Source organism: Myxocyprinus asiaticus, chromosome 8 (assembly GCF_019703515.2).
Source record: "Myxocyprinus asiaticus isolate MX2 ecotype Aquarium Trade chromosome 8, UBuf_Myxa_2, whole genome shotgun sequence".
Classification (NCBI taxonomy): domain Eukaryota; kingdom Metazoa; phylum Chordata; class Actinopteri; order Cypriniformes; family Catostomidae; genus Myxocyprinus; species Myxocyprinus asiaticus.
In genome coordinates this window covers 19,961,661-20,105,839 of record NC_059351.1, presented here as the reverse complement: position 1 = coordinate 20,105,839, position 144,179 = coordinate 19,961,661, and the positions used below count along the sequence as shown (strand labels likewise).

General features: G+C 38.8%; 1 pseudogene; it reads right to left on the bottom strand.

The window, feature by feature from the left end:
• LOC127445577 (uncharacterized) overlaps positions 1 to 2,930 on the bottom strand; it is a 3,922-nt pseudogene extending 992 nt beyond the window's left edge.
• Positions 2,931 to 144,179: the final 141,249 nt, after the last annotated feature.

Below are 144,179 nucleotides of genomic sequence, written 5' to 3'. Positions count from 1 at the left end.
GTATTTTCCTATCATCCAAGCAATTCAAGCTTGAAGTACATGTAACTTCAGTATGTGTTTGTACAACCACGTCAGCAGTGTGCAGTCTGCGTGCCTCAACGAATGTTACAAGCAGCGCAGCAACAGAGAGTGCTGGTCCCACAGAATGCGCACAACTACGAAGCACAACTGAATGCAGGGATCTCAAGATGAGATTTTCAAAGTTTCAACTACTTTTAACTTGACACAGCATCGTTAAAGAGCGCATTTGTGACATTGAAAACCAGCGAGATGCTCCAAAAGCATCTTGTATATGGTCTCATAGATGAAAATCAAATATAGCACTGATAGAACGGCATCGTGTGTGAACAGGACAGATTGACAAACTCAATTGAAAAATGGATTGCTGTTGAGTGTAGGATTATGTTTAATGATATGGGAATAAAATAAACAATATATTGATTTCAAAAGGCACTTTATGTATTGACTAAACAATGCTTTACTTGTCTGCCACAATAATGCAATTTATTTAAATCTGAATATCTGAATCTTATAGACAACATAAATAAATATTCTATCTGCTTGCTTCAGATGGACACTTTTGGAGCATCTAATTTTGGATGCATAGCATCATAAACAGGGCTTCTTTGGTTGCCATGTCAAGTTAAACATAAATTGAAACTGAGAAAATCACACCTTGTGACCCCTGCATTCAGAGTTGCGCTCCATCCAGCTGTGTTTGTACAAAATAAGACATTCTAATATTGAGCTGTCCGCTGAGGTTTTTTGTGGTTAATTGACTGTACAGCTGAGCGTTGCCTTTAGAGCTGGAGTAGCACTTACTGCCCCCTGCTGAATGAGACACAAAGGTGATACTTCAAACTTTTATTGCTCCGATAATATGAAAATTCCTTATTATGGTCCTAGTGAATGATTAATTGCATTCATTTTTTAACGTGTTATTTTTTATAAAATTAATCACATTGAATTAATGTTTTAAATCAACAGCCCTAATATATATATATTATTTCTATTATTATGCATTATTCATATTGAATTATCTTTATTTGAGACCTTTCTTAGCCAATATTGATATGCGATTAATTTGCGATTAATTGTGATTAATTGCGATTAATTTAATTAATTAATCGGCATGTCATGTAATTAATTAGATTGAAAAAAATATCAATTGACAGCCCTAAATAATATATACATAAAAATATTTGACATAACACATTACATTTTTTAATGCTTCTGGAGTCTGTGATTTTTTTTTTGTATGTATGTATGGTTTCAGTTGGTTAATTCAGAACAAATTTAAGCACAAACTATTTGATGAATCATGATTTCTGTGTGAAAATGTTCGCACACAGGTTTAACGCACAAATACAAGCCGACACAAGGTTAGTAAATGAGGCACCTTGTTTTTACAGATCTAAATGTGACATTTACAGCCTGCTACTCTCCTGTCCATCTGGTTTCTGTGTTCTCTGAGTAGACCAGTGTTCAGGTCCATCAGGAGCTCAGCAGGTACGGCTCTCTGCTCATGTTTCTCTCCAACAGCGCTGTACTGAGATCTCAAAATGTCTCGCATTCTCAGCAACTTCAGGATGGGAGGTCTGTACTCAGTGCCTTGTCTGAACTCATCCACTACAGAGGAAACACCACAAAAGTTCAGGTAATGTAGAAATGACAATGTGACCGATGACCAATATTTGAAACACTCACTTGGCGCTGTGCTCCTCTGCATCTCAGTTAGTGGATACATTATGGAAATGACTTTGCAGACTTACAGCCGGCAACTCTCCTGTTCATTTCGCCGACTTCCTCTTTCAGCATGCCAGTGGTCAGGCCCATCAGGAAACGTCGGGAAGGTTCTGTTCTCTGCCGTCGCAACTTAACAGGAACTGATTTGTGGTTCTCTTTGGGTTTCATGCCAATGTTAACATCTATTTGTAAATGATTTGATGGTTCTGTACCCTTCAGATGGGCCAAGTTCTCCTTGATTTCATCTTGGAGTATTTGTGGCCTCTTAATCATCCATCCACCATTTCGGAATCCATGGGCACCTTTCAGTGGTCTAGCATGGAGACCTGCTAACACATCCACGTTTACATCAAACATGCACTTTATCTGCTCCTACGAGTGCAAAGAGCAATTTTTGTAAATGTAATGTCAAGGGGATATTGCACAAAAGGAATTTTTAAATATGCCAAATGTCCAAAACTTCTACATAACCAGGGAAAATAACAATGAAAAGTATGAAACAAAGTTAATTAGTGAACAAGGAAATTATAAAGTATTTGGACATTTATGCAGACTTCTCCACATTGATCATTTACCATATACTGAAAATGACTTTCAAGCTGTAAAGGAAATAATCACATTTTATCAAAAAAATAAAAATATGGCAATATGCCATAGAGATGATTTGCAAGAATACGTGATGATATGCCTGACACAGTTTAAAGTTCAAAAGAGCTAAATGACAGTCGTACTATAAAATGACACACAAATCCTTGTCTTATCTATGCAGAGACCCCTGAAGGGGACTGAAACATGAATATTTGTTCTGAATATTGTCATTCAAAATTAGTTTGTAGGAGTTCCATTTGCATAAACATATCAAATCATATCGAAACAAATTTATACATTTGAATAAAAACTAGTTTTTGGACTATATTCCAAGTACAAAGAAATGGTTTTTCTCATTGTTTTATCAAAAATATCTTTTGAACTTTTGCTATTGGAACTATTTTATGTCAAAACATCAAATGGAGAAAACGTATTGCATTGTTAGAACAAAATGAGTACAACTGAAGGTTACATTTTTTAAAATAGTAATGGATGAATCTTTGTTTCAAAACAGTAAAGAAATCATACGAGTTTGTAACGAATAGTAAATGATTCTCACCAGCCACAGCCCAAAGGAGTAGTATCACCCTTAACATTCTGTGAAAAAAAAAAAAACACATTTTATATACACTCCAAAAAATATTTTATCCTATTTTTAAGATTTGTGTATTTCAATTTCATAACAATATTCCATCAATTGAATTGTGTTTAATCAAATGAAATTACTAAAACTTCAAATATTTAATTTTTATTTATCTAATTTGATTAAAGACTACTCAATTATTTTTTTTTTTATTTTGTTATGAAATTGAAATGTGTAAAAAAAAAAAAAAAAATTAAGAGTACAATAAGTAGGTCTGTGTTAGTCATCAAATCTCTAGATTTTCAAGTAAATTGTTTTTCAGATATTCCTTAAAGGTTTTTAACTTTTAACAACCTTTGACTTGTTCTTATTAGAAAATCTCAATTAATTCTTCAGCGCTGTACAGGTTTGTTTGACTCACCTCACGGAACTGAATGGAATCTTCTTTAGACTGAAATAATAACCTAGTTGAGTGGATGACATATACACCATATCATCTTTATCTCTTCATCTGCCTTTGTCTCTAAGACTCTAATAAAATATTTGCTCTTTGATCCCAGTTATTCTGACACATGACCTTATTTAACTGATATCGTGTCAAGACGTTCAGTTCATGACCAGACTCGCTCTTTACTGATATCACTACTGCTGTACTGCTTTTAATTTATGCTCATTTGAATAAAAATATGCTATAATGAGAATCTAATGAGAATATCCTCATTGAGCATTCCAGTAATGAGCATTGGGGGGGGGGGGGCTGTGTTTAATTGTCTTAAAAATAATGTCACAATGCAAAAAGTCACAACAGTCCTTAAAATAGGCTTACTTTTCTTTATGCAAAGTATTATTTCTTTTTTTGGAGTGAAAAATTACCCCATCTGTTCCAAAAGTCCATTAATAAAACCAAGTATTTAGTTGTTTAAAATGGTATTTTATTAAAGATAACTCAATTCAATTTGATGAAAGTTTGTTATGAAATTGAAATGCGTAAATCGTTGAAATGAGTGAATGGGGAAAACACAAGGAATATGGAAATTCAGTCATTGCTTACTCACCCTAGTGTCTTTCTGAAACTGTTTGACGTTTGTTTCTTCCATTACTCTCATACAATGAAATTGAATAGTGACCAGGGACTGCCATGCTCTACAAAAAGACAACAAAACAAAAAACAAATTTCAGTGTTGCTCACACAAAGCTATCATATTACTTCAGAAGCTTGGAATATATGCAGAAGTTTTAAGAAATACTTTTATTGTGTTTTATAAGCTTGATTGCTCCTTGTCACCCTTCACTTATATTGAAAAGTGTGATACCCCTATGACCCCTACAGAGTGATAGTCCTTTAATGTGAGGCACTGGAGTCTGTATCTCTTTGTAAACTTGCCTGTTCTCAAAGCAATAGTGGCCTAAATTTGCACTGTTTACCTTCCTGTCACACTGCGAGAATATAACGACTCCTAAGGAGCTGAACGAGACAGGTTCCAGTGGTGCATCTCAATAGGTTTGTGTAAGCTTGTGTAATTGCACTTTATCACCACCAGAGGGAAGTCTTAGCATACGTTTTCACACAGGTGCAGCCGTAAAGACTTGAAGTAATTCGATTGGAGGTAATAACGTCTTTATTCAGCATAGTTTAGAGTAATTTGCACCCAAATGAGATATTATATCCTTTGTGTGTGTGTGTGTGTGTGTGTGTGTGTGTTTTAGAATTTGTACAGTCAGGCATTTCCAATACGTGTTCATGTTAAAATCAAAGAGGTCCAAAATACATGGAGAGAGCTACCTGTCAGCACTCCCATTCATTACTCCATAACTGTCATGTAACTAGAATTTAAAATTAACGCCCGAAAATCAACGTTGGCGGTCATGTTGTCAATTCACAAGCCGATTTGGCGCAGTTTCCCATTCAACAATCTAGATGTATTTCCATATTTTCAGTTAAGAGGATAGTTTATCCAAAAATGAAAAATCTCATGATTTACTCACCCTCTTGGCATCCCAGATGTGTATGACTGCAGAAAACAAATTAAATTAAATTTTTAAAAGAATATCTCAGCTCTGTAGGTCCTCACAATGCAAGTGAATGGGTGCCAACAATTTGAAGCTCCAAAATCCACATAAAAGTAATCCACATGACTCCAGTGGTTAAATCCATGTGTTCAGACATGATAAAATAGGTGTGGATGAGAAACAGATCAATAGGGGCCAATATGCATGAAGAATATGAATAACTAAACAGAAGAAGGAGAATGTAAAATGAGAGACTGACTGAGCAAGTCATAGTAAAAAAGGACTTAAATATTGATCTGTTTCTCACCCACACCAATCACATCGCTTTTGAAGATATGGATTTAATCACCAGTGTCATCTGGAGTACTTCTATGTTGCCCTTATATGGATTTTGGAGCTTCAAAATTTTGGCATCCACTCACTTGCATTGAATGGACCTACAGAGCTGAGAAATTCTTCTAAAAAGCTTCACTTGTGTTCAGCAGATGAAAGAAATTCATACACATCTGGGATGGCATGAGAGTAGTAAATAAGATAATTTTCATTTTTAGGTGAACTATTCCTTTAAAGGAAGTTCACCCCAAAATGAAAATTCTCTCATCATTTACTCAAACATGTACTGTGTATGACTTTCTTTCTTCTCCAGAACACAAATGAAGATTTTTAGAAGAATATTTCAGCTCTGAATCAATATGACATTGAATTAGATTCAAAGATTCAATTAACTTTAATGACACAGTTAAAAACAGAAGCTTTACATTGCCAAAGCATAGTAACATTAAATATACACAAAGACACATTTACACACATTTACATCAAGTTTAAGAAAAAAAGATGGAAAAATACAATAAAATAAATATTTAATGAAATCAGTCAACAGGTTTAGCATAGTAGTCTGAATCTGTTTGCGATTCATTCTGAATTATTCAGACAGTTAACATGAGTCGGTTCTTTTCTCTAAATCAGTTAAACAGCTTAGCACAGTGCTTCTCAAACCTGTCCTTGTGAGCCCCCCCCCCCCCACAAAGTGAGAAGGAGGAATGCTGTACAATAGCTTGGTTGGTTTTGGTTTAGATCTGTATTTATCTGTTTCTTTACTCACAATGGTGTGAATATTTCAGCTCTGTAGGTCCATTCAATGCAAGTCAACATTGAAATCAAGAGTCCAAATCTTTGAAGATCCACAAAGCACATAAAGGCAGCATAAAAGTAATCAATATGACTCCAGTGGTTAAATCCATATCTTCAGAAGCAATATGATAGGTGTGGGTGAGAAACAATCAATATTAAGTCCTTTTTTCCCCCTTTAAATTCTCCTCTCTGCGCAGTAGGTGGCGATATGCTCAAAGAATGCAAATCGGCAAAAACAAAAGAAGAATGTAAAAGTGTAAGTGAAAGTGGAGAATTATAATAATAAAAAAAAGACTTAAAGACCCTGTGAAATCAAAATGAAAGTTTTGTTTCTTTTAGTCCATATCTATTAGCTTTCATCTATATGCCAGTGTACTTCTAAAGGTTGACAAAATTCATTTTCAGAAGATATAAGCATTTAAATTCTAGAAAAACTTTGTCCAATCAAATGTGTTCTAGAATGAGAAGGCACCCGCCCCATTAATCTGCTCTCCGCACATGGCTGTGTTCTCACCTGCACTGATAAACATAATTTCCTCTAATAATTACTGTTGAAGTGAGTTGTGACTGACCGTTATCACCTTTCAGCACCCTGAAGACCACAGAGTGGAGGGTAACTGTCTTTGAAGGGAATAGGGCATAGGGACAATCACTTCTGATTGGAACGTGCTCATGGGAGTTAGACGCGATGAAAGTGTCTGGAGTTTATATTTAATGCAGCCGTTTTTCAGAGGTTTCTTAGGATGTACATCACGAGAAAGTTTTCTTTGCTCTTGCTATTTAGTGTAGTGTGATTCAAAACATTGATATGTTGTAATGTTTTATTAGCTTGTTTCTGATTCATCTTCATGACTTGCACAACAGCTCCTGCCTCATCATTAGTGAAATCCGCGATGCCCTGTACCAGGGGCAGTTTGTTCATTGTTCGGATCTCAAATCAGAGGAAAAGCGGCCAAACTAGGTTGAGATCACTCAGTTTCTGTAAAATTTCACTCTCTAACAGCAGCACAGTGGACAGAGGAAAGTGTGTGTGTGTCTCTATGACTGCTATTATTGGCTATTTAAAAAAAAATGGCATGAGCCATTCAACAAGTCCCACCCCAACCTCATGTTTCAGTAGGAAATACGTCAACAGTGTAAAATAAGCTATTCTTTACAAGGCACTTCACGAGGACTTTAAATATTTATCTGTTTCTCACCCACATCTATCATATAGCTTCTAAAGGTATAGACTAAACCACTGGAGTCTTTACTTTTTTACCTTCATTTACATTCACTTGCATTGTGTGGACCTACAGAGCTGAGATATTCTTCTAAAAGTCTTTGTTTGTTTTCAGTTTCCTACACATTTGTGATGGCATGAGGGTGAGTAAATTATGAGAATTTGTTTAGTTTTTTTTGGGTGAACTATCCCTTTAACAACCAAATGTAGCGATGCACGATTCATGAATCCTCTGAGTCGGTTCTTTTCATTGAATTAGATTCAAAGATTCAATTAACTTTAATGACACAGTTAAAAACAGAAGCTTTACATTGCCAAAGCATAGTAACATTAAATATACACAAAGACACATTTACACACATTTACATCAAGTTTAAGAAAAAAAGATGGAAAAATACAATAAAATAAATATTTAATGAAATCAGTCAACTGGCTTAGCATAGTAGTCTGAATCTGTTTGCGATTCATTCTGAATTATTCAGACAGTTAACATGAGTCGGTTCTTTTCTCTAAATCAGTTAAACAGCTTAGCACAGTGTTTCTCAAACCTGTCCTTGTGAGCCCCCCCACTACAAAGTGAGAAGGAGGAATGCTGTACAATAGCTTGGTTGGTTTTGGTTTAGATCTGTATTTATCTGTTTGTTTACTCACAATGGTGCGTTTGTGTGCTTATCCTGTATGTCTCAACCGAGTGGAGAACGTGAGATTACGTTGGTATCATGGCAATGTGAATATGTCACATGAGAGACCACTTTGACTCAGGGCTAAAGGAACAAGTCCCCCCCAATAATCAGATATGGCCAGATTGTCCCCCACAATAATTGATATACTTGTTGCTATTCTGCTGCAATTCATTATGCACTGCTGTTTAATTGTCATTAAGTTGTTGTAGGAATAACATAATGGTTTAAAAAAAAGTTTAATTTTTAGCGTGCACAGTAGTCTAACGCCACTCGTCAATGTCATTTTGAGCCAATCAAATTGATGAAGGCGGGACTCAAATTTAAGAAGCTGAGAAGGAACCTTGTGGATTATTCCAGCATCATGCAGCACACACGCATCAGTGTCAGCAGTTCAGGTTAAGAGTGTTAGTGTCATGTAAGATGTCAGCATCCCCCTTGTAAAACCACCATCCCCTTTAGATCAATTGTATTATGTATTACTTAGAACTAATCGTGCAAGCAAAATATAAAATTTTCTACATTTGATAAATAACAGACTTTAAAGGTGCACTCAGTAATTCTAATCCAATACACTTTTTGTAAAATTCTGCAAACATCTCCGTTCTGTGGGTGGGCTGAAAAAAATTTAGTATTTGTACACAGCCCTGGCTCTGTAAATGGGACAAAAACAAAGTGGATCAGGCTGATCCACACAACAATACTTCAGCCAATCTGCAACAAGGGGTGGTTCTTGTGCGTGCACAAGATGGGGGGTGGGGGCAGAGTGAGAGGGAAATTAATTAGAAGAGCGACGACAAATCTGGCTGATGTGAACTTTCTAAATTCCAAGGAGGACAAATGGCTGAGAAACAGACCAAGAAAAAAGGTCAGAGGAATATAAATTAAAAAAGAAGGATTATGATAAGTCGAGGGCTAGGAACCACGTAAACATTGGCGAGGCTTTTCAGCAGTGGAGAGACCTCCGAGAGGTAAAAGGCTTGATGAGGGAAGCAGAGGTTGCTCTTTTTCTTCTCGATAGGTGGGTGACATAAATTTTGCTATGTTTCACAGAACCCATATATGATGTTGTTGTGATGTTAGATTTAGTAGCAGGAGAGTTGTGAATGTCTGGAGCTGGTGTGCGTAAAACCATCTCGAGTGCATGAATTTGGGGGGGAGGGGGGGGCGGAGCTTCCAAAGGAGCATTGAAGGGAGGGGTGTGTTTGTTTTGGCAGATGAGTTCGAATATCAACAGTGTTTCTCAGGAATCACTGAGTGCAGCTTTAAATAATGGCGATTTGCCAGTCAGAATTAGATTTCGACATGTGTGAGGTTGCCAGATTTCTATAGATGGAATATCCCAATCAGATCTTGACACTTGTACAGTTTGGATATATTCTGCCATATTCTGGGTGATACTTTAGTAACACAATCTTGCAACCCTGAGCGTGCGAGTTCTCTCTCCACTGCGAAAGGACTTATTTATGATTTTGTTTTATTTTTTAAACACTGGCAAACAGGTATGTCGGAGATGATTTGACCTACCTAGTGTTCACATAAAACTTACGCCACTGAAGATAATGCAATTTTCAAAAGTTTCGGACACTTTCAAAAATCGGCAGTAGAATATTATATTTATTTAATATTATATTTATATAATATATGTTTATACTATATTATATATATTTTGTTTTTCTTTAAAAAAGAGAACAGAATGTAAGGTATGACAAGTTTGCAGTTACAACGTGTGCATGTTTTTAACTCAAACAATTTTCAGGGTTTCGCCCATAAAACGCTTTTGTGTGTAGAACAACTTTTCTACACCACTGTTAAAGCATCCTTGATAGAAACAGCCCAAACTTCCTTTACTAGTTCAGTTATTGGAGTAGAAAACATGCATGTCTGTGACAGTGGGTGAACGATCTAGAAAAAAACCTTTTTCATGATCATAATGTGGATTCTTTTCACAAGATTCACCATAAAATGCAGTAACAGAGTGTAACAGGTGCATATTATGCCATGTGTCCTAAGGGTCAATGATGAAGTGATGCAAATTTTTGTCCAGATCTATTACATTACAAATGCAATTCACACAAACCATTTACTTGAATACACTTCTTCTATGATGAGCATATTTTCAATTTCTGAGTTTAAAGTATTTTTTCTGGGGCTTAAATAAAAAAAATGCCATGTGGTTCAAAGTCTCATTAAAAGCTGAAATTCATGAAAAAAAAAAAAAAGTAAAAATGTTTTTTGGTATGACTAGTGCAGAATAATCTTTTATTATTATTTCTTAAAAAAAATAAGCAGTGAAACAATTGAGTTTTAAAATATGATTCATATTTAAAAATGCTTTTGTCCATCAAAACAAAGTTGTGGTGTAACCAACATGTAGGTAGCCATTTTGCTTTTTATGTTGACCGTAAAAACCATAAAACAGAGCGGACACCATTAGACCCTCAAGACTGAGCATGGCGTTTTAAAAAACATCTGATATTATTTCGAAATTTTAAGGAAAAGGCACATTTTGTTAAAATTATGTGGTGTAACCATGAGAAAATTCATAATATTTTTATATTAAAAAAATTAACCTTGAAAAATTTGTTTGAAAACCTTTCAGAAATTAATAATTAAGTTTATACTCTCATGTATTCAAGGTGCAAAGAAAGTATTATTATACTTTTTACTTGATGGTTACACCATATGACAATTAGAATTTTAACTATTTAAAAAAATATATTCTATAATGGGGTTTTTTAGAAATCTACGAAACCAAACTGGACACAAAGATTAGATTTCCGAGAGTTTGACAAGTGTTCTAAACTAGATTTTTAAAAGATTTCACCTTGGACAACCTTATTTGTCAATGACCCATAAGTATTAGACAGCTACCCCCCCCCCCCAACAATCTTTGACAACACTATCCCCCTTGATTTTTATTTTTTATTTTTATTTTTTTAACAAATCAACCAAAGAATATATAACTAAACATGCAATATTTGCCCACAGTTTTATGATTGAAATGTTGTACAGACCAACAGTAGTTTCCAAAGGTGCAAACTATTCACCATTTGGTGAAATTTGCCATTTATATTAAAAATATGTCACGTCCATACGTAATTCGTATGTCATTCATAATTTTGAATGTGAAAACATTAACGGAGCCATTTTCAGCATATCAGCCTTCAGAAAAAAAGCGAATGTGTGTATATATGTATATTGTAAAGGAATTTAATGAATGTGGTTATATGGTAAATTTCTGAAGTTACTTTTTAGAAAATTTCTAAAAGAACTTGATATTGTCTTAGAAAATGATCTATAACACAAAGTAGAGCATTATTACCCTCAGATTAAAACTAGAACATGGTAAGACCTGTGACTTGTGGCTTCAATTGAGTTTTTAAGTTGTGGCAAGGACAGTGTAATATTTTTTATGCAAATATTATTAGGTTATAATTTTAAATCAATTTAAGATTTTTGCAATAATTTCTTTGTCTTTATTTCTGAATTTTTTACAGCATCTCCTCAGTCTTCTTTTAAAAGAGACCATTTTATTTTGAGGATGAGCCACCAGTTAAAGGAGTAGTTCACCTTAAAATTGAAAATTTACTTTTACTCACTCATTTACTCACCCTTGTGTTGTTCAAAACCCACATGCTGTTATTTTTTCTTGGAACATAAAAATAGATATTTGAAGCATCTCTGTTCCATAGAATAACAGTTTATAGTGAGCAGGAGCTGTCAAGTGTCATAAAGGGCAAATACTATAAAGGTTCAGTATAAAGACATTACAACAGTAGTCCATATGACTCATGCACTATGTTCAAAGCTTTCTGGGGCCACACAACAGCTTTGTGTTGTATGGACTACTTTTATGGTATTTTTATAATGATTTTTATATTTGGACCTTGACAGCAGTGGTCAATATGAACTGTTTTTGTATGGAAAAGAGCAGTGTTAGGATTCTTGAAGAAAAGATTTTGTTAAAATTCTACTGGAGGAAAACACAATGAGGGCAACTTGATGGCATTAAATAATTTTGTGTATTTCCTTTTTACTTGCCAGCTGACACAGTCAAGTCATTTTACAGATACATCAGTGATGAAAAGAAATTCAAATTATACGAATATTTTCTTTGATACAGCAAAAAAGGAAAGATTACTAAAACAGGCAAATTGCTAGCAATGTAGACACAATGTTTTTCTTGTACTGTGTGAAATTCTGTGTGAAATGTTTTTTATTTTAAAACCAAAAATTATCAAATTGTGGGCCTTTATCACATTTAAATTCTTTATTCAGAAAATTATTGCATTCAGAGCCTTTAATATTTTAAAGGACCAAAGAGAACAATTATATTTGTGACCTCAACACCCGTGACCCCCCCCCAAATGTTCAAGACATGGTTACGGCCTTGCTTGGACTCCACCCTCTTGTGAAGCTTACCCTCACATTGGATTATAGTTAAAAGGTACTTAAATATAGATTTTTTTTCCCCGCACTAAAAGTGATCGTATGGCTTTAGAAGACATTAATTTAACCACTGGAGTCGTATGGATGACGTTTAAGCTGACTGTCTGTGATTCTTGGAGCTTCAAATGAGAAATCTCAATTCACTTGCATTTTAAGGACCTACTGAGCTAAGATATTTTTATATTTTTCTTCAAATGTGTTCTGGTGAAGAAAGAAAGTCATATACACCTGGGATATCATGAGAGTGAGTAAATAATGAGAAAATGTTCATTTTTGAGTGAACTATCCCTTTAAGTCTTCACTAACGAACTGATGAGTTGATTCAGGTGTGTTTGATTAAGAAGACATCCAAAATTTAGTGTTGAACCACTGGCTTAGCATGATGGTCTGAATCGGTTCGCAACTCATTGTGATTCATTCGGACGTCCACCGACGCACTGAATCATTTGGTTTCTTTATATAACACAAAAAAGAAACTGCGCTGAATAAAGTGGATATTACCTACAATTGAAACCAAATCTGCAAATTCATCCTATCATTTGGCAGTGATGGAAAAAGGTCTTCAAATTGAAAGGTCACCTGTGAACGACTCACTGCAGGTAAAGGCTCTTTATCAAAACAGCACATGAAAGCACTTGAAGTAACAAAGTTAGACATGAACCGTAGTGTCCATTTAGGTACCTGTATAAACCATGGTACATGAATATGGTAATCATTCAGGACTATGGTACCGCCACAGTTTACAATCCACTGGTGGTGCGTCAAGTGAATATGTATTTTAGAGATGCTTTGTCTTTGTCATGGCACCTTGCATATGGTCTGGTTCATTTAAGCACACACAACTGCACTGGTAATATTGTTTTTCTGTGGAGATGTTTTATTTGTATTATATCAAATTGCAAAGACTACATTTAGAATTTCATGATTATAAAAAAATATGAAAAGATAAAAATAAAAAAATTCATAAAAATATGAAGAATCTTGTGGCAGGTTGAACTTCCTCAGCTGGCGAAGGAAGTACAACCTCTGCTGGGCCTTTTTCACAATGGAGTCAATGTGGGTCTCCCACTTCAGGTCCTGTGAGATGGTAGTGCCCAGGAACCCGAATGACTCCACTGCTGCCACAGTGCTGTTTAGAATGGTGAGCAGGGTCAGTGTTGGGGTGTTCCTCCTAAAGTCCACTATCATCTCCAATGTTTCAGCTCCAGGTTGTTTTGACTGCACCAGTGAGCCAACCATTCAACCTCCATTCTGTATACAGACTCATCATCTTGGATGAGGCTGATGACAGTAGTGTCATCTGCAAACTCCAGGAGCTTGACAGAGGAGTCCTTGGCTGTGCAGTCATTGGTATACAGGAAGAAGAGTAGTGGGGAGAGCACACATCCCTGGGTGGCACCAGTGCTGATCGTACATGTGCTGGAAGTGAATTTCCTCTGTCTCACTAGCTGCTGCCCGTCCATCAGAAAGCTGGTGATCCACTGACAGATAGATGTGGGAACCGAGTTGGTGTAATTTAGTCTGGAAAACAGCTGGGATGATGGTATTGAAAGCCTAACTGAAGTCCACAAAAAGGATCCTTGCATATGCCCCTGGTCTGTCCAGATGTTGCAGGATATGATGCAATCCCATGTTGACTGCCTCATCCACAGACCTGTTTGCTCGATAAGCAAATTGAAGGGGATCTAGAAAGGGTCTAGTGATATCCCTCAGGTGGGCTAATACCAGTCTCTCAAATGACTTCATAACCACAGATGTCAGAGTGACGGGTCTGTAGTCATTAAGTCCTGTGATTTTGGGTTTCTTCTGGACAGGAATGATGGTGAAGCATTTGAAGCAGCAGGGAACTTCACACTACTCCAGTGATCTGTTGAAGATCTGTGTGAAGATGGGGGGTCAGCTGGTCAGCACATTTTTTTAGACAAGTGGGTGAAACACCATCTGGGCCCTTTTGCTTTCCTTGTCTCGTTTATGGAAGACACGGCACACCTCCTCTTCTTCAGCAGCACATGGCACACCTCCTCTTTTTCAGCTTATCAGAATAGCTTCTTTTTGCCACTCTGATTTCCTTATTCAGTGTGTTCCTGGCCTGATTGTACAAGATTTTATTCCCACTTCTGTAAGCATCCTCTTTGGCCTGATGAAGCTGCCTGAGTTTTGCTGTAAACCATGGTTGTCATTGTTGGATGTTAAATAAGTCCTTGTAGGAATGCACATGTCCTCACAGAAACTGATATATGATGTCACAGTATCTGTGAGCTTGTCCAGATTGGTGTCTGCAGCCTCAAATACACTCCAATCAGTGCAGTCTAAGCAGGCTTGTAGTTCCAGCTCTGCTTCATAGGTACATTTCTTTAAAGTCTTTACTACAGGTTTAGCTGATTTTAGTATCTGCCTGCAGGTCGGAAGAAGATGAACCAGACAGTGATCAGAGAGTCCCAAAGCTCTCTAGGGACAGAGCGATATGAATCCTTTATTGTTGTGTAGCAATGATCCAATGTATTTTTGTCTCTGGTGGGGCATGTAATGTGCTCTCTGTATTTTGGCAGTTCACGGGTGAGGTTAGCTCTGTTAAAATTGCCGAGAATAATAAGTGAGTCTGGGTATTGTTGTTCTGTGTCCGTGATCTGATCAGCCAGCTGTTGCAGCGCTGCGTTCACGATGCCATCGTGTTACTACAATAATAGACCGGTGTGCAACATAGTGTCATTTAAATGGTCCGCACATCAGAGCCACGACAGATGCGTTTGAGCTCATAATGTTGAAGTGCTCGCCTGTTTCATTCTCCCTCTCTCTCCTCAACAGTTCCCTATAACTTTTAACTGTCTTGTCTAATGAAAAAAAGGCAAATATCAAACTATTATCATATACTGTCTGCAAATGAGCATATCTAATAAACCAACCTTACACAGCTTCAGCAGACCCAGTGTCTTGTGGAAAGCTCATAAATCTTCCTCTGAAGCACGTATTCTAACAGTCTCTCCTCAGAAGTTCCCTGTAACTTTTCTTATGATAAACGGCAAATATCAATAAAACTTCTATTATATACCATCTGCAAATATGCGCATATCTTTTTAAACAGATGTCATTCACGAAAATCCAGCGATTTCTTCCCGTTGAGCACTCATCTAATATCCTCCTCTGAAGTGCATATTCTGTCAGCCAGAATCAAAAACTTAAGGATTAGCATCAAAAGTTCCTCTCATTCACAAATCATGAAGTAGGCGATCCAGGCCATTTAAACTGTCAGGAGATGGATCCGCATGAGCACGTGAGTGCAACTTCAAGGCTGCATCCGAAACCAGGTAAATGCTACCTCCAGAAGCTGTATACAGGGGTATGATGAAAATAAATGCTTTTTAAACTGTTCAGAGACCAGTTTCGTTAAGAGTTCCATTAATTCAAAACAGATGTCAGTTAAGCCAATAACTGATTAGGCAACAAGGTAGTAAGTCAGCTGCCTACATTTTCAGATGCAGCCCAAGAAAAAAGCACTTCTCGTGTGCTGTAAGTAAATGTCTTATTCACTATGCACTGTATGTAAAATTGGTTTGATTCTGTATTTTTTGAGTAAATGCAATTGCTAATGTGGACATGCCATCCATGGTTGCTGAACTACTGTGTGTACTGTTATTTCCTTCTTCCTAATATATTAACAATTTCTTCATTTTCATCAATAAATTACTAAAATTTGATGACTAAACAGAAATCTGAAGAAACTGTTATCTACCATTTAAAATACAATATAATTTTTTTGTTTTGTGTGAAATTGAATAAATATAGTGCTAAATAAGTTTATTATTATTTTTCTAGCAATTTTATGTTTGTTACTGTATTAAATGATGTGATATATCGGCATTGTATCGGTCTATTGACCACCCTGCTCTCTGGATATCGGTATCAGCCATAAAAAAAAAAAAAACCCATATCGGTCGACCACTACTCGCCCTACAAGGACTTTTCAAACTCTGCTGCCTTGTGCTTCACAGAAACCTGGCTGAGTGAAGCCATTCCAGACAGTGCGTTACATCTGCCAGGTTTTCAGCTGTTAAGAGCAGATCGCATTGCGGAGTTAATGGGAAAAATGAGAGGCGGTGGAACATGCTTTTACATCAATGAAAGTTGGTGTACAGATGTAACACCGTTAAAGAAGATGTGCTGTCCTAATTTGGAAGCACTCTTTATCAACTGTAAGCCTTTCTACTTGCCGTGGGAGTTTTCCTCGTTTATTCTGGTGAGTGTTTATATTCCTCCACACGAACAACAAAACCAACAGTGACTGGTCATTTACATTTCTCAGACACTTCACATGCAAGCAGGCGATTTTCAGCGGCCTAAAAAAAAATAATTAAAAAAAGAAATCGTCCAAACGGGAAAATGTATTAGACAAAAAAGTTAGAATATCGGCCGATTTATCGGGCTCGCCGATAAATTGGCGAGGCATTAAATTAATGCCAAAAAATGGGAAACAGGAAGTTTCTAATATCTTCTATGTGCAATGTTTGATTTAGATCAAACTTGAGATTTATATTTAGTATTGTGGGCTAATCACATGGATGTGACTATTTTGGGTCATGGTCATAGCGCCACCACCTGGCAGCAGGAAGTGTGGCTCTTAAAACAGACTTTAAAGTAGTCCTGTTATATTTACCCAAAATGCTTTGTTTAGAATAATGTAAAATGCCAAATGCATGTGTCCATCTTGCATTGTTTTCTGAATGGACCCATGGTGCTTGGGCCCGTCATCTCTGCTTGCAACTATACTAAAGCTGCTTGCAGCTATATGCTATAGCTATATAAAATCCACATTTTGTTCAGGTCATGTGGTGTAACCCTGAGAAAACCTCTTAATGTTCTCTACTCTTGATTTGTAAAAAATATTTTTTATATTTATATGTTAAAATATATATATATTCCTTAAAATGTGTTTTGAAATTAAGGATTACATTTTGTACTCTCCCATGTATTAATTATTTGTATTTGGTTACACCAAATGACATTATTAAAGTCATTAAATCATTTCTTTTCGCAGAAAATTCTATAAAAAATAATTCTATAAATTTATGAAACCAAATTAACACAAAGATTACATTTATAAGAACTTAACACAGAAGTGTTTTGAACTAGATTTTTAAAAAGAGTTCTCATTTTTATCACCCTGAACAACCCTGCACACATGGGTCTAATTCATGAAACATGAGCAGAATTCTTTTCTCTTTGAATTGCTCATAAAACCATAAAAAATTGGTTTTTTTATGGTTTTATGAGCAATTCAAAGAGAAAAGAATTCTTTTTTTCTTTTTTTTTTTTAAATGATTTACTCAAATTCATGCTTTTTTTTAATGAGGCCACTTGAACAAATTTATACATTTGATATATTTTAGCCAGTGCCACAACTACTGAAGTCATTAAGGTGACATGAACCTCAGAGCTGATCACTCGGTATGATCTTGCAAGTTTTTATTGAAACCCATTTGTAACCCAGAATTGTCCAATTTGAAAAAATGTTCCGTACAAAAATGCACACAGATTCTGGCCTACAATTCAGTCCATCATTTCTATTATCACTATGCAGCACTAGTTGGGTCATATCTGTCTGTGAGGTGACGGCTTGAGGGAGAACGCGAGGACGGGTTTGCTGGTCTAACGGGAATTCAGTTGCTCAGCTCAGCTCAAACTCTCTTTAAATTGAACCTGCAAGGCCTCGGTGCAGTTTCCATCCCGAGTTGTGATGATAAAGGTCATGGGTCTTTGAAACTGAGTCACTGTGAGAGAGTCGGTCCTCCAAAGACTGAGGGATGAGAATTGTTGGCTTTGGTTTGAGCAGGCATGTTTCCTGCCTGAGGGAAATTAAGAAAGTGACTGTGCTGTTGGAAATCCACTTATGTTACTGTGGGTGTACATGCAGCCGGTGCAGACCTGACAATGCAATACACTGCAAGGATGTGTTGCATCTGAATAGAGCTGTTTTTGAAGTCTCTCTGAATCTTGTCTGAAAAGGCACAAACAGGTAAGATTAAAAGAATTGTCAAGAAATATAGTCAATCATACAACATGTAGTTCTGGTACTCTAATTTGATTGACCAAGCTGTGTTCCAAGAGTGTGGATACTGTGTTTAGAATAATACTAAATACATGCATTTGTACACATTATGTTTACTAAATTTCTCTGTAAGTAAGACTTAATATCTTATGCCATTTTGCACGTCGTAAATATATCTTTTTTTGAAGAATGTTTAGATATTATTTTTTACTGCAAAGCAGGACAAAATGTTTTTTTTTTTTTTTTTTTTTTTTTGCTGTGTAAAAATTGGATTTTATCCAGTTTATAGATTTTTTTCAAGGCACTGGTATTACAAAATAACAATTACTTTGCATCTACATAAAAACACATTACACCAACAATATTCTCCCAAATGTCCCAACTAGCCTGACAGAGTTGTCTGAACAAACAGTTTCATATTGAACAAAGTTACTGATTTGCGTTTTGCTGAATTATGCGGTTAGTGTTAAATACTTTTTTTTTTTTTTTATTGTTTGCTGACTTTATTTATGCTGTTGTTGTTTCTTGTTGCAACTGTCAGTCAATTGTGTGGTGATGTTAGGAGCTCATCTTTTAACTTAATGAGGTTTGCTGATTGTCAGGTTTGTGTGTTAAAGGGGTCATGACATGCTTTTTAAAAATTATTTTATGTTCCTTGAGGTTCACTTATAATATTAGTATTGTTTTTGCACAAAAAAGCAAAAAACAGTAATATATTAATATCCCCACTAAACACATCGCAAAGGCCCAGCCCTCTAACACCGTTTACAACTCACATGGCGCTGAATAAAATGTATGAATCTAATGTCAAATCGGTATGCCTTAATCACAATTAAGAAAAATTAATGCGTTAAACATTTTTAATTAATCTCATGAGTTAACGCTGACAGCACTAATCAAAACAAAGTAAAAAAAAGTGCAGTTACACAGATCAGCCACAACATTAAAACCACCTGCCTAATATTGTGTAGGTCCTCCTCGTGCCGCCAAAACAGCGGCAAACCGGATCTCAGAATAGCATTCAGAGATGATATTCTTCTCACAACAATTGTACAAAGCGGTTATATTAGTTACCTTAGACTTTGTCAGTTTGAATCAGTCTGGCCATTCTCTGTTGACCTCTCTCATCAACAAGGCTTTTCCATCTGCAGAACTGCCCCTCACTGGATTTATTTTGTTTTTGGCACCATTCAGAGTAAATTCTAGAGACTGTTGTGTGTGAAAATCCCGGGAGATAGTGAGCTAGCTAGTATAAACTTCACATGCATTTATCTGATCCGCAGTTTCTAGTGTACCGTATGGCACTCTGTTTTGTTAAATTTTTGTTCCGTGCGGTCCCGTGTTACTCCATATTCTTTTCTCATTTTAGTTCTACGCAGTTTGTGCTGTTTGTTGTTTTAACGTTGTTACACGTATGCTAAGATATGTAATCATTCGTGTGACTGAGTGTACCGCACCGAAGGCCCTGTATCCAATCGGTTTGGCACGGATACATGTACCGTTGCAGCCCTAACTAACAATGTTTCGGGGGTCAAAATCAAAAGTAACAGTCAGTATCTTGTGTGGCCAACAGCTGCATTAAGTACTGCAGTGCATCTCCTCCTCATGGACTGCACCAGATTTGCCAGTTCTTGCTGTGAGATGTTACCCCACTCTTCCCCAAGGCACTTGCGAGTTCCCGGAAATTTTGGGGGGGAATGGCCCTAGCCCTTACCCTTTGATCCAACAGGTCCCAGATGTGCTCAATGGAACTGAAATCTGGGCTCTTTGCTGGCCATGGCAGAACACTGACATTCCTATATATATATATATATATATATTAGCTGCTCTAGCAGGACTTCCAGGACTTTAACATGAAGATCGATACATTTACAAAATACTTTTTCTTATAAGAGAGATGGGATAGGAGATTTTTTTTTTAAATAATATAATAATAACAATAAAGGAGGACATCTGTATCAAGGAATTTCCAGCCAACATGACTTTTACATAAGATCAACTTTGACTCAGATGGGCCTGATTAATCCAAATATTCTCTCAAAGTCATAAATTTATGCTGCTCCATTAGAGGGGAGAGTCTTCATCCTTTCAAAGTAGGTGATTATGGGTCCCCAGATCTTATAGAAGTTTTGGACTGATCCTTTCTTTATATACCTGATTTTCTCTAGTTTCAGGAATGAAACTAGGTCACATAGCCACATTGATGCCTTGGGTGGGTTTGGTGATTTCCATTCTAGCAATATTCTTCTTCTTGGTAATAGGGAAGCAAAGGGAATGACATTTTTTGCATTGTTTGTCAGTGATGCTCCATTTTCCAGGACTCCGAAAATAGCAGTTTCCACATTAGGTTTTACATTCAAGTTGAAAATATAATTTAACATTTTAAATATGAATGACCAGCAGACTCTTAATTTTTGTCTTATTATCTGTCACATTCATCTTCAACCTGGGGGTACATTTTTGAGAGCCTGATTTGGTATAGTAAGCACGGTGAAGGACCTTAAATTGTGTAAGATTAAGACGGGCACAGGAGGATGATTCATTTACTCTACTCAAAGCCTCTTCCCATACATCATCAGATATATTCTTTCCCATCTCTCTTACCCACTCTCCTCTGATTTTGTTGATTAAGAGGTTGTTAGAGGACAAGATTAAATGATAAATTTCCGAGATCTGACCTTTGAGTGCTGTGGAAGTCAGTAAAATTTGTTCAACCAGTGAAGTAGGCGGTAATTCTGGGAAAGTTGAGCTTTGGGACTGAATAAAATGACTTGGAAGTACCGAAATCGGTTGGACGGTGATAATTGGAATTTTTCAGAAAGATCATTTAAGTCTGCAAAGTTGTTATTGATGTAGCAATCCTTACAGGCAGTAAGGCCTATTTTCTGCCACTGAGTAAATGTGTTATCTATTTTCCCAGGGAGGAATAAATGTTATTGCAGAGGGGGTTTAACATAGAGAAATCATTAAGTTTATTCATCCGTCTAAATTGGGACCATATCTTAAGTGTGGAACGAACGACAGGACTTGAAGTATATTGAGAGGGGCAGCGAGTGATTAGGGCAGCGAGTGAGGTAGAGATACAAGTGTTTGTCTCCGCTTTACACCAGCTAGATTCCGGGGCTCCTTACCAGTATATAATTTTTTGGAGGTTTGCAGCCCAATAATAGCCCATAAAATTGGGGAGGGCCAAGCCTCCCTGACTTTGTCTTTCCAAGAACTTTGTATTGATTCTGGGATTCTTCCCTCCCCATAAAACAAGAGCATGGGTTTATGTAGTAGACTGAAAAAAAGATTTCGGGAGAAAGACTGGAAGGGACTGAAATAGATATAGGAGTCTAGGTAAGACATTCATCTTTATACAATTTATCCTGCCTGCCAGAGATAGGTGTAATGCATCCCATCTTTGGAAATCGCTTTTTATTTTGTTTATAAGAGGTGTGTAGTTATTTGAATATAAACTTGAAAAAGTGCGGGTGATGCGAATTCCCAGGTATTTAAAACCAGCTTTGGAGATTGTTTGAATTTGGAGAGCAGAGAAATTAATTGGGAAGCATTCACTCTTGGTAAGATTCAATTTATATCCTGAAAATTTACTAAAGTTAGAAAGTGTGTCTATTATTCTTGGCACATTTTCGATTGGGTTTGAGATGTATAGTAATAGATCATCTGCATTTAGCGAGACTCTCTATGCCCTGTATATCGTGTAGGGATTTAAGCCCATGGAAAGCGGCTCTATTGCTAAGGCAAACAGGAGTGGACTTGTACCTCTTAATATCGGGAAGAATTGAGAGCATATATTACTTGTTATAAGGGATACCATAGGGGCAGTGTAAAGCAGTTGAATCCATGATATATATTTTGATCCAAGACCGAATTTTCCCAGTACTGTTATTAAATAATTCCATTCAACTCTATCGAATGCTTTCTCCGCATCCAGAGACACCACCATTTCTGGGGACTTCCCGGATGCAGGAGAATACAGGATGCCCAAAAGCCTTCTTATGTTAGTGAATGAGTGACAATCTCTAATAAATCCTGTCTTGTCTGGTGAAATAATTTCAGGTATAATTTTGTCAATTCTAGAAGCTAATAATTTTGCAAGTATTTTAACATCAACATTTAACAGGGAGATTGGTCTATATGAACTACATTCAAATGGGTCTTTTCCTGGTTTCAAAATAAGTGTGATAAATGCTTCTGTAAGGGACTGTGGTAGTTTTGTATTATGTAAAGAATTTTCGTACATTTTCAAAAGGAGCGGTGTCAGTTTATGGCTAAAAGCTTTGAAGAATTCTATTGGAAATCCGTCAGGGCCAGGGATTTTACCATTTTTGCATCGTTTTAATAGTCCAGTATCTCTTGTGTTGATCGATTGGTCTATCTAAAGTTTATTTTTTGGGATATTCAAGTTATTCAAAAAATCTGACATGCTTGATCGATCATTTGGAAATTCATTTCTTTGGGGTCTACTGTCAGTTGACACAGTGTGTTTTGAATCTGTGGGATTAACCTGGTATCCGACTGACATTTAATCTGTGCTAAAAGCCTCCCTGCCTTCTCTCCATGTTCATAGTAATATCCTTTGCACCAAATATATTTTTGCTGAATTTTCTCAATTGATAATTGATCATATTGTGCTTTAATTTCTTCTCTTTTCTTCAGCAGTTCTTCCAAGGGGGTTGTAGATAGTTCTCTATTTTTGCTATAGAGTCGATTAATTGTTGTAGCTTTGCATTTTTATTTTATTTTTTTTTTTTTTACTGGATGCTGAATAGGATATAATTTCTCTTCTAATGACAACTTTCAGTGTTTCCCATAGGGTTGATGGTGATTTTGAGTTGGATTCATTTGTTAGCAGGAAGTTATCTGTTGCTGTTGTTATGTGGGTGTGAAAGTTTTTGTCTGTTAATAGGGTGGATTTTAATCTCCAGTTTGGGCATCCTGTATGGTATTGGGAAAATTTTAGATCGAGGAGTAATGGTGTGTGGTCAGATATTATAATTTCAGAGTATTGGGTATTTTCTACTGAGGGGAGGAGCAATTTTTCAATGAAGAAATTGTCTATTCTAGAATATGAAGAATGGACGTGAGAAAAGTAGGAGAAATGTTTCTTTTGTGAGAACATAAATCTCCATGAATCTAAACATCCTGTTTATGTCATGAATGAAGAAAGAGTTTGAGACATTTTAGACTGAAGATTGGTTTTTGGGTTTGAAAGATCTAAAGCAGGATTGATCACTCTATTTAAATCACCTCCAAATATCAGCCGGTGCGAGTTAAGGTCAGGTAAAGATGAAATAATCTTATGAATAAAATTAACGTCATCCCAGTTTGGGGCATAAACACATACTAAGGCTACAAGTGTATGATAAAGATGACCCATCACTATAACAAATCTTCCTTGAGGATCTGAAATACATTTAGACATGTTGAATTGTATTTTTTTTTATGGATTATAATTGCTGTTCCCCTTGCTTTTCTACTAAAACTTGAGTGAAAAATCTGACCTACCCAGGGTTTTTTAAGTCTCATGGTCTGCTAGTTGTAAATGCGTTTCTTGTTCAGTTTTTTTAAGGTGTGTGAGAATACGTGTTCTTTTATTTGGTCCATTTAAGCCTTTAACGTTCCAGCTGGTAAATCGGATGGTAGCTCCCTTTTCATTCTTACTAGTGTTACTTATTATTTATTCTATGTAACGTGTTACTATCAACAATTTAACATATAATCATATGTAATTGAACCGTTGTACAGTAAGGGATAGGCAAGCCTCTCCAATAATAGACAAGTTAGCATAAAGAAGAGAGAGAGGGAAAAAAAAAAAGGGTCCTAAGAGCATTGGTGGTTATCAACCCAAACCCGAGAACCTGAACTTTTCCTATGTTTGTCTCGGGAACAGAGAAAAACTGCAGGCCCCCTTTAACACACCCCCAGTAATCCTTCTTTTTGCTTAGTACCATATTCCCTCCAGAGGGTGCCCAAATACTTGAAATTAGTTCAACATTAGTTCAAAATAAAATTGCAAAGTACCTAAAAATAAAGGAAATGGAAGGAGGAGGTGGACAGGCAATTTTTGAGCATCAGTGAGTCAGGTTTATTCTATGCACCAATCTGCTGGTCGTAGAATATCTTTGCTTCGTCAGGTGTGTTAAACATGAGGGTTTCTTCTCCAAAAGGTCACTTTCAGCCGAGCCGGGTAAAGCAGTTGGAAGCGTATGCCCTTCTGGTAGAGTGATTATTTAATATTGTTGTAAGATGCCCGTTTTCTGGATAACGCAGCACTTTCATCTCCAGCAGCATTTCAGCAATAAATGTAACGGGGTCTTGACCGTTTTCACTCCCTTCCGGAACATTAACTATTCTTAAGTTGGCTCTCCATGATCTGTTTTCTAAGTCATCAATGCGATCAGTATGAATTGCATTCTGTGATTGCAAGGTTTTAATGACTTTTTCGGCTGTATTTTCGGACAAGTTTTTCAAAATCTCCCCGACCAGGGTTTCTGTCATGGCCAGGTGGCTTTGAAAGCTGTCCACAGTTTCCCGTAGTGCATTCACAGAACCTTGCAGAGGCCCAATGGAATCCTGCATCAATACCAAGATATCTTCTCTAATACTAATCCGTTGTTTGGTTAATTCAGACACCAGCTGATCCATGGAGACGGATTCACAGGTTTCCATCGGGGGCTGTTTTTCAGCGTTGGGATTTGCGGCCATGGATGCTATCTTACTAGCTATGATAGCGGTAGCTCTCGTTGTTGGTGGAGCTGAGAGTTTTTGCTTCGAATTGCTCATAATATGACCGGTAGTACTTCAGACAAATGTACCTATTTGACACTATATATAGTATGAAAGGTGGGGTTTTAAAGAACAGGTATGGAGCCCCTCTTCCACACTACTCACTCTTTCGCTGTGATACCGGAAGTTGAACACTGACATTCCTGTCTTGCAGGAAATCATGCACAGAACGAGCAGTATGGCTGGTGGCACTGTCATGCTGGAGGGTCATATCAGGATGAGCCTGCATGAAGGGTACCACATGAGGGAGGAGGATGTCTTCCCTGTAACGCACAGTGTTGAGATTGTCTGCGATGACAACAAGCTCAGTCCGATGATGCTGTGACACCGCCCCAGACCATGATGGACCCTCCACCTCCAAATCGATCCCACTCCAGAGTACAGGCTTCAGTGTAATGTTCATTCCTTCGATAAACGCGAGTCCGATCATCACACCTGGTGAGACAAAACCATGACTCGTCAGTGAAGAGCACTTTTTGCCAGTCCTGTCTGGTCCAGCGAAGGTGGGTTTGTGCCCATAGGCGATGTTGTTGCCGGTGATGTCTTGTAAGGACCTACCTTACAACAGGCCTACAAGCCCTCAGTCCAGCCTCTCTCAGCTTATTGTGGACAGTCTGAGCACTGATTTAGGGATTGTGCATTCCTGGTGTAACTCAGGCAGTTGTTGTTGCCATCCTGTACCTGTCACGCAGATGTGATATTCGGATGTACTGATCCTGTGCAGGTGTTGTTACACGTGGTCTGCCACTGCAAGGATGATCAGCTGTCCTTCCTGTCTCCCTGTAGCACTGTCTTAGGCATCTCATAGTACAGACATGGCAGTTTATTGCCCTGGCCACATCTACAGTCCTCATGTCTCAATGCAGCTTGCCTAAGGCATGTTCATGCAAATGAGCAGGGACCCTGGGCATCTTTCTTTTGGTGTTTTTCAGAGTCAGTAGAAAGGTCTCTTTATTGTCCCAAGTTTTTATAACTGTGACCTTAATTGCCTACCATCTGTAAGCTGTTAGTGTCTTAATGACCGTTCCACAGGTACGTGTTCATTAATTGTTTATGGTTCATTGAACAAGCATGGAAAACATTGTTTAAACCCTTTACAATAAAGATCTGTAAAGTTATTTGGATTTTTACAAAATTCTTTAAAATACAGTGTCCTGAAAAAGGGATATTTCTTTTTTTTGCTGAGTTTATGTATTTTATGATCACAAATAGGGTTGCATGATTTGTGCAAAAACTCATTGCGATTATTTTGAAAAATATTGCAATTGCGATTTGAACTGCGATTTGAATGTTTTTCACCTGTTCAACTGCCTAAAGGCCACTGGGGTTTTCACAATTGAGTCTTCTTAAAAAGAACCAAACTGAGACCTTTTTTCAATTCACCCACAAACAAATAAATATATAACAATGAAACTAAGAAGAAACATAATATTAAATTATATCATTAAAATTGCACCAATCCTCCGTTCACCTGTTTTTGTCAATTTTGTCAACTTGAATATTAGCGGTGCTCCAATCAGGATTTTTACACAAAAAAAAAATCTCCAATTTTCTTTTTATCTAATCATCCGATGCTGATCATTTAACTTTTTATCAACAGCTCTGTCTAAACTGGTTATATGTAAGCTTTCTGCTCAATCTGTCACTGTTAACTGAATTTCCCTTTTGGTAATACCATAGTTGTTGCCTAGTTTTTGCTGTCAAAAATACTGTTGGTTGGTTGAATAATTAAATATACACAATATTCCATTTGACTCTAGGCCTTAAATACAAGTAGGCTTATACAAACTATTCTCTACGGTATATAAGATAGTCCTAAAGAGCAAGGCTTAATGTCAAAATTAAGTTGAACTGATAACCCACTGGTGTAATTAAATCTAAAGTGAAAGTTTTGGTTAGTTTGTCACCATTGTATTGAATTATTTTTATTCATTATTATATTTCATTTAACAATGCATTATTATAATTTCTAAATATTTTATAGATTTATATGTACGTTCCTTTTCATTTTGTTGGATGTTGGTAATATTAGTTCTGCTTTCACTTGCTGCCGCTGGGAGTGTAATAACGGCGACACACTCTCTGGTGAGGTAAACGCATGGAGAAAGAGAATGGAGAAAGAGCACGTTTCTGGATTCTACAGGTGCTACTATTAATGCTGTTTGCTCTAATCATTTATTAAAGATGTTTGAATTATGCCCCATCTTGTATTCCACGTATTATTATGATACCTGTGCCTTGCGGAGACTGAGATGCTGCTACTGCAGATGATAAATACCGATTCACACAGGATGCACCGTTTTAGTGTAAATAAAGTGCTTAGTGCACGTAAGCAAACTGAACTGACCACTTCTATTACTCTAACCATGAGATGGAGTTGTGGAGCACTCGGCCGCTCTGAAATAATGCTCTGACTTAATATAGACTGGACAGAGCAGTGCAAATATGATTTGAAGCTAGGAGAATATTTATTTAATTATATCGCAGCCCTTAGTCATAGCGCGGTTTCGGTTTTATTTTGATTTATTGTGCAGCCCTAATCGTAAATCTAAATCTGTTTGTAGAAATGTTTTAATAAATGTTTATAAATTTTTTTGAAATTATAAATAATTGGTTAAAGTTTGTATATTTGACTGATACATTTTTATAGCGGTTTTATAGCGTTGTGTATTATAGCAGAAGTTTGAATCAGAGAATTTGTGCTTTACATGCTTTTAAATCTTTTTTTTTTTTTTTTTCACATCAATCTACACTCCATACCCCATAATGACAAATCAAAAACCAAAAACTTAAACTTAAATATCACATTGACATAAGTATTCAGACCCTTAACTCAGTACTTGGTTGAAGCACCTTTGACAGCGATGACAGCCTCAAGTGATTTTGGGTATGATGTGACAAGCTTTGCACACCTGGATTTTGGGATTTTCTGCCATTTGTTCTCTACAGATCCTCTGAAGCTCTGTCAGAATGGATGGGGACCGTCGGTGGACAGCCAATTTCAGGTCTCTCCAGAGATGTTCGATTGGGTTCAAGTCCGGTCTCTGGCTGGGCCACTCAAGGACATTCACAGAGTTGTCCCTAAGCCACTCTTGCGTTGCCTTGGCTGTGTGCTTGGGGTCATTGTCCTGTTGGAAGGTGAACCTTTGGCCCAGTCAGAGGTCCAGAGCACTCTGGACCAGGTTTTCATTAAGGATATCTCTGTATTTTGCTGGGTTCAGCTTTCCTTCAACCCTGATCAGTCCCCCAGTCCCTGTCGCTGAAAAACACCCCCACAGCATGATGCTACCACCACCATGCTTTACCGTTGGGATGGTATTGCGCAGATGAGCGGTGCCTAGTTTCCTCCAGACATGACCCTTGGAATTGAGACCAAACAGTTCAGTCTTTGTTTCATCAGACCAGAGAATCTTGTTTTTCACTGTCTGAGAGTCCTTAATTTTTGCAAATTACAAGCAGGCTTTCATGTGTCTTGCACTGAGGAGAGGTTTCTGTCTGGACACTCTGCCATAAAGCCCAGATCGGTGGAGTGTTGCAGTGATGGTTGTCCTTCTGCAAGTTTCTTCCATCTCCACACATGATCTCTGGAGCTCAACCAGAGTGAACATCAGGGTCTTGGTCACATCTCTTACCAAGGCCCTTCTCCCCCGATTGCTCAGTTTGGCCAGGTGGCCAGCTCTAGGAAGGGTCCTGGTTGTTCCAAACTTCTTCCATTTCAGAATTATGGAGGCCACTGAGCTCTTGGGAACCTTCAATGCAGCCAAAATTTTTTTTTATAGCCTTCCCCCAGATCTGTGCCTTGACACAATCCTATCTCTGATCTCTGCAGGCTGTTCCTTTGTCTCATGGCTTGGTTTTTGCTCTGATATGCATTTTCAGCTGTGAGACCTTTTATATATAAAGGTGTGTGCCTTTCCAAATCATGTCCAATCAATTGAATTGGCCACATTTGGACTCTAATCAAAGTGTAGAAACATCTCAAAGATGATCCAGAGAAACAAGATGCACCTAAACTACATTTCAAATGTCATAGCAAAGGTTCTGAATACTTAAGTCAATGTGATATTTCAGTTTTTTCTTTTTAATAAATTTGCAAAGTTATCAAAAATATGTTTTTATCCTTTGTCATTATGTGGTATGGAATGTAGATTGATGTGAAAAATAAATAATTTAAAGCATTTTAGCATAAGGCTGCAACATAACAAAATGTGAAAAAATGAAAGGGTCTGAATACTTTATGTGTTCGACTTCTGCCTGTTACCCACTGTTTGATACTGTGCTGCCTGCATTGTTTACCCATTGTTTACCTGGACTCTTACTGTGATTGTTTGCTGCCTGCCCTGATCATTGCCTGTTTATTATTACATCTCTCATCTGCCTACGCTGTTCCATTACTGGTGATTTACCCTGCCTGTCTGTTTATGAGTTGCACATTTACTATTAAACTGCATATGGATCTTAACCTCTGTTCTCCGGAGTCTGTGTTACAGAAGACTTCGCCAACTACAGATCCAGGGGCGCTCCAGCAATTGTCTACTGAAGTTTTCGCTCAAGCTAATGTGTTGGCTGCCCACCAGCTGCAACTCACCCAGCTGACTACTTCCATGGAGGGATTAGTAAAGCTCTTTCAAAACCTCTGCATTCATGCATTGGACCAACCGCCACACGCATCTCAACCCATTCCGGTGAATAACCCTCCTTCTCCGAACACCTTCACCGCCAATCCATGTCTTGCTTTTCTGGAGAAGTTTGATGGCACATCAGCTAGGAGCAAGGGGTTTGTGATGTAGTGATCCACGCTATATCCCACTGATGACAGTTGCATCTCTTTTGTCTGCTCCTTATTAACCAGAAGGGCTCTGGACTAGGCTACTGCTATATATTGTCTTGTGAGGGTTCGAGGTTCACCACCTTTGATTTTCTCTAGTGATTCCGAGAAGTATTTGAGCATCCCGAGGGAGGAAAGAACGCTGGTGAGCGGTTTCTCACTCCAACAGGGGAAGGACACAGAGTATGTGCTTACATTCCGCACTCTCGCTGCTCAGACTGTATGGGTAGAGGACACACTCAAGTTGCTTTTCCAAAGGGGACTCAATCTGGAACTGCAATCTGAGCTGGCATGCCGCAATGAAAGGAGAAATCTGGGCCAGTTTATTGACCTAGCCATTCGCCTCGATAATCTCATCTGCTCTCGAAGACCGGTCCACTTCTCTACTGTCACTTCACAGACCACATCCAGCACTGGTGGAACTGAATCCATGCAGATTGGGCACACTCCTCTGATGTCTGAGGAGAGAGAGAACGCTGCATGAAGCTCCATCTGTGTTTATACTACGAGCAACCTGTCCCTTACGGCCAGTCAAATCATCTAAACCGGTGGTGAGTGACGTCTTGACTCCTATTTTCACTTCTTCCTGTATTAAAGTACCCGTCACTATAACTGTGCCTGTGCAGGAGAGCCATGGCATGCAGGGCAGAGGCGGCTTGTCCAGCAGCACTGTAGGCTTTGGCTGTCAGGGACGACGTGAACCTACAGGCCTTGGACGGGAGCTTTGGGCGTCCGCGCCAGGTGGCGGCTCTCTGCGGCATAGGTGCACCGCAAGCGCCTTGTCTACCGGGGGAATAGCCCCTGGCCGCCCCACCATCGAGGGTAGTGAGGGCAGGGGAGTTGGAAAATCAGGACCGGGCAGTAAAAGGTGCCTCCCACAATTTTGTCAGCTCCTCGTGCACTTCTGGGAAGAAGGGTACTGGAGCAAGGCATGGCTGCTTTGAGTGGCACCACGAGCCCAAGAACCAATCATCGAGCTGCGAGGGTTTGGGGGAGAGCGGAGGGTTCCACTCTAGCCCGATGCTCGCGGCCACCCGGGAAAGCATGTCCGTCATTTCCACATCAGCCTGTGACTGGGCAATTGTCCCCGAAGGGGGGAGCCCAGCTGAGGCTTCTGCATCCGACTGGACAAGCCCACTCTCTGATGCTGTGCTCTAGAGCTCATCAGCTTTGCGGGCTCCGAACAAGAGGTCAAACTCGCTGTGAGACTAGCTGGCGGACTCATCTGGATGCCCGATCTGGGCAGACGAGCGTGCTGGGGAATGCGAGGTCTGTGGGGGGATACCCGGCGGAGGTGGTCCCATTGGGGTCCCCAAATCGCCCCCAGTGCTAGCCGCGCTGGCTTCATACCCGTAGGTAGAAGGACCGAGGTGGGGAGCCGCTGGGGTGGCTTGCTTTCTTATGAATGCAAGCCGCGACCGCAACGTTGCCATGGTCATGTTCTCGCAGTGAGTACATGATCCATCCATGAATGCTGTCTCCGTGTGGGTCACGCCCAGATATGAAAGACAACGACTGTGACCGTCTGAAGTTGAGAGGTAACGACCGCAACCAGGAATAACACACAAACGGAAAGTCATCTTTAAAAAGATGCATCTTTAAAAAGACATTCCATGTGTGCCGCTCTTTTAGAGAAATCTACTCTTTTAGGAAAATATACTCTCTTTTTCTGCTGAAGCACCCAGGGGCGTTCTCTGCAGTGCACCAGTGTAGAGGAGGGAGAAGTTGCTGAAATGCGCCGTCAGATCTAGCAGAGATGAATGAACAGTCAGCTCAGTAAACATCGACCGTTCGGCTCCAAAGAGAAAATCTGAATGAGTGGTTGCATGCCAGCTCCTTTTATACCCGTATGTCCGGAGGAGTGGTATGCAAATACCATTCACCAATTTTCATTGGCCTTTTATCAAAGACCAGAGGTGTCTCAGGCTCCCAAGAGTGACCCCTAGTGTCACTACATCGACACAATGTCGAGTGAGTGACAGATAGGGAACTGAGGCACGTTTGACACACCCGGAAGAGCAACTCTGTTTACAAGTGAGGAACAACACTGTACAGAAGCTTTGTTGGTTTTGATTTAGATCTGTATTTATCTGTTTCTTTACTTGCAATAGTGCATTTGTGTGCTTATCCTCGATGTTTCAACAGAGAGGAGAACGTGAGATTACTTCCGTAACATGGCAACACGAATACGTCACACGAGAGACCACTTGAACTCCACCCTATGATGAAGCTTACTGGAAGCGTTGGATTATATTTAAAAAGTACTTTAAATTTAACTGCTGGAGATGTATTGATGATGTTTGCTGTTTATCTGCAATTTTTGGAGCTTCAAATGTCGGATCACCATCCACTTGCATTTTAAGGACCTACTGAGCTAAGATATTTTTCTATTCAAATGTGTTCTGCTGAAGAAGGAAAATCATACACACCTGGGATATCATAAGGGTGAGAAAATAATGAAAGAATTAAAATTTTGGGGTGAACTATCCCTTTAATGGACTCCATTGTGCTTTTAGGCACATTCAATGCCTTTTAAACCTTTCTAATATTCTTTTTCTTTGAAGGACCTTGTCTCAACACATGAATCAACCGAATCCACCTACCCTACCCCACAAACTTCACCCACCCCATCAAACTCACTCAGTTTCTCTCTGGCTCACTTGATGCTCTGCCCATCACCATCTCTAAACCTAATGAGCCGAACACTGTACTCGGTACACAGAATTTGTCAGCTGTGAGCATAATGTAACAGCACCATGCTGATTTAGGATCCGCTTCCCCTTCACAGAGTTTTGCCTCTGTCATTATACAAGAAACTTTAAAACTGTTTCAAGATCAGAAAAAGAGGGCAGTCTACCAGCAGTGATTAATGTACCGGCATATACCAGTGAGTTTCCTCACCGCTGCCAGTAAAGTGGCACAGGCTCCTCACTGTGGCAATTGTCTATGTGAAACCTGTGAAATGGAACATACTGTAGTTTCATGGTCTGGCAATTTTTGTTATTTTTTCAATTCGCAAAAATTGTCCGAAGAGACCTAAGAGTGTATCCCCAGATGGAGACTTGTATTACTTTTTAATGATCTGTTGAGTGTGAAAATGCCACAAGAGCTTTGAGGAAAACACGGAGTGCAGAAAGGCAGAATGCAGAAATAGAAAAAAAATGATTTGGAAGAATGAAGCACCCTTAAAAGCTAGTTTAATCCTTTGACACTTGATGTGAACTAAATGTTGAAAATTACATATATATATATATACAGTACTAACACATGCATATAAAACATACAGTGTATGTGTGTGTGTGTGTGTATATATATATATATAATATATATATATATAATATTAACTCAGCAAAAAAAAAAAAAAGAAACGTCCTCTCACTTTCAACTGCTTTTATTTTCAGCAAACTTAACGTGTAAACATTTGTATGAACATAAGATTAAAAACTAAGACATAAACTGAACAAGTTTCACAGACATGTGACTAACAGAAATGGAATAATGTGTCCCTGAAAAACAGGTGGCCACCAGCTGCATTAAGTACTGCAGTGCATCTCCTCCTCATGGACTGCACCAGAATTGGCAGTTCTTGTTGTGAGATGTTTCCCCACACTTCCACAAAGGCACTTGCAAGTTCCCAGACATTTCTGGGGGGAATGGCCCTAGCCCTCACCCTCCGATCCAACAGGTCCCAAACGTGCTCAATGGGATTGAGATCCTGGCTCTTCGCTAACCACTGCAGAACACTGATATTCCTGTCTTGCAGGAATCACGCACAGAACGAGCAGTATGGCTGGTGGCATTGTCATGCTGGAGGGTCATATCAGGACGAGCCTGCAGGAAGGGTACCACATGAGGGAGGAGGATGTCTTCCCTGTAACACACAGCATTGAGATTGCCTTCAATGACAACAAGCTCAGGCCGATGATGCTGTGACACCGCCCCAGACCATGACGGACCCTCCAGCTCCAAATCGAACCCGCTCCAGAGTACAGGCCTCAGTGTAACACTCATTCCTTTGATGATAAACGCGAATCCAACCATCACCCCTGGTGAGACAAAACCACAACTCGTCAGTGAAGAGCACTTTTTGCCAGTCCTGTCTGGTCCAGCCAAGGTGGGTTTGCCGGTGATGCCTGGTAAGGACCTGCCTTACAACAGGCCTACAAGCCCTCAGTCCAGCCTCTCTCAGTGTATTGCGGACAGTCTGAGCACTGATGGAGGGATTGTGCGTTTCTGGTGTGACTCAGGCAGTTGTTGTTGCCATCCTGTACCTGTCCCGCAGGTGTGATATTCGGATGTACCGATCCTGTGCAGGTGTTGTAACATGTGGTCTGCCACTACGAGGACGATCAGCTGTCCTTCCTGTCTCCCTGTAGTGCTGTCTTAGGGGTCTCACAGTATGGACATTGCAATTTATTGCCCTGGCCACATCTGCAGTCCTCATGCCTCTATGCAGCATGCCTAAGGCATGTTCACGCAGATGAGCAGGGACACTGGGCATCTTTCTTTTGGTGTTTTTCAGAGTCAGTAGAAAGGTATCTTTAGTGTCCTAAGTTTTTATAACTGTGACCTTAATTACCTACCATCTGTAAGCTGTTAGTGTCTTAACGACCATTCCACAGGTGCATGTTCATTAATTGTTTATGGTTCATTGAACAAGCATGGAAAACATTGTTTAAACCCTTTACAATAAAGATCTGTAAAGTTATTTGGATTTTTACAAAATTGAGATTATAAATACATTATATTTATAATTGATGTCAGAAGTACAAAAACCTTAGCCAAATACATTTAAACTAATTTTTTTCACGATCCCTGACATTTAATCTTAGAAAACATTTCCTGTTTTAGGTTAGTTAGGATCACCACTTTATTTTAAGAATAATAGTAGAGAGAATTATTTATTTCAGCTTTTATTTCTTTCATCACACTCCCAGTGGGTCAGAAGTTAACACACACTTTGCTAGTATTTGGTAGCATTGCCTTTAAATTATTTAACTTGGGTCAAACATTTTGGGTAGCCTTCAACAAGCTTCTCACAATAAGTTGCTGGAATTTTGTTCCATTCCTCCAGACAGAACTGGTGTAACTGAGTCAGGTTTGTAGGCCCCCTTGCTTGCACATGCTTTTTCAGTTCTGCCCACACATTTTCTATTGGTTTTAGGTCAGGGCTTTGTGATGGCCACTCCAATACCTTGACTTTTTTGTCCTTCAGCCATTTTGCCACAACTTTGGAGGTATGCTTGGGGTTATTGTCCATTTGGAAGACCCATTTGCTTCCTGGTTGATGTCTTGCTGATGTTGCCTCAAAATATCCACATAATTTTCCTTTCTCATGATGCCATCTATTTTGTGAAGTGTGCCAGTCCCTCCTGCAGCATAACACCTCCACAACATGATGCTGCCACCCCCATGCTTCACGGTTGGGATGGTGTTCTTTGGCTTGCAAGCCTCACCCTTTTTCCCCCAAACATAACAATGGTCATTATGGCCAAACAGTTCAATTTTTGTTTCACTGGACCAGGGGACATTTCTCCAAAAAGTAAGATCTTTGTCCACATGTGCACTTGCAAACTGTGGTCTGGCTTTTTTATGGTGGTTTTGGAGCAGTGGCTTCCTTGCTGATGTTGGGCCTCATATATTCAGATAGAAGACAAGGCAGGCCTAACACAGTCGTAAAACCTAACTGAGGCCCACACACAAAGTCATAAATCTTACTGATAGAAACCGTGCCAAAATCAAACAAAGGAAGTCCAAAACAGACTACAAATCCCATGAAGCCTTGCTCACTGAAGGATCAAATTCTCAACTCCTATTGGATGAGGCACACAACAGAACGGCCCTCAACCATGATGTCATCGGGAGTAGAAATGACTCTGAGACCCTTCCGGGCATTGCTTTCAGCAACTTTGCTCACCGTGTGTAGACGCAGCTCATCGCTGCTCTCAGGTGTAGCCTCATGGCACAAGGAAGTAACATCCGACTTGAAACTGTGGTCATACAATCACCATCTTGCTGGACGAGTTGAGATTACTCTGTGTTCCACCGAACACTCTAACGGATCTGAAGGAGACCGCCGAGCAATCCGCATCTTCATCCGTTTGCCTGCAGAAGTGAAGAGAAAAAGATTCCTCTTCCCTCTTCAATCAAGTTTGAGAATCAGCAGCCATACCGCCCGCCGACAGAGCGAGGAAATGGCCTCCCGTCATCACCCGAGCCTCAAGGAACTGAGTCGGAGTTAAAGGACAGATGAACACACATTCTACCTGCATCCTCATGCGATTTCAAGTAAGAGGTTTACGTCTGGGCAGAGATAGAATATTATAGAGTGTTATTCTTGTGTATCAAGGTTATTGCTTGTACAGTTTACAGACTGCCGAGTCTGCTCATTACTGCTAATAATACTCAAGGTATTATTGTAATGTACTGTTATCACGAATGAAATCTGCTGCGTTGTAGTCCAACCACATTGGACTGTTGTGTATTTCCGCAATCGCGGGTGAAACCGGCACACTGAGTTTATCTGTTAAAGAACCAAAGACCGTGGGACCGTCCACCGCGTCTCCGAGTGAAACTATTCGGCTTTGGTGTCACCACTTTATTCTCTCTCTCTCTCTCTCTCTCTCATACTAACCACACACACGTGACCCCTCACAAACATTCTCGCACACACTTTTGGCCAGTAGATAACTTTGTGATAAAGTTCAGCTTTGTCCCTAAGTTATCGTACAAGTGGAGACACGCGGTAAACAGGCAGACGCCATTAACCGGCTTCTCTCCGGCCACACTCGCGGCCGTATTCTCTGGCCGGAAATCTTGCGTGACGTACTCTCCATGAGAGTCACATCCGCCATTTTGGGTGCGTCACACCTTACACACACACACACACACACGCACAACTACCTTCCTCTTATGTGTTATAGGCTTATTTTGGTTACCATATCTAATCATGTTACTGTTTAGTTTGTAGTTGTAAGTCGGAAGTTTATTGACTGCATGGTATTGATTTTTAATTGATATTACTACATAAATAAACTTTGTTATATTTCAAAGAGAAGTGTTTTGGTTTGTTTTGCATACACCTGTGTCAAATGCTGGCAGGGGATGTTAGTGCTCAGATTCAAGCCTTCATTGTTTCTTTTTGAATGTCCATTTTCTTAAGAGAACAATCTAATATTGAGACTGTTATACTGTCTGGTTATTAGTCCCTGATTCCAGGGTGGTGCCCCGGCGATATTAATCCTTATTAACATTCTGTTGATTTTGATCATTGATAATTATCTTTGATGATTGGTGAATTTGAAGGATCAATAAGCTAGTGTTAATTCTAATCAATGTTCCATTGATTTTAATAATTAATGATTATCTTTAATAATTAATATTCTATTGAATTTGATGGTTATCTTTGATTGTAGATGTGAAGGATTAAGAGAGCTAACATTGATTCAAATCAATGTTCTGTTGATTTTAATAATTGATAATTATCTTTGATAATTATTAATTATTGCTAATAACCAAACCCGCTACTGAACGTAGCACACTACATTTACTGGTGCCCTGTATGAGGCTTTAATAAGTTAGATTCTATTATTTAATTGAAATATTAATTAATAACTAAATAATTATTAATTATTTCTGATAGTAACACTGACCTAAACAACTAGTAGAACCTACACTGAGCAGCCTTTTAGGTTATGTCGATATAGGACTCGTTTTACTGTGGATATAGATAATTGTCTACCTGTTTACGCATCTTCACAAGGTCCTTTGCTGTTGTTCCGGGATTGAGTTGCACATTTCGCACCAAACTACGTCCATCTCTATGAGACAGAATGCGTCTCCTTCCTGAGCGATATGATGGCTGCATGGTCCCATGGCGTTTATACTTGTGTACTATTGTTTGTACAGATGAACGTGGTACATTCAGGTGTCTGGAAATGGTTCCCAAGGATGAACCACACTTGTGGAGGTCCACAATTTTTTTTCTGAGGTCTTGGCTGATTTATTTTGATTTTCCCATGATGTCAAGCAAAGATGTACTGAGTTTGAAGGTAGGCCTTAAAATGCATCCACAGGTACACCTCCAGTTCAGTACACCTCCTATCAGAAGCTAATTGGCTAAAGGGTTGACATCATTTTTTGGAATTTTCCAAGCTGCTTAAAGGCACAGTTAACTTAGTGTATGTAAACATCTGACCCGCTGGAATTGTGATAGTCAATTAAAAGTGAAACAATCTGTCTGTAAACAATTGCTGGAAAAGTTACTTTTGTCATGCACAAAGTAGATGTCCTAAACGACGTGCCAAAACTATAGTTTGCTAATATAAAATCTGTGGAGTGGTTAAAAAATGAGTTTTAATGACTTCAATCTAAGTGTATGTAAACTTCTGACTTCGTGTGTGTGTGTCTTTTTGTGTATATATGTGTGTGTGTGTGTGTGTATGTGTGTATGTGTGTGTGTGTGTGTGTGTGTGTGTGTATATATATATATATATATATATATATATTAGTTAAATAATTGTGATTATATAGCATAATTAAATTATTTAATATATATTTAGATAATATAATATTAATATTACAAAGTTGTAAATCTGGATAGTTATAAATCCTGAATATTTATTTAAAAATCTCAAGAGTATAAATGTAACTGTAAATATAGTTATTATAAATATATTCAGAATATATAATTATAAATCCTGAAATTATAGAGTGTGTGTGTGTGTGTGTGTGTGTGTGTGTGTGTGTGTGTGTGTGTGTGTGTATATATATATATATATATATATATATATATATATATATATTCTGATTTATGACTATATTTAGATTTATAACGAGATATATATCTCGTTATAAATCTAAATATAGTCATAAATCAGAATATATATATATATATATCACCAACAACATTAAAACCACTGACAGGTTAAGTGAATGACATTTATTATCTCGTTACAGTGGCACCTGTCAAGGGGTGGGATATATTAGGCAGCAAGTGAACAGTCAGTTCTTGAATTTCATGTGTTGGAAGCAGGAAAAACGGGCAAACGTAAGGATCTGAGCGACTTTGACAAGGGCCAAATTGTTATGGCTTGACGACTGGGTCAGAGCATCTCCAAAATGGTAGGTCTTGTGGGGTGTTCCCGGTATGCAGTTGTTAGTACCTACCAAAAGTGGTCCAAGAAAGGACAACTGGTGAACCGGCGACAGGGCCATGGGTGCCCAAGGTTAACTGATGTGTGTGGGGAGCAAAGACTAGCCCATCTGGTCTGATCCCAGAGAAGAGCTACTGTAGCACAAATTGAAAACTTAATGATACACTGTGTGTACTGACACCATTCTATCACAGCATGTCGCGTATGAGGCTGCGTAGCCGCAGACCGGTCAGAGTGCCCATGCTGACCCCTGTCCACCACCAAAAGTGCCTACAATGGGCATGTGAGCCTCAGAATTGGACCATGGAGAAATGGAAGAAGGTGGCCTGGTCTGATGAATCATGTTTTCTTTTAGATCATGTGCGTGTGCTTTGTTTACCTGGTGAAGAGATGGCAGCAGGACACACTATGGGAAGAAAGCAGGCTGTTGGAGGCAGTTTGATGCTCTGGGCAATTTTCTGCTGGGAAACCTTGGGTCCTGGCATTCACGTGGATGTTACTTTGACACATACCACCTACCTAAAGATTGTTGCAGACCAGGTACACCCCTTCATGGCAATGGTATTCCCTGATGGCAGTGACCTTTTTCAGCAGGATAATGCACCATGCCACACTACAAAAATTGTTCAGGAATGGTTTGAGGAACATGACAAAGAGTTCAAGGTGTTGACTTGGCCTCCAAATTCCGCATATAATATATATATATATATATATATATATATATATATATATATATTAGTATAGTTATCAGTCTAAACGTTTAAATGTAAATCTGAATATTTAATTGTACATCTTGAATATACAGTTATAAATCCTGAATATATAAATCAGAATATATAGTTTAATTCTGAATACATATAGTTGTAAATCCAAATGCATAGCCATAAATCTATATAATAGATTTATACAAAAATATATAATTGTAAATCTGAAAATATAGTTACAAATCCTGAATATATAGATCTAACTCTGAATATAGAGTATAAATGTAAAAAATATATAGTTATAAATATGTATATAAAAATTTAAATCCTGAATATAGTTAGAAATCCAAATGTATATTGTTGTAAATCTGAATACATAAATCTGAATATATATTTGTAAATCTGAATAATAGTTATAGTATACATTTTAATATAGTGTATAAATGTAACTAAATATTTAGTTATAAATCGGAATATATAAATGTAACTGTAAGTGCACATACACACACACACACACACACACACACACACACACACACACACACACACACACACAGTATCACTATTACTGTTTGCTCATAATTTAGGGTTAGGGATTTTTAACAAACCCTAAGCATGTGATAAGGTGTGCTACAGACATGAATGATTTCTCAAATCATGTGGCTTGTTGAGAAGAGGTGTGTTGTTACTTGCACAAGCTATTTGGAATTTTTAACTGGTGAAACATAAAATGAGAAAAACTACCACACAGAACACCGCACAGCAACACTGTAAAACATAATATCATAGAGACATTTAAAGGGGTGGGCTAATTGACTTGGGCCAGTTAGCAAGCACACCCAAAACACCCTAGTAACGGCCTGGCAAACACCCAGAACACTTTAACAATCCCACATCAACTCCTTGGCAACAACCCAAATCAAACATGGTGGTGAGTTTTATTGGATCAATCACCACTGACCAAAATAAAATCTAGTTATTTTGCAGTGTTTTTTCTAAGGAACTGAGCACTCATTTTGTCTAGGTTGTTTCCAAAAAAATAAAAAATAAAAATACATTTGTATGCCTTTTTTCTTTTTTGATAAACAAATAGGAAGTAATCCAATGGTTTTCACAGCTTGGCACCTCAAATCTGCAGACAGACTTATGCAAATTCTCAACTAGTCTGAAATCTTATTTTTTGTCAGCTTGGGAATAATCCTGCAGTTTCTCTATTCAGCGGTTACTGAAATGCCAACCAAAATTGTATTTTTTTTATTAATCCCCTTTTCTACCAATTTGGAATGCCCAATTCCTACTACTTAGTAGGTCCTCGTGGTGGCACGGTTACTCACCTCTAACCTGGTGGCAGAGGACAAATCTCAGTTGCCTCCGCTTCTGAGACCATCAATCTGCACATCTTATCACATGGTTCACTGTGCATGACACCACGGAGACTCGCAGCATGGGAGGCTCATGCTACTCTCCATGATCCTTGCACAATTTACCACGAGCCCTATTGAGAGCGAGAACCCCTTATCGTGACCACGAGGAGGTTACCCCATATGACTTTACCCTCCCTAGCAACCGAGAAAATTTGGTTGCTTAGGAGACCTGGCTGGAGTCACTAAGCATGCCGTGGATTCGAACTCGTGATTCCAGGGGTGGTAGTCAGCTTCAGACTCACTGAGCTACCCAGGCCTCCATGCCAGTCAATTTGTTTATCTCTCGCCTCGGACTCTATGGTACCCTTCAGATGTGAATCAGCGAGTTCTTGCGACTCTGTATGAAGAAGTGACATTGGCCGGTAAATTATTCTGAAGAGAAAGCGCAAGATTGGTATCTTGCCTTCAAAGACCCAGAGGAAAATTACATTTAAATTTGAGTTTGGTGACCCTATTCTCCATTGGAACATTGCGGGAAATGAAATTAATGGCCCATGGGTACAACTTCAGGGTCTGAAGAGAGAGAGCCGGAGAGGAAATGAAACAAGTGGAAAAAGTAAGAAATTCTTGAGGTGAAGGAAACCTATAGGTGACTGTGGAAATGGAGAGGTTTGAAAGTCAAGTACCTTTGAAAGCGCCAAAAAAGGATGTACTTGAGATTGAGTAGAAGCCAGAGATAGAGTTTGGAACAGAAGGGGTGGCTGGGTGGATGGATATTTGCAATTTTTTTTATTTATTTTTTTACCCCCTCTAGCTGTAATTAACACTGGCTGCCTCACTCCATAAATCAACACCTGTGCGGCCTCCACAGCAGGTTCCCTGTGACTTCCCTGAGGACGACCGTTGGAGTGACACCTCCTACTGAGTGTGAAGCCACTCGTGTAGAGTTTTGCCTTAGCCGTCTACAAGCTGGCTCGATTTTTAGGTTACTTTAGTGAGATAAAATTATAGCCATTATTTCAAGAAAAATTCACCCCTACCATTTCAAACACAAAAGGAGATGTTAGGCAGAATGACACCATTCACTTTCATTGTAATGCATTGATGACTGAGACTAACAAATTGCCAAACATCTATGTCATTCAAAAGCTGTTTGACACAAATGTTAGAATGGAGATGTCCAGCAGTGTGTTTGTCTCAGTCACATTCACTTTCATTTGATCTTTTCCACACAAACAATAACCATGGTTCCACCCTTACAAGAATTACCCATGGTTTCCCTGTAGTACAACTGCGGTTGCCATGACTAGTTACCATTTTTGTGGTAAGAACCATGGTGTTACTATAGTAAAACTAAAACCTTTTTTTATTTTTATGGAATGATTGATTTTTATTACTATAGTTTTTATTTTCCTGTATTATTATTATGGTTTTACTACATATATCATGGTTAAATATGCTTACTATAGTAAAACCATGGTACATTTTGTGGTGATGGTTTTACTACATATAGTATACCTTAGCTGAACTATAGCAACTTTAGTTAAACCATGGTATATTTTGTAGTTATGATTTTACTACAGATACCATAGTTACAGTTCCTATAGTTATTGTAGTAAAATTATGATACATTTTGTGGTGATGGTTTTACTACAAATACCATAGTTACAGTTACTATAGTTACTGTAGCAAAACCATGGTCAATTTTGTGATGGTTTTACTACAAATACCATAGTTACAGTTACTATAGTTACTGTAGTAAAACCATGGTACATTTTGTAAATGTTTTACTACAAATACCATAGTTACAGTTACTATAGTTACTGTAATAAAACCATGGTAAATTTTGTGGTGATGGTTTTACTGCAGATACCATAGTTACAGTTACTATAGTTACTGTAGTAAAACCGTGGTAAATTTTGTGGTGATAGTTTTACTACGAATACCATGGTTGAACTATAGCTACTGTAGTAAACCATTGTAAATATTTGGGAAACTATGGTTTTTGTGGTTACTGTGGTTAATACAAATACAATGGTTGAAGTATAAATACTGTAGTAAAACCATGCAAAATTTTGTGGTGAAGATTTTACTACAAATAGCATAGTTATAGTCACTATAATTACTGTAGTAAAACCATGGCAAATGTTGTGCCTATGGTTTTACTACAAATACCATAGTTGAACTGTAGTGGTGACAACAGAGGGTTACGAATAACAATCAAACACATAACTTCAACTGGTGTCTTGCAACATCCTTGGTCCACTGTATATTCCAAGTCTTTTGATGTGATACGATATAGCAACATGCTTTAATCATAAAAACCCCTTTAGAGAGAGATGAGCGGTGAGCATGTTGCATAAACCATGAAAGGTGTATCCATTCTCTGCGGTCGGTGTGTCTGTTACTTCCAGAGATTATGATGGAACAGCTGCCCTCTGTGTCCAGATAAGCCCTAAATACCATCAATCAAAAGCTACTTTAAACCATATTTTGGCTGTCGCTCAAGCAACATCGATCGGTCTCACGCTCCAAAGCCTTCCTTCCTGCGGCTGCTTTCAGAGCTGATGTTTGATATGTGATGGGGCTTGACAGGCCTCACGTTCTTGCATTCAGAAGCATTGATTAGTGAAGATCTCTCGCAAACTCACTGTCAATCTCACACCCTTACAGCATGGAAATCTGAAAGGCACTGTGGCCAATCTGAAGTGGATATGGAGAAAACAGGCTGCTCTTGAGAGGAAATTAGGGTGAAAGTAATTATTAATGGGCTGAAACACAAGACAAATGAAGCCTTCTCATTTCAGGAACACTTTACTCGACTAAACACTTGTTTTTCACACAGTAATGAACTCCAGTGTTGGGAAAGGTACTTGGAAACTGTAGTTTGCCAATCCACAACTCATAATTTATAGTGTCTGAACTACTTTCAAGCTACCATTTTTAAGAAGGTAGTTAGCTATAGTGGTTTTGCTTCTTTGCCCAGATTTGACATCAAGTGGTGACCCAACACATTTGTTAAGCATTCGAAAGTAAACAAAACCCCTTTTAAAATCAAGCGATAAGTGCGCTTGCATGCCCAATTTTACAGCGGTTATGCTTAATTATCCGGCAGCGTGTGTGGTCATGTAAATGCCTTAAATGACGGTCTTTTATCTGGGTAAGGTCATAAATGGTTTAAGCAAAAAACAACAGGCACACATATATTTTGCCAATTTCTCCGATATCGCATTGCATGTAAACACATTTACCCCCATTCTTACCAGCTTATATAATGTGTGCAAGTGTCGTGCGCATGCCTGTTTATATTTTGATGTCAACAGCAGAGAGTAACCTGATGATTTCAAGCCTCATGTATACACGGTTTTCTGACATTGTCTGATTTTTAAAATACGCTGATTTGTGGTAGTTATCAGCAGGCCCAGGCAGAATCTGCAGAATGTTTTCACATTTTCAGCTACGATTTTGAGGAAAAATCTGTGGAACTCAGTGCAAGGGATTTAAACGTCTTGAATAAATAAATTGAGCTCTTATTGGTAGCTGAAAGCATCATCAAATTAGCCAAACTATTTAAGAAACAACATGCAAAGTGGTGGAGAATGCATAAGTTAATTTTACCTTGAACTATAAAATACCAACAACATGCAAAATTATGAACATGACATTTAGAGGTTTCTACATTCCACTTAAATTTTGATGGTTTCCTATTTTTGGCAGCCAAATATTCATTGCACAAAATGCATTATTGTTAGCACAAACCTGTTTATCCTCATTGCAGTCTTGGTCTTAAAAGGGATAGTTGACCCAAAAATGGAAATTCTCTCATCATTTACTCAACCTTATGCCATCCCAGATGTGTATGACTTTCTTTCTTACACATTTGAAGAAAAATAGAAAAATATCTCAGCTCAGTAGGTCCTTAAAATGCAAGTGGATGGTGATCTAACCTTTTGAAGCTTCAAAAATCACAGACATTCAGCAAAAATGTCATCCATAAAACTTCAGTGGTTAAATTAACGTTTCTATAGTGACACGATCGCTTAAAAAAATCAATATTTACTTTCAAGTACTTTTTAACTATAAATCATCGCTTCCGGTCAGCAGCGGTATGTGCATTCACTAGAAGGCTGAGTTCACACGGTCTCTCGTGTGATGTATTTGTGTTGCTATGTTACAGACATAACCTCACATTTTTCTCTCCGTTGAGACATCCAGGATAAGCACACAAACGCACCATTGTAAAAAAAAAACATACAGATACAAATACAGATCTAAACCAAAACTAACAAAGCTTCTGTACAGCATTCCACCTACTCTGTTGTAAACAGCGCTGCTCTTCTGGGTGTGGCGCAAGGGCAACAGGTCTCGCGTGTCTCACATGCCAACATGTTTACGTCACACGCACATATTGCTGCTGACCGGAAGCGATGGTTTATAGTCAAAAGTGCTTTAAATATTAATATTTTTCACACCAAAAGCAATCATGATAATTTAGAAGACATTACAGTAATTTAACCACTCAAGTCGTATGGATGATGTTTATGCTGACTGTCTGTTCTTTTTGGAGCATCAAAGGTCTGATCCCCATCAACTTGCATTTTAAATACCTACTGAGCATATTTTTCTATTTTCTTCAAATGTGTTCTGCTGAAGAAAGAAAGTCATAAACACCTGGAATATCATGAGAGTAAATAATGAGGGAATTTTCATTTTTGGGTGAACTATCCCTTTTAAGTGACTCTCGCCCCCTTGAGTACTGAGGTTTGTTACCGCTACAGTACTTGCATAAAGAACGTTTCTGACCTGAGGCTGTGTGTACAATATAATGTGACAAAAAACAGCAAGGTAATGTTTTGACACATTACACTTTTACTTGTTGAAGAAGTGGCTTGTAACTGGAAATGCAAGACTGCTTTGAAAACAGTTGAGCTACTGTCAAAAGAGCGGCTAGCGTATAAAGGTAGCGTAAGGTCTTTGTTTTGTGTTGTTGTTAATGTGTTATTATTGTGACGGTGCAGTAGCGGAATGGAGTTCTTGTGGAGCATCAGTGCCAGACAGTAAATCATCAGTCTGCAGATGACAGTTCTAAACGAGCGCTCTCATTGGACGAGACAAGTACATCACTTTGTGTGCTAGTTACTTGAGGCACTGCCATGCCATCTGCACACATTAGATTCAGCAGAAGGCTGGTGTGTGTGTTTTACACTGTATATTTGTGTATTCATTACAAAGAGGAAGAGCATGAATTTATGCAATTAAGAGAGAAATGAATCGCTCGTCATCAATGGCTTGTAAATTTTGGATGGCTCCTTTTTACAAAATTGTTTTATATTTCCTTGCTGCCGCTAAAACCAGCTTGTAGGTTATGTTTGGAGCAGAATATTAGCATACTGCATGTGGCATGAAACGTACTCTGCCTAATGTCTAAAAAGAGTGTAAAACTGTTTGCATAATGTACCAATAAATGTTTCAAACAGTAATATTCTACATTGGTGTCACATGACCTCATTATGTCATGTGTTTTATACAGCAAGAGGTATCCATTTATCAACCAATATGTTAGATATGGCTATAAGTGCATTTTGAATTCAATTTTGTGGAAAAGTATATTAACTTTTGTCAAAAATCTAATCAATGCGGTGTTAAAGAATTTATTGAATTGACTGATTTTTTTTTTAGGATACAGTATTGACGTGTGTTCATGTTGTCAAATTCTCCTGTCAAATGCTTATATATACAGTATGCACACACACACACACACACACACACACACACACATACATACACACACATATATATATATTTACACACACACACACACACTGGTGGCCAAAAGTTTGGAATAATGTACAGATTTTGCTCTTATGGAAAGAAATTGGTACAATGGTACAATGTATAGTCAGGACATTAATAACATGAATAATTATTATTATTACAGTTTGACATTTTTTGTAGAAATGCTTAAACTACTTCAAAGAGTTCTCATCAAAAAATCCTCCATGTGCAGCAATGACAGTGTAAAAGACCTTCACAGCAAGAGGACACAGGAGAGCGGTTTCCTCACAAGTGAGTCTTTAATGAATATACTCCAGCTTCACAATGACTCAGCAGCTCCACAATAACAATTCATCAGCTCCACAATAAGGTTTCTTGCCCCTGACTTACTCTCCATCTGCTGGTGGTGTGGCCGCTTATATGCCGCTCTCCCCATGCTCACTGGAATTAGAGACAGGTGTTAGACATAATTTAGCTCAGGTGTCAGTGCTCTTACCGCTTTCTCTCTCCCCGGATGGATGCTCAACCATGTCCCTGCAGCCACATATCCCCAATGCCCAACTCAGGCCGGGGAGCCATCCGGCCTGTCTACCCCCCCCCCCCCCCCCCATTTCTGGAAAGGAAGTTGGCGACAGCCATCTGCGCCCCTGGTCTGTGGACCACCTTGAATTTAAAGGGTTGGAGAGCCAGATACCACCAGGTGATCCACGTGTTGGGATCCTTCATGCGGTGGAGCCATTGGAGTGGGGTGTGATCTCAGCAGAGTGTGAAGGCCCGCCCACTTGATGGCCAGACTCCATTTCCATGGTGCTGTACTTTGTGTCCCTCAAGGAGAGCTTGCGGCTGATGTACAGCACCAGGGGCTCCTCCCCCTCCACCACCTGCGAGAGCACGGCCCCCAGCCCCCTGTCTGAAGCATCCATCTGCAATACAAAAGGGAGAGAGAAATTAGGTGCATGTAAAAGTGGCCCCCCACAAAGTGCACCTTTAACCTGCATAAACATCTGTTGGCACTGCTTCATCCACTGTACCGGGTCTGGAGCTCCCTTTTCAGTTAGATCAGTCAGCGGGCTGGTGACGTCCGAATAGTTAGGAACAAATATCCTATAATAGCCAGCCAGCCCCAGGAACTGTCTCACCCCCTTTTTGGTCTTGGGTCTCAGGCAGGTCGCAAACGCCGCCGTCTTGTCAATTTGGGGACGCACCTGCTCGTGGCCCAAGTGGAGCCCCAGATACCGTACCTCCACCTGCCCAATCGTGCACTTCTTAGGGTTTGCTGTGAGCCCCGCCCGTCGCAGCGACCTCAGAACTGCCCTCAGATGCTGCATATGCCGCTGCCAGTCATTGGTATAAATAATGATGTCACCCAAATAGGCAGCTGCGTCTTTATTTAAGCCGAATACGGTCTGAGGATTCGGTCCATGAGGCACTGAAACATGGCCGGAGCCCCAGTCAAACCGAACGGAAATGTCACAAATTGGTGTAATCCGAATGGTGTGGAGAAAGCCATTTTTAATGGGAAATTGGTGTCAAGGGGATCTGCCAATAACCCTTGGTCAAATCCAGTGTCGAGTAAAAACTAGCAGTGCCTAACCGATCGAGCAACTCATCAATACAAGGCATTGGGTAGGCATCAAATTTAGACACCAGGTTGACTTTTCTATAATCCACACAGAACCATACAGACCCGTTGCTCTTAGGCACCAGAACAACCGGGCTGGACCAGTCGCTGTGGGATTCCTCTATTACTCCCATAGAGCATTGTATCCAATTCTTCCCAGACTATTTTTTATGTTCGGGCAATCGGTAGGGACAGGTACATGCTACCACCCCTAGCTCAGTCTCAATGTGGTGCTGGACGAGGTTCGTGCGACCCCGGTAAAGGGGAAAAGACGTCTGCGAATTCTTGTTGTAATTTGGCAACCTCTGCAAGTTGGTACGGTGAGAGGTGGTCTCCACAAGTGACTGGGGTGACGTGATTGTGTTTTGTATTTACCTCCGGCCCAAGCTTCGCCCTCTCCGGAACTACCTTAGCCAATGTCACAGGGGCTGCCTCCCTTCACAATTTCAGGAGGTTGAGGTGATAAATTTGACGCGCGCCCCCTCTATCGGTTCACTTTACCTCATAATCGAGTTCCCCCACTCGTCGTGTGACCTCAAAGGGTCCTTGCCACTTGGTGAGTAATTTGAAGCTTGATGTGGGGAGTAATACGAGTACCTTATCTCCCAGTGCAAATTCCCATAGCCGAGTTCCCCAGTTATATAGTCGGCTCTGTTGTTCTTGAGAGTGGGAAGGCACTGAAGTCGCCGGGAAAGGGATAAACTGGCACAAGCGAGGAGTTTCCACACCTCCGGGGTGCAGGAACAGGGCCTGGAGAGAGGACAGAGTGAGAGGGGAGGGGGGAGTGGGAAGAGATGGGAAGAAACACAGGGGGAGGAGAGGGAGAGGGCTCTTCCGCCCTTGGGCACGCCGCCATACGGTCCTCCGCCAGCTGGACCGCTTCCTCCAGCGATTCCAGGCGATGGCACTGGACCCATTCCGCCATCCCTTCTGGAAGCCGGCAGATCAGCTGTTCCAGCACCACTTGGTCGACCACTCCCTCAACGTTGCGGTCCCCCTCCAGCAGCCATTTCCGGCAGGCATCACGGAGCTGCTGAGAGAAGGCGAACGGGCAGCCGGCTCCTTCCAGCTTCATCGTGCGGAACCGTTGTCGGTATTGCTCTGGGCTCTGGCCAACCCACTGCAGGATGGTCTTCTTCAGGTCACTGTAGACCAGGAGATTAGCCACCAGCAGTTGCGCTGCAAGCTGGGCTTCCCCGGACAGCAAAGGGATGAGCCGAGCCACCCACTGAGCGTGCGGCCAGCCCCAGATTTCAGTGGTGCGCTTGAACAAGTCGAGGAAGGCTTCCGGGTCATCTTCCGCCCCCATCTTCATCAGCGTGGGCGGGGGCAGGGGGCTGCTGTTGTCTGGGGTCGCTGCCGGGGCTCTTTCCTGGTTAAGAAGGCTCCGAATGGCCTGCCGGTCCTCTGCCTGAGCTCTAAGGACCTCATTGAAGCGCCGTTCCTGATCTTGGCTGATCTCAAGCAGAGCCTGTTGGTGGGTCTGATGTAGGTCGGCGAGGGACTTGATGATGTCGGACAGCGGGAAGGACTGCATGGGGCGTGCAGTCTTTAAACCAAGTCCCAGGTTGCGGCACCAGTGTAAAAGACCTTCAAAGCAGGAGGACACAGGAGAGCGGTTTCCTCATAAGTAAGGCTTTAATTAATATACTCCAGCGCTTTACAGCTTCACAATGACTCAGCAGCTTCACAGTAAGGTTTCTTGCCCCTGACTTTCTTTCCATCTGCTGGTGGTGTGGCCGCTTATATGCCGCTCTCCCCATGCTCACTGGAATTAGAGAAAGGTGTTAGACATAATTTAGCTGAGGTGTCAGCGCACTTACCGCTTTCTCTCTCCCCAGATGGACGCTCAACCACGTCCCCGTTGCCACAGACAGCTTTGCAGTCCTTGGTATTCTAGCTGTCAGTTTGTCCAGATACTCAGGTGACATTTCACCCCACGCTTCCTGTAGCACTTGCCATAAATGTGGCTGTCTTGTCGGGCACTTGTCACGCACCTTACAGTCTAGCTGATCCCACAAATGCTCAATGGGGTTAAGATCCATAACACTCTTTTCCAATTATCTGTTGTCCAATGTCTGTGTTTCTTTGCCCACTCTTTCTTTTTGTTTTTCTGTTTCAAAAGTGGCTTTTTCTTTGCAATTCTTCCCATAAGGCCTGCACTGTCATACATGAAACTGGTTTTGAGCAGGTAGAATTCAATGAAGCTGTCAGCTGAGTCTATTTTTCAAACTAGAGACTCTGGTGTACTTATCCTCTTGTTTAGTTGTATCTGGGCATTCCACATCTCTTTCTGTCCTTGTTAGAGCCAGTTGTCCTTTGTCTTTGAAGACTGTAGTGTACACCTTTGTATGAAATCTCCAGTTTGTTGGCAATTTCAAGCATTGTATAGCCTTCATTCCTCAAAACAATGATTGACTGATGAGTTTCTAGAGAAAGCTGTTTCTTTTTTTGCCATTTTTGACCTAATATTGACCATAAGACATGCCAGTCTATTGCATACTGTGGCAACTCAAAAACAAACACAAAGACAATGTTAAGCTTCATTTAACGAACCAAATAGCTTTCAACTGTGTTTGATATGATGGCAAGTGATTTTCTAGTACCAAATTAGCAATTTAGCATGATTACTCAAGGATAAGTTGTTGGAGTGATGGCTGCTAGAAATGGGGCCTGTCTAAATTTGATCAAATAGTGATGGTGCTGTTTTTTTACATTAATGTCCTGACTATACTTTGTGATTAGTTGAATGCCACTTTGGTGAATTTAAGTACCAATTTCGTTCCAAAATAGCAAAATCTGTACATTATTCCAAACTTTTGGCCACCAGTGTATATATGTGTGTGATAATAATAAATATTTGTTAATATTTAAATTTGTTATATATTTTTTTTTTTCATGAATAAAATGAAGCACAGTTTTAGGACCATTGTGATGGTTTGAATTTTATGATAATTAAGCACTTTTTGGACATTTTTACTTTTGAGTTTTATTTTGTAATTATTCTCAGTAGTGATGGAATTTTTTTTTTTTTTTTTTTTTTATTAAATAATACAATGTTTGTTTGTTTTTAGCAAATTAGCATTTTTTTTAAATAAATAACTTTAAGGCAATACAGTAAATATTATCATAATGTTTGAATACATTACAATTGTATAAATATATGTATATTTAACTGTATATTCTATAAATTGTATACAAATATTATTATTATTATAATTTTTTTTTTTTTTCAAATATAAATAAGATTTTTTAGCATTGCAGTAATGAATATTTTGGGCAGAAATGTGCTTAATTGTCATGAAAACAATGTCACAATGCAAACATTTTATGGTCCCAAAACTAGGCTTAATTTTCATTTATATGCAAAATATAATTTTTCATTATTTTTGTTTTGATTTTGTCCTGAAATATGACCCAAACATGTTCTTGACAGTTCACAAGATTCACACGTATTCGGCACATATTGAGTGTACCCAAGCCCACCAAAATCTTTGTCATACATTTATGGCTAAAATTATGGACTAATCTTTCATTTGAAGTTTTATTTCTTTAAATATTAAGTAAAAAATCTTTCATGAACTATGGGAAAATTTGGAATGGGCTTAAAGCTACACTGTAAGATTTTTTGATAGAAATGAACAAAATTTTATTAATGAGAAAGTACACCATCAACCCGTCTTTCAAACCATGATTTTGCCTTACTACGGTATTCACAACGGTAAGTAAAAAGATTATTTATTTATTTTTGTTTTATTTTTTCACCTGATGAAAACCTAATGGTCTAAACGTTGCAAGCAAGTGTAACCCAATGTATTTTTGTAGCATTAAATCAATGTCCAGACACTTGATATTTTTTTCCTTTAAACAGATCTAATTAATCAGTCTAATTGCTCACCCAAGTAAAACAAGCAAACTGTCATTTCTCTAATACATTCTAATCCAAAGATATCACTCTCAGCCAGTTTGAATAGAAGTAAATGGGGTTTGCTTGTTAGGCTGCTCTAAATGGTTGCTAGGGAGTGGCTAAGTAGTTTCCATGATGTTACCTGAAGTCTGATTGCTCACCCAAGTAAAACAAGCCAACTGTCATTTCTCTAGGACATTCTGAACCAAAGATATCGCTCTCAGCCATTTTTAATGGTCAATAGGGCTGATTGCTAGGGTGCTCTAAATGGTTGCTAGGGCGTGGCTAGCCAGTGACCAGAGAGATTCTTATTGGCTGATTACTAACCTGACTCAAAAGATCCAATCGCCAAGTGTATACACAATTCTGTTTTGAAGATAACCTTCTGAGCCATTCTGAATGGAAGTCTATGGGGGTGGTTGCTAGGGCCATTTCCAAGATGATACTTGGACTGATTGGTAGCCCGAGTGAAATGAGCCCACCCCTGTGTCTCTACGACATTCTGATTGGGAGATATGATCCCTCAAAATTCATTGTCTTGTCATAGTAGGAAACAATTTTTTTTCATGTGCAAGAGCCTTGCCATAGTATGCCTATGGGCACTTTTGGGCTGGTTTTAAGGCAGCATTTTACAGTTTTCGGATGCTGCCATATAGAAATGATGCGAGACAGAAACGCGGATACTGGAAAAATAAACACATAATATAATTCCAGACATATGTAAACATATCCCTAAAACAATGTGACAGTTAATCATGTCTGGCAATTTGACAAATATGTTTTCAATATTTTTAGGATATGTAAAAATTAAGGTGACATTTGATTATCTATAATCATTTTGGAAATCAAGATTTATTTGCAAACTAATATTATAAAAGTCAGAAGACATTGTCAGTATACCACATTTCTTCAAATAAATTTATATGCATTCATATACTCATTAAAGCCTTAGACTTAAACGGATTTCTTATCCTGTGGCTCCTTCAGTTGGACAAAAATAGTATTACAGCTTTCATTGGTTAGATAAATGGCTGATTTAAAATTTGCTGTTAGCCCATTCATCATAAATCCATGAAATTTAGTATGATTCCTCAGAATGTCCTGTTTTCTATTTAAAACTATTTACATAGTTTTGTGAAGTTTGGCATTTGTGCACACAAGATACAGGAATATTAGTCATACTGGGCAACACTAGTCAAATATATTGGATTGTATCTTTTAGACGATTTAATGGATCAAAATTCTTTTGATAACTTTTTGCCTGCATGGTCTAGCGCTGACCTGGGCCAAGTTTGGTGAAGATCTGATTAACGCCCTAGGAGGAGTTTGAAAAAGTAGGGTTTTCAGTAAATTAGAATGGCAGAATTTGTTTTTAAATGAAATAAAACTGAGATATACATTTTGTAGGACTTGACGCAAGGATTTAGAGGTAAAAAGCATTTTGATTTTAATGTGCTCGGATGCCAAGTAATTAGCACCACCTAGTGTCCGACAGGTGTGTGTGTGTGGGTGCCTGAGTAGTAGGAGGGGGGGGATTTCTGACCATCCCACCAAGTTTTGTGTCTCTGCAACTTATGGTCTCTGATACCCAGACACTTTTAAGGCAGAAAAAGAATAATAAATATAGCTGCGAGCAGCAATGAATGGGGTTCAGGCGGTTTAAGGCCTTTAAGCACATGCGTAAAAAGGTATTATGTTTTATTTAGCAATCATGTAACCACCTAGATCATAGATGGAATAGACCATTTACAGCCAATACAGGCAATTTACTAAGGAAATACATGGTTTTTAAAAGCTTTTTAAAGCTTATAGCTATGCTATTAAAGCTATGGTCTGATCTCCATAAAAGTCTACATGCTTGTTTAGAATCATATGTCGCATGTGCTCACCTAATTTCGTGAAGTTCTGAGTTTTTATTTAGGAATTATGAGCATTATTTGTTCACTTGACCATGCCCATTTTCTAAATGACACTGTTATAGCTACCCAAAGGGTAAAGTTAATTTTTTTTTTTTTTTGATAATTATTGACCTAGAGAGTCCAGAGAATTGTTCTGCATTGGTTTTATTGAGGTTGAGTGAAAAACCTAGGACTAGTTCACAAAAATAGGTTTTTTACATAATCGTGAATATTTAATGAATGATTTGATTGACAGCAGTGGTTCTTGAGGCAAAATTGTTCAGTATCAGGAGATCTAACAAATGATATGAATTATAGCTGCGTCCCAATTCAGAGGCTGCATCCTTCAATGGTCGCATTCGAAGGCCGATTGCATCACTGCTGCGTGACAAAGGCTGTCCCAATTCGAAGGCTCCTTTAAATGCGGCCTTGAAATGAAGGATACAACAGATGGATCCTTCTCGGCCTTGCCTATCCCAGAATTCATTGCACGCCAATGGAACATTGATTAGAATTAACACTAGCTTATTGATCCTTCAAATTCAACAATCATCAAAGATAATTATCAATTATCAAAATCAATAGAATATTAATAAGGATTAATATCGCTGGGGCACCGCCCTGGAATCAGGGACTAATAACCAGACAGTATAACAGTCTCAATATTAGATTGTTCTCTTAAGAAAATGGACATTCAAAAAGAAACAATGAAGGCTTGAATCCGAGCACTGACATCCCCTGCCAGCATTTGACATGGGTGAATGCAAAACAAACCAAAACACTTCTCTTTGAAATTACGATTAATATGAGAGAGAGAGAGAATAAAGTGGTGGCACCAAAGCCGGTTTCGCGATTGTGGGAGAGAAAGCATCTGATAGTTTATCACTCAGAGACGTGGTGGACGGCTCGTAAACCGTCCCGCGGTCTTTGGTTCTTTAATGGATAAACTCAGTGTGCCGGTCTCACCCGCGATGGCGGAAATACACAACAGTCCAATGTGGTTGGACTACAACACAGAAGATCTCATTCGTGATAAAAGTACATTACATTAATACCTTGAGTATTATTAGCAGCAATGAGCGGACTTGGCGGTCCGTAAACTGTACAAACAATAACCTTGATACACAAGAATAACACACTATAATATTCTGTCTCTGCCCAGACGTAAACCTCTTACTTGAATCACGAGGACGCAGGTAGAATGTGTGTTCATCCATCCTTTAACTCCGACTCGGTTTCTCCAGGCTCGGGTGATGACGGGAGGCCGTTTCCTCGCTCTGTCGGCGGGCGGTACGGCTGCTGATTCTCGGCGGGCTGGCGGAGAAATCAGCGACGTCGACTTGATTGAAGAGGGAAGAGAAATATTTTTCTCTTCACTTCTTCAGGCAAACAGATGAAGATGCGGATTGCTCAGCGGTCTCCTTCGGAGCCGTTAGAGTGTTCGGTGGAACACAGAGTAATCTCAACTCATCCAGCGAGATGGAGATTGTATGGCCAGAGTTTCAAGTAGAATGATACTTCCTTGTGCCACGAGGCTACACCTGAGAGCAGCGATGAGCTGCGTCTACGCACGGCAAACAAAGTTGCTGGAAGCAAATCCCAGAAGGATCTCAGGGGTATTTCTACTCCTGATGATGTCATGGTTGAGGGGCGTTCTGTCATGTGCCTCATCCAATAGGAGTTGAGAGTTCGATCCTTCAGTGAGCAAGGCTTCATGGGATTTGTAGTCTATTTTGGACTTCCTTTGTTTGATTTTGGCACGGTTTTTATCAGTAAGATTTATGACTTTGTGTGTGGGCCTCAGTTAGGTTTTACGACTGTGTTAGGCCTGCCTTTGTCTTCTATCCGAATACATGAGGCCCAACAATGGTGAAAATATTTAGACAATTTTTTTTAACCCTGTTTTGTTTTCAGACAGTTTAATATAACTTTCAAAAAAGTCCAGTACAAACGTTACAGTCACTCGGCAGCTGTCACAGTTGTTAGGCGACAAGAACAGTCCTCTGTAAGCTAGACTGTCCCAATTAACAATGCTCAGTCCAACCTTTGCAGCCTTCAAGGTGTAGCCTTTGAAGTCTGAGTCCTTCGAAGGATGCAGCCTTTGAATTGGGACACAGCTATTGTGTGTATGTGTGAAACACCACGTGATTACAGAGACATAAAACTCGTTAGTGCCATCTATTGGCCGATTTCATTTAAATTTCTCTCAGACCTCTAGGGCCAGGAGTCAAACAGGCCCACCGAGTTTTGTGCCGATCGGCTTCTGATAACCTTGTCTAATAGGTGCTAAAACTTCATTGGCCAATGGCGGCCATGTTTTTTGAGATACGCCAATGTCCTCATAGACAGTCATGGCACCTTGGACAGACACTGCATGCCGACTTTCAACTCAATCAGACTAACGGTTGTGTAGTTAGAGCAGTTTTCATTAATGTCCTGTTATAGCGCCACCAAGTGGCCAAACTATGCAGTTTTTTTACTGTGCCCTCAGATTGAGCTCATACACATGTGTACCGAGTTTGGTGAAAATATCTAATTTCTTTCGGGCGTTATAGCCATTTTAGTAAAAATGGCCCGCCCTTTTTTGAACGATTTGGCTCGACTTATCGACTGTGAGTCAAAATGTAAACTTTTTTTTTAATAATTATTGATAATCAGACTCCAGAGTATATTTCTGCACTGGTTTTCTTCTGATCAGGCAAAAAACCTAGGACTAGTTCACAAAAGTAAGTTTTTAACATTATCTGAAATATTTACCGAACGGTTTGACAGACACCATTGCTTCTTGAGGCAAAGTTGTTTAGAATGAGAAGAGCTATCAGGTGATATATTACTTGTGTTTTTTCACAACACTGCATTATGTACAACCATTAACACCTTCAAAAATTGTGATAGCACCACCTAGTGTCCGAATTTTTTAAAACTTTGCACAACTCTCTCAGACCAAGAGTCAAATAGGTCCACCAAGTTTCGTTCCGATCGGTCATTGTTAACCTTGTGTAATAGATGCTGAAATTCGATTGGCTGATGGCGGCCATGTTTTTCCAACATATGTGAATGTCCATATAGACAATGATGGCAGCTGAGACAAAGACAATGTATGCAAATTTTTAAGTCAATAGGATTAACGGTTTCATAGTTACAGCCAATTTCATGTTTTTTGTTATTATAGCGCCACCATGTGGCAAAACCACACTAACTTTTCTGGGCAACCAAAGATTGGCCTCTTACATAAGCATGCAAAGATTGGTGAAGATATCTCATTTTCTTCAAGAGTTATAGCCATTTAAGTACAATTGGCCACTCCTACTTCTGACCTTTTCGCATACCTTAGCTAGCTCGAGTCGAAAGTTCAAACTTTTTTTGATAACTTTTGATACTGATACTCCATAGAATCGTTTGGTACTGGTTTGGTCCCGATCGGATGAAAAACCTAGGACTTTTTAAAAAGTAGGTTGTCTGAAAAATCCAAGATGGCGGAACATTTTTATAGACGGAAATGAAATCGGAGATATACGTTTTGTTTGATTTGAGCCAAGGATTCCAGTGGTATTCCACACTTGAGTCTACGACAAACGATCTAGGAGTTATGAGCAGTTTCACGTTTTTGATTGTTGTAGCGCCCCCTATTGACCGATTTGGCCGAGTCCGTGTTTCTGAGTAGCAAGCAACACTACTACCATCTGATTAAGTTTCAAGTCTCTAGGCCTTACGGTTTGCTCTGCCCGATCAGTTTTATGGCGGAATAATAATAATAATAATAATACTAAAAATCTTAACAATTACAACAGGGTTTCGCTTGAACCCCTAATATTAATAATAATAATATAATAATAATCTTAACAATTTCAATAGGGTTTCAGCGCTAAGCGCTTGAAACCCTAATAATAATAATAAAAATCTTAACAATTACAAAAGGGTTTCAGCGCTAAGTGCTTGAACCCCTAAAAATCTTAACAATTACAATAGGGTTTCAGCGCTAAGCGCTTGAACCCCTAATAAAAATCGTAACAATTACAATAGGGTTTCAGCGCTAAGCGCTTGAACCCCTAATAAACAGAAAATCAGTACGAATACAATAGGTTTCCTGCACCTTCGGTGCTTGGACCCCTAATAAACAGAAAATCAGTACAAATACAATAGGGTTCCTGCACCTTCGGTGCTTGGACCCCTAAATATGAGAGTAATTAGTTATCTGATTAGCCTGTGGAGGGCGCCACACACACACAGTAGATGGTCATTTATGTTACAATATGAATTCTGTACCTCATCTATATCTAGATGAGACTGTGGTGCCCTTGAACACAGAGTTTGATGTCTCCAGTAAATCCACAGTTTATCACACCTTGTTTCTCTGTGCATATATGAATGAGTTCTCAAAAAAAGAAATATGGATATTAAAAAAAGAGTTCTTTCAGCGTGCTTGTATCAGATGTTCACAAAAAGCAATGAAAGAACTTCTCTTCCTCTACAGAAGATCCATTTCCATTAGCATGGCACACAAAGCGAACATGACACTCAATACAAAGACAAAGAATGGTTGAAGGTTACTAAAGTGACTTTGTCTTTTGTTTAGAATTTGAGTTTTTAGAAACAATGCTTTCATCCACTTAAATCTCGATTATAACAATATATTAATGCAAGAAAAATCAGACTTTATAGTACTTATCTGTCTGTATCTCTATATAGTTTCTTTGTGTTGAAAACATTTACACAATAAGGGTGATTAAAGGATGCCATAATTCTCAATTTTGGGTGAGCTATCCCTTTTAAAACCTGACGTTGACTGAAACCTTGTTACCATTTCAGTCAACCGCGATGGTGACCTGCTTCTAAACTATGTCAGCTTTCATAAGGTGATGTCTTTGTAAATCTCTGATAGAAACAATAGACAGACAGGACAGTATTTGTGCTGTCCCAAACAATAAGCCATTGTTCGTCCCTGCAACCAATGGCCACCGTGCACTATAAGAACATGAAAGCCAGTCAGCAGACGATATACCTTGCTTTAATGTGAGTGCAGGATCAGGACACAACGATACTTTTCAAGTATATCAGAGAGATACGCCTATTGAGTGAAAATCCATTTGTACATATTACATGAGTTACACAATATAAAAGGCACCAGGCATAGTAATGGTTTCCATCAGATAGATTTGATCATTTTAACATGAGTGATTCTTGTCGGTGTAGCTGGTGGTTGCTAGGGCGCCCTTACAAAAAAATCTAAAGTATTGACAAACTTCGTGCAAATGTCACACTCATTATTTTCAAATACAAATGAGCTTGTGATTCGCCGCAAATGTTTGCCAAAAGTGTACAGCTCTTCTCCAGTAGTGGTGAACCTGCAGCAAACCTTTAACGAGAATGAAGAGTTTGCTGCAAATCTCATTTGCATGTGAAAATATGAGTGGTGAAAATTGCAGCAAGTTTTCCAGAACTCTCGATTTTTGTAAGGGCGTTGCTATGCGTTTGCTTAGGTGTTCACAGTGGTTTTTAGTGTGTTAATAGAACACATTACCAACCAGAGAGCATGTCGGAGTGGTTTTAATCATGTTGCTATGCATTCGCTAAGGTGTTCTGTTTTTTTTTAGGGCTTTGCTACAGTATATTGTTGCTATGGTGTTCTGAGTGGTTTTAACAGCATTGCTATGGAGTTTCTAGGGTGTTCTGAGGTTGTTTCTGTGTGGTTGCTAAGGTGTTCTGAGTGGTTTTAAGCACCTTGCTGTGCAGTTGCTAAGGTGTTCTGAGTGGTTTTAAACACCTTGCTATGCAGTTGTTAGGTTAATCTGGGTGGTTTTAAGAATATTACTATGCAGTCAAGTGTTCGAAGGTGGTTGCTAAGATGTTCTAAGTGGTTTTAACAACTTTGCTTTGGGGTTGCTAGGGTGTGCTGGGTGGTGTTAAGAACATTGCTATGCAGTTGTGAAGGTGTTCTAAGTAGGGATGTAACGGTGTCATGGTTTCACAGTATAACACGGTTTTAAAAAGAGACTGTTATTAAACCTTTGACATTTTTAATTCACGGTATTGCATTCACGGTTTTTATTTACTTTTATTTTTTTCTAAAATCCAAGTAAAGGAATGAAAGTTTCCATTTAAATATCAGTTAAATTAAGAGAGAATCGGTTACATTTACACAGCATCATATTTGATTTTTTTAAGATCAAATAAAGCTCTAACTTGCGACATACCCGTTTTACTCAACCATCACTTAATTTTAAAAGCCACATGCGTGAACTGCACAGCCATTTAAAGGCACGCACACCAAAGCACATATGCTTACCCTCAAACAGATGAAAACATCAGTCATAGTCATAGAGATTGTAGAAGCGTTTTAGAGTGGCCAATTCAGAATATTTTACCTTTACAAAGTACTTTACGCAACCAGTTTAAATATTCTGTCCATCATAACAAATTCTGTTTCATTACACTCGTAGTAAAAAACATTCAGTCAGTGAACCAGATAATTAATGCACAGCATTGAGGGTTCAAATATCAGAAATATCCACAAATAGACAGTCTCTAACGTTAATGAATGAATAGAATACAAAAGGCATACTGTTTAACTCACAGACTAAAAGTTGTTTATTTGTATACAGCATAGAGTTACAAAGCATAGAGATCTGTATTTCCTGAGGTAATTCAATCTTCATAAGGGAGCACCCCTGACTTTTGAGCAGATGAAGGGAAGCCGGGACTCAGGCAGCCGCACCAGGGCCTAGTGCCTGCCTATTTGACCTTTGTCAGTGCGAATTATGTAAAGACCCGACATATCTGTTTTGCTTTTTTTCTCTGAACAAAGCGATTTTGTCCAAGTGTGACTTATATTCATGTGCGACTTTATTTCCGGAAAATACTTTATATCATAAATAAATATTAAACTGCTAATAATTTTAGTTAGGCACCTTGATAATACCGTGATACTGTAATACTGCGTTATTTTTTGTTAAGGCTATCATACCGTGAACATTTTATACTGTTACATCCCTTGTTGGTTTTAAGCATGTTGCTATGCAGTTGCTAGGGGGTTCTGGTTGGTTTTAAGAACATTGCTATCCACCGTTTTCCTGGTGGTCTTACTGGGGAAACAAATGTTGGTGGGACTTCCACCGGAAGTTGTTCTACAGCATTCCCTAGCTCTGGCTACAGTCATTGCAGACCCTGTTTACAGCTGGTAATAAGATGTGTTTCGGAAGATCCGATCGCAACGGTCAGCGCTAAATATAGTTGTGAAGGAGGTGCAAAATGTTTTGTGATTGGATCAAAAAAACACATACAGAGGTAGTCAAAATCCACATCGCATTTGAGGTTTAAAACAGTGCCCTGATGCGTCCCGGACAGCAGCCTCTCACCAGTCAATCACCCGCCGAACAAATGTTTAAACTTCCGTGCGGATTTAAAAGGAAATAACTGTCCAATCGGAAAACTTGAAAAAACGATTACATACCCAAGTATGAGAACTTCACAGCTCTTCCTCAGTGTGTCTGTCTGATTTGAACATGCATGGTGACAAGATGACAAGCACACACATCTGAAGCTGAACTAATACAGGTACTCTACTAAAACGACCAATAATTTTGCTCAGAATGTTGCATTTGTGCTTAGATTAATCTCATTCGCATCTGGGAGAAACAGCGCACTGATTTTGTTCGCGCTTTCTTTGTTTTTATTACGTTTTTGCAGTTTATTATCATTCAGTAACACACTGATATAGTGATTGATGTATGTCCATACGAAATCATACACGCTCTCCTCAAAATCCCAGCACCACAATGAAAGAATAAATGGACTGTGTTAACTTGACAATGGAAGTAACGCCCATAGTTCTCACTAAGCTTTACGGGATGTAGGAAAATGGTGGATACAGTTGTGAGAGTGTTCTAAGGTGATAACTATGTTGCTATGTGGTTGCTAAGGTGTTCTGAGTGGTTTTAAGAACATTGCTATGCAGTTGTAAATTAGGACTGGGCGATAGGACAATGTTATCGGATATCGACGATGTCTTACAAAGATCCCGATGCCGATTGCGACACTCATTGAGAGACGATTATCGACAATATCGGGAAATGGCAAAACCATGGATCTGGGAAGTCGCCAAATATATTAAACAGTAGCCCAGGGTGTGAAGCTAGCACCTGCCACCCGCAAAATGCGACGAGGCTGAATCCATTTCGCAAGCTCCTCGTCCAAATATATTTCATGCGCAGGTAATTTTTCTCATCTACCAGCAACAGGTGGCGACCTGTAAGACGTCTCGAAGTGACATGACAAGAAATGCTGTTAATCACAAAGACATGTGCTTGAAGAAAAGCTGTCAATGCTTGTGTCTGATTCTCTGTTTGTTCAGAGGCGTGTAGCACGAGCCTGTCATGTGGAACACGTGCATTTATAGAGTTTTTTCTCTCTTTCATTTGTCTGAAAACTGTTTGCAAGAATAATGTTGTTTATGAGAATGCTGCAACTTATCTCCGATCATCTCTGGAGGTGCTGTGAGTTTAGTTAGCTTTATTTCCACGCAGTTAGCATGCATTGTGAACACAACTCTGCAGGTTTAATAATATATATTTGTATTAAAGAAACAAATACTAAAGTGATTAACTCATAAAGTAATACAAGAAATGTTCACCTTGAACCTAAAATTTAGTTTTATTTTATTTTCTTTAGGCAGCATTAACTCTATTACCAAAACGCAATACAAACACACATGCGATAAGAACGCACATTTGGCAGCATTATTTTGGGAACACATGGGAATATATTAGGCTTATTTATTATGATTATTATTGTCTTTACATTTATAATTGTCTTTAGTTCTTAATTAATTAATAATTATATATCACACATATACAGTGAAATTCTTTTTTTCACATATCACATGTTAGAGTGCAGGGTTAGCCATGATACAGCACCCCTGGAGCAGATAGGGTCAAGGGCCTTGCTCAAGGGCCCAACAGTGGCATTTTGGTGGTGCTGGGGCTTGAACCCCTGACCTTCTGATCAGTAACCTAGAGCCTTAACCACTGAGTCACCACTGCCCCTACTTAGTCTGTAGGCTATTAGTAATTTTCCACCTGGTGTTGTTGAAGGATGTTTGCGTGATGGCAAATGGAGCCGTTGGAGATGGTAAATGTTTAAGTAAGGTGGTTAAATAATGTTTTATTTTATTGCTTTTTTCATTTAGTTTAAAGTGCAGTTTGAATTTAGAAATGTCTTTTTTTTTTTTTTTTTTTTTCAATAAATGAATTCAATTTTAAAGCAAAATCAATAAAGCAAAAAAATTCACCGACCCTCAACAGGGGGGTTGATGTAATTGTATATCGCAATATTTTTTTAAGCCGATATTCGATTAAAATAATTTTTACATATTGCCCAGCCCTATTGTAAAGGTGTTCTTAGGTGGTAGCTATGTGATTGCTACGGTGATCTGGGTGGTTTTAAGGATAGGGTTGGGAACTGAGAACAGGTTCTTGTTCAGAAATGGTTCCATTCTTTAAAAAATACCAGAATCGTATGATCTTCATGACTTTCGGTTCCGTTAACGGTTCTCCAGCGTGCAATTTTCTGCCGATGCAGCTGGAACATTGTCCTATAAATACTCTGACAGTGTTTCCAGCAGCACATCTCTGCAGCAGAGCTGCCCTCTATGACTCTACAGCGTAAAACACACAGAAAAGAATAAATGAGTTAATGAAACATTCCATCACATTTCTTGTTGGTTTAGATTTGTTTATTTAAAATATAGTTAGGATCTATTATTGGATTGTATTTATGTCTATAAAAAAGTCAGCAAATACAACTTTTACAAGAACTGTTTTCAGTTTATTTCTGATTGGTTATATCTGCACTGTAGAGATCTGAATTTATCTCATTAAATTGGTAGCAGACAGCAGAGGGTAGTAAATACAATAACAATTGCATTTCTCATTTCCAAAATTCTTTTAAAAAAAGGTACTAAAAGAATTACTGGAATCTTACCGGAACTGTTAAGGATCCAGAATCGTTAAATTCCTTATGATTCCCAGCCCTATTTAAGAACCATGCTATGCAGTTGTGAAGGTGTTCTTAGGTGGTAGCTAAGTGATTGCTAAAGTGATCAGTCACATTATTTGAGGTATCATTCAAGACTGTAGTACAAACACTGCAGGATGACTTGCACACTGTAGTTTAGGGTATGTTCAAACTACCAAGCCTAAGTATGAGCAATAGTAACAGTGATGCTTGACTTACAAACTACTACCTTATAATCTTCACACATGGAGCGTAAAATTCAAAATCAGTACTGTATACAGTATATCTATCAAACAGTAGTCCTTTTGTATGTATCTCCTGCTGCTAGTTCACAAACAAACTTTGCAAAATCAATATAAGCTGATTTTGAACACTTTGGCTGCTTCATTTACTCCCTGGGCAGATATTCAAACACACAAACACTGTTAATGAAGAGACCTCATCAGTCATATGAATGCTTGTGATGGAGACCCTGCAGAGAGATGGTTCACAGTAGGCATCATCACAAATCACCAGGTTTTGTCAGGATGAAGAAATTGATTAAGGCAATATTATATATATATATATATATATATATATATATATATATATATATATATATATATATATATATATATATATATATATACTGGATATATATATATATATATACTGGATATATATACACCAATCATCAACAATATTAAAACCACCTGCCTCATATTGTGCAGGTCCCCGTCGTGACGCCACAACAGCGCCAACCCGCATCTCGATGATATTGTTCTCACCACAATTGTACAAAGCGGTTATCTGAGTTGCTATAGTCTTTGTCAGTTTGAACCAGTCTGGCCATTCTCTGTTGACCTCTTTCATCAACAAGGCGTTTCTGTCCACAGAACTACCCCTCACTAGATGTTATTGGCACCATTCTGAGTAAATTCTAGAGACAGTTGTGTGTGAAAATCCCAGGAGATCAGCAGTTACAGAAATACTCAAACCAGCAGTCTGGCACCAACAATCATCCATGCGATTATCTAATCAGCCAATTGTGTGGCAGCAGTGCAGTGCATAATGGTAACTCAGATAACCGCTCTGTACAATTGTGGTTGCGTGTTCTGAGATGTGGGTTGGCGCTGTTTTGGCTGCAAAACAGAGAAATGTTTCTTGGAGGGGGACATACACAATATTAGGCAGGTGGTTTTAATGTTGTGGCTGATCGGTGTGTATGTATATATATTGCATCCAATCTTACGAATAAGCAGTGTAACAGTTCAGTAGCTAGTTAAGGTTCGAGTCCCACCTTCAACTGAAGTCTGTTTTTTGTTGTTGTTGGTTTATTCAAATCATGTTGAGCAGTAGTAATTGTGATGCTTGTCATGCAAATATGTAATGGAGTTAATTAGCCTAACTTTAGGCAGTCTATGGTCGCTAAACAACTTGGCATATTAATGTAGATATCAACCGATGTGCGGTCTGATAAATAAAAGCCGCCCACCCAGTCAAATAAGTCAGCTCTCAGAAGAAGGTTTGTGACATTTATGGCTTATTTTGTTATGAAAGGGCCTTATAACAGCATCTCTGTCTGTGTTTGCACAGTGATACATTTTTTCATCTTTGGATAACATCAGCATATTGCCTTTGGCCATCTCGCCAACAGAAGCTACCTGAGACGTGTTAATACAGTTCGTTAGGCAAACTTCATACCGTCTGCACAGGAAGGTCATTGTGTCGACGGTGTGATGTTATACATCACTGCAATAATTTGAGCACTTAAGAAAATCAAGTGCACAATTAGCTGCGTTGCATCGACAGATCCATTACCGATTTCACCGGCTGCTAGCTGTTAGTGATGGTCTTCAAGACAAAATTCAATCACAGTCTCAGACCACAAATGAATCATGGATGACATTGCTTGCCATCATTATCCCAGAGAAAGTGTGATTTACTTAGGGTGGAGGAGAACAGAGCGGTGTTGAGATTGCGTTTTCATTTTTTTTATGCTCAAGCTAGACTTTGCGTTGTGTCTGATGTGAGAAAACTTAGTTTGAAATTTAAAGGAATATTCCAGGTTCAATAAAAACTAAGCTCAATTGACAGCATTACCAATAGATAACATTTTGATTTGCCCATTCTTTTCCTTACAAAAATCAGAAATCTGGGTTACAGTGAGGCACTTACAGGTGCATCTCAATAAATTAGAATGTCGTGGAAAAGTTCATTTATTTCAGTAATTCAACTCAAATTGTGAAACTCGTATTAAATAAATTCAATGCACACAGACTGAAGTAGTTTAAGTCTTTGGTTCTTTTAATTGTGATGATTTTGGCTCACGTTTAACAAAAACCCACCAATTCACTATCTCAAAAAATTAGAATACATCATAAGACCAATCAAAAAAAAACATTTTTAGTGAATTGTTGGCCTTCTGGAAAGTATGTTCATTTACTGTATATGTACTCAATACTTGGTAGGGGCTCCTTTTGCTTTAATTACTGCCTCAATTCGGCGTGGCATGGAGGTGATCAGTTTGTGGCACTGCTGAGGTGGTATGGAAGCCCAGGTTTCTTTGACAGTGGCCTTCAGCTCATCTGCATTTTTTGGTCTCTTGTTTCTCATTTTCCTCTTGACAATACCCCATAGATTCTCTATGGGGTTCAGGTCTGGTGAGTTTGCTGGCCAGTCAAGCACACCAACACCATGGTCATTTAACCAACTTTTGGTGCTTTTGGCAGTGTGGGCAGGTGCCAAATCCTGCTGGAAAATGAAAGCAGCATCTTTAAAAAGCTGGTCAGCAGAAGGAAGCATGAAGTGCTCCACAATTTCTTGGTAAATGGGTGCAGTGACTTTGGTTTTCAAAAAACACAATGGACCAACACCAGCAGATGACATTGCACCCCAAATCATCACAGACTGTGGAAACTTAACACTGGACTTCAAGCAACTTGGGCTATGAGCTTCTCCACCCGTCTTCCAGACTCTAGGACCTTGGTTTCCAAATGAAATACAAAACTTGCTCTCATCTGAAAAGAGGACTTTGGACCACTGGGCAACAGTCCAGTTCTTCTTCTCCTTAGCCCAGGTAAGACGCCTCTGACGTTGTCTGTGGTTCAGGAGTGGCTTAACAAGAGAAATACGACAACTGTAGCCAAATTCCTTGACATGTCTGTGTGTGGTGGCTCTTGATGCCTTGACCCCAGCCTCAGTCCATTCCTTGTGAAGTTCACCCAAATTCTTGAGTCGATTTTGCTTGACAATCATAAGGCTGCGGTTCTCTTGGTTGGTTGTGCATCTTTTTCTTCCACACATTTTCCTTCCACTCAACTTTCTGTTAACATGCTTGGATACAGCACTCTGTGAACAACCAGCTTCTTTGGCAATGAATGTTTGTGGCTTACCCTCCTTGTGAAGGGTGTCAATGATTGTCTTCTGGACAACTGTCAGATCAGCAGTCTTCCCCATGATTGTGTAGCCTAGTGAACCAAACTGAGAGACCATTTTGAAGGCTCAGGAAACCTTTGCAGGTGTTTTGAGTTGATTAGCTGATTGGCATGTCACCACATTCTAATTTTTTGAGATAGTGAATTGGTGGGTTTTTGTTAAATGTGAGCCAAAATCATCACAATTAAAAGAACCTAAGACTTAAACTACTTCAGTCTGTGCATTGAATTTATTTAATACACAAGTCTCACAATTTGAGTTGAATTACTGAAATAAATGAACTTTTCCACAACATTCTAATTTATTGAGATGCACCTGTAATTTTGTGGTGCTTTATGACAATTTCGGCTCACATGTCGACTTGCGTGCGCTTCAGGACTTGTCCTTTGAATCGCAAGTGCAACACTCTATCAGTTGAGCTACTGTGCAATTTGATCACACTTGAACAAGCTTGTAAATTCCTGTAAGATTTACCGTTACTCTCAAGGGTTCCCTGGCCTCAGACAAATAATTATTGTCAGTGGTGAGCTGTTCACGGGTGTACTTTGACCTAGTTGGACGGTGTAGAGCAATTTTCTTGAAAAAGCCCTGTTGATAACAGTGTCAATTCTTTGTCCTGCTGTGTTGATGTCATCTATATACCCTGTTCCATTCTACTGCAGCTATTATCTGACATCCACATGCTCGTGTTCCTGTCACCTGTTACATTGGTGAAAAAAGCATTCAGTTCAATTTTCAAATGACATTTTGTTCCAAAGCCGCTTTACAATGAATAGTGCTAACATCTGCATTGAAAAGTGGGGAGTCTTTCAAAGACTTGCAGAGCTTGACTGAAATTCCTGGTCACTTTACATAGCATTTAGATGATAAAATTGTAACAGTCGTTCAAGAGGTGCAAAACATTATACCAGTGTGTTTTGCATATTAGTTGTACAATGGTTTTTGAAGACTTTAATATTACTGCAATAATACAATACTACAATAATAGTCTGAGAGCGCTGAGAGTGAAAGCCATACGTGCTGTTGCTTGTTGTGTTTTTATTTATCAAAAACAGTAATGCTTTCACTTATACGACTGAACATATATACTAGAAAGCAAATTATGGACATTTCTCTGTGGCTGATGTGTTATTTACATCTTTAAATGAAGACTGAAAACTTGCTTGTGAATTATAAGTATATTTTACCCAAAAGTGATAATTCTGTCATCATTTACTCACCATCATGTCATTCCAAACCTGTATGACTGACTTTCTTCTATGAAACACAAAAGGAGATGTTTTTAAGAATGTCCACACTGATCTTTCCCTTTCAGAGGAAGCATATAGTGACAGGGACTGTTGAGCTAAAAAAAAAAAAAAAAAACGTACCATTAAAATATCCTAAAATTGGTCCATACAATGTTTGTTAGCATGATAGCCCAAGTCTTCTGATCTCAGATAATAAGTGTTTGGGGGATAAAATTGCTTTCTATTCACATTGATGTAAATTATTATTATTATTATTTTGTATCATCTTATTTTAACAACACATTTTTCATCTTATTTGCGCTTCTGCCTATTCAAATTATAGTTATAAAATGCTAGGACCAATGACCTTGATTATTGACATAAAATGTTTATATAATTAAATGCTAATGATGAAGATTTTCAGCAAATAATAACGTATATTTTGGTATGGATGCTCCAATGAATCCAGCCTGATTTCATGAACATTGACCTTGGCAACATTTTTGCAAACGCAATTACATGCTTCATTACATGTTTCACTGCAGTGTCCCAAAGAAATGGAGGTTTTAATGAGTAAAACGTACCCCCTTAACCTAAAACTTTAACCTAAATATAACCAATAGTGTTAAAAAACAGACATCCTTACCCTAAACCAACACTTAAATCTAAGCAAAAGTGTCCAAAAACCAAATGTCAAGTCAAGACATTTTTATTTGTATAACGCTTTTCACAACAGCTTTACAGAAAATCATGCTTTAACAGAAAATTAAATTGTAATATCTATACATTTTTAAGAGTCATCATTGTGTAGTTTGATTAAATATGATTGTAAATAATTTGATTAGATAAAAATAAATAATTTAATAATAATTGTATTTAGATCCCCAGTGAGCAAGCCGAAGGCAACTGTGGTAAGAAACACAAAACTCCATAAGATGTTGGTTAATTGAGAAAAATAACCTTGGGAGAAACCAGGCACACTGTGGGGGCCAGTTCCCCTCTGGCTAAACAGCATGAATATAATGCCAGTATTAGTAATTTGTGTGCAGTGCAAGTCATTGTTTAAAATTCATAAACCAAGTAAGTGTTAAGGGCCAGTGTTTAAACAAAGATTTTGTATGAACTGTAAGATTAATGACTAATGTCTTTGAAGACCATCCTGGATTAACTGCAGAAGTTCACATAGATGCACTGTTGTTTGTTAGTTGGCTGATGAAGGCATTTGCTGGCAAATAATTGATAGTCTATGTCCATTTCAAGAGTGTAGTCCATCAATAGACAAAGGTGATACAGGCAGAGATCAACCAGCAGGACATTTCGGTGAGGTTCGGTGGGGTCCATCTTAACTCCAAGGTTCAGGCAGTGGCATATGAAGTATCCAAAGTCTTACAGTTGGAGTTGGCATCAGTTCTTCCTCTGAAGTCCATCGTAATAGATTGAAGTGATGTCTGGCTAGCACTGGCTGTAGTTTGTCATCATCACTTAGCGACATGTAGCAGTGGAGTCCAACACCAAGCAGGAAAGGAGCTTGATCTGGCCGGCTCTGGTAACCTTGGGATATGAATCCAGAGGTTGAGACAGGTAAACAAATAGAATAATATTAGCGTAGATGCCATTCAATTTATTGCAGTTATAGTTTGAGAAATGTTTCTGAGAAATATTTCTGGTTCTGGCAGACCTAACTAAAGCAGCCTAATTGTGATTTGATGGAAAATAAGGTGTATGCCTGGCTAAATAGAGGAGTCTTTAGTCTAGACTTAAACTAAGTGAGTGTGTCTGCATCCCGAACAGTGTTAGGGAGACTATTCCGTAGTTTTAGAGCCAAGATTGAGTGACATTAGCTGATCAAACAAGAGACGAGGTAAAGATCTGAGACGTCATCGCTCTGTGGTAGAATTTCTATAGTATCAACATCAACTCCATATGACAGAATTAAATCTAGCGTATGATTATGGTGATGAGTTGGTCCTGTCACATTTTGTCTGACTCTAAGAGAGTTTAGAATATCGATAAATGCTAATCCCAATGTGTCATTTTCATTATCTATGTGAATGTTGAAATCACCAACAATTAAAGCTCTATCTACAGTAACTACAAGATCTGATAGGAAATTTGCAAATTCACCAAGGAAATCAGAATACGGCCCGGGTGATCTATATACTGTAGCAAAGGCAAAAGACAACAGAGATTTTTTATTTATATCTGGCAGTGTAACATTAAGCATTATTAATTCAAAAGAATTTAACTTATACCCTGACCTCTGAGTAACACTAAAAACATCACTGTAAGTTGTAGCAGCAACAACTCCTCAACCCTTCAGATGATGTTCATGTTTATAACGATAACCTGGGGGAGTAGATTCATTTAAACTAATATATTCATCTGGTTTAAGCCAGGTTTCAGTTAAGCAGAGTGCATCCAAACTGTAATCTGTAATAATTTAATTTACAATCAGTGCTTTGGTTGAAAGAGATCTAATGTTTAGTAGCCCTACCTTTATATGATGTTTGACTTCAATTGTTTTTTATTTTTTTCAAGTTTGACCTTTAACAATTTTTTTCTAAATGATTTAGTAAGGGGTTTGTGTTTGGTAGATCGGGGAACAGACACAGAAGATATCTAGGTGATACGGTCTCTATGTGTTGTAGTTTATGTGACCTTTGATTGATGTCTCAAGGCAGCTAGCAGATGTTTGGATTTCCCAGTTTGTCTGCTTCTTGACCTGGGCCCCAGTTAGTCAAATACTATCACTATTAAGACTTTGAGCCAAATTACTAGAGAGGAGAGCGGCACCTCCCCTGGAGGGTTGGAGTCCATCTCTCTTTAGCAGGTCAGGTCTTCGCCAAAAGCTCTTCCAATTGTCTATAAATCCTAAGCACTCAGTCATCCAGCCTTTCAGTGACACTAATCTACTATAAACCTCATCACCACAATGAGCAGGGTGGGGGCCAGAGCATATCACAGTGTCTGACATCGTTTTTGCAAGTTCACACACCTCTTTAACATTATCTTTAGTGATCTCTGACTGGTGAAGCAAGACATAGTTAATGCTGACATGAATAACAGTTTTAGAAAATCTGTGATTAGCATTAGCCAGCACTTGTAAATTTGATCTGATGTTAGACGTCTGAGCCCCCGAAATGCATTTAAACATAGTGGCTGGAGTCTCTATTTCCACGTTCCTTAAAATAGAATCACCTATTACTTGGGCTCTTTCAACATGATTCTCAGTGGATGCATCACTGAGTGGGGAGAATCGATTGGAAATCCTAACAGGAATGGGAAAGTAGTGTCACTTTGCTAAGCGAGTATGCCGCCGAGACGTCACCCAAACGCTCTGCTGTGGGGGCTCTACAACCGAAACCAAAGTGTGTGTGTTGCTCGCTGTTCTACCCACATCCGAAACCTACCAGCTTCTCTTTCTCAATGACCTCCATTAGCATTTGGATGCATGTCTGTAACTCATTAACCTTCTCTGTCAGCCTGACTAATTCCTTACATTTATCACATGTAAATCCCTCACTGCTGACGTATAGTAAACATGTAGCATGCAATGCAGGAAAAATAACATGAGCGGATGCCATGACTTACTGCAATTCTTTGTTGTTGTTATGGTTGTTCTTGAGTGGCGAGGGTTTGAGATTGATGTGGTTCGATGTGGTTCATGATCAGCAGAGGTTTGTGATTGATGCAATAATCTGTGTAAAACACAGAGGAGAAAACTAATGCACGCAGTTGAGACGCAAGATATATACAAGCGGAAAAAAACGGAAGGAAAAAGAGAGAAAACAGGTGCATGTGGTAAAATACATGCATTTTGAACAGTAGAAAAGCGGAAAAAAAACGAAGCATGCGGTAAAATGACAAAGGATAAAATGATGAATGTATAAGAATAAGCAATGCTAAGCAGGCTAGCAAGCTACAAACACAGACTCGTGCAGGAACAGGAAGTGACACAAATCTCAAATGTGAAATAAAAAGCACATTTTCTGAAGCAATCACATCATTTAATGTCACTTCTATGACATATTTGTGTCACATGCCAGCTTGTGTGCTTAGCTGGGCTCGAACTGCGGACTTCCAAGTCCAAAGTCCAACAATCAGGTGAGCTACCATATGTAAACCCATCACACACGTTGCAAAATATAGCTTGTGCACTATATTCCAAGTCTTATGAAGCCATATGATAGCTTTAAAAGTCAAGATAAATGCCAATAAATAAAACGTATTGTATACTTTTAAGATGCTTTTTTGCCATTTTTGGAGTGTGTTTGAGAGTAATAGTCAATTTACAGTATGCTTTCATTTTAAGGAAAAAGGCAGCATGAACATTCTGCTAATCATCTCCTTTTGTGTTCCACAGAAAAAAAAAAAAAAAAACTAAGTCATACAGATTTTTAACAACATGAGGATTAGTAAATAAAAAGATTACAGAAAGTCAATTTCTCTGTTAACTAACTCTTTAAATGTCCTAAAAATTTCAAAAAGCATTACGCAACTTTTTCTGAAATGGGACACAGTCCTGCATTCCTATTAATATATTCTTCATTGGCTTTCTCTAAAATATCAGGCTATTCAGAGAAAACAAACCTGGCTCACCAGCTGCAATAGATGTGTGGCTCTTTTGTTTTTTATTTGCAGATTTTTCTTCACACAACTTTTTTTTTGGTGCTTTGAGGTGTAAATGCAGCCATTAAATCATCTGAAGCATGCACCTGCTATCATTTGTAATTGGATGTTGTCAAAATAAGTCATCTGAAAGCAGCAAACTCTTTGGCGTGCATGGCTGCTCGTGCTTGCGTACTTTCAGCACTGAATGAAAAATTGTTTTGTTTTCTTTACTTCAGCTGCCTACATCTTTGTTGTGCTAACACATGATTTGCATAGGACGCCTTGTGCTGAACATCTATATGAAATATTCATGGGGTTGTCTGAAGTTAGCCATAAGTAATCAAGTTATTAGGTTTATTTTGCATGTTAAAAAAACAATTCAAAGCTGAGAAAGATAACACAGAGTTGGGTGTAACTAAAAGTAGCGACGCTTCTAACTTAACTACATTTTTTAAGTAGGGAGACAGTAGTAAAATAGTATAACTTTAGCAAAATACTTATCCAAATACTAATCCAGAAATTTTCAACCAAACAAATTGAGGCAATGCACAAATACGGTCTACTCGGAGTGAATGTCCTCTATTGTATATACAGTATGGAAGTCTGATTCATGTTAGTGAATTAATTCATTCAAAAGAATATGATCATTGATTTGTTTTTTTTTGTTTTTTTAGTATCTGTGCAGCATTTTACTTTTTTTCATCGGAATATTTAGTAAAATAGTGCTGTTCATCAATTTATTCGACTCATTTTTACAAATTAAATTGTTTTTAAAAATAAGATACTAAATAGTTACTTTTGTACTATGAATTCTTTTTGAACTAAATAAACAAATTTAAATGTTTTTTTTTTTGACTAACTTGAAATATTTGTATTTCTATATTAGTCAAACACTTATTTTTAGTCCATGCGCAGCATTTAAATTGTTTTTTATCCATCAAAATATTTTGTAAAATAGTGCTGTTTATCAATTTATTTGACTCCGTAATAAAAATGTAAGTGATTTTATAAATTACATGCTAAATAGGTATTTTGTACTATATGAATTAGAAATTGATATGGCTGCATTTAGAACAAATTTATTTGTTTAAGTTTAATGATGTTATCCTAATCCTAATGTTTTTAACTTGAAATATTTTTATATTATATATTAGTGAATCAGTTCATAAAAAATAAATAAAAAAAAAGTCACTTATTATCTATAGTCCATGCACAGCCATTAATGCCCCCACCCCCCAATAAAATTAATTCAACTTAATTATAAAAATGTAAATGTTTTCATGTAGATTACTAAATAGTTATTTTTGTACTATATGAATTTGACTTAAATGTATTTAGTAAGTTGAATGCTGTCACCCTAATTAAAATAAACTGCAAAAAAAAAAACAAACAAACAAAAAAAAATTATAAAAGATATTGCCTCCTTAAAATATCTTCAGTGTAGTTAGCCATTGGCTGGAAAAACAGGTAGTCTTGTCATAAATGTAAATCATTAGTTGAGTCAGAAGTCAACATGTTATTCAAAAGACTGATTCTACCTCACTTTTCTTATTTGGGATCCAAAGTTCTTTGTAGCCTATTGGTTAGTTTTATGTAAATGTGTAAATTATTTATTCGTACCAGGAAAAATAGCTGTGCCCTTATGCCTCGACCCTTCTCTCATCCAGAGTGGCCTATGACTCGAGTCACGGACAACGTAAGCAGCAAATCTCAATAAATAATGCAAACACACAGTGACCAGCCTGCAGTCAAAAAAGAAAATATGTGAAAAAAAAAAATAATAATAATAACCACAGGCAATTAACTGTAAGAAAGTGAGAAGGAAATGAAATTTGTTTATCAGGGATTTACATACCAAGAGACACAAGAGAAGCATTTTCGTATCTGCTTGCGATCATTGCTGTGCATGTTTTTTTTTGTTTTTTGTTTTTTTTGTCTCAACATAATGAGACTCTAAATTTACTCAGAGGAGCAGAGTACTGATTCAAACATCTGATACACTGTTTTATAATGCTGATTCACTGTTACATAATCAGGTTGAGAAATTACGTTGTTCATTACACGTATCATGGCAGTTCTGCGAAACATAACACACAGAAAACACAAATCCACAAAGAGATTTTAAATAAATTTTTGTCAAATAATTTTTTCTCCTAGTCCACTGAGAACACACACACACACACACACACACACACACACACACACACACACACACACTTTCTCTTTCACACATCTGTATGACAGATGTCTCATCACACCTGCCATAGATGTATAAGAGAAAACCTGGCAATCAAACCTAATTTTCAGCATATTGCTTCATGGCTGCATTATTCCCTGACGGTTTATGATGAAAAAGAAACACTATGCAGTCTAAAATTAGTTCATGCCGATAAATCGAATGCCAACTCAAAGTTGAACATCCGACTGCTGAATTGGCAGTTTTGTTATGTGAGATTTTCTGCGTCTGTCACAGTGGGAACGCTGACGTGCCATTTGACTGCATCCAAGAGAAATGTTGTATTGCTCAGATGTTGCTCTATCATTTCTCAGGAGACCTAATGGAGCACTCAAGTATGATCAAGGATCAACTTTACTGCAGATGTTTCTCTTAAAATGCCTTAAGAGAAAAAAACTGCCGGTTGAAAAATACACGACAATTTGAAGTTTGACTGTCTGAGGGAAACTGTGGAAGACCTTTCTGGCTATTTCAGGTCCTCCATCTCAGATTAAGGAGAATTTGTTGGTGGTGCCGACAGTCTACGGACTTCCATCATTCTTCACGATAAAAAAAAAAAAAATCACCTAGAATCAACGTTGAATCAACTTTTTCATGGCCACATCGGCCTCTCCAATCTGTTTTCAAGGACATATGGTTTGTTCTTTACAGAAGTTTCCTAACAGTTGTGTGTGTGTGTGTGTGTGTGTGTTTGTGTGTTTGGGGCAAATCCGCAAGTTCAATCAAGTTGACAAGGCAATTCCAACCTCTCTTAACTGTATTTACTATCTACAAGGGAGGCACTATTAAGAGAGTGGATGGAGAATTTCGACCTCGCCACTTGGAAGCAAAATCAATAGAAGTCGTGCGTTACCTAATGAATCGATGCATGCTGCAACTTAATGCGGGGGAACAATATTCCATGCTGTGGAAAAGACAGACACTTCTTGAAGCTCGACTCTTTAAGCGATCAATTCTTGGTTTGTCAGTCCATATGTGCTCTGGATTGTGGGGACTGGGAAATCATGGCTCACACACCACTGTCAAAATGGCATTAAATTGAAAGACAGACAGAAAAGAAAGAAAGAAAGAGAAAGGCAAGAAATATAAACAGTTAATGCAGATTAAAGAACTTGTTTACATTTTGAATTTTTTCTTCTTTTTTTTTTGACAGTTGAACAGTGTGCACGTGTGCTGGTATATGATGTCTTAGTGGGGCTGCCGCACTATCTCTCTTATCTGGATGGTTGCTAGGGCATGGCTAGGCAGTTGCCAAGGTAATATTTAAAGCTTGCTTGCTAGCCCTAGTCAAAAGTGTCCACCCCCAAGTCTTAAAGTTATTTTAAACTGATACAGCGTCTTAAAAACAAGATGCTAAAAAACAGCAAGGCATGGTATGGTGCAACGGTCAAAGACACGCAGAAAAAGTGGTGATGTAAGCAGAAATGAATGGCCCATAATTGTAGGCTGTTTACATTTACCAAGCAACTTGGCACATTAAATATAGAATTCAACTGATAGGTGGTCACAGGTGTGTGCAAATCATCTGTTTTACAACAGGGGCTCATCCAAATAGATAGATATTACAGTGGAAAGAAGAAAAACTTTTTAATCAATATTCAGAACTGTCATCTCACACTATATAAAAACATAATTCTTTGACTCAGGATTGCAGTATGCAAGGCACTGTGCCAGAAAAGCGTGTTCCAATTTTAATACTTGTAATAATACCGCTATCTATAGCATTTTTAAATTACATCCATTATGGAAACATTCAAAAGAGCGCTGTGTATCTTGATAGATTTCTCAGCTACACAGGGTGTCACTGAATCCATGTGAAGCTCATAATTATTTAAACGGGTGAACCCAGCAGAGATTTTTTAATCAAAGCACTAAACGTTAATCTTTGTGACTAACACATATTTTATCATCTACGATTACATTTGATCATCCCAGAACAGCCTGTGTGATTAGCACTCGTGCTGTCACTTCAAACTGACTGTGATTTGTTTCCACACTAAATTAGCCTCATTAATGATAATTACCGATACTTCTTTCTCGTTTGTCATTGTTAGGTATCTGAGTGTGATCTAATTCACAATAGCTGTCTGTGAAAACCACGGATGTAGCTAATGAGGTGATGCCATTTACCACGAGAGTACTGTAGCTTTCAATTTTAGCGCAAAACTTCTTTCTATAAATACAGTTGTATTTCCTTCTCTTCATTAATGCTCTTATTTTCTATGATTTTTCCCACCTTGAAATCAACCAGTTTGTGTGAAAATGTCAGAGTCTCATTTAGACAGTGAGATAAATGTGTCAAGGATTCTAATGAGCTGTGTTAATTAGCACCACACAAATGAGCTCAGGAAATATGCTCTAACACAATTCTGAACATCATTAATAAGGAACAGACATACAGTACTTTAATGGCAATTTTGAAATGAAAAGAAACAAACAGGATGTGCACCAGTTTGCCTGGAAACAAAGTTGTGTTTACACGGGCGGATGCCACGAGTGCTTTTGAGGAAGAACGAATCACTGGATTTCACAGTTTTGAGGGTCCTCAAATTGCTGTTCAGAGTTTTGTTTGAAGCACTTAGTAGCACATAAATGAGCAGAACTGCACATTCAGTTATGTCTATGCAGTGTTAATCTCGTAAACAAAATTAGCCTACTGATGAAAATGTTTGTAGGTGAGGGACGAAAAAGACACACTGTGATGATAATCAAGAGGTTTTACTGAAAACGTGCTGTTGATGGAAATATAATGGGGAAAAAAATTATATACTGCATCATATTACCAATGCACTAACACACTTTCTTTTAAAAACAAATTTATTTAAAAGAAAGAAAAATCCAGAAAGAATTGACATTCATCAAACAATAATCAGCTATATCCACAACATAAATAATATTACAACATACATGTGCACAAAGAAGCAAATGAACAGGTAAACTAAGTTGTACACTTCTTAGAATGTGTAACTTGCATTGTGAACACACCGTTTCCTTTAAAACATGCTACACATAACGTAATATCCTAAAATGTCTAAACGTGAGGAATTCACAACAAAGTAGCTTCTAAAAATTTGCTAATACTTCAGTATATTTATTATAAGCTATTATTGCAGGAGCTCTGGTGTTCAGGACAGTTGTTTAATCTCGTATATTAAATATTTTAATCTTTAATATGTTTGATAAATGTTTAGCCTACTGTAAACCTTAATAAGCTGACTTTACTCATTTGATCAATTGAATTGAGTAATGGTATCTCCAAAAATTATGTAATAATGTAATTAATTTCAATTAACATGGTGTTCATATAGAATGAACTAAACTATATAAGTTGAATTAACTAGATGTAAGTAAACATAAAGGGTTAGTTCACCCAAAAATAAAAATTCTCTCATCCTTTACTCACCCTAATGCCATCTCAGATGTGTATGACTTTCTTTCTTCTGCTGAACACAAACAAAGATTTTTAGAAGATTAGTTTAGCTCTGTAGGTCCATACAATGCAAGTGGATGATTAGCACTTTAAAGTGAGTAAGGAGAATAAATGAAGAGAGATTTTTAATTTTTGGGTGAACTATCCCTTTAACTCAGATTTGCTATTTAAATATTGTCGTTTCTACTGTTGTTAATAATTTTTCATTGAATTGATTCGATTTTAGGTCAAACAATAGCACAGCTCGATTAGAAATACACTGTGCTATTAGAAAACTGATTCAAGGGATTGATTTAACACTTAAAATCTTAAGTCTAGCTATTTTTAACATAAATAAGTTCAATAAACTTAAATATTTTAGTTATCAGCCCAAAACTTGACACTTCAAATAATACTTAATTAAGACAACTTGATTATTCCAGTAATGACAACTTTAGGCTTTACAGTTTAAACATTTTCCTAAATATTTGAATATTTGGCTAAAGTTTGGTATGTTACAGTTTGCTAAATGTTTTTGTTATTTTGCACATTATTGTCAACTAAAGTATGTTATTTTTGTCGACTTACAATACATGATATGCCATTGTAGTCAGATATTTTCATCAATAGACAAATTATAACTAAAATAAAAAGAACAGAAGGAAAGAAATTCTGATCAAAGTATTTTTCTTTTTTTTTTTACTTTTTCTAATTTCTTTCTCTCTGTCTTTGATCATGGTTAATGGCAGAGAGAGACATTAAAGCAATGATTCTCCAGCATGTGGCATTTCCAGCTCTCTGGTAGAGCTTGTGTCATGACTCTCAGTGATTATCAAGACCAAATATTTTCTGAGCAATTCAGGGCCACTGTGGACCGCAGTAAATCACTGGGTAATAGAGTACAGAGATTGAGGTGAGAGAGAGAGAGAGAGAGAGAGAGAGAGAGAGAGAGAGAGAGAATAAGAGAAGACAGCAAATGGAAACAAGCCTAAAAATGCAACACGGTAACGTACTTTACCATGACCAGAAAACAAGGTAAATGTGCTTCCATTTAAGAGGTAATATACTGTACTAATATTGTGAATTGAATGAAAATAACACCAACCTGGTTTGTTGTAACCAACCTAGCAACCTACTAAGGCATTTTAAAGCATCATTCTGTAGGTGCGCTCCAGATAGAAAAAACATTGTTTGTTGGATGTTGAGTTTGGCATTATGGTCCAAGAAGTCACAGAAAGTTGTGTTCTGAACAGTAGCAAAATTATTCTGCCTAATATGTCTTCAAAGAGAAAATGAACTACAATCCCATGAAGCATTGCGAATGACGTAATCGAATTAAAAATGCTGGAAAAATATAAAACAATTGATTTTAAATTGTTATTTGTAAGTATAAAAACAGTATATTTAAATTTTATTGAAAAATATTCAGAAATATACAAATATATAGTTTGAGAGTGTAGGGAGAGCAATTCGATTGCATCATTCACAGTGCGTCATGGGAGTGGGTGGTCACTGCAGAGCACTTTGCCAGCGATTCTCTGATTGGTGGATCTTTGTCTTCAGGATCATGGGTAGTGTAGTTCTCCACCAGAAATTCCACTATTAAACATGATTTTTTAATAAAGAAGTTGAAATAACTCAAACTGAAGGCTTCAACCATGGGAACCTGCAGGATTTTCATCTGAGGGCTCCCCGGGATAATTTTTTGCAAAAACAACACCAAAGCATTCAATTCTGGTGAGTCTGAGAGAAGCATTTTTTTATTATTATTTTTTAAGTATAAGTATCGTTCATGTAACTATTGGCTAAAGCATTTCTTCCAGTAACCGTTCAGAACAAACGCGTTCTCGCGCTAAAAAAGCCAAACGCACCGCAATGAATAGAGCAGAACGCAGGTGTCTCAAGACCCATTTTTATCAGTTGAAGAAGTTATTTTTTAACTTGACACAGCATGTAAAAATGCAGCGCTCCCATTAAAGATGCCAAGAATACAGTGAAACGTGATGCAGTTGTCAAATGATATGCATCTAGCGAATGTTTACATGGAAAACAATTGAAAAATAGCGTGAGCGGATGCAAAAACATTCTGTTTGAACAGCCCCTTGTTCACAAGATAGCACTAGCTGAAGTTTCTCTCAAAAAGACAGCCTTTTGTTTCAGTTGATTGTAAAGAAATTTCTACTGGATCCAGCACTGTTTGTTCTCTGTGTTCGTAAATATCTCGATACTGTTTTACTGTGTGAGAAACCGCTCCAAATGATTCAGTGAGAGCAGTTCAAACACTGGATTGAATCACGAATTGATTCAGACCAATTTGCAAGCCTGTTTGGCCAATTCACTGAATAGAACTGACTCAAAATAATTATTCATTCACAAATTGGGCATCGCTAGTTCTTTTAAACAGCCAACAGAAATATGTGACACACTTAATGTTTGATGAAATATCCTGAGAGTAAATGTTTCTCTGTTCAGACGGAACGCTCATGGTATGCACATTGCATAGGGCCCTACAGCTGCAGGCGCCACTGGCTTCAACAGAAATATATACCATCGATTAACAACCCTGGAGCTCAGTGTAGGTCTGTCTTTAAAGGTTTATAAGTTATTGTTAAAAATCAATTCACCTATGGAAAAAATTCATGGGATTTTGACTTCCGAACAAGACTGTTGTGCTCTATATTAAAAAGTATGAAACAAAGTAGTTGCATTCAATTAAAATGGACTGTTTTACAAAATATTTGCATGTGCTATGTACAGTATGTTTCTTGTTTAATAGAGTAGCATCTTGTGTCATTAGCTTAGCATCATGCTAACATCAAACTCTCCTGAAATCAAGTTGAGTGGAGTCTCATGTGCTTCAGGTGAGGAGCACTATTTGTGTGATGAGTTGCGAATTGGAGTTGATTGTGTTCTAAATCAGTCACACATGATGTTCACTTTCGGTTAAGATGCTGCCAGGAGCGATTCTATGATTTCGATCTTAGGGGGGCTCAGCCCCCAATGACACTATTAGATGTGCACATGTTATGTATTCCACTCTTTAGCATAGATAGTGTTTTTTTTTTTCTTTCTTTCTTTTTACTTTGTATTCATCATTCAAGATAGCCAGCTAATATACACTACATTCACAATAATCATTTTATATATTAAACACAAAGTTATTAAAATACTTAAACCATTTAATGAACCATTCAATTTTTTTTATTTTTTAACAAATTAAAAGAATATTTTAAAAAGAATTATTACAAAAAATGATACTAATTTTGCAACTTCTATAGATTAAAGTTCTATCAAACTCCATAAAAACCTATATATTTATTTTTTTAAATTAATTTTTATTTTATCCCCTGTTCTCCCCAATTTGGCATGCCCAATTCCCACTACTTACTAGGTCCTCATGGTGGCGTGGTTACTCACCTCAAAATCAAAAGTAACAGTAAGTATCTGGTGTGGCCACCAGCTGCATTAAGTACTGCAGTGCATCTCCTCCTCATGGACTGCACCAGATTTGCCAGTTCTTGCTGTGAGATGTTACCCCACTCTTCCACCAATGCACTTGCAAGTTCATGGACATTTCTGGGGGGAATGGCCCTAGCCCTCACCCTCCGATCCAACAGGTCCCAGACGTGCTCAATGGGATTGAGATCCGGGCTCTTCACTGGCCATGGCAGAACGCTGGCATTCCTGTCTTGCAGGAAATCACGCACAGAACGAGCAGTATGGCTGGTGGCATTGTCATGCTGGAGGGTCATGTCAGGATGAGCCTGCAGGAAGGGTACCACATGAGGGAGGAGGATGTCTTCCCTATAACGCACAGCGTTGAGACTGCCTTCAATGACAACAAGCTCAGTCCGATGATTCTGTGATACACTGCCCCAGACCATGACAGACCCTCTACCTTCAAATCGATCCTGCTCCAGAGTACAGGCCTCGGTGTAACACTCATTCCTTCTACGATAAATGCGAGTCCGACCATCACCCCTGGTGAGACAAAACCGCGACTCGTCAGTGAAGAGCACTTTTAAGCATTTTCCCTGTAAATGACATCAACGCATATAATTTTGTGAACTGCTGTGCATGACCATCAAGTTATACAATAAAAGACAACACATTGTCATTGTAATGACATTAATCACTTTTACTCTTAATTAATCCAGCCCCTTTCTCTCCTTGTTAAACGAGATTACTGAACTAAACGAGCTACATGCCTTTCTCCATCAATCAGTCGAAATACGCTGATCCTCGCTCGTTCTTGAATTTAATGAATAAATGGGGCGTATTCGTTCAGTGGGTCAAACCAATGATATGCTTCTTCACAGCCCACACTCCAGTGTTATTGGCTTGCGCTTTAGTCAGTCTTTACAGGTAAGAAAAGCCACCAAATATCCAGCATTGTGGCTGCAGCTGTTTAAAACACTTGCATGCTGATTGCAAAGTCACAGATTTTTAGTGGGGCTGAGATTTATTTTAGGGGGGCTGAAGCCCTCCTAAATAGGGTCTAGTTACACTTATGGATGCTGCATGCTTACTGTAAGTAAAAAAATAAATAAAAAATACAGACGTACTCTACTTACAAACATACACATATATGAAAAACCTCATCTTTTTTGTACAATGGCATTCATTCACATATTCAAAGCTTGTGCATCACAAAAACAGAGTTGATTACTGTAATTTAACCTCTGCGTTTGGTGAACATGTTTGCCAGCATTGCAGATTGCACTATAATGCAGTAAATGGTGCTGTTTTAGTGTTTACACTTCTAATGTCAAAAGATTACGATGAATCCGTTCTGATTATGAAATGAGACTTATTGACAGACAACTGCAGTTAAAAGCTGACTTTTTAAAAGTGCAGCCTCACATTAACATATCTATCAGTGATTACGCCTTCCAAAGCAATAATGATGCTCTGATGCTAATTTGCAAATGCTTTTCAACTTCTCGAAAGTGCCTGTCAAAATAATTATAAAGAGAGTTGTAATTATTATAGAGTACACACATTTAAAAAAATGTTTGCATGATAAATCAAGTTCTGATCATCAGGGTGTTTAACCAGATTGTTGTAAACATACACACACAAATATCACACACTAATTTACCTAAGTAACACTGTTTAGCATCACTAATGCACAATAGTGAATGCAGTTTGTTCTTCAGTAAGTGCTTCTACATGCATAATCTTAGATAATTATTAGTAAGCATTTTTTTTTTTTTTTTTTTTGGGAAACATGGTTTAAACAATGGTTTAATTGTTTCCCAATGTTCGCTTAATTGTGATACTGTGATAAAGAAAACAAAAGTTTTGTGAACTAACTAAAATATTGTGAATTCAATATTCTATTCAATTTGTTGGCATATTGGGACATGAAAATGTTCTGCATTGTACAAATTACCAGATACAAATTACAATTTCAAGGCAACTGAATGAATTTGTCATATCACATAAGATGATATCACCGGAGACCTTGTCTGTCATTACCCAAAGATTAAGAGACCTGCTGCTGAAGAATTCATCTAAGAGACCTCTCTAAACATACACATTATCTGCACAATATGCATTCTGAACTGCGTTGAATATGGAATAAGGAAAACTCTTCTTTTAAATATTGCTTTAGTTCTCTGTACAAGAATAGTACGAATTTAAAAAATATTTATATTTTACTCTATTTTTACGATTTACGCATTTAAATTTCATTACAAAATTCCATCAAATTGAACTGTGTAATGTTTAACAATAATTTTTCTATTTATTAAAGATGTCTCCATTCAGTGTAATGGAATTTTGTTATGAAATTGAGATGCGCAAATTTTAAACAATTTGAGTGTAGGCAAGAATTTGCACAATAGGCCCAGTAATAACCAGATTTTATGTGTATTATAACCGTAGCATTTTTACATTCTTTTTCTGTTATAATTTCAAAAAAATGTTCCTAGTTATAAAATTTACCATCATCCATTCGAAGTTTGAAGTCAACAGAGCAGGCAGATGGCCTAATAACCTTCAACCTCACAGTGAATGCACCCCACCAGGCTTCCACCCCGATCTCTCCTCTGGTGCAGTGACATCTAGACATCAGTAATGGAGATGGATGGGCAGAATACCGTGGTACAGACAGACTCCTCCCTCAATGCCCATCTGCCAACATCCATCAGCTGCTCTTTGATGAGCATCACGACACGACCTGCATACTTGCAAGAGTGTTGTGGTATGTGATCTCTCTACAGGCTCAAATGGGTAATGTGAAGTGTGTTGTATAGTTGGATCAATATCACCTCTCAGTTCTCCTCCATTTACTCTCACCATTCACAGCTGTTTAGTGAAGTTCATTTATAGCTTTCTCTCAAAAACAAAAGGCCCAAACCACAGGCATCTGTCAGGATATCGGTTAAGTTAGGCAAGAATTACTATTACTTTTGCTTTTACGTAGTGTTGCTGATCAAACGGTATCAAAATGGGAATGCAAGCAAGTCGATTAAAATTTGAAATGTAAATGACTCTTCTTTCCTAATTTATATTTGTAAAAATATTTTCGTGCTGCTCTACAATTTTATGGTGTTTCGCTCATAAGTAATATTACATTCTTGAGCTTCGGTGATAGTTAAATTCCAACGTATGACTGCAAATGATTTATAAATTCTTATTAGCCAACAAAAAGTCTTTCTCCATAACTTACTGATATATTTTTAGATAAACAGTTTGTAGGCAAACCCGGAAGGCTAATTCACGATGGGTTCTCTCAGGAATTTCCTCTGGGTTTTTTAGAATAGAGATTTTTGGAATTACGAGTAAAATTAGATCTGTGGCTAAAATTACTTGAAGAAACTTGAAGTTTCAAGTTTTTTTGTAGAACGTAAATTACACACCATCATACCGCAGTCATGGATTTTGAAGCAGCTGCTAAGCCGTTGCTAAATAAAGACTGCATGCTCACATGCTGATGGTAGTTGTAGTCCTTAATTTGTATTGCGATAGCAAGATGCATTTTTAAAACACAGTAACTGCAAAATTAAAGTTTAAGGTACGGGGTATTTTTGCCATGTTTTCATGGAAGATAAAGACTTAAACATTTTTGGAGGACACTAGCAAATAGATGAACTCACATCTAAAATACAAGAACTAAAAGCCTCAAAACTCCTTCATAGGGTTTGAAGGAAGTGACCTTTCTGCCATCCTTATCCTGAAGTTCCTCTTTTGCTGTTTCATGTTAGCAAGTCACGTCTCTTTTTATGTGAAGAAATCTTTCAAAACAGACTCTGTATCCAGGTCTGTCAAACCGAATCAATGAAATTAGGGAGCTATTTGTCAAAGCCAGCGAGAAATGGAGTGGGTTTAAAAGCTGACATACTTGTTCATCACAATAGTTCTACACGGAACGGGGCTTTCTCAAAACATTCAGCAGGCATACACTGTAGGGAAGTGTTATGAAAATGGATAAGACATACAATTTAATTCAAACTCATGCTGCGCTCTAGACAAGAGCAATAATATTGGAAGACTTTCCACTGGGTGCCATGGCAACATTATTAGCATGTCTTTTGAAATCACTATCTGTGAATTTAAAGAGGGAATAAATATAAAATGCACAAGTCCAAGGTGTTTTTGCAGACAAAGAGTGAGTAGAAGCTTTAGCGCATCAGAGATAAGAAAGACAATGCTATCAGCTTGCAGTATGAATAGTTCTGGTGTTGTGGCTCTGATGGTTTTAATGGAAAGCCCAAGTCTCTCTTTCTACTGGATCAACTCTGTGAGATTCCACAGCGGTAGAGCGGAAGGTGCATTTATGTGAAGAATAAGGACGCAGATAAGGTACAAATACAAGTCCAGTGTCATTGTTTAGCATTTGTGGTCTACCATGGCATAGTCCACTCAAAGAACACATAAGTTTTTCCTGTTCTTGAATAGTAAGTGCCTATAGCATTAATCAATCAATGAATATTTCAATTGATTTCTGTCGTATACCTGACTCTGTATTTAAAGTCAACATAAAACAACATTTGCATAATTTGTATAACGCTTTTCACAACACACGTCGTTTCAAAGCAGCTTTATAGAAAATCATGCATTAACAGAAAATGAAACGGTAATATCTATAAAGTCTTAAGAGTCATCATTGTGTAGTTTGATTAAATATTATTGTAAATTGTGTATAAAAATAAATAATTTAATAATAATTATATTTAGAAGTGAGCAAGCCGAAGGTGACTGTGGCAAGGACCATAAAACTCCATAAGATGTTCGTTAATGGAGAAAAATAACCTTGGGAGAAACCAGGCTCACTGTGGGGGCCAGTTCCCCTCTGGCTAAATAGCATGAATATAATGCCAATATTAGTTATTTATGTGCAGTGCAGGTCATGGTTTAAGATTAGTAAACTAAGTAAGTGTTAAGGTCCAATGTTAAAAAAAAAAAAAAAAAAAAAAAAAAATTGTATGGACTGTTAGATTAATGTCTAATGTCTTTGAAGTTCATCCTGGATTAACTGCAGAAGTTCACATAGATGCATTGTTAGTTGGCTGATGAAGGCTTATGTTGGAAATTAATTGGTAGCCTATGTATTCCATTTTAAGTGTGTGTCCATCATTGGACCAAGATGATACAGGCAGAGATCAACCGGCAGGCAATTTTGGTGAGGTTCGGTGGGTTCCATCCTAAATCCAAGATTCAGGCAGTGGCATATGAAGTATCCCATGTCTTATGGTTGGAGTTGGCATCAGTTCATCCTCTGAAGTCCATCGTAATAGACTCAAGTGATGTCTGGCTGGCACCGGCTGCATTTAGTTGTCATCACTCAGATACACGTGGCAGTGGAGTCTGACACCAAGAAGGAACATAGCTGGATCTGGCCGGTTCTGGTAACCTCGGGATATGAATCCCGAGATTGAGACAGGGAAACAAATAGAATAATATTAGTGTAGATGCCATTCAATTTTTTGCAGAGTTATAGATTATGAGAAATATCTGCTGCAAATTTTGAACCAATTGAAGTTGATTTATTGAAATTGCAGGACATCCTGTCAGTAATGCATTACAAATTACATGAACGCATTAATTTGTTTTTCGGCATCAGCAAAAGAGTGCATCTGTTGTAACTTAGCAATATTTCTGATGGGGAAGAATGGTGTTCTAAAAACACTGGAAATTTGATTTCCAAAGGACAGATCGGTATCAAATATAGCATCTAAGTTCTTCGCTGTAGAAGATGGTAACAGTACATCCATCGAGAGTCAAATTATATATTTGTGGCTTATTTTTTAGAGATTTTTGGTCCAATAATTAGTACCTCTGTTTTATCGGAATTGAGTAGAAGGACATTTCTGGCCATCCAATCTTTGATTTCATTGATACACTTCTAATTTGGAGAATTGTGAAATTTCATTGGGTTTCAAAGAAATATAAAGTTGGGTATCGTCAGCATAACAGTGGAAACTTATTCCACGATTCCTGGTAATATCTCCCAGGGGAAGCATATACAGTTGTGCTCAAAAGTTTGCATACCCTGGCAGAAATTGTGAAATTTTGGCATTGATTTTGAAAATGATTGATCATGCAAAAAACTGTCTTTTATTTAAGGATAGTGATCAAATGAAGCCATTTATTATCACATAGTTGTTTGGCTCCTTTTTAAATCATAGTGATAACAGAAATCACCCAAATGGCCCTGATCAAAAGTTTACATACCCTTGAATGTTTGGCCTTGTTACAGACACACAAGGTGACGCACACAGGTTTAAATTGCAATTAAAGGTTAATTTCCCACACCTGTGACTTTTTAAATTGCAATTAGTGTCTGTGTATAAATAGTCAATGAGTTTGTTAGATCTCACGTGGATGCACTGAGCAGGCTAGATACTGAGCCATGGGGAGCAGAAAAGAACTGTCAAAAGACCTGCGTAACAAGGTAATGGAACTTTATAAAGATGGAAAAGGATATAAAAAGATATCCAAAGCCTTGAAAATGCCAGTCAGTACTGTTCAATCACTTTGTAAGAAGTGGAAAATTTGGGGATCTCTTGATACCAAGCCAAGGTCAGGTAGACCAAGAAAGATTTCAGCCACAACTGCTAAATACGTTTGATTTTTGACAATTCCTCGTTTACACAGACAAAGGGGTAGCGGTCTGCTAAATAGGACCTAAACCATGCTAATGCAAGTCCACAAATGCCAACATAATTCTCGAGCTTTAAAAAAAAAAAAATAAAAATAAAAAATAAATTATGTATTCAACAAACATTTTTCTTATTTTAGACATGCAGAGATGAATTGTCCACAATATGACCAAAAATGCATATTAAAGGAATATTCCAGGTTCAATATAAGTTAAGCTCAATCAACAGCATTTGTGGCATAATGCTGATGAAATGTATTTCGATTCGTCCCTCCTTTTCTTTAAAAAAGCAAAAATCTGGGTTCCAGTGTGGCACTTACAATTTAAGTGAATGAGGCCAATCCGTAAAAGTTAAAATACTCACTGTTTCAAAAGTATAGCCACAAGACATAAACAATATGCATGTTTACATGATTTTAGTGTGACAAAATTGCTTATTAACCTTTTCTGTGTGAAGCATTTTACCAATTTAACAACTTAGTTGCCATAATGACATCACTCTGTAAACCCTAAAACAACCTTAAAAACTATTATTTTTACAACTTTACAGCTCAAATAATACACAAGTTTTAACAGAAGAATTATTCTAAGTGCTTTTATAAAATTATAAGCTTCACATTTCTGCTTTAAACCTCCTAAAATTGGCCCCATTCACTTCTATTGTAAGTGCCTCGATTTTTACTTTTTTAAAGAAAATGAGGGATGAGTCAAACATATTTTTTGTGGTAATCAACACCACAAATGCATTCGATTGATCTTAACTTGTATTTCACCTGAAAAATTAATCTCAGAGAAACAGTGTCTAGTAACATGGCAACTTCTACTGTCAGGGAAACAAAATAAAATATTTAAAAATAAATATAAATAAACAAAAGGTGTATATTCACACACAAAAACACATCCATCCAAGTGACCTTGAAACGTTCACTTTCATGCAGACAACAAAACAAAAAAAACACTTTTGCTAATTTTTTTTAAATTTTTTAAATTTTTAAATTTTTTATGCAAGATGAAAAGACAAACTCGCTTTGCCGACACTATGATATTCTACAATCCACAATCACAACAGTAAAAGTGAGAAACAGTGCTATTGTTTATTTTATGAGGCACGGTTAATTGGCAGTTTGGGGACCGCAAGGATTGCCACAGACAAACTATGATAACATGTTATTCACTGCAGGGAGAATTGTGAATGTGTGCGTTATGATGTCAATTTAAGACACTCGCACTGGCTGTCATTCAGTCAGCTCGCAGCTTTTTGAACACACTCCCGTATTTATCACATAAAACAGGTTGTGTTTACATACAAACTATGAGTTTTGGTGGAATAATATGCAAACAAAGCTCAGTTAGGTGGCATTTCATATTGCGAACGAACAGGAACCAAAGTAATTTAAAAAAAAAAAAAAAAATTAAATGCTTTTGCAACAGTTAAAAAAACAATTAAAAAAAACAGTAAAACTACTGTAAATACATTTAAAGCAATGTGAAATTTTACTGAAACTTATTGTAAAATGTGTTTTTTTTTTTTTTTAAGTAAACAATGTGAATTATATTACATTGATTTTTTTTTGTAAGACAATATGTGTAGTTCTATAGTAAAATATTAATTTTTTTATAAGAAGTATGAAGTAATAATTTATTTAGAAAGGGGCATTCCCAAATGTCATATGCATTCCATTGCATTTGATTTTATTTAAAAGTTTTTGTTAACACTTTACAATAAGGTCCCATTCGTTAACATTAGTTAACGCATTGGGTCTCATGAACAAACAATAAACAATATTTTTTTACAGGATTTATTAATCTCTGATATTGTTAGTTAATAAAAGTACAACAATTCATTGTTAATTCATGTTAGTTAATAGTGCATTAACTTACGTTAACAAATACAATTTTATTAACATTTACATTTGTTAACATTAATTTTAATGAATGCAGTAAAAGTATTGGTTCAGTGTTAGTTCATGTTAACTAAAGTTTTTAATGTATCTTAACAAATGGAACCTTATTGTAAAGTGTTAACTATTTTATTTATTTATTTTTTATGTACATTGGAATGTTTTGTTACATTTTATGTTGTTTAATGTTTATTGCATTGTGTTACCCTGTAAAAATTAAGAAAAATATCATAAAATTAGTCCATACAATAGATTTGTATGAGGAACAGATTGCAATGTAAGTTGCATTCGCTAAAAATCTCCTCCTCCGCCACAGCTCTCAAATCTCATTTGCAGTTCCACATATTCAAACTTGGCACATTGCAATGGATCATGTGAGATGTGTCAATCAATGGCATTTGGTGTCAGTGTCTCCTCACACCATATATGAAAATGCACAAGCAGGAATGACATTTGAAGGCTATGGTGGAGAGCAATATACAGTGAAAAACAAAAATATAACAAGAAATAATAATACAAATATTGTGTTTAAAAGGAGAGGACTACAATTTACATTTTTCGTGAACTATATCCTTCATTGTTACATGAAAAACCTTAACTAAAATCTATAAAAAAATATTAAAAAAAACTTAACTATAAATACATTTATCGATTGAGAGTCATATTTACACTTAAGAATGTTCAAAGTGCCATATATACATATATAAACCCTAGCTAGTTTTAGTTTATTCAGATATTCAGAACATATTCGAATGCTCCAACTGAGTGTCCGTTTGTTGCTCATGTTCAAAGCGTTGCAGTCAGTCCGGTCTTAATCATTCCCTCTCAAGCATCATTACACACATCAGTGTTCCCTGTAATAAGTACTTTAACTGCTATCATTTAAGACAAGCACAATTGTGACCTACATGCTTTTCTCTTGCATTCATTTACATTTAAATTGTTCTTGACTCTGAGGGACAATCGGACTGTGATCAGCATGTTGGTTGCCATAAAAGCACAATTAATGAGAACTGTTACTTACAATTAATTAGATTTTTAATAGACTACTGACTTTACTGCATTTAAATATCCTACACATCTCTTTGGTACTACACATAAAAAGGGTCATATGTTTTTGTGAAATATCATGCAAACAATGCTTTAGGTCAACATGATCACATGGAATGTTGCCGTGTTTTTTCCGATACATCTGGTAGGATCGGCAAGCGGCATCTCCTATCAGCAGAGGTGGGGTCAAGTCACACGTGCAAGTTGCAAGCAAGTCTAAAATCCTCTTCAAGTCAGCAGTGCATCCAGTCAAGCAAGACAAGTCAAGTCATGTGGTTCACCTCAAGCAAATCAAGTCGAGTCCTGCTAAGAGTCAAGTCAAGTTGAGTCAAGTCACAGTACAAAACAGAATCAAGGAGGATGATTTCTCCCCCAAAATATTTGCTGGTTTAAGGTTTTGCCACAGTGCAAAAATGCAACAAATGTTTACATTAAAGGGATAGTTCACCAAATATTAAAATTCTCTCATCATTAACTCACTATCATGCCATACCAGATGTGTATGACTTTGGTTCTTCTGCTGAACAGAAATGAAGATTTTTTTAAATAATATTTCAGCTCTGTACGTCCTCACAGTTCAAGTGAATGGTGGCCAGAACATTGAAGGTCAAAAAAGCAGCATAAAAGTAATCCATAAGAGCCCAGTGGTTAAATCCATGTCTTCAGAAGCGATATTATAGGTGTGGGTGAGAAACAGATCAATATTTAAGTCCTTTTTCCTATAAATTCTCCTTCCTGCCAAGGAGCTGGCGACATGCACAAAGAATGTGAATTGCCAAAAACAAAAGAAGAAGAACTCTTAAGAGAGAAGAGAGCTAAGGAGGGCTGAAAATGGAGATCTATACAGGCTTAAATATTGATCTGTTTCTCACCCATACTTATCATATCGCTTCTGAAGACATGGATTTAACCACTGGAGTCATATGGATTACTTTTATGCTGCCTTTATTTGCTTTTTGGACCTTCGAAATTCTGGTCACCATTCACTTGCATTGTATGGACCTACAGAGCTGAAATATTCCTCTAAAAATCTTTGTTTGTGTTCTGCAGAAGACAGAAAGTCATATACATCTGGGGTGGCATGAGTGTGTGTAAATAATGAGAGAATTTTCATTTTTGGTTTAACTATTCCTTTGATATCTGCTATCTGATATGATCCTAAAATAATGAACCTAAACCAAAGACTAAACATTTAATATTAATATTGTAATATCCCTGATGTGCAAAATGAAAAGACGAATTGTTGATGATAATGTTTAATCATCAACAAAAGCAAAAACGGGCCGTGTAACTTGCGATTAGAACAGACTAAGCAGGGTTCATACGGGCATCAATGAATAAAAATACAGAACTTTCAAGTACTTTTTACAGGTTTAATTTTTCATTTTCAAGGACTTCATACAAGTGAGAAAACTTGCTTTCATAACATTCAAAGTTTCCAATTTATATTACGAGTGACATGAATGGTATTTATTAGTCAGACACTTGTATTTAGAGTAATTGTGTGAACGGACCATTAATAAATGTATAAAAGAGGTAACAGGCTATCAGGGTTTGAAATTAACACCCGCCAACCCACCAAATGCGGGTAAAAATCGGCCGTGGTGGGTATGGAACGCCAGGCAGTTCAAATATACGTGAATTTTAACATGTAGACAACGCGCAGACAACACGTTGTTTGCGCGGTTTCTACGTGTTCTTTACACGTTGTTTACGTTTGAAAATTCACAAGGTAAACAACCCGTAGACGATGCGCAAACAACACGTTAACAATGCGTGATCTCAGATATCAATTTCACATACTTTTGAGCCATTTGGCCACTTGTCCAGTTTGAACGGATGAGTGTCGTAAGTTCCCACTGGCTGCTGAGCACTAGGGTTAAACCATTTCTGTTAAACCAAGCCTAGGTGTTGCCTACCCACTCATAGACTCAATGCTGCCACTATTTAACATGCTAAGGATCCTCTTATTTCTTTGTCCTTTTCTTCCTTTTTTGTGTAACCTATAAAAATTTAATATTTGGATTGCAGTTTTATGACTTAAATTATTTTCAGTCCCAGAAATGTCTTTTTTAATTTTAGTTTTTTTTTGTTGCTATTTTCTGTATTACAAAGGAGAAAAGGAGAATCAAGTCCTTCATAAATAAAGCTAAAAACAATATCTGCCTAGTGTCTCAACCAGTTAGACACACCTGTGTCAATTACTAGACAGCGGACACAAAGTGGCTTACATGTCATCTCAACGCTCATAACTAGGCTTTGTAGTTGTTTTATAAAACATTTACAAAAAAGGTCCCTGCAGCTATTCTTGACTTATTTTTATTTTAATCACAGATGTTTGAAATCTATAATGGCAGCTGTCATTTAGGGAAACTTAAACTTAAAGTTAATAATTAAATTGAAGTTAACAGACTGATAGCCAGACCCATGATTTTATTGTTAAATAATGAGAGAAGTCTGCTGCTATTAAGGAGCCATCAGACCGTGTTGTAACCATTATTATTATTATTATTATTATTATTAAAAAAAACATAGGCCTATAGTTCAGTGGTGTAATATTTTAATATTCAGTTTAAATGAATGTGTTATGTTTATTTTATTATGTTTATTGTTATATGGAAGTAGACCGTTGGTGGGAGTACCTGCGCAAGGTAGATACGTCATAAGAATTAGAGGTCGGAAATTAGAGTAGAGTGGCTAATGTCGGGAGTGGGCCTGACACGATTTTTTACCACGTCATTTGACGTTATTCTGTTGGAAAACAATTCCTGTAAGTAGATTTCATTTTGTATAATTTTCAGTTTCATTTCAATCTGTTTCATTCATCACTTTCACTGGAGTTAATAAATAAGAACTTTTGCAACAATGTCGGGTGGTGGAAGTGCGTTTGAAAACTAACCCACCACAGCCATGCTTCCATGCACAGCCTTTTGGATGGCTGATACAGACAGTTTGCATGATCTTGGGCCAGGGAGCAATTAAAGCTGTTGAACCACATTAATACATTTTAATACAACGTGCTGTAGCCTATATGTGCATAAAATACAATATAGGCCTAATGAATGTAAATGTCTGTCCTGCATAATCTGCATATAGCCTTTTTCAAGTCTATAGCTAATTATCCAGCACCTCAACTAAGCCTTTAACCAGATATATTATTATTGCAATGTATAATAATAGTCATTCATTCATTCATTCATAATATTCATTCATTTATAAAATTCAACTGTCTGTGATTTGTTTTCAGTCATGGAGGCTTGAGCTAGGAGTGGGCGATATGGCCAAAATCTCATGATATGAGTAATTTTATATCGCAGAAACAATATCACAGTATAGTTATTTTTCCAGGAAATCAGGTTGTTATGATTCCAAAATTTTAGATACCAGTGAACTTTCACAATGCTTGATACCAATTTCGATACCACAGCAAAAACTAATATTAGCCTAACTAATGTAAGAAGTTCTCAGCAATTATTAAAGTCAAACAGTCAGTAATAAAATAAGAACAAATAAACAAATGACAAGCAATAGGACAAATAACACAATATAACAAAGATACAAGTGACGTAAATAGTGCTGGAAGTGTTTCAAACTTCAAGTAAGCATTCAGAAAATGAATAATGTAATCAAAATAAATAAAACAAAATAAAACACTTCATAGTCTTCACTGTACTCATTAAATATACATTTGATCCTTATTAAAGCTACAAAAGTTATTCAGTCAAGTGCAGTGAGTGATTTTCTCTTTTTCTTTTGTTGTTAACAACACATACAGCAGCAGGTAGGCCTACAGTATTAGGCTGCATTTACACTTTTAAGACCTAATGCACAGATCCAGTATACTGACACACATCTGATTTTTCCCAACTGTTTTACATTCACTTAAGACATAACCAATTGTGTTTACGTGAATACTTGCCAAGATCTGCATTTTGGCATAATTTGTGTGTGAGTTTGACTGTACACCTGAGCGGTGCAAGTACCGAATTAAGTTATCTTTCGTGGTTATTGTGCTCTTAATAACTCTTTTTAATATCAAGTGCGTTCCGCTTTGTATATTCTCATTCATCCATGTTTCTTCATCGCTCTAATCCGTCAATAACTTTAAGCAGTCGTGCCCACTGAAAGCTGCACGGATATTTTTACATAATGCAATAACGATAGCAAAATCTCTATCGACTGGCACTTTATATTGTTGCCACGATATATATCGTCATATCGCCCAGCCCTAGCTTGAGCAGTTTGCAGTGGAATCACATCAGTCCCATCTTCAGTCCTAGCCTTTTCATACTGTCAGTAGGCTAAGCCATTTCAAGTCCGTCACATTGCTAAACCAGTAGGCTATACAAACTGTCACAAAACAGTCATACAATTAATTTGGGATGTTATGAAGTGTATAATAGGCTACTCAATAACAATCCATATCACTTGTTGCTGTGATCATTTTGGAGCATCTGTAATGCACAGTTGAAAGCGTTCATGTCCCTTATTTTCTGCATGACTATTTCCAGGTATTGCAGATATAAACTGTGTGTGGTTCTAGAAAGAAACAATAAGCCACATTTCTTTGTATCTTTGTGTTTACTTAAATGTTATAAAGTGTTTTAACTAATTAGATAAACACTTACACTTCTCAGGTAAATGGTTGGTTTTAACAAGAACTTTCAGGGTGGCCTAGGACTTTGGCAGAGTAGCGTACATCTGCTGTTAGGAAAGCCAAATCGAATTACTGCCTGACCTAATTACAAACTCTCTTTCTAATCGAAAAGGAGGCAATTGTATCTTGATGAAAATAATTTAAGTCATAAAACTGCTATCCAAATATTTTATTTTTATAGGCTAAAAAAATAAATAAAAATAAATAAAAAAAAGGACAAAGAAATAAGAGGATCCTTAGCATATTAAATAGTGGTAGCATAGAGTCTATGAGTGGGAAGGCAACCCCCCTAGGCTTACAGAAATGGTTTAACCCTAGTGCTCTGCAGCCAATGGGAACTTACGACACTTATCTGTTCAAACTGGACAAGTGGCCAAATGACTCAGAAGTATGTGAAATTGACGTATGAGATCATGCGTTGTTAACGTGTTGTCAATGTGTTGTTTGCGCGTCATCGATGCGTTGTTTACACAGTGATTTATCACACGTAAACAACACGTAGACAATGCGCGGACAACATGTTGTAACTCAGTCACACTTCACTAGCCACTTTGGCGGGTGACATTTTTTCCTGCATTGAAAATTCTCTGAATGTCAGGCGACTCGGAGATGCTGCTGAAGGTAATTTAATAGTAGTCATGCCTCGCATAACTTACACGCACATCTGTGTGGGTGAATGAAGCGTGCTTTCACGTGAACCGCCCCAGCGTGCTCCAGAGATAAGATCGGCAGTGCTCTGGAACAGCACAGAGTGAAACTTGCGTGATTCAGCTGTGCTTCACTCGATATTGCGGCGACTGGTGGAAAACACAAAACTTATGTTACCCATTTGAATTCAACAGAGAACATTCTAGTATAAAGCATTATATGGAGGAAGTCAAACCTCTCAAACTGCTGGACAGCACATACATTATAAACAGCACTGACGAGGTAAAGAGGAGACTTACTTAAATATACATATTTTTAATGCAGTAACACTGACTGGTAATTTGAATAGATTCATATGAAATTTATTTGGGCAAATATATTAGACTTTATTTTTATCAGGCTACAACTGTGAAAGTTGTAGTTCTAAGTTTTTAAATGTGTTTAAGCTATTAGTTTTTTCATAACAAACACTACAGTTTATTTTTTTTTATAAAAAAGACTATCAACATTAACCTAACCACAGTAATATGAAGCAACCAGTGGTCTTACCTAATGGCCTTGACATTACAAATGACACTGTTAAACAATGGTAGAACAATGGTAAACTTTCACTGGCAAGTACAATTTGAAGGGGTTGAAACTTCCATGAATTATGGGAAAATTATTGACAAATTTTCTTCCTGTTCTAACTGGTGTTTGCATTTGATATTGGTTGCTTAAACCATTATGCCTGTTGAACTCATATCATTCTTGTTTAAATAAAAAATGCATGCAGTTACAGTCTCCAGTAGGGTTGGGAATCATAAGGAATTTTATGATTCCGATTCTGATTCCTCTTAATGATTCCGGTTCCAGTAATGATTCAAGTAATTCTTTTAGTACCTTTTTTAAAAGGAATTGTTTGGAAATGGGAAATGCAATTGTTATTGTATTTACTACTCCCTGCTGTCTGTTACCAAATAATGAGATCATTTCAGATTTCTACAGAGCAGATATAACCAATCAGAAATACATTTAATACAGTTCTTGTAAAAGGTGTGTTTGCAGACTTTTTAGAGACATGAATACAATCCAACAATAGATCCTAACTATATTTTAAATAAACAAATCTAAACCAATAAGAAATGTGATGGTATATTTCATTAATTCATTTATTCTTTTATAAAATCACTTATTACAACAAAACTCGTGTATCTTTAATTATACATTGTCATATGAACAACCAGTCAGTAACTGCCTAGCTTGATTTAATAGAGACACAGGTCATCATTAAATAAACAGTAACAGTTCCAGAGACAGTTTAGATTGTGTCATTTAGCCTAATGTTGTACTTCAGGCTTGTGAGACTTCAACAGTTCTTATTTAATTTCGAGTTGGACATTCATAACTTGAACATCAGTATAAGATTACTTGTATACCGGACTATAAATGGAAGGGCAATATGTTTTGCACTGTAGATTCAAAAGAACCGGCTCATTAGAATAATTATTCCGGGAATCGAACTATACCGGAAGTGTGTATGTCTCGCACTGTAGATTCAATAGAGCCGGCACTGGTAGAGCTCTGTGTTTTACACTGTCGAGTCAGTAGAGAACAGCGCTGCTGCAGAGATGTGCTGCTAGAAACACTGTCAGAGGATTTCAGGGCTGTGTTCCAGTCGCATCGGTGGAAAATTGCAAGCTGGAGAACTGTTAACAGAACCGAATGTCACGAAGATCATACAATTCCGGTATTTTTTTGAAGAATGGAACTGGTTCTGAACAAGAATTGGTTCTCAGTTCCCAACCCTAGTCTCCAATAACCTTTATCACTTTCTGCGAGTTGGGGGATTTTGGCTTGTGACCTTGGAAAACTTCTAACCACAGTGACCGGTGAGCCAAAAAGTTAATTTCAAACCCTGCACGCTTTACGTATAGTATGTGAAAGTGTATATTTTATACTGTATATACTGTATGTTTTATTTTTTTGTTATCATTTCTATTAACACATTCTAGCTTTTTAGAAATGTAGAAATTCTTCAAACATCATATCACAGTCAGAGAGGAGTTTTTAATGCATCCATGCAATGATTGATTACAATTCAAGTTTCTTTTTACTTTTTAATCAATAACTGAGTGTAAAGAATATTAAAAGAGACATTATTCAATGAAAATGAAGTGCATGGATATCTTTGGAAACACACAGACCTTGTCAAACCAAATTTTACCCTCATAATAGAAAGCGTACAGTATTACAGTACAGAGAGAATGAGTGAATGGAACTCACACCATATGAGATTATTAGCGCACTTTAGCGTGCTTTAGCCCTTCTTAGCACATAATTTTGTAAAAATGAACATAATTCTTCATGAAGTAAACATATTAGAATCCATCAATATTTCTCTAAATGTGCACACTCTTGGCCTAATAAGCATGTTGTTCACTGAAGCCTATTGGAGTCAAATTAACAGGAGTTTACATCAATAAACAGGTATGTGTGTCTTTATAACGGTTTCATTTTCATAACTTTCACTTTGATGTTTTTATATGTTGACAGTTATGAAGAAATTACTCTCGCACTAACATTTCTATTGAGAAACTGTAGGTGCGTCTCAAACCGCAATGCACTCAGCGCTCATGGCTTGTTGTATGTAGCGGAAGGGGCGGAGTTCGTAACACTTTATTTTGATGGTCCCAAATAGATATTTAACTGACTATAAGTGACTTATCAACTGACTTGCTATAGCTAGTAAACAGTGTTTCAACAAACATTCAGTAGACTTTCAGTAGCCTGTATATAGATCTCTATTAATGACCTACTTACATTATTGTTGAGAACATCAATTCATTAAAAGGGCATTAATAAAGATCTATATACAGGCTACTGAAAGTCTACTGAATTTTTGTTGAAACACTGTTTACTACCTATAGCAAGTCAGTCAATAAGCTGTTATTTTGCTGCTGTTATACAGGCTATTGAAAATCTACTGAATGTTTGTTGAAACACTGTTTACTAGCTATAGCAAGCCAGTTGATAAGTCACTTATAGTCAGTTCAATATCTATTTGGGACCATCAAAATAAAGTGTTACCACGGAGTTGCTGGTCTGATAAAACAGTTGTAAATAATGAAGAACGTGGCAATTAGCTGAACTTCACTGAAGACAGCACCTTACAAACGTAAGTTGAATGCTTTAAAATCACCCCATACTGTGTGATTATGTATGTTGTTTAAGATACATGTGTTGAACTGAGATTGGCTAACATGCTAAAGCTAGCGATAACACATCGCATGCATTTGAAAGGTCACTTCCGTCATCTGTTAAACGCCAAATGCTCCCATGTAGTAAAAAAACGTTTTCCTTTTGGGACAGTATTACACTCTGAAAATCCATACACTACATGGCTGAGTCACTGATATATATAGAACTGGATCGCTGATGCAACGGTAAACTGCCAGCTGGAGGTGAAGCCACCGGAAGTGTTCGAGCGGCCATCTTGATATGCCCAAACTGTCATAGAGCATCAAAGACTGATAGGTGAAAACAGCCCCATTTCACCATCTCTCATCTCCGGATACAACAGTTGCATTTCGCCCTCTAGGGAAAATCATATTTAATGTTTAATATGCTTGTTATGGATAATATTCGTTATGAGGGAGATGTACGTGGATCGCGATGTCAGAGCACAAACCCAACAGCACTTAGAGCTTTGACCATGGGGGGCAGTGTTTCAAATATCAGTGAGCAGAGACCGATGAAAAGTCAACATACTGATTTAATTGCCCAAACACTGAAAATATAGTGTAACACGAAATTATGTCCCTGACAATCACTGTTGTAGCCATTTATGAAACAATTATGTATGAGTTTCGTGTTAAACTGTCTTGATTGATTTTTCAATCATTATTATTTTTATATTTATAATTGTATTCTAATTGTAATCTAATTTGTATTAGTATTTTGCCACCTGTTGTTGTAGTAGAGTGATATTTAAGTCACTGCTAAAGGGGCCAATGGAAGAAGTTGGAGAGGGGAAAATGTTTGGATTTGGGAAGGTCTTTATATACATATATTTTACCTCTTATTTTTTTTATTTTATTATTGTATTTTCGTTTGAAGTGTAATTTTAATTTAGAAATGTTTCAATAAATGAATTACATTTTGTATGTGAAATCGACCGGTAGAAGTGAAGTGTGTGCAAACAAAAAAAATCCCTCGATCCACAGCCTAAGCTGGAAGGCTGATACAATCACTGTAAATACTAGCCATGGTTTGTGTGTCAGTAGATGAAAATGAGTATTAATACTTACATTCTCTATAATTTAACAGAGTGTACATCCAAATTCTGATGAGAACAATTTCCATGCGTATTAAAGTAGTGTGTTGCTGTCATAGAAATATGCCAGATATTCAACAAGGATGCAGATAATGCACAAAAGAACGCAATATTTCTATTCTTATAATTCATTGCATTCGGTCCTTTAACACTGCCAACTTCTTATGAATGTGCTGTCTCTGTTTAGATTGCTGCCCATTGCATTAGCGCTTGGCATGCGCAATTTCTCCAGACCCACTTGCCCACTGACTTAAATCATAGCGCTAGCGCTCTTAAAATTGGGCCCCAAGTCTCCATGTACTCTAAGTTCATTCCTCTAAATGCTCACCCACCTAATATATTCTGTGTAGCATAATAACTATATTTTTGTATATATTTAGTACAAATATCAAATTTTTCTCAAAATACTATAGATAATAATACAGGTAGTTTTAACTATGTTTAATCACTGAATCATTTGCAGTTTTAATAGGGGTTTTAAAACGAAGAATTCTGTGCCAAATTCAGATGGATTCTGTGACTTGTTTCCCACTGTATTTCACAGTACTGTGTATAATGTTCTGCACTGCAGGGTCGAGACAAGTACAGAAAAGTACCATAAAAGTAGTATTCTAAACTAATAAAAGTCAATATTTCAGGTCTTCTGAAGTCATACGATAGCCCAAATAAGTCATTATTCACTGAAAATCTTGCCCTTGGACGGAGTGTTCAGATCTCATTCGCTCTTGCTCATAATTCAGACTTGGTGTATCGCACTCTGTTATGATTGTTTTGCTTCATTGACGTTATTGTTGTCAAATCTGGTGTAATACATTTTCACTTGACAAGTTTCTGGATTTATGCCACTATATATGGCAAACCCTGAAGAGTTTAACTGCTAGTGTGTCAATCAGACATGTGAAGTTTTAACCCTTCCTGACCAGCACTGTCATTTGAGAGAGAGTCATTTGCTTTAGTCATTAACCTTTGAATGGTCTTAATTACAGTGTCTGTGTACTAGGACATCATGTGACCTCACAGGGTAATTATAGAGGGCAAGAAATCATCAACGAGGATGTAGAAATGTACATTCTGTCTATTTATTCTACTCTCTACATGAATATCTTCACAGGTCCTGTCTTCAAAATGTAAACGTCGTTCTAATTCCCAAGTTACTCTTTGAAGAGCACGACAGGCCAAAGGTTTGAGCAGCGCCCGCTCTTTCTCCACCGGAGTGATAAGTCATTGGGATTTGGTGTGATTTTATGGGAAGTAGCCGCTTGGGCTTTGAAGTCTCCCGTTACCTAAAATTAGATATGCTCAGCTAGATAAAGGTGCCTTTGAAAAATGATTTCGGGCCAGAGGTTAAAATGGACTAATTTACTTTACTGTCACTGGCCTGTCAAACGAGAGAGAGAAACGAGTGAAAAATAGATTTGCAGATCTGGGAACTGTAATAATACGACTGCTTTAAATATCTGTCGCCTTTTTCATTTTCAAGGGCAAAAGTGCTCGAGGGAGCCAGCACTTTCATGGTGACTTGATGTGCAATGAACAGGTCAGTAAAGTTGGGTTTTCAAACTTTAAGCCACATGATCCTCTTTCTGTTGGCCTGTATATTTTCACTTGGATACCAGACTGTGCTCAGCTTTCATTCAAATGGTGTGTAATGAGGTTGACTGAAAATATTGTTTTATGCAACCTGGGGTCTACACCATGAAGCTCATTGAACACACTCAGGGTTACAGGATTGGTTTCGAGTTGACAAAACCAAACCAATCCAGTCAAACCTCATTTTCTCCAACTCTCTTCTCTCGCTTTAATCCTGAGTTTAGGATTAGTTCAAGTGTTTGTGCACATGAATGAGTGACGCTTGCAGCGAACAGCCAATCACGTGAAACGTGGAGAGAGTGCGATTCAAATTCACTTCTCGTGAGAGAGTCGGCTGGATTTAACTCTTTGCAGAAGCCCGAATATTATGAAAATATGAAGAATTTAAATGCAATGAGATTGTTATACAAATATGAAAAAAGAAAACGGATTTTATACTTTGCAAGAGATTTTTTTTTTTTTAATTCATGAAGAATTAAAACATGATTTACACAGCACAAGGGATCACTGTACAATTATGAAGAAATTAAAGAAATTTACACAGCAAGAAGAAACATAGCAGCTGCTGCAAGAGCTCAAGAGGACTGTTGGAAACTAATTCTGTGAATGTGATAAAAATATAATACAACTGATATATCTATGCGTAGGTGTATTCATATAGGTCCACAACAAGAAAAAAACAGGCTTATTCATTTTAAAAGCATAAAAACTTTATATTCATTTAAATTGAAAGCTTAAAAAACATTTAATACTGTATTACAAATTAATATAGGCTACTATTGAATAATTAAAAAGTGAGCACTCTGAAAACTGCATGCTATAATTGTCATGCAACAAGACGTATTTGTTCTTTTTTTTTAAAAGACGTATTTTGTGTACCGCTTATTTTGAACTTCATGTGGAATACTGTATGTTCATCTCCAGCCCTTGAAAGAAGGGGTTTGGGTGGTTTTAATCTCTTTCGCCATCTTGTGGAGAGATCAAGCTTTTAATATTCAAAAATGGATCACTATTGACAGGTATTATATTTATCCATTTTTAGCTGTTTTATAGATAGCTTAATATTATGTGTTACGTCCCCTAGGGGTAGGACACAACAAGGTAATAAAACGACTCCTGCACACTCGGCAAACCAAACAAGACAGAACAATAAACTGTAAAATTCAACAATAATGTTATTGTTGTACACAAGTATCATTAACAGCAGCAGGATTAAGGACTTAGAATACACTAAGTCAATATGTGACCCCTGGCCCAAAATAGTAAACAAAAGTAATCTAAAAAGGAGAAGACATAAATAACTTAAATGTATAGAAAATAAAAGACAATGAGGCTTACCTAACTATTCTAACAAAAACAGGAACAAACCATATTCAAACCAAAAAAGGCAGGCCACTTCTACACCTGTCTGCTTTAAAGACAAATATCTAGTCGAAGCTTCAAATGTTAGGTCAAACACTACACATTAAGTATTGCGTCTAAACAGCACATGAGCAAAGTTTGATTTGGCAGATGGCGAGGAGACGGGAACAGCTTTGTGTGTGTTGGCAGCGGCCAGTCCCACTAAATATAGCGTTTGAGTGTTTATATGAAGCTTTACTGTTATGCAGTCAAGCGAATGTGTTTTTGTGTAAGAATAAATTTACCTTTGAGTTGGATTCACCGTCTCGCGATTCCTCATTCCTCAAACCGGTTACTTATATATTTTAACGTGGCTTGTTGTACATAGTGCAGCGGTTTCTTAGTGAAATGAACACTAGAAACACTACAACAACAATGACTTTTATTCACTTTTAACACAAAAGTTTGACAATAAAATGTTTCTGACACTATCGGTTAGGTTTAGGTTTAGGGTAGGGAGGTTGGTTTTGACAATTTTAAACTCGATAGAGCATTACGCATAAACACCTTATCTGCTTGGGAGAATATTATCTCTCTTTTAGCTTCACACGGTGGACATTTCACCTCGGAACTGCCACAATATTATTATTATTATTATTACTACTTCAAAGATTTATGCAAAACATTTCAAATTTAGCGCTATTATTAAAAGTGCTATGTGATCCATCAGAGATGCACGGGGATTAGAAATCAGCCTAGAACAGGGCAATGGTGACACCAAATGGAAATATTAGCTAATAATTAGCTTTGCTGAAAATATGAAATAAAGTTAGATACATATGCTTGCACACTGTCACTGAATACATGCATTTAAAATATTTTAAATTAAAGCTGTATTTTTCCAAAATAATATTGTCTCTGATTACATCTAAATATTATTTTTTTAAATACATATTTAATGGAAGTGCATGCTTATCCAGCTAAAAAAGGTCCCTAATTAAACACTATTTAAATGTACTGATGAAATCAAATCAGACATGACATGTGGTATAGCATAGCATTATTATACATATTCATCATTATATGTAGTAGATTAATATGGCACTATCATTAAACCTCATGACAACCGCATTTTACAACCGAACGGACACCCACAAATTTTCAGGACTCACAACCTGTGCTGTGTGAATGGAACCGTACTGGACAACTATTTGTCAGTAAATGGGTTTCCATCCAACTATTTTTGTGTATTTTGAAATTGCGAGTAAGAAATCCTGAATGGAAACGCTTGATATGCGAATAAACTTTCTAAATTAGCTTAAAATGTAATGCGCTAGGAGGAGGTGGATTTTCTAGAGTTTTGCATTAGTTAAAATGCGCATTAATGTGATGGAAATGGTTATTCGCAAAACGATGATGTGTTTTGACCATTCATGCATCTGTTATGAGTGTGCGATAGCTTGATGTGACTAGCCCACCGAAAGGTCCGACCTTGGCACACAATTCTTTGAACATAGTGCTTGAACACAGCTGGTCGATAAAGTGGGTCCTCACAATAAGCCAGAACAGTTTTGAGAGCAGGTGCTCCCAGGTATGCGGAGACTGGCGATGTGTGGGCAATTTCAGCCCACATTATATCAGATATTACACACGGTGTCTCGTGGATGCATTTAATAAAATTAGATACTTGCTCCAATCTTGCAAATAAAACTGTACCCAAAGCAGGGAGAGGTCATTCAGCTGCTCCATCATGAGAGGTGGCTCCCTCATGATAATGCACATTACGTAGTGGATGGAAACGCGCAACAATTCGTATTTTCTTAAGTCTAATTTTTAGAAATGCGCTTAAAAAATGGGATGGAAACCCAGCATGTCACGTCATTTCACATGAGAGAGCCACGCTGCACTGTACATGCATGTGTCATATGTGTTTTATATGGGGTTTCGTTAACTCACGGAGATGGAGAAATGAGCTGCTTGTCAACCGAAGATTCAGCCGCCATTTTCCACCGGCTGCTCACAGGCACAAGTCGCATGCAACAAAAAAGCTGTGCTCTGTACACGTTTTAAAAGCATTCAGAGCTGCTGTCGGTTAATTATGATCTGATGGATGAACTCATGCCTCGATTGGACTTGTTTATTTAATAACGTGCAGTCAATTGTGATTAGACATGCCGGTGTTATGGACGTCGCCATCTTTGAAATTTACTTTAGTCACGGTCACTATGGTTACACTGTTAGAATACGGGCTTAACTTTGATTGTTCGTTCATACAGACAGTATACAAACTGCTACTGTAAACTGTTGTATGAACAGGACATTTCAAGACTCACACCTGTAAGTAAATCCGATTGTCAATCCCAAACACTGACTGTGTGAACATAGCCTAAATTTCTCTCGTGCATTAGACGGACACAGTGGCGGATTTAGGAATGGGCGACATGGGTAGTTGCCCAGGTCAACGACTTTGGGAATGTTCTCATTTACAATCACCAACCCCCGCGCACCGCTACTGGACGGACATCAGATCCCTCCCAACTAAAAAGGCACTTCTCTCTCCTGCACCTTGTATTATTTTCGCTTACATGGTTTCACTTTCAGTTCTCGCAGATACAACTAGTAATCACATTTTAGAGCTCTTTGTGTGCATTGGAGCGATTTCCATGTGTATGCCCTCATTACGTAGGCGTAGGATGTTGCACGTATTGGATACATACGCTTGTAAAATAATAATAATAATAAAAAATAGCACATTTTCCTTGAAATTCTCATTACCGTAATACTGAGCTGTAGCGGATTGAAAGATTTTCAGTGAATGGCAACTGAAATTAATTCTGGTTTTTAAACAAAGCTATCACATAACATCTGTAGACTTGGAATATAGTGCACAAGTAATATGGAATACTTTGTATGGTTTATGGTGTTTGTCAGTTTTGGAGTTTGACAGATGTTTTTACTCTCACTGAATGGTCAAAAAACTGTGTAAATATTCCTCATAATTTCTCCTTTTGTGTTCAGTGGAAACAATAGCAGCATACAGGTTTGGAACAATATGAGGTTGAGTAAATAATGTCAGAAGTTTCACTTTTGAGTGAACTGTTCCTTTAAGAACACTGGACTCTAAAATTGGAATGGTTACATTATTTTTGATATTGCCTTGTATATATCTTGTGATATCCTATTGGATGGGATCACAGATGAGACATATGTATAGATTCAAAAGACAGTCATGTGCTCCGAGCTGTGCTGCTTTAATGAATTGGTGGAAAAATGAGCTACACATATTCAGGGTTGGGAGGGTTACTTTTGAAATGTATTCCACTACAGAATACAGAATACATGCTGTAAAATGTAATTTGTAATGTATTCTGTTAGATTACTCAAGGTCAGTAATGTATTCTAAATACTTTGGATTACTTCTTCAGCACTAGTAGATTTTTCACTTGTTTTAACTATAAAAACTCTGCCAGTACAGTGAGACAAAATACACATGTTAAAATACATTCTCTGAAAAACCTAAATATCTTATGCAGTGTTGTTTCAAAAACAAGATAAATCAAATTGATCTTGTTTTAAGGATTTTTAGATATTTTTACAGGAAAACAATAAAAAAATTATCAAGAATACGATTTTTGCCCTAATATCAAAGGTCTTACTAGAAAAAAAGAAATTATGATCTAACGTGAATTTTCTTGATAACAAAATGTGATCCTGTCTGGTAACGTGCATATAAAATGGCTAGAAATAGCATTTTAGCTTAGTGTAAAACTGACAATTTACACAAGGTTTATTTCTATTTCTTGTGCTCCAAACTTACTTCAAACTTACTTCTCTGTCTGCTCGTAAGAAAGTGTTTCACCGCTGTTCACATGCACTTTGTATCGCATCATTTATATGTATAAATCTTTCCATCTGAAAGGACTAAATATTAAATGAAACAAATGACAATAAAATGCAAAGTAATCTTTTAAGTAATCAAAATACGTTTTGAATGTAACTGTATTCTAATTACCAATGATTTAAACTTATGACACGCATATACTGCAAAGTGCTGAAGATTAAAGGCAGTGATGAGACCAAGCCATGTGTAATGTAACAGATTAATCAGACTTTATGAATCCAGATTGAAATTCACTTTATTATTTCAAGGCAGTGACAATGATCATTACGGAACAATAAAGATCTTGGATGCTCTCAAATGAAGAAGTGGACTTTTAAGCAGAGAAAAGGATTGTCTTTTGGTTTAAATAAAATGTCATCCTTTTTTTTTCTTTTTTTTTTCTTTTTTATTTTTTTTTATAATTGGGAAATATGGGGTGGTAAATGTGCTAAATTTAGAACGCACAGGAACATCTTTTTTTAAGCATTGTGATTCAACGGCTTTTTCCAACATTCATGAAAATGAGTTCAGCATAACTGGCCATTGGGAGAACCGAGACTTTTCCCGATGGGCCGACCGCAAAATGGGGCCGAAGGTGAAACACTTCCCACCCCACCCCCTGCTCAACAACTTTTTGGCAAATACACCAGATTACACTTGATTAGTTGAACGCATAGATTAGATATCGCATAGATTTCAGCCAGCCAGTAACCAAAAAGCAACTAGCTCTGTTTAATTGGCATAACCGATATACTGTATCGATCTAGCTCTATTATAAGGTTGGTGGTTTCTAGGGTATTGTTACATGGTGATTAAAGTTCTTTGAGAAATGTTTGCTTTTTGCTGTTGTTCTTGGTGGTTGCTAGGGTGTTAAGTGGTTGGTTATGCGGTTGGGTGTTCTGTGTTGGTTTTTTAGGTGGTTGCTAGGGTGCTCGACATGATACACAGCAAGCAACATGATCAAATCCCTTACACCAAGTATGCGAAATTGTAGTAAATACTTGCCTTGGCAACAATATTTTGACTTTCAATAACATCATGAGTAATTGGATTTAATCTTTGAGCTGTTTTGTGTGAATATTGATTTGTTTGTTTAGTCTTTCACAATAGGGTTACCACAACATTCAGTATGAAATTAAACTAGATATGTCCTATTCCAACTGAAGCATTATTTACATAAATATACAGGGAGGTGTTCTAGACCAAAATAGAAGTTTAGCAGAAAGCATTTAGAAAGGTAATGAAAATAATATTTGACATGAATGAACAAATACGCTATTTATATTCAGAGCGTTTTCATGCAACTGTTGGCTAAACTTCTCAATGTATTCTGCCTTCCACGATGAACAGGATGAACGTGTTATGACTAACCCTACGATCTGACCTTTCGCTCATTCTTCCAGAATATGAATGTGTCTGTGTGTAGATTACAGATTACAGAATGTAAAACATCTGTCTGTCTTCACTAAACTGCAACAACAAAAATCCCCTCAGAGGAAATGTTTGACGCTCAGAGGTTGCAATTTCAAAGCTTAGGCATTTCTCAATTGAGTTTCATGTAAGTATCAACTTTGTTGCTGATGCTTCTCCTTAAACTCCTTGGGGGAAATAAAAATAGGCAAAAAGGAGTCCACTGTTGATATACAGTAAACATAAAGAGCTAAAATGAATGTAGATAGCATAGCTCAGATCATTTAATCTTTGATGAGAAATGTTTGAGCTCATATTGTGATCTCTGATTTATGATTGCAGATTTTGGTATCTTGGCAAACTTAAGCACAGTTTGAGACAATGTTGAGATCTCTTGTGAAACTCTCGAGGAGACACGTGTGAGATTACTGCAGTCTTTTTATTAGAAGAAACATCTGATAAGCAGACTTCAGCAAAAGTCTCCATTTAATCTTATTTCTTTCTAGGAGGAACAATTGGGAAATTAAAGAAATCTCTCTTGTTTTTCTAAAGGTGTTTTGATCCAGCCACAGAATAATAATAAAAAAAGGTAATTCTGACTTTATTTCACACAATTGCGACTAATAATTGTAATTGCCCACTTGAAATTGAGATTGAAAATTTTCATAGATTTACAGCCCTACATTAATTGTTACAAACTGCACTCGTAGTATTTTTTCTAGAACTTATCTGTATGATAACAAAGCAGAGAATTATAGAAAATTATGTTGAACTCATTTTCATGAATGTTGGAAAAAGCCATTGAATCACAATGCTTAAAAAAAATTCCTGTATATTCTAAACTTAGCACATTTACCACCCAATTTCACCAATTTCTCGCAACTGCGACTTTATATCACACAATTGTAACTATAATACTCGGAATTGCATGTTTGTATCTGGCATTCGCATGTTTATTTCTCACAATTTTTACTTTATTTCTTGCAATTGCAACTATATCATGCAAATGCAATTTTAATACTCATAATTGTGTGTTTATATATTGCAATTGCAAATTTATTTTTCATAATTTCAACTATATCACGCAACTGCATCTTTAATACTCGTTATTGTGTGTTTATCTCACAATTGCAACTTTATTTCTCACAATTGTAACTTTATTTTTTCACAATTGCGACATAATATTGCGACATTATATCATGCAATTGCAATTTTTTATCTCACAATTGTGACTTTATATCTCACTATTTTGAATTTATATAACATATCTTCCAGTATATCTCGGAATTACGACTTTATATCTCACAATTTAATTTCGACTTTATTTCTCACAATTGAGACTGTCATGCAAGTGAGATTTTTTTACCTTGCAATTTTAAGTTTATTTCTTGCTATTGCGACTTTATATCACACAGTTGGAACATTATTTCGCTATTTCGACTTTATTTCTCGCAACTGAGAAATACAAATTCTCAATTGCATGATATAAACTTTCAATTGTGAGTGACTATATATCATGCAGTTGCGACTTTATAAGCAAAAATAAGTTATAAAGTTGCAATTGCGAGGTATAAAGTCACTACTGTGAGATATAAAATTAGAATTACCTTGTTTATTTATTTTTTTTCCGTGGCAGGATCCGGATTCCATATTTCATAAACACTGAAATACTGAAATTATTCTGTATTGTATTCTATTTCATAATATGTGAGTGCATTGAAACTACATAACTTTTATCCTGTCTATAATTTTTAGGGGAGGACCGATCGATCGGCCACCGATCTAAATCAGCCAAAATTCTTCTTAAAGGAATAGTTCACCCCAAAATGAAAATTTGATGATAATTTACTCACCCTCAGGCCATCCAAGATGTATATGACTTTTTTTTCATCATCAGAACAGGAGTTATGATTTTTAGGAAAGTATCCCAGGTTTTTAGCTTCATCCAATGCAAGTGAATGGACACCAATTTTTGACGGTCCAAAAAGCATATTTAGGCAGCATCAAAGTAATCCACACGACTCCAGTCGATCAAGTAATGTCTTCTGAAGTTAATCGATATGTTTGTGTGAAAAACAAATTGCTAATTAAAAAGTTTTTAACTTAAATCGGCCTTTCCGCCAGCTCTCTGTAGCTGTTTGAACTGACCTAACTTTCGCATGAAGTACGTTCCTCTGTGGTAAACAGAGCGGAACTTCTGAATTCTCGCGTGAACACGTCAACGTGATGATGTCACGCGACAGCAATGGGAGGCATTGGGTGTTTACAGGAAGCATTTTTTTTTAAGTTAATAACATTTTAATTAGTGATTAGTTTATCACACAAACGTATCGATTCACTTCAGAAGACATTACTTGATCGGCTAGAGTCGAGTGGATTACTTTGATGCTGACTAAGTGTGCTTTTTGGACCGTCAAAAACTGGTGTCCATTCACTTGCATTCGATGAAGCTAAAAACCTGGGATACTTTCCAAAAAATTTAAAATCCTGTTCTGATGAAGAAAGGAAGTAATATACATCTTGGATGGCCTGAGGGTGAGTAAATTATCAGTACATTTTCATTTTTGGGTGAACTAATCCTTTAGGTCTGTGATCAGCGATCGGCCAATCGTGCCTAGAATCAGGGCCGATCTTTTTTGCAGCATGCAGGGAATCACAGTTCCCTATCTGTCACTCACTCGACGTTGTGTCGATGTAGTGACACTAGGGATCACTCTTGGGATCCCCAAACACCTCTGATCTTTTTTTAAAAGGCCAATGAGAATTGGCGAGTGGAATTTGCATGCCACTCCCCCGGACATACGGGTATAAAAGGAGCTGGTATACAACCACTCTTTCAGATTTTCTCTTCGGAGCCGAGCGGTTCTATTCATTTAGCTGAATTCATCCGCCGAGTTCATTCACCTCTCTCTGCTGGATCTTATGGCGCATTTCAGTGGCTTCTCCCCCTCTGCATCTGTGGTTTGCAGGGAACGCCCCTGGGCGCTTCGGCAGAACATTTAAAAAAGTATATTCTAATAGAGTATATTTTCTTTCTGAAAGAGCGGCACACACAGAACGCCTTTTTAAAGACGCGTAATTTTAAAGATGCCTTTCCTTTTGTGTGTTATTCCTGGTTGTGGTCGTTATCTCTCTGCTTCTGATGGCCACGATCGCTGTCTTGCGCATTCGTAAGAAAGCAACCCGGCTGAATGTGTCGGGCTAGAGTGGAACCCTCCACTCTCCCCGGAACCCTTGCGGCTCGATGATTGGTTCCTGGGTCACTCACAGCCTTGCCCCGCCCCCGTTACTTTCTTCCCAGAAGTGCATGAGGAGCTGACAAGATCATGGGAGGCACCTTTTACTGCCCGGTCCCGATCTTTCAGCTCCCCCACTCTCGCTACCCTCGATGGCAGAACGGCCAGGGGGTACTCGGTGATCCCCCAGGTGGATAAGGTGCTCGCGGTGCTCTTATGTCCGCAGAGCGCCCTCACCTGGTGCAGGCGCCCGAAACTCCCATCCAGGGCCTGTAGGGTTACGTCGTCCCTGACGGCTAAGGCCTACAGTGCTGCTGGACAAGCCGCCTCCGCCCTGCATGCCATGGCTCTCCTGCAAGTACACCAAGCCAAGGCGCTAAAAGAACTGCACGAGGGTAGTTCTGAACCGGGATTGATACAGGAACTGCGCTTGGCGACCGACCTCGCTCTCTGGGCGACGAAGGTCACGGCGTGGTCTCTCGGGCAGACGATGTCCGCCCTCATGGTCCAGGAGCACCACCTTTGGCTCAACTTGGTTGAGATGCGAGAAGCTTACAAGGCACGGTTCCTTGATGCCCCCATCTCCCAGGTTGGCCTATTCAGCGACACCGTCAAGGACTTTGCCCAGCAGTTCTCGGCGGTGAAGCAGCAGACGGAGGCCATACGTTACATCCTGCCCCATCACGGCGCAAGACCCTGCACCCCATCTGATCATCGCCAAGGGCGTCCTCCTGCTGCAACGACATCGGCTCCACCGCAGCCCGCTCCCGTAGCCCGGCCATGGCGTAGAGCCCAGCGCAAGAAGCAGACGCCACCCATCTCATGGCCGAAGCACCCCTGAGACGGGCGAACCAGGGGAAAGGAGACCTGCTACACTGGAGCTGGTAAGCAGACCACTCCATCCCCCAGTGGAGGGCCGGGAGGAGAATCTTTTGTTTCGTTTTCATTTAATTGTGCCGCATGGCCAAGAGGCTGCAGTACCCAAAAGTTCCCTTGTTCCCTGGGTCACATGTCCGGTGTGCATGGCCGTCGTCACGACCACCATCCACCGTCTCATCTTTGCAGGTATGGCGCTCCAGCGGTGGTCCCCCCGCCCCTGTGCGCCCAGCTGTGGCACAAACACGCCCACACAAGATTGGGTCCGGTGGACTACGGGGACGAGACTTCTCCTCCACCCCCTTCGGCCAATCTTACGGTGGGTGGCAGGAGCCAGGTAAGTGATTCGATGTCCCTGGACTCAGCACGGCCACGGGGCTCAGATCCCCTCGACGTGGCACCTCGAGCTCCACCCCGCTGCGAGGCCCCACCTGCCGGTACGTCCGACATGATGATTCCCTTGGTCCACCTCGCCCAGAGTTTGGGCGCGTGGCTCGCGCTTTCCAACCCGTCACGATGGCTGGTCCGGACACTCCGACTCAGCTACGCGATTCAGTTCACCAGGCGCCCGCCCAGGTTCAGCGGCATCCGCTTCACCTCGGTGAAGGGCGAGAACGCTGCTACCTTGCGTGCGGAGATCGCTACCCTTCTGCGCAAGGGCGCGATAGAGCCTGTCCCTCCAGCCAAGATGAAGAAAGGGTTCTACAGCCCTTACTTCATCGTACCAAAGAAAGGTGGTGGGTTGCGACCAATCCTGAACCTGCGAGTACTGAACTGGGCTTTGCACAGCCTCCCGTTCAAGATGATGACGCAAAAGCGCATTCTAGCAAGCGTTTGGCATCAAGATTGGTTCACGGCGGTAAACCTGAATTACGCGTACTTCCACATCTCGGTCTTACCTCGACACAGACCCTTCCTGCGGTTTGCCTTCGAAGGTCAGGCGTACCAGTACAAGGTCCTTCCCTTCGGCCTGTCCCTTTCACCTCGCGTCTTCACGAAGGTCACAGAGGCAGCCCTTGCCCCATTAAGGGAAGTGGGCATTTACATTTACATTTACATTTATTCATTTGGCAGATGCTTTTATCCAAAGCGACTTACAAAAGAGGACAACATAAGCGAAAAAGAGGACAACATAAGCGAATCATCTTAAGGATACAGTGGTATGAAAAGTGCTGTATTACAAAGTTTCACTAGCATCATAATAGTATTCAAAACAGAACAAAGTGCAGCAGGACATTTTTTCTTTTTTTTTTTTAAATGACTGGTTAAGTGCTCATGGAAAAGATGTGTTTTTAGTCGTTTTTTGAAGACAGAGAGTGAGTCAGCTTCACGGTTGGAGTTGGGAAGGTCGTTCCACCAACGTGGTATGATGAAGTTGAAAGTCCGGGAAAGTGTTTTGGTGCCTCTTTGAGTTGGTACAACAAGGCGACGTTCCTTAGCCGACCGCAGGCTTCTAGTGGGCGCGCAGCTCTGCATAAATGATTTTAGGTAAGCTGGAGCAGACCCAGTGACTGTTCTGTATGCCAGCATCAGAGCCTTGAATTTGATACGTGCATCAACTGGCAGACCTGCGTGAAGTTGGCCCCCACCCAACGCAAAACGTCGGCAAAATAGTCTCAATTGTTTGTGCTCCGTTTGTGTTGGTTTGTGCTGTAAAAATTTTCGTTTTTGTGCTGCTTCGGTTTTTTAGATATTAAAATAATATTTATAGGTAATTCTGAGGTCACTCAGCCCCCCTCCACATACTCCAAATTCACCCAAAATAGGCTCAATCGTTTGTGCTTCTTTTGTGCCGGTAAAAGTTTTGTTTGCGCTGCTTTGGTTTTTAAAATATTAGACATTGAATTATAGGCGATGACGTCACCAGCCCCCCCACATGCTCCAAATTCACCCAAAATAGTCTCAATAGTTTGTGCTCCTTTTGAGCTGTAAAATATTTCATTTGTGCTGCTTCGGTTTTTTAGATATTAAAATAATATTTATAGGTCATTCTGAGGTCACTCAGCCCCACCACATGCTCCAAATTCACCCAAAATAAGCTCAATCGTTTGTGCTTCGTTTGTGCTGGTTTGTGCCAGTAAAAGTTTCGTTTGTGCTGCTTCAGTTCTTTAAATATTAGACATTGAATTGTCTATGTATTATAATAAAATAAAATAATACATAATATACTATGTATATATATCACTTACCCCAAATCTTTGAATGGTTGTGTATCACGGTTTCCATGGTTTCCATGAAAAAAAAAAAAGCAGCACAACTGTTTTCAACTGATAATAATAATGAACGTTTCTTGAGCAGCAAATCAGCATATTAGAATGATTTCTGAAGGATCGTGTGACACGGAAGACTGAAGTAATGATGCTGAAAATTCATCTTTGATTACAGGAATAAATTACAGTTTACTATATATTCAGATAGAAAACAACTGTTTTACATTGGAATAATATTTCACAATATTACTGTTTTACTGTATTTTTGATCCAATAAATGCAGCCTTGGTGTGCAGAAGAGACTTCTTTCAGAAACATAAAAAAATCTTAATGTTTTCAAACTTTTGACTAGTACTATATATATATATATGTGTGTGTGTGTGTGTGTGTATGTGGAAACTCGTGACTCAATGAATTAAGAATGAAGCCAAAATGATTTTACTTTTGAAATGTAATTACTGTGTACTATCAAACATCAATTAACACAAATAATGGACCTTTAAAAACTTAAACTTAAAAACGTGATGATTTATCACATGTGTCCAGATGCCAGGCTTAAAATTGTGTATTCCCTTTTTTGTGTTTTAGAGAACTTGTTGTTGTATTTAACCGTTTCAGGCATGAATTCAATCCATTTCTGAAATGGAACTTCAAGATCAAAAGTCTAGCAATCTTTTGGTCTGGGTAAAAGGGACCCTGGCTCAAAATCAGTGTCATCACTACTGCCATTTGTTTCATGATCACATTCATGAGTAAACCCTAAAGCAGTCCAGATGTTGTGTCTATTTAATTTAACAAAAGTGTATAGAGCCTTTGCAGTGATCTTGTTTTCTAGCTGCTTACTAAGCTCTCTCCAGATGCTCTGATTAGGAGTAGCTATGTTACCATTTTGGACTATGGCCTCTTTAGATGAACACAGGACTGTGAAAATGGAATCTGTCGACTGCTGGTTTCTTGGGCAACTGGCATAAGCAAAACATAATTACCCACTTAAATAATCCTGACTCAAAAAATGTCATGTTCAGTATAAACTTATTTTTATGTATTACTGTATTGGTCCAAATATAAGGATAATATAATATAGTAATACTATATAAGGATAATATACCTTATATTAGGACCAATATGGTAATGTTGACCCCTAGATGCACAATGTATTCAAAAAACTAACATGGGTCACATGTGCAACTGTAATTAGCATATATTAGTATTAGCAATGAGTTTTCTGTTCAATAAACATTGACAATCTTAGCTCTCTTGAATGTTGTACCATTATTCTTGAAGTTAACAAATAATATTGTAAATGACAGTGTTAAAACATTGTACTTACATTGGACAGAAATTTTATTTAGTAATGACTTTTGTAGTTTGATTTATATTGACTTTTTGTCTACTAACTCTACACTAATTTCCACAAGAGCATCTTGAACAGAAGTGTCACTTGCGCCTAGTGGTGGCAGTGAAGTGTAGCAGATGATAATCCATGTAAATAAATAAAAAGTTAAATCAGGAAAGACCAGTGAAAGAAGTAAAGATAATTGTTTATTGAACAAATGATGTGATGATTAGTCTTGACAGAATGTCTTCGGCAGTTCGACTCTAAAAGTGTGTTCACATCGAGGAGATTTGCGCTTTTGTTCTCGTGCCCAGAGCTGAGCGAAAGTGAGTGACAGAAAAAGAGTCCGACAGACACCAGATGAATACTGAGCTGCTGCTGTCTGAACACCAATAAGTTTTTAATAAACACCATAGTGACTACAAAAACATTGATAAGAAGCAGTTGTTGTTGTATTAAAACATCTTCATCCAACATTTTGGTAAGAGATTGAAATGACAAACCCAAAATAAAATGCTCACTGCTCATAAATCGTACTGACTACACACAAAACAAGATAGACCTATTTTAGAAATATATAATGTAGTAGCCTAATATATAGTAATCAGAATGACCGAGACTGCTACTAACCTACATTTGATTTTTGTGACCATTAAGTGATCTATTTTATTCTGTCAGTATTGTATTCAGTAAATATCAGCATTTATAATTCACCTGTAATTCAATGTCTAGTATTTAAAAATCCGAAGCAGCACAAACGAAACTTTTACCGGCACAAACCAGCACAAATGAAGCACAAACGATTGTGCCTATTTTGGGTGAATTTGGAGTATGTGAGATGGCTGAGTGACCTCAGAATGACCTACAAATATTATTTTAATATCTAAAAAAACCGAAGCAGTACAAACGAAAATTTTTACAGCACAAACCAGCACAAACGAAGCACAAACGATTGAGACTATTTTGGGTGAATTTGGAGCATGTGGGAGGGCTGGTGACGTCATCGCCTATAATTCAATGTCTAATATTTTAAAAACCGAAGCAGCACAAACGAAACTTTTACCGGCACAAACCAGCACAAACGAAGCACAAACGATTGAGCCTATTTTGGGTGAATTTGGAGCATGTGGGGGGGCTGAGTGACCTCAGAATGACCTACAAATATTATTTTAATATCTAAAAAACCGGAGCAGCACAAACGAAAATTTTTACAGCACAAACCAGCACAAACGGAGCACAAATGATTGAGACTATTTTGGGTGAATTTGGAGCATGTGTGGGGGCTGGTGACGTCATCGCCTATAATTCAATGTCTAATATTTTAAAAACCAAAGCAGCACAAATGAAACTTTTACCGGCACAAACCAGCACAAACAAAGCACAAACGATTGAGCCTATTTTGGGTGAATTTGGAGCATGTGGGGAGGCTGAGTGACCTCAGAATGACCTATAAATATTATTTTAATATCTAAAAAACCCAAGCAGCACAAACGGAAATTTTTACAGCACAAACCAGCACAAATGGAGCACAAACGATTGAGACTATTTTGCCGACGTTTTGCTTTGGGTGGGGGGCCAACTTCACGCAGGTAACCGGCAGCCATAGTTGAATCCTCAACTATCTTGACTACTGGCTGATCCTAGCCCATTATCGAGAGTTACTGTGCGCACACAGGGACTGTGTGCTTCGGCACCTCAGCCGACTGGGGCTTCGGGTCAACTGGGAAAAGAGCAAGCTCTCCCCGGTTCAGAGCATCTCTTTTCTCGGTTTGGAGTTGGACTCAATCTCGATGACAGCGCGCTTCACGAATGAGCGCGCACAGTCGGTGCTGAACTGTCTGAAGGCATTCAGATGGAGAACAGCGGTTCCACTGAAACACTTTCAGAAGCTCCTGGGGCATATGGCATCCTCAGCGGAGGCCACACCGAGTTGATGCATATGAGACTGCTTCAGCACTGGCTTCGGACTCGAGTCCCGAGATGGGCATGGCGCCATGGGACACATCGCGTGACCATCACGCCAGTCTGTTGCCGCCTCTTCAGCCCTTGGACCGTCCTGGCATTTCTACAGGCAGGGCTTCCTCTAGAGCAGGTCTCCAGGTGCGTCGTGGTTACAACAGACGCCTCCAAGATGGGCTGGGGCACCGTATGCAACGGGCACACAGCTTCCAGCTCCTGGACTGGCCCGCGGCTGCGTTGGCACATCAACTGCCTAGAGTTATTGGCAGTACTGCTCACCCTGCGGAGGTTTTGGCCATCGATCCAGGGCAAGCACGTGTTGGTCCAGACGAACAACACGGCGACGGTAGCATACATCAACTGCCAAGGTGGTCTACGCTCCCATTGCATGTCACTACTCGCCCGCCGTCTCCTCCTCTGGAGTCAGCAGCGCCTCAAGTCACTACGAGCCACTCATATCCCGGGCAAACTCAACACCACAGCAGACGTGCTGTCAAGTCAGGTTACCCTCAGGGGAGAGTGGAGACTCCACCCTCAGGTGGTCCAGCTGATTTAGAGTCAATTCAGTCAAGCACAGTTTTTGCTTCCCGGGAATCCTCTCACTGCCCGCTTTGGTATGCCCTGACAGAGGCACCTCTCGGTATAGACGCGTTGGCACACAGCTGGCCCCCTGGACTACGCAAGTATGCATTTCCCCCAGTGAGCCTACTTGCACAGACCCTGTGCAAGGTCAGGGAGGACAGGGAGCAAGTCATCCTAGTAGCACCCTACTGGCCCACCCAGACATGGTTCTCGGATCTCACGCTCCTCACGACAGCCCCCCTGGCGAATTCCCCTGAGGAAGGACCTTCTTTCTCAGGGATGGGGCACCATATGGCACCCATGACCAGACCTCTGGAATCTCCACGTCTGGCCCTTGGACGGGACATGGAGGACTTAAGTGGCCTACTGCTCGCGGTGGTAGACATGATCACTCAGGCTAGGGCTCCCTCTATGAGATGCCTGTATGCCTTGAAGTGGCATCTGTTCGCTTAGTGGTGTTCTTCCTGACGCGAAGACCCCCAGAGATGCGCAGTCGGATAAGTGCTTTCCTTCCTGCAGGAGAGGTTGGAGGGACGGCTGTCCCCCTCCAGCTTGGAGGTGTATGTAGCTGCTATTTCAGCTCATCACAATGCGGTAGATGGTAAGTACTTGGGGAAGCACGACTTGATCATCAGGTTCCTGAGAGGCGCTAGGAGGTCGTCCCCCCGTGGGACCTCTCTGTAGTCCTTCAGGGTCTACATGGAGCTCCCTTTGAACCCCTGGAGTCAGCTGAGCTTAAGGCCCTCTCTTTGAAAACTGCCCTCCTGACTGCGCTCACTTCCATCAAGAGGGTAGGGGACCTGCAAGTGTTCTCTGTCAGTGAATCGTGCCAAGAGTTTGGTCCGGGTTACTCTCACGTGATCCTGAGACCCCGACTGGGCTATGTGCCCAAGGTTCCCACGACCCCTTTTAGAGATCAGGTGGTGAACCTGCAAGCGCTGCCCCAGGAGGAGGCAGACCCAGCCTTGGCATTGCTGTGTCCGGTGCAAGCTTTACGCATCTATTTGGATCGCACGCAGAGCTTTAGAAGCTCCAAGCAGCTCTTTGTCTGCTTTGGTGGACAGCGGAAAGGAAGTGCTGTCTCCAAACAGAGGATCGCCCACTGGGTCATTGATGCCATCACGATGGCATATCAGGCTCAGGACGTGCCACCTCCTGCAGGGTTATGATCCCACTCTACCAGCAGTGTGGCGGCCTCCTGGGCCCTGGCCAGTGGTGCCTCTTTGGCAGACATCTGCAGAGCAGTGGGCTGGGCAGCACCCAACACCTTTGCGAGGTTCTACAATCTCCGGGTTGAGCCGGTCTCGTCCCGAGTAGTGGCAGGCACGAGCAGGTAAGTTCCGGGACAACTGGCCGGGTGTACCGCTTGCGCATAGCGCCTTTCCCCTCACTTGAGGGGAAGACGTGCGCTCTTGACTCCCAGTAGTGTTCACAGATTGTGATCCCTGGATGAATTTCCTCCTTAGCCCTGTGGCAGTTGAGTTTGCGGAGAAACTCACTGCTGGCTCATTAAGTGCGCTAATGAGGCCCTGTACTGAGGTAGGTGCTCCGCATGTGCTGGTTCCCCCTAAGGCAACCCCATGTGATATTTTCCACAAAATCTTTTCCCTGTCGGTAAACTGCATCTTCCTTGGGCAGGGGCCCCTCTGCCCCCAGTCGCCATGCTTTGTAGAAACTCCTCCCCCTTTGGGTAGGACCTACCATGTGACCTCTCCACATGACATACTTCCGACAAGGCTCGGTAAAGACCATGTGACGTATTTCCACTCAAAATACCTCCCCCTTTTTGGGTGGGGTGTGGTCTCCGCGGTGTCTTCCCCTTGGGAGTGACACCCCCCCCCCCCCCCCCGACGTAGACACTTAGGGCTCCCAGTCGGTTAACAAATTCCACTCTGTTTGGGGAGAAAAGAGAAGGAAAAGAGGCCTTAGCTGGGCTAGCCTGTCCACCTATTCGTTGGGCAGTCGACTTGTTCCTGAAGGACGGTTCGATGCTCATAAAGAACGTTGGGGGAGGTTACGTGACGGCCTGGTGTGCTGGCTACGAGGCACACAGCAGTCTGCCCGTCACACACCGCCACTTCACGTAACACAGTTCAGTTAGTTGTGGCATTTTGTATATGAACCCCTAGTGTCACTACATCGACACAATGTTGAGTGAGTGACAGATAGGAAATGTCATGGTTACTTTCGTAACCTCCGTTCCCTGATGGAGGGGATGAGATGTTGTGTCCCTCTTGCCACAACGCTGAACTACCTGCTGAAATGGCCGGGACCTTATCTCAGCTCCTCAGCACAAAACCTGAATGAGTGTTTTCATACCAGCTCCTTTTATACCCGTATGTCCGGGGGAGTGGCATGCAAATTCCACTCACCAATTCTCATTGGCCTTTAAAAAAAAAGATCAGAGGTGTTTGGGGCTCCCAAGAGTGACCCCTAGTGTCACTACATTGACACAACGTCTCATTCCCTCCATCAGGGAACAGAGGTTATGAAGGTAACATGACGATACACTACTACTCTAATGAATGAGTGCTTTCTCAGCCCTTGATGACAGTGTGGCCTCTGGAGGGTGAATTGTTGGCAATTCTAAGTATTCACGAATTTAAACTTTCAGACATGCTGTTATTCAAATAAATATGCAGGTTTGTTTTTAAAAATGTGTAAGAATTACAAGTGTATGAATATTAAGCATTTTCTGGAGTCATCACTGTAGACTCGCTGCACTGCGAGCACGGAGAGGATAAAGAGACTGCAAACGGGTATAAAAACAAATTAAACAACAAATAAACATGCATATACAAATCTGAGAATACGTGATGTAAAGTGAGTCGTGACAATCAGACGTTGTGTTGAACGATAGAGACTGTTTGAGCGATCATGAGCACTTTCAGCTTCACTCCCTTCAATATGCTCACTTGCGGTGTTGATCAAACATGCGCACACTCCAGGGGCTATTAATATCTGATCAGTCACTCAACTCTGAGCTATTCTGTGAGGATCCCAATTTAATTCAGTTTAACTTTGGTCACATTACCACTCATAACAGCAATTACATTTTAACCATAATGGCACCACATCTTCATGCATTTACTTAATAATTAGTGATTTGTGTTACAGCAAAACGCCAAAGACAATACACAAATCATAGATATTAATGATTTCTTGTAATGGATATATTTTTCTTATTTTTGAATGTATCTCTGCTTTGTATGATGCTCTCATGGTTTTTACTGCTTACCAGTATGTCACAATGACCTTTTGATATTGACAACAGAACTATTCATAACTGTTTCAAAACAAATAAATGTTAGCAATTCACAATTAATGTAATTTTAATGTAATTTCTGTAACTTTTAAAAAGATTCCATTCGTTCGTTAAAATTAGTTCATGCATTAGGTATCATGAACAAACAATGAACAATATATTTTTACAGCCTTTATCAATTATAATGTTAGTTAATAAAATTGCAATTGTTCATTCTTAGTTCATGTTAGTTCATAGTGTGTTAACTAATGTTAACTAATAAAAATTGATTTAAAAAATGTAATAGTATACAGTGCATCCAGAAAGTATTCACAGCGCTTCACTTTTTCCACATTTTGTTATGTTACAGCCTTATTCCAAAATGGATTAAATTAATTATTTTCCTCAAAATTCTACAAACAATACCCCATAATGACAACATGAAAGAAGTTTGTTTGAAATCTTTTCAAATTTATTAAAAATAAAAAAATAAAAAATAAAGAAATAATAAAAAGAAAAATAAAAAAAATCACATGTACATAAGTATTCACAGCCTTTGCTCAATACTTTGTTGAAGCACCTTTGGCACCAATTACAGCCTCAAGTCTTTTTGAGTATGATGCTACAAGCTTGGCACATCTATTTTTGAGCAATTTCTCCCATTCTTCTTTGCAGGACCTCTCAAGCTCCATCAGGTTAGATGGGGAGCGTCAGTGCACAGCCATTTTCAGATCTCTCCAGAGATGTTCAATAGGGTTCAAGTCTGGGCTCTGGCTGGGCCACTCAAGGACATTCACAGAGTTGTCCCGGAGCCACACCTTTGTTATCTTGGCTGTGTGCTTAGGGTTGTTGTCCTGTTGGAAGATGAACCTTTGCCCCAGTCTGAGGTCCAGAGTGCTCTGGAGCAGGTTTTCATCAAGGATATCTCTGTACATTGCTGCATTCATCTTTCCCTCGATCCTGACTAGTCTCCCAGTTCCTGCCGCTGAAAAACATCCCCACAGCATGATGCTGCCACCACTATGCTTCACTGTAGGGATGGTATTGGCCAGGTGATGAGTGGTGCCTGGTTTCCTCCAGACATGACGCTTGCCATTCAGGCCAAAGAGTTCAATCTTTGTTTCTCATGGTCTGAGAGTCCTTCAGGTGCCTTTTGGCAAACTCCAGGTGGGCTGTCATGTGCCTTTTACAGAGGAGTGGCTTTCGTCTGGCCACTCTACCATACAGACCTGATTGGTGGAGTGCTGCAGAGATGGTTGATCTTCTGGAAGGTTCTCCTCTCTCCGCAGAGAAATGCTGGAGCTCTGTCAGAGTGACCATCGGGTTCTTGGTCACCTCCCTGACTAAGGCCCTTCTCCCCCGATCACTCAGTTTGGCCAGGCGGCTAGCACTAGGAAGAGTCCTGGTGGTTCCAAACTTCTTCCATTTACAGATGATGGAGGCTATTGTGCTCATTGGGACCTTCAATGCTACAGAAATTTTTCTGTACCCTTCCCCAGATCTGTGCCTCAATACAATCCTGTCTCGGTCCAATTCCTTGGACTTCATGGCTTGGTTTGTGCTCTGACATGCACTGTTAACTATGGGACCTTATATAGACAGGTGTGTGCCTTTCAAAATCGTGTCCAATCAACTGAATTTACCACAGGTGGACTCCAATCAAGTTGTAGAAACATCTCAAGGATGATCAGTGGAAACAGGATGCACCTGAGCTCAATTTTGAGTGTCATGGCTGTGAATACTTATGTACATGTGATTTTTTTTTCTTTTTTTCTTTTTAATAAATTTGCAAAGATTTCAAACAAACTTCTTTCACGTTGTCATTATGGGGTATTGTTTGTAGAATTTTGAGGAAAATAATGAATTTAATCCATTTTGAAATTAGGCTGTAACATAACAAAATGTGGAAAAAGTGAAGTGCTGTGAATACTTTCCGGATGCACTGTATGTTGTAACTAACATTCAGTTCATTAGTTCATGTTAACTACAGTAATGTTGTTAAATAATGTTAACAAATGGATCCTTGTTGTAAAGTGTTAGCGTAATTTTACTGTGTGGGGCATAAACATATAACTGCACAACATAACTGGCAAAAAGTGGCATTCTTTTTTTTTAATCGGTATCGGCCGATCTTAGTGTTAAAAAATCGGAGATGCACCACTAATAATATCTATAATCTATATCCTTAATCCATTATTTAACATCACATTATTACAGATTCTGCAGTCATCTGTATGTTTTGGGTGTTAAATGCAAACAAGATATGACACCATCTTCCTGTAGCAGTGTTTTGGCAGGAAGTACCGAGGGGGTTAATCGCATCATCATCTTTGACAGCCATACAATGCTTGATCGATGCGACTCTGTGTCATGCTCGAATGTACAAACCTAATCTGGCTCAACCCATACGACCCAAAAGCAGCTGGCCAGAATATTTTTTGCCGTTGTTGGTGGTGTTGTAGATGGGAACATTTCACCCCGAGGAAATCTGTATCCCTAAGTGTATGTGACTTATTAAGAGGGGATTTTATTTATTTATCTCTTTCATTTATATATTTATATTATTTTGCAGATCTTGTCAGTCGATGGGTTTGATAATCAGTTCTGCCGACAGCGAGTTTAGTTTCTCTTGTCTCTTTACTCATTTGTTCGGATCTTCTAAAATGTCTATCGTTCTCTGGTGTTGTCTTTCTCCTTGTATTACAAAAGTTTTTGGGATACAAACATATGATGAACTGCAATAATGGCTACACGAATGGTATAATGCTAAGACCCTAAGCATAGGACAGAAAACTCACAAAGGAGGTCTTTTTAAATCTCAATTATTTCTCCTACACAGCAATGAGATTTAATAGAACACAAATGAAGAATTTGTGAACTTCATTGGTCCAAATAGGTCAAAGTGTTTTGTGTATAGACCAGGAAAACGGATTAAAGAAAGTTGAGGCCCTCGAGGTGTTTTAGGGGTGTTCAGGGGTTTGTTTATAATCATAGTTTACTTGAGTCGGCATTGAAGCGTTCGCTTGGTTATCAATCATGTTCGGAGATAGAAAAATAGATTGAATTGAAGAGGCTGAGAAGTTTAAAAATCTGTCTAGTGATTAAATGGGTATTGGATGGGCAAGTTGTTGATATTAATACAATGACTTGAAAAATCACCATTTTCTGCACAAGTTCAAGTGATTGTGGCCAAAAGCAATCTTTTCAACAACACAATATGTAAAAATTAGGGGCTTGACTTAAACATTAAAAAGTCTGAATGTAAGATTGGCAGGGATGTCAAGTGCTTGGGAAGGAGTTGAAGGGTTCCGGCTTAACCCTACTTTGGTCTTTGCTAATGAAACGCTATTCAGAGAGGGATCTTTTGTTGAAGTTTCACCCCACATGAACACACTTCTTTACATGTGAAGTAGTTTCCGCTGGGCCATTTCTGTAAGTCTTTTAATTAGCACTACTTGCGACACACTGAACGTCATGCAGCTTGTTCACTTCATTTTGAATATAAACTGATTTAGACTGAAGAGATGAGAGGGTTCAAGACTCATTTGGAAAAGACATTTAGAGTCACTGAAATTAAGAATGCCATTAGGTGAATTCTCTCTGGATGAATCATAAATATTGACAACATATTTTCAAATACTAAATCTGAGATTTGGACCATTTCTAACTATCAACAAAGTTTACTAGATCCTCTACATAAATCTGTTACGAGAAGTAGGAAGGACCCAAACACAGAGGCAAGTAAAAGGGTTTTATTACAAAATAAATAAAAAACATGGGGGGGGGTCTGACCGAGGTAACATGAACAGACAGCAACCAACCGACAGGGAAAACACACAAAACAATGTGGCACAGGACTGAACACGAGGAGCTTATGTAGGGAAGGGTAATATGAGGTAGGTACCGCAGATAATGAGCAGGGTGGAGTAAGGAGCAGTTGTCAGGGCAACGCAGCAAGTGTTTTCCACGTGGCACCTGCAAACACAAGAAACAAACAGGCAGAGGAGACTGTCATGATCCTGCCACAGCATGAATAAACATAGACAAAAGTGGCAGGACCATGACATAAATCTACCATGGTAAATTTTAACATGCTGTTTTCCATCACAAAAAAAAAAAAAAAAAAAAAAAAAAATATATATATATATATATATATATATATATATATATATATATATATATATATATATATATATATATATAGACCACAGCTACTGTTATTACAGTACGTCATAATAAATTAATATGTGATCAGCAAACAGTGTAAAAAGGTATCAGAATCTTTGTCATTTCCATTAATTGATGACAGTGTTGCTATAGACCAAGCTATCAGAGTTTTATTGCAATGCAGTTGCTGGGGTGTTTTGGGTGGTTGCTAGGGCATTACTATGCCATTGCTGGTGTGTTCTAAGTGGTTGTTATTACGTTGCAATACAGTTGCTGGGGTGTTCTGAGTGGTTGCTAGGGTGTTGCTATGTTGTTGCTGGGATGTTCTGAGTACTTGCTAGGGTGTTGCTATATGGCATGGTGATTATAGTTTTGGAATTTTTTATTTCTATTTTATATTCAATTTGTCATTTTCATTTAGTTTTCACACTTTGTCTTTTGGTTTTAGTTTAGTTTTCCTTTTTTCAGTGTTTTCTTGTTTCATTTTCCATTAGTTTTCATTTTAGTTTTTGTATTTTATGGCTGCCAAAGATAAAACATTTACTGATATCATTTAAAATGTCTAATGTCATTAAATTTCTTAGGACAGTCTTCTGTTACCTCTATATAGTAATTAAAAATGACAAAACAGGAAAATTTCCAGTAGTGTCCCACTTTGCCCATATTCACCCTACTGTCTAAAAAAACTAAAACTAAAATGAATTCAAGGTCATTTTTATTTTATTTTAGTTAGTTTTGGAGTTATGAAAAAGTATTTGCTTAATTTATTTTTATTTCTGTTAATGAAAATGCTTATTTAGTTTTATAGTTTTCGTTAATGATAATAACACTGCTTTATGGTTACTTGGGTGTTCTGAGTGCTTTATTATGGTGTTGTTTACGTTTACTGGCGTGTTCTGGGTTTTTGCTATGGTGTGGTTATGACATTGCTATGCGGTTGCTAGAGTTTTGCTGTGCAGTTTCTGGGGTGTTCTGAATGGTTGCTTGTATGCTAGGGGGTTGCAAAGGTGTTCTGGGTTGTTGCTTTTTGGGTTAAATCAAAAGAATCCTCAAGTATCTATAAGTGCTTTTTTCATCATCATGCCGAACAGTGAGTAACGGTTCCAGAAGCATTTCCATTTGAGAACAGTTTGGTTTGATTAAACACCATTACAAGCCTGGAATTATCAGTGCCGTTAGCTAACCGTACTAAGGAACGGCTGTAGTGACGTGGTAGCTCAGGATTGGTCACTTGTCCAGTCAGTCCATTCCAATCCTGATTTCACAGCACCACAGTGGAAAAAGAAACTGTGCTAACGAGCCCTATACATAATGGCACAGTTCCACAAAAAAACAAAACAAAAAAAAAAACGTTCTGCCTGATAGTGGAAAAAGCGGCATACAATATTCTGGTCTTTAGGGTCCCTCCTTCAATGTAATTGGCTTTGACCCTTAGTCTGAACAATAATAGTAGTGATGCTTGCATAAGCAAACGCCAATAATGACTTGGGATCTATAGTTAACATGGTAAATTATCATGGGGTCCTTTTTTGATTGTGTTTTTCATTAACTCACAGTGAAACTGTTCTGCCATCTGCAATTATCTGATCCAATGAAACACATTAAAACGCCCAAGGGAGACAAAGTTTGATTTTTATTCTAAAAGTCTATTTCAGTCTAAATTGAAAATAAACAGACTATAGTGATGTATTCGACTTTTCGTGGCCCCTGAAACGCAAACAGAATCTGTGTCTGTTATCAGGTATATCCCAAACTATTTCCACATAGATTAACATGGTTCTCACCTCCGAATGTTTCAATGAGAAAGCATCCATATACAGGTGCATCTCAATAAATTAGAATGTCGTGGAAAAGTTCATTTATTTCAGTAATTCAACTCAAATTGTGAAACTTGTGTATTAAATAAATTCAATGCACACAGACTGAAGTAGTTTAAGTCTTTGGTTCTTTTAATTGTGATGATTTTGGCTCACATTTAACAAAAACCCACCAATTCACTATCTCAAAAAATTAGAATGTGGTGACATGCCAATCAGCTAATCATCTCAAAACACCTGCAAAGGTTTCCTGAGCCTTCAAAATGGTCTCTCAGTTTGGTTCACTAGGCTACACAATCATGGGGAAGACTGCTGATCTGACAGTTGTCCAGAAGACAATCATTGACACCCTTCACAAGTAGGGTAAGCCACAAACATTCATTGCCAAAGAAGCTGGCTGTTCACAGAGTGCTGTATCCAAGCATGTTAACAGAAAGTTGAGTGGAAGGAAAAAGTGTAGAAGAAAAAGATGCACAACCAACCGAGAGAACCGCAGCCTTATGAGGATTGTCAAGCAAAATCGATTCAAGAATTTGGGTGAACTTCACAAGGAATGGACTGAGGCTGGGGTCAAGGCATCAAGAGCCACCACACACAGACATGTCAAGGAATTTGGCTACAGTTGTCGTATTCCTCTTGTTAAGCCACTCCTGAACCACAGACGACGTACAGATCAGCTGATCAGCTTTATAAAAATGACATTAAAATCTACTCAAGAAGCTCACACATCTCCAGAACTGTAGAACAATGTCCACCTGACCCGTACAATCCGCCCTTTTGCTCCAGCTTGACCAAGACACATTCAAATTATCCAACAATTCCTTGTTTTACTCAGCCATAGTATCTCCACTCGTTGACTCTTCTCTGACCTATCGCTGGCCTAGATTAAATGACTTGTTAGGGAGCTCATTTAACTTTTAAGTGCTCCTGTAATTGAGAACATCAATATTGATTTCCTATTGAGTGCCTGACTAAGGCTCATCTCTGAAGCCAGAGCTCTACAGGGATTTTGATTCTCATTTAGTTCTCTTGGGGATCTCAGTGTGCTTATTGGTTCATTCACTACATTAGCTGACATATTGACAATTTGAAACATTATTGACATCATATTGAGATCTCAGCCCTCTATTCCAAACTATTAACCACAACCCAGGCAATATTCTGTAAAGTCTGTTTTACAGCTCAAATGTGCGTTCACGGCATAAACATAACTGCAAAATTCATAATGGTTTGGAAAGATGAATAAAGATGTACGCAAACCAGGGTTTTTCCTGGGTCAAAAATGGTCTTAGGTGGTACATTTTAATCATTGTTAGTTAGGTAGTCTTTCTTAAAAAAATAAACTGTTCCCTATCTGTCACTCACTCGACATTGTGTCAATGTAGTGACACATGGGGTCACTCTTGGGAGCCCTAAACACCTCTGCTTTATGAAAAAAGGCCAATGGGAATTGACGAGTAGAATTTGCATGCCACTCCCCCAGACATACGGGTGTAAAAGGAGTTGGCATGCAACCACTCATTCAGATTTCGTCTTTTTAAAGATGCCTTCCTGTTTGTGTGTTATTCCTGGTTGCGGTCGTTATCTCTCCATTTCTGACGGCCACGATCGGTGCCTCACGTGTCTGGGCGCTGCTCACGCGGAAAAATCCTTCGTGGATGGGTCTTATCCTCATTGCGAGAACATGACCTTGGCAACGCTGCGGTCGCGGCTTGCCTTCAAAAGAAAGCAAGCCACCCCAGCGGCACCCACCTCGGTCCTTCTACCTACAGGTATGAGGTCGCGTCGGCTAGCACTGGGGGCGATTTGGGGACTTCAATGGGAGCACTTCTGCCGGTAACCCCCCACAGACCTCCTATTTCTCAGCACGCTTGCTTGCCCCGGTCGGGCTCTCGGATGAGACCACCAGCTCGTCTCAGGGCGAGTTCGACCTCTTATTCGGGGCCCAGGAAGACAATGAGTTATCGAGCGCAGCATCGGACAGCAGGCTCATCCATTCTGACGTGGAGGTTTCAGCTGGGCTTCCTCCTTCGTGTATGGTCGCCCAGTCTCAGGCCGACGTGGAGATGATGGTCATGCTTTCCCGGGAAGCCACGAGCGTCGAGCTAGAGTGGAACCCTCCACTGTGCCCTGAACCCTCGTGGCTCGATGATTGGTTCCTGGGCCCAGAGCGCAGCTCACGGCCACGCCCCGGTCCCTTTCTTCCCGGAAGTGCATGAGGAGCTGACAAGATCGTGGGGGGGCGCCTTTTACTACCTGATCCCGATCTTTCAGCTCCCCCGCTCTCAATACCCTGGATGGTGGGGCGGCCAAGAGGTATTCGGTGATTCCCCAGGTGGATAAGGCGCTCGCGGCGCACTTGTGCCTGCAGAGCACCACCACCTGGCATGGGCACCCGAAGCTCCCGTCCAGGGCCTGTAGGTTTACATCATCTCTAATGGCTAAGGCCTACGGTGCTGCCTCCGCCCTGCACGCCATAGCTCTCCTGCAGGTACACAAAGCCAGGGCGCTAAAAGAGATTGATGCAGGAACTGCGCTCGGCGATCGACCTCGCTCTCTGGGTGACGAAGGTCACGGCGCGGTCTCTCGGGCAGGCAATGTCCACCCTGGTGGTCCAGGAGCGCCACCTTTGGCTCAACCTGGTTGAGATGAGAGAGGCTGACAAGGCACGGTTCCTTGACGCCCCCATTTCCCAGGTTGGCCTGTTCGGCGTCACCATCGAGGACTTTGCCCAGCAGTTCTCGGCAGTGAAACAGCAGATGGAGGCTATTCAACACATCCTGCCCCAGCGCAACTCAAGACCCCGCACCCCGTCTGCTCATCGCCAAGGGCGTCCTCCTGCAACAATAGCACTGGCTCCGCCACAGCCCGCCCCCACGGCCCGGCCCCGGTGTGGAGCCCACCGCAGGAAGCAGACGCCACCCATCTCACGGCCGGCTGCCAAGAACCCAAGGAAGGCTTCACAGTGCCCCTGAGACAGGCGACCCAGGGACGAGGAGACCCGCTTCTATGGAGCTGGTAGACAGACCACTTCATCCCCCGGTGGAGGGCCGGGAGGAGAATCTTTTGTTTCATTATTCGCCGCATGCCCAAGAGGATGCGGTACCCAAATCTTCAACAAAAGAGTGGTTTTCTTGTTCCCTGAGTCACATGTCAGGTGCGCACGGCCATCATCATGACCGCCATCCACCGTCCCATTTCGGCAGGATCGGCGCTCCAGCGGCTGATTTGGAGTCGATTTGGTAGACCTGTTTGCTTCCCGGGAATCTTCCCACTGCCTGCTTTAGTATGCCCTTACCGTGGCACCCCTCGGTATAGATGCGCTGGCACACAGCTGGCCCCCGGGACTACGCAAATACGCGTTTCCCCCAGTGAGCCTACTTGCACAGACCCTGTGCAAGGTCAGGGAGGACGAGGAGCAAGTCATCCAAGTAGCACCCTACTGGCCCACCCAGACATGGTTCTCGGACCTAACGCTCCTCGTGACAGCCCCCCCGGCGAATTCCCCTGAGGAAGGACCTTCTTTCTCAGGGATGGGGCACCATCTGGCATCTGTGACCAGACCTCTGGAATCTCCACATCTGGCCCTTGGACGGGACATGGAAGACCTAATTGGCCTACCACCCGTGGTGGTAGACACGATCACTCAGGCTCCCTCTACGAGGCGCCTGTATGCCTTGAAGTGGCGTCTGTTTGCTAAGTGGTGTTCTTCCCAACGTAAAGAGACCCCCAGAGATGCACAGTCAGATCGGTGCTTTCCTTCCTGCAGGAGAGGCTGGAGGGGCGGCTGTCCCCCTCCACCTTGAAGGTGTATGTAGCCACCATTTCGGCACATCACGATGCAGTGGATGGTAATTGTTTGGGGAAGCACGACTTGATCATCAGTTTCCTGAGAGGCGCTAGGAGGTTGAATACCTCCAGACTGTGCCTCATCCCCTTGTGGGACCTCTCTGTAGTCCTTCGGGGTCTACGGGGAGCTCCTTTTGAGCCCCTGGAGTCAGTTGAGCTTAAGGCACTCTTTTTGAAGACTGCCCTCCTGACTGCGCTCACTTCCATCAAGAGGGTAGGGGACCTGCAGGTGTTCTCTGTTAGTGAATCGTGCCTGGAGTTCAGTCCGGGTTACTCTCACATGATCCTGAGACCCCGACCGGGCTATGTGCCCAAGGTTCCCACGACCCCTTTTAGGGATCAGGTGGTGAACCTGCAAGCAGACCCAGCTTTGGCGTTGCTGTGTCCAGAGCGTGCTTTACACATTTATTTGGATCGCACGCAGAGCTTTAGAAGCTCTGAGCAGCTCTTTGTCTGCTTTGGTGGACAGCGGAAAGGAAGAGCTGTCTCCAAACAGAGGAATGGCCACTGGGTCGTTGACGCCATCGTGATGGCATATCACGCTCAGGATGTGCCGCCCCCAGTGGGGTTATGAGCCCACTCTACTAGGAGTGTAGTGGCCTCCTGGGCCCTGACCAGTGGCGCCTCTTTGGCAGACATCTGCAGAGCAGCAGGCTGGGCAACACCCGACACCTATGCGAGATTCTATAATCTCCGGGTTGAGCCAGTTTTGTCCTGTGTGTTGTCAGATACGAGCAGGTAAGTTCTGGGACAGCTGGCCAGGTGTACTGCTTGCGCATAGCACCTTTCCCCTCCCATGAGGTGAAGACGTGCGCTTTTGACTCCCAGTCGTGTTCACAAGTTGTGATCCCTGGATGACTTTCCTCCTTAGCCCTGTGGCAGACAAGTTTGCGGAGAAACTCACTGCTGGCCCAGTACGTGTGCTAACTAAGCCCTGTACTGGGGTAGGTGCTCCACATGCTCTAGTTCCCCATAGGTGACCCCATGTGATATATCTTCTGCTAAATCGTTTTCCTGTTGGTAAACTGCATCTTCCTTGGGCAGAGGTTCCTCTGCCCCCAGTCACCGTGTTTGTAGAACTCCTCCCCCATTGGGTAGGACCTACCATGGGACTTCTCCACATGACATACTTCCGACAAGACTTGGTAAGACCATATGACGTATTTCCACTCGAAATGCCGGAGGGGTGTGGGCGGGGTGTGGTCTCCACGGTGTCTTTCCCTTGGGAGTGACACCCCCCCGACGCAGACACTTATGGCCCCCAGCCAGTAAACAAAATTCCACTCGCCAATTCCCATTGGCCTTTTTTCAAAAAGCAGAGGTGTTTAGGGCTCCCAAGAGTGACCCCTAGTGTCACTACATCGACACAACGTCTCGTTCCCTCCATCAGGGAACGGAGGTTACAAAAGTAACCAGGACGTTTATTTGTTATGAAAACATAATAGCTTAAACACATTTAACAACTTAACTTTAATAAAACTACCTCAGTTGTAATAATAAAAAAATAAAATAAAATGAAATAAAATAAAAATTTACTTTGATAAATGTTAGTAAGGGTGTATTCAGGCCCGGATCTACGGGGATGCTTGAGGGTGCTAAACAGTTTAAGAGATTTTACCATAAGAGACATGTCGGCAAGAAATGCTTCAAATCTAGGCACAGTATTGAGAAACTTGCTTTTGTGGATAAAATATTTGCAATGCAAAATAAAGAAATTAACAATAAGTTCGACTGCATGGTTACCACCAGAAAAATAAAGAAACACATATTTCAATGAAAAACATAAATCACATTTTAGAAAAGGTGATAGATAGCTACTTAAACTCTCCCAAAAGGATGTATCTGATTACATTAATAAAATAAGTGAAGCAAGGTTTCTTCTATCTTACAGAAGACACATAAATTAGAAATATCAGCAAAGATAGAAACCTGGGAGTTTGTTGGATAGATATTATGTAATATTTTAAAATGTATTTCCCTTATTTAATTGGAGATGCAGTATTTTTCTGGAAGTAACCATGTTCTTTTCCAGTGAATATTATCAAAGATTATACCAATAAAATTTACATCTAGGGGATGTATGAGTTCTGTTATGTATTATTTGCTTTACATGTTTATTATGACATTTTTTGTCAAGAAGGTTAACACCATCCAGTAAAAGTTTGTGCATAATTGTTTTTCTCTCATTAAAGCAAAGGTATGTTTTAAATAAATGAATGTAGCTTGGTGACAAAGCTTTGATGAGTGTCCTACTCGCTTTTCTGAAACGAGACAGCCTCAATGACGTATGGGCAAATTCTTTATTTTTTCCCAAATAAAAATAAGATCCATTATTAAAGTAAAAAATAGTAGTGGCAAAAATAGTGTCTCTTCCAGGAGCAATGACCAATAAACATGTAGAGACAGTGCTCAGTGTCACTCACACAAACACTAAACACCATCAGGGTAACATGTGAAATTAAAATTATGAAATAAACATTAACTAAACTACATCAAATATAAAACAAAACACCCCAATGTACATAACTTATATAAAAATAAGAAGAAACATAACTATTCCCATAAAATATAGTGAAATATAATGGGTCATGCAGGGAATTGTGGGAACGCCCGATTATTGTTTTTACTGTAATTTTAACAATAATTTACTGTAAAAAGTACATGTACTCTTGTTAAACAATATAAATTTTAATTATACAGGAAAATCATACTTTTTACATCTTACAACATTTTATTGTAAAAAACTACTGTACTGTCTTTTAAAATATATTAAAACATTTTACTGTATATTTTACAGTTAATATTTGTTAATCAATTAACTTTTCAATTTATTTCTGTAGCATATTTACAGTCTTTTACCATTAAAATTACAGAATTTTTTTTTACAGTGTATAAGTTTAAATAAATAAACAAGGCAATCCCTTAAAGTAGTCAGTTTTAATATTTCATAATTGAATTTGCCTTATACAGGGTTTACTAAATTAACCAGCTGCAGATAAAGAACTATTGCAAAAATAAATAGATAAATAAGACTTGACTTGGACTTGAGACCAAAGACTTGAACTGCACCTCAAAGACTTGAGGCTTGACTTGCACCTCAGGGACTTGTGAACATGTCTGCAGCTTACAGTAGCAGTTTGAATACTGTCTGTATGAACAAACAACTGAAGTCAAGCCCGTTTTCTAACAGCTGTAACCATAGTAACAGTGACTAAACTATGGCGACGTCCATAACACCGGCATGTCTTATCACAATTTACGCAGCGTTATTAAATAAACAATCCAGTCGAGCAGCGAGTTCATCCATCAGATCATAATAAACTGACAGTGGCTTTGAACGCCTTTTAACCACGTGCAGAGTGCAACTTTATCTTCGGATGACAAGCAGCTTAAGTCTCCATTTTCTTGGGTTAACGAAACCCCACATGAACAGCATTAGCATAAATGAGAGTCCTTGTGTCTCCATATCACGAGAAATTAATTTAGAAAGCTTTATATACTCCCAGCACAGATGCAAAAATACAAATAAAATGTCTCACTGAACCTTGTATTAAACTCCCCAAAATTTTAAATGCAGTATAAATGTATAATCAAATTAATGAAACCAAGTCAACCTGTCAAATTTATTTACCTATTTTCATAAATTATATATATATATATATATATATATATACACACACACATACACACACAATGTACATTAACCCCATCATCCTAGTAACAGAGCAGCAGAGAGCAATAAGGAACTGTGCAATAAACAATGCATTTTATACGGATTATAACAATATTAATGTTTGCAAAGTGGAGTAAGCACTACTTCGAAAATTACAGTGTGGATTTACTGTACATAGTAAGAACATTAGCTACATACATTTCTCAAAAATGATTAAAAACAGTCTCATGAAAACAGGGCCGTAGCAAGGAATTGACTGTACCCTCTGACTGTATATTGCTCCGGGCCCCTTACCTATTAAAAAATGCAGTTTTTAATTTGTTATGGGCCCCTCTGGGCCTTTGGGCCCCTAGAATCGTTACCACCTTTCACCCCACTAGCTATGGCCCTGCATGAAAAACATCCTTGTCTCACGAAAGGGATATGTTTCTGAACATTTCACAGCCATGGTTCCAATCTTTTATATATATAGGGATAATAAAATTATTATGAAGAAAAAAAAAACTTACTTTAAAATTTGAGTCATGTGCCATGTAAAAGACAGATGTATATCTGAGTTGGTTTGTCTTCATTGTGTAAAATACACAGAGTTTAATGAATATTATCCCGAATAACAAACATTAACTTTATTACACTTAGTTTAATGATGATGTCAGGAGCATGTGAATGAGATGAAATATCAGCTAGAGAGATGACAGAAGTGTCTCTGTTTATAAAAGTGTCCATGGAGCGAGCGATCAGACATGATTTTCCTGGGCCTGCTTCTCATTCTGGAGCTGCACAGGTGTGTGATGATTTTGCCGATGATTTTGTCCGCACATGTGCTGTTTTACTTGCAGTAATGCAGAGTGACCCAAAAACGCACGGAGAATGACTATGAGAATTTATTAACTTATTTATCTTATCATTATAGTTATTTATTACCGGTTTAGTCTATGACCAGTAGCAGCTTGAATATCTCAGTGAATATGTTGGATTCAGTTGCATTATACCTTCCTTAAAGTTGTCAGAATGTTAATTAGATACCAGAAGTAAGTTTACCCTGCGAGGGCCACCCCCTGAAGCGAGAAACACGGAAGTGTGAAAATGGCCTACTGTGTGTGAATGTAACCATATTAAGCACTCAAAACAGGACTGAAAACTGTGTTCTGCTGCTGTGTGAACGTGGCCAGTGTGTCATTCAGAATGTTCAAACAGGCCAACTGAATGCTTGTTAATTCAAACTCCAACTGTCAAAAATGTAAATGTAAACGAACACACACAACGCCTTTAATCTGCTTTATACCATGGGTCTGTTAAATGCTTGATTCTGATTGGTTCACGGACGTTCTGAGGTGTAAAATTATTTTTCAAGTAAACGCACAGCTATGAAGTAGTTCCAGGTCTTGACCGCATAACGGTTCCATATCATTTCGCCAAATTACTTCAGTTATTTCAAAGAGCCCTACAGGCTACCACAACAAAATAACCAATTAAAACAAAGACACTGGCTAAAGTAAATCAGTTAAGAATGTCAAACAATGTCTAAAATGTCCTACATTTATTTCAATTTCATTTAAAAAGAGCCCTCATGCTCCCTCATCTCACCCACAATTACACACGCTCACACACATACATGCGTGCACACACAAACACAAATACTCGAGTCGCGACCAACAAACAGAGCCGCACCCCTGTGACTTGATCAATTCAAAAGTTTCTGTTATCCAAAATAACTTTTAATATGTGCAACTTTTAATGTTTCAATGTATTTCACCCTAATCAGTCTCACATAGCTACGTATATAGTGGAAAGCACCTCACATAGCTATATAGTGGAACTCTCTCGGGAGCAAAGTCAGCGCACCCACGCGACTCACTGGGATTGTAAACAGTTGTATTTAGCAATAGAAAAGCTGTACAAGAATGGCGACACTCGCTGCTGCTGAGACTTAAACTTGCACTTTGGCAATTTGAAGCAATGTTATACCTGACGAGAGCCACTTTAAACACATGTAATTCAACTCGCGATCTCTCTGTTTCTCTTTTTCTATCACTCACACACACACACACCCGCACTTCCTTGTTACTCCAATGCCGAATAGCAGTGTTGCTAGTTCTAAAGTGACATTTTCGAACTAGCAATGAAGGCTTGAGCTGTATCAAAGCTAGATACTCTTGATCAATACAACAGTTTCTATATTATCTGAAATATCTGTGGGATACTCCCCCCACACACATAGACACACATACAGTGGATATAAAAAGTCTACACACACCTGCTAAAACAGCAGGTTTTTATGATGTAAAAAATGAAACAAAGATAAATCATATCAGACTTTTTGCACATTTCATGTAAAAATTACAACCTATGCAATGCCACTGAAACCAAAGTAACACATTTCAGAGAAAAAAAAAATAAAATAAAAAACTTAGAATAACTTAACTGCATAAGTGTGTGCAACAAGGTTAAGGATGGGAAAGGAGGAGGCGGGAGCCGGCTGAACCATCAAAATAATGTTTAATGAAAACTTAAAAGACAAAAACAAACAAACACACACACGGCAGCTGCATGTGGCTCTCTGTCTCCCGTACTGCTTGGCTGATTAGCCCGATTGGGGGCCGGGCGTGAGTAGTCACGGCCCGGCCCTCCTCCTCGTCACACTCCTCCCTCCTTTGCCTCAGGCCGGGGAACCCCCGGCATGATGTACACACCCCCCCTTCTGGCCCCGCCTGCCGGCAGGCTTTTCCCCGCCTCTCTAGGGCTGGGTAGGGGGACAAGGGGAGGGAAAAACAAAAAAACAAAAACAAAAAGAGTGGGAAAAGGCAAAGCGGAGCGACAGCGAGAGAGAGAGAGAGAGAGGAGAAAGAAGGATAACCTGGTTCGCCGGCACCCACATACGCTGTTGCCCAGCCCTCAGCCACTCCCAAACCTCTGGCGGACGACAGCCACTCCTCCCCGTGCGGACCGGAGCAAGTCCTCCGACCCCTCGTGGATGGAATGCCCCTCCATATTTTGCTGGCCGGTAGGGAACTCCTCCGCCCCTGGCAGCGGCTCCACCACTCCAGGCAGCCGGTAGTGAGCCCCTCCTCCCCTCATGGATGGTGGCCGTTCCTCCGCGTCCAGGTAGTCGGCAGCAGCTCCTCCATTCCCCGGCAGACGGCCACAGCTGCTCCTTTGGGTTGGCTGGTAGTGGTGAGGACTCCACGACAGCGCATCCCTCCTCCTTCCCGGGCTTCGGCACCAAGGTTGGGAAAGGAGGAGGCGGGAACCAGACGAACCACGCAATAATGTTTAATGAAAACTTAAAAGACATAAACAAACAAACACACATGGCAGCTGCATGTGGCTCTCTCTCTCCCAAACTGCCGCATTCACTTCACTTATCCCTCTCCTCAGCAGATTAGCCCGATTGGGGGCCGGGCGTGTGTAGTCATGGCCCGGCCCCGTCCTCCTCCTCATCACAGTGTGCACACCCTTTTATAATTGGGTATGTGGCTGTGTTCAGAATCAAACAATAATCAAGCTCATGTGAAATAGTACACACCTGTCTTCACCTGAAGTGATTCTTATTAACTCCAAGTAAATCTCAGCTGTTCTGTAGGATTTTTCTGACATCTTCTTGGTTCCATGCTACTACAAGAGCCATGGGCCACAAGGAGCTTACAAAGCATCAACGGAATCTCATTGTTGAAAGGTATCATTCATGTGAGGGCTACAAAATTTTTTCCAAGGCATTAGATATACCATGGACACAGTTAAGACAGTCATCAACAAGTGGAGAAAGTATGGCACAACAGTGACATTATCAAAAACAGGACATCCCTCCAAAATTGATGAGAAGACAAAGAGAAAACTGGTCAAGGAGGCTGTCAAGAGGCCTACAGCAACATTAAAGTAGCTGCAGCTCTTTCTGGCAAGTACTGGTTGCTCCCTACATGTGACAACTATATCCTGTATTCTTCATCTGTCTGGGCTATGGGGCAGGGTGGCAAGATGCAAGCATTTTCTGACAAAAAAAAAAACAAAAAACATCCAAGCCCACAAAAACCTATATCCTGTCTCCCAAAGCTATGTGGAAAAATGTGTTATGGTCTGATGAGACCAAGATTGAACTTTTTATCCAAAATTGTAAAAGGTATGTTTGGCACAAAAACAACACACCACATCAGCAAAAGAACACCATACCCACGGTGAAGCATGGTGGTGGCAGCATCATGCTTTGGGGCTGCTTTTCTTCAGCTGGAGCTGGGCTTTAGTGGAGGTGGAGGGAATCATCATTAGCTCCAAGTACCAGTCAACTTTGGCACAGAACCTTCTGGCATCTGCTAGAAAGCTGAAAATGAAGAGATCTTTCACCTTTCAGCATGACAATGATCCAATGCACACATCAAAATTAACAAAAGAATGGCTTCAGCAAAACAAAGATTCATGTTTTGGAATGGCACAGCCAGAGCCCAGACCTGAATTCTATAGAAAATCTGAGGTGGGACCTGAAGAGAGCCGTACACAGGAGATGGCAATTTTGAAGCGATGTTACTTCTGCCACAAAAAAGGTAATCCAAAAAGCAATCTCTCTCAGTTTCTGAGTTTCTCTCTTTCGATCCCTCAAAAACAAATGCACACACAAACTGACACACACATGCACAAACGCACTACCTCATAACTTCAGTAAGTCCTCGAGTAAAGCAGCGCAAGCCTCGCTATCCTCCATTGCTAGTTCTAAAGTTTTGTTTTCGAACTAGCAACGAAGGTTCTGACTGTATCAAAGCAAGATGCTGAGTCTATGACGGAAGAAAGTAGTTTCACTCACAAGAGTGTTTTAGGGATGAAAACCAGAAAATCTTCTTGAGATAAAACCCTGAACGATGTATTAAGGTGTGGTAACCGTGGTATAAGTGGAATAATTGACTCCGGCCCATTGAATTATTGAAAAATAATGCACACTCTGCTGCGCGTCATGACCGCATAACCACCACGTGTGTGCATTATTTTTCAATAATTCAACGGTCCATCATCAATTATTCCTTACTTAAAGGAATATTCCAGTTTCAGTACAAGTTAAACTCAATCCAGGGCTGGAATAAGTCTCCTGTGTGCCCCTGGGCATGCATTTATGACATACACAATAAAAATAGTTTAACTCAATAACTCCTGCTCTGATATAGAAACATGGAGTATAAACAATTTTCAGAGGAACGCACTGCTAGTATGGAGTCTTAAACACTTTTGTAGATACTAATATACTACTATTAGATAAAAATAATATCCTATAACAGTACTTACCATCTTTTCCAGGATAAGATATGAACGAAGTACACAATCAAATATTAACAGGGATTGCTCACCACAGATTCTAACATAATTTACTCACATCATACCAAACTCCATATGACTCATGTTATATTCTTTGTTTTCTAAATTCGTACACTGTGTGTGGAACAGACTGAAATTGTAAATGTCGTCAGCCACTGCGTCATATGAGACACAAAGTTTAATTCATGCAGGGGATGCTCAATGGCTCATTAAATCGAATCCTCCATTCATCTGAATTTAAATCTAAGAACGTTATATATCTATTTTGAGACATTTTTACACAGGATAGTTATTTTTAATAAAAACTGAGTATTTAAAGTATTCATGCCTGTGAATGTAAATCTACTTTAGTAGTATCTATAAAAGCATTTATTAAATCCTCATCCAGTAAGAATAAACGACTGTGATTGGTTCATCCTATGTGACAGCACCATCTATGCACTGTTTCGCCAATAATATCTTACAGCGTTTTATATCTTATTGAAGACATTTTTACACTGGATAGTCATTATTTAATAAAAATTTTGAAATTGCAAAGATTCATACCTGTGAATGTAAATCCACCTCAGCAGTATCCATAAAAGCATTTTTTAAATCTTCGTCCATTAATAAATTACTGTGATTTGCTCATCCTTTCCAGCGCTGACAAAAGGAATATGTACCACATGACAGCGCCATCTACGCGCTGTTTTGGTAGCAGTCCGGACCTCTGCATAATAATTTACACCTGATTAATGATACTGAAAAACTTTTAAATTAAACTTTTAAACCATTAAATTAAAAACGGACCGTAAACAATTTTACAAATGCTGTCGCGTGGTGCCCCTGGGCACGTGCCCCATTGCCCAAATGGTTCATCTGGCCCTGGCTCAGTCGACAGCATTTATGGCATAATGTTGACTCGTACCTCCTTTTCATTAACAAAAAGCAAAAATCGAGGTTACAGTGAGGCACTTACAATAGGCCAATTTTTGGAGGGTTTTAAGGCATGTTAATTCAAGTATTATTTGAGTTGTAAAGTTATTTAAATTGTAATTTTTACAGTTGTTTTAGGGTTTGTTGACATTACATCATCATGGCAATGAAGTTGAAAAATTGGATATATCTTAACACAGAGTCTAATAATTGATTTTATTATACTTAAATTAACACGCATATTGTTTATGTCTTGTGGCTATACTTTTAAAAAAGTGAGTATTTTAACGTTCAAAAATTGGCCCCCATTCACTTCCATTGTAAGTGCCTCACTGTAACTCAAGTCAAAATTCATTTTTGTGGTAATCAATATTATACCACAAATGCTGTCGATGGAGCTTAACTTCTATTGAACCTGGAATATTCCTTTAACACACAAATGTTTACAAGAAAAAATAAAATAAACTTTAAAAAAATAATATTTAACAAACACCATCATTTGTCTTACTGATTCGAAACAGTGCTAAACAGCAGTATTTAAATATTTTGGGGATTTTCAGAAACAAAAGTTGATGAAAACTTTCAATTAATAATTATACTTGACTACGTCCACATTAATCCAGTTAAATTTTAAAACTGTTTTTGTTTTAAAATGCTCTCTGTCCAAACTGCCATTTATGAACGTTTTCCAAAAATTGCTCATCC